The sequence below is a fragment of the Hyaena hyaena genome, unplaced genomic scaffold, assembly GCF_003009895.1.
Source record: "Hyaena hyaena isolate Hyena2069 unplaced genomic scaffold, ASM300989v1 scaffold_31, whole genome shotgun sequence".
NCBI lineage: Eukaryota > Metazoa > Chordata > Mammalia > Carnivora > Hyaenidae > Hyaena > Hyaena hyaena.
Window position 1 is genome coordinate 3,166,571 of NW_024080664.1, and position 105,239 is coordinate 3,271,809.

The 105,239-nt window shown below is 57.9% G+C and overlaps 3 protein-coding genes across 3 annotated transcripts; 1 reads left to right on the forward strand and 2 right to left on the reverse strand.

Moving 5' to 3' along the window:
• The first annotated feature begins 620 nt into the window (after positions 1-620).
• Positions 621-12,210, forward strand: RAB17 (RAB17, member RAS oncogene family). The gene is made up of 5 exons (XM_039228490.1): positions 621-777; positions 7,314-7,465; positions 8,430-8,555; positions 11,751-11,844; positions 12,098-12,210. The coding sequence occupies exons 1-5, from the start codon at positions 621-623 to the stop codon at positions 12,208-12,210; spliced, it is 642 nt and encodes a 213-aa protein (XP_039084421.1).
• Positions 12,211-19,530: 7,320 nt separating this feature from the next.
• On the reverse strand, positions 19,531-20,030 carry PRLH (prolactin releasing hormone). The gene is made up of 2 exons (XM_039228491.1): positions 19,931-20,030; positions 19,531-19,679 (listed from the first exon to the last, which is right to left on the reverse strand). Exons 1-2 carry the CDS (start codon positions 20,028-20,030, stop codon positions 19,531-19,533), a joined length of 249 nt encoding a protein of 82 aa, XP_039084422.1.
• A 10,002-nt stretch (positions 20,031-30,032) lies between these two features.
• On the reverse strand, positions 30,033-63,222 carry MLPH (melanophilin). The gene is made up of 12 exons (XM_039228660.1): positions 63,113-63,222; positions 49,315-49,536; positions 49,068-49,180; positions 45,392-45,495; positions 44,191-44,307; positions 37,900-38,085; positions 37,507-37,662; positions 36,043-36,135; positions 35,455-35,532; positions 34,032-34,089; positions 31,889-31,989; positions 30,033-30,059 (listed from the first exon to the last, which is right to left on the reverse strand). The coding sequence occupies exons 1-12, from the start codon at positions 63,220-63,222 to the stop codon at positions 30,033-30,035; spliced, it is 1,365 nt and encodes a 454-aa protein (XP_039084591.1).
• Positions 63,223-105,239: the final 42,017 nt, after the last annotated feature.

Here is a 105,239-nt window from a genome sequence, read left to right on the forward strand (position 1 = left end):
CCTCAGACTGCCAGCCACGGTGAGCTTTGATATATATATTTTAAAAAATTTTTTTAACCTTTATTTATTTTGGAGAGACACAGAGAGACAAAGCACGAGCAGGGGAGGGGCAGAGACAGAGAGAGACACAGAACCTGAAGCAGGCGCCAGGCTCTGAGCCCGACGCGGGGCTCGAACTCACGAACCATGAGATCATGAGCTGAGCCGAAGCTGGACGCTTAGCCGACTGAGCCCCCCGGGCGCCCCTGAGTAATGGTTTTTTTTTAAAGTGAGAAGAACGGATTGAGGCCGATACTCCCGTATGATAACTAGCGTATCATATTTTCCACGCAGCCCCGTGGGGTGCGGTGGGTCCTGCTGGGCACCCTGGTGGGCACCCTGGTCCCGTCCCAAACACGACCGCCCCGCTAGTTCCTCACAACCCACCTGTCACCGGGTACTACTCACCGCACTCTACACATGAGGAGACGGGGTGCAGAGTGGGGCAGGCTCTGGCTCCGCTCAGTTCTGTTCAAGGTTGTCTGCTTTTGACTAGGGAAGGGGTGCCCTGGGGGTGAGCTCGCTAAGGCCGTTTGGCTTCAGACTTTCAACCTCTTGCAAACGCTGTCTCCTTGCAGGGCATGGCGCAGGCGCTAGGGGCCCCCTGCCCGGGGGGTGCCCCGGGCCAGCCCCGCGTGTTCAAGCTGGTCCTCTTGGGAAGTAACTCTGTGGGCAAGTCCAGCCTGGCTCTCCGGTACGTGAAGAATGACTTCAAGAGCATCCTGCCCACCGTGGGATGTAAGTGACATGGGACAGCGCGCCCTTTGCTAGTCTGCTGGACAAGCCAGGGCCGATGACCCGGGTTCGGGGCACTTCCCACACGCCCCTGGAGCCTGGGCTTGCGCCCAGCTCCGCAGGGAGGGCGTGAGGCCCACGGTGGTCACACACATGTGGAATCTAGCAGGAGGCTGCTGGGGACAGAGATTCAGGTTCAGGGCCTCGGGCCCCCAGGGTTGGTGTGAGGGATCGTGTCTGGTGGAGGGGGAGCCCAGAGGAACCCCCCCCACCCCCCAGGCTCTGACACTCAGCCGCCCAGACGAGCTGGTCCCTCACGCTGCCTGGTTCCTTCCTGCTGACGCTGTCCCTGCCCCGCACCCTGGGGTGGTTTACAGAAGGGGCTCCCTCTCTGCCTGGACTCGGGTGACCAGCCTGGCCTGGATTGTGGGGGCGGGGTGCAGAGGACGGGGTGACAGAGGGAAGACCCTCTCACTGCACTTCTTGAAGAGGCGACACTTCATGGCTCTCAAGGGCAAGGGGCTTTGGAGCACCTGCTGGCTGTCGGCCTCCTTTGCATCCTGGGCTGAAAATCCTCTTTTCCACCTAAAACAGAGAAACAACACACACCTCGTGCCGACCCTCTTGGGGGCTGCCTGGCGCGGCGCAAAGAAAAGTCTTGCATTCCAAGCCAGAGCGTTATCTTCAGATTTGGACTCCGCCGTGGACAAGCCTTCTGGTTTGCACTTTGTTGAGTCCGCTCATTCACTCATTCATTCGTTCATTCACTCCCTCGTTCTCTCATTCAGCAAGTAGCTGCTGGGATGGCCTCCGCCGCAGGCCTGCATCAGGTGTGGAGGGCTCTGTCAGAAGCCAAACAGACACTCGGAACGCAGAGACACAAGGCTAACTTTGATGCGTGCTTTAGCTACTCGGGAGCCCTCCGGTTTTCTCGGGGGTGGGGGTGATTCCGGACAGTGCTGGAGGGACACGGGGGCCGAGGGGACCTGTCAGGCACAGGCCCCCAGTGCTACTGGTGAGCGGGGCAGAGGAGGGGTGAGGGTGAGGGGCCGGCCCCACGAAGGGGACCTGGGGAGAGCTAGTAATGGCAGTGGCTAGGGCTGGCTGAGGGGGCCCAGGGCAACCTCTCCATAGCAGGGAAAGCGACATCGCTCCACCACGATACTGGGCTCGACTTAAAAAACTACAATAAAATGGGGCGCCTGGGTGGCTTAGTTGGTTAAGCGTCCGACTTTCGCTTAGGTCATGATCTCGCGGTTCGTGGGTTCGAGCCCCGCGTCAGGCTCTGTGCTGACTGCCAGCTCAGAGCCTGGAGCCTGTTTCAGTCTGTGACTCCCTCTCTGACCCTCCCCTGCTCACGCTGTCTCTCTCTCTCTGTCTCCTAGAAATAAATAAACATTTAAAAAAAAAAAAACTACAATAAAGTGCTCAGTCTGGCTTCAGGTGGGCTTCAGCGGAGAGCAGAGGCCACAGAAGGGGCCTGGTCCCTGGGTACGTGCCTGGGTGTGAACTGGGCGATGAAGATTGAAGGTGAGGAAGAGAGCGGGTTCTAGACCACGCAGGTCCCGGGGCTGGATAGAGCAGAGGCTGCTGGGGCTTATGGGCTCTGGGCTCCGCTGGATTTTCCAAAGGTTCTCCAGGAATACGGCCACGCCCTTCATTTGCATAGCCCGTCTGCCTGAGGCCAGCACTGAGGCGCTGTCACAGTGATAAGTATGTCCCTCGAGGCCAAAAATATGTACTGAAGGCCCTTTGCCAAAAACCTTTGTCAGAGAGCGCCCGTCCCTCCCTGCCCTCCCTTCCCCAAGCCCAGGCTTAGGACCCTGCCTCTATCTTTTGGCTGGTGTTTTAGGGTCTCTGTTCCTTTTCTGCTGTCCCTGGGGTGCATGACCGTGGGGACAGGAAACAACCAGGTTAGCACCGGGGCACAGCCGTCTGGCCGAGTTTGGCAATCCTTTATTCCATCAGCTGCCAACCATGTGGCTGGCACGGACTTATTGAGCCCCAACCATGTGCCTGCCCGGTGCTGGGTGCTGGGTGCTGGGTGCTGGGATGGAGGGTCAATAATCTCTCCTTTGCTCTCGGAAGTTAAGTCCCGGGTGGAAAACCTGGCCTCCTCCACTTGTACGTCAGGGTCTACTTCATGTGATATGACCGCCTTTGAAGGTGGATACTGTCATTATTACATTACTATAGAAATGAAGAGATAAGGGAAATTAATTTTTTATTATTGTAATATTATCAGTATATTATAAGGCTGACTTAAGGCTGTCTAAAGTCACTGATCACCATGTTATGACTTAAGGTCGTCACCCACCCCCACACTGCAGAGCGCAGGGTGGGACCAGGGGCTGGCTTGTCCAGGGTGGTGCTGCCTTCGGAGCATGCTGGCCTCAAGATACTCCGGGAGGGTCGGGGTCCCTGGCCCCCCCAGGGGGTTAGACCTGTGCCTCCCCCCCACCCCCCACCCCACAGAGGCCCCAATCCCACTGCAGGAGAGAGCCTTGTGGGTGAGGTGGAGGCTCCAAGTGGGAGTGCTGTGGCTGGGGGCTTTGAACCACAGAGAGCTCCCGAACACCCCACTGGGGTCCCCACAGAACGACCCCTCATCCTGGAGTCCCAAATGGCCACAGCCATTTCCCCAGGCCCATTTCCCCAGCGCTGCACTTTCTGAGTGACATCTTTTGGAGAAATGGTGACATCTAGCGGCTGTGTGCCAATCTGCCTGCGCGGAGCCGTGCCTGGCGTGGGAAGGGAAAGGCTGCGAACATTGAACTTTGCCACCAGCACCGCCTTCCAAACTATCGCTGCTGAACCCTGGTGGCCCTGAGAAGAAGGTATCATTTCTCGTTCAACCGGGGCTCTGATTATAATCGTTACGAAAAAGGCAAACGTATGAAGAGGCTTAGAGGGGTGGAATCTGCTGTTTGTTGACTTTAAAAGGAGAGAGAGCACAACCACTTTCCTTATGTCAACATTTACAGGGACGTTTTTCAAGCTGGGGCGATACAGGGCAAGCCGGGCGCTCAGATGGGGCTGTTCAGTGCACCAGCTTCCAGGAGCCCCCACCGGAGAGCCTGGAGCTGAGGTTGTGGGCGTGGCTGTGGGCGTGGAGGGGCGTGGCTGGAAGCATCCCTGTCTGAGTTGAGGTCTTTGGTGGGACCAGAAAGGAGACCTGGTTTGTGCCGTGACGGGGCCACAATATGAAACCGCAGGCGGCCCCAGCTCAGTGCATCCAAGGTCCACGAACATGTGCCAGTGTGTTCTCTCCACCAGCGTATTCTAGAAGCTGAGAAATTCCCTGGTTCTTGGCCGGATCTCACCCCCCAGCCCCCACCTTGTTGCTAATATCATTTCAGGCAAAAGTCTCCAAGTCTGTCTGGACTCCTTGGAAGTTTATTTTCTAATCACATTTGGCTTTAGCTGTGATGACGTGGACAGTGAGGTCAGCGGGTGTCTGAACAAGGACATAACTGATGGGGGCTCTTTTCCTGGTTGGGACCCAGGGGTCCCTGTGGCCCGGGACTGGAAGGTGGCTCTGGATTCCATTCCAGGGGCCTCGAGGGACCCTGTGTCTCTCTCTCGGGCAGATAAGGCTCTGGTCTCTGAAAATATCCAGTCACTCATGCCCTGTCATCACTTGGAATGAAAAGCCCCTCGCGAATTTGCTGGGGCTGCACAGATTTTCGCTCAGCCGAGAGCCATCTTTTACACAGTGGAGAAGGAAAGGATTGGCAGCTAGGGTTGCTGAAGAGGGGGCGGACCGGAGAGTGAGGCCCCCGGGGAAGCTGGCAGTGGCCTCCGCTTACTTCCTGGTCCCTGTTCAAGCCTCATGGTAGCCCCGTGGGAGCTGGGAGCCCTTAGTCATATTTCTGAAATGGGCTGCAGCTTTGTTTGACCCAGAGCCGAAGTGCTCAGGCCCCCACAACAGACACCACCCACCCCGTGGCTTACACCGCAGAGATTTATTCCCACAGTTCTGGAGGCTGACGTCGGAGGTCAGCGAGCCGCCCGATGGGGTTTGTTCTGAAGCCTCTTCTCTGGCCCTGTGGGTGCCGCCATGTTGCTGCTGCCTTGCTGTGCGCTCACATAGCCTTTCTTTGTGCTCGCGTGGGAGGGAGGGAGGGCAGAGGGAGAGAAGGAGAGAGAGGGGAGGTTGGGGGGAGAGAGAGGGAGAGAGAGATCAGGCATCTGTGTTTCTTCTTACAAGGTCATGATCCCACCGTGGGGGCCCCACCCCCAAGGCCACTTCTAACCCTAATCACCTCCCAAAGGCCCTACCTCCCAATACCGCCCTCTGCGGGTCAGGACCTCACGTCTGAAGTTTGGGAGGGGACGCAGACGTCCAGGCCCAACACCTGGGAAGGTCATCTGACCTCAGGTTTGTGGACACGCGGGGAAACGCAGGCTGTGCAGGCAGAGGACGCCCGTTGCTGGGTTCTGTCACGAGCCACCCGAACCTAGGTTCTCATGCGAGGAATTCCACCCACTCTGTGCTGAAGACCTCAGCCCACACTCACCCCTTCTCCTCTGTCACAGAGGCTGTGTTGTCCCCCAATAGATAAAGCCACACCCTAATCCCCAGGGCCTGTGAATGTGGCCTCGTTTGGAAAAAGAGTGTTTGCGGCTGTGATTAGTTAGGATGTTAGGGTGGGATCCTCCTGGGTCTGGGGCCGGCACTGAGTCGATGACCGTTGTGCCCGTGAGAGCAGGAGAGAGAGACAGAGCGCGAGCACAGAGCCACGGAGGGGAAGGGCTGTGGAGAGCGGTGGACATGGGGTGATGTGTCTCCAAGCTGGGAAACGCCAGAAGGTTCCAGCAACTGCCAGAGGCCGGCAGGGCGGCAAGGAAAGGCTGCTCAGAGGTTCCAGAAGGAGCCAACCCTGCTGCCAGCTTGATTTCGGACCTCCGGCCTCTGGACGGAAAGAAAGGATGCCTGCTGTTCTGAGCTGCCCAGCTCGTGGTGATCGGTCACGGCAGAGCCAGGAGATGGACGCCCGGGGCCTGGCAGTGACAGTTGTAATTGCTGGCACGCGGTTGTGTCCCCCAACAGGCCCTAAACCCGGCCTGGGATCTGGGCAGAGCAGCAGCTCCGACTGGAGCCTCCTCCCTGCTCTGGACGCCGGGCTCCCCGGCCCCTCCCAGCCTCTCCCTTCTGTTCTGTGGAGGACGCAGCAGAACCCTTTGTTGTCACCAAACAACTATTTCATTTGTTGATTTATAAAGTGTACTTATTTTGTGTGTGTGTGTGTGTGTGTGAGAGAGAGAGAGAGAGAGAGAGAGAGTCCCAAGCTGTGCTGAAAGCACAGAGCCTGATGTGGGACCCGATCCCATGAACCCTGAGATCATAAACTGAGCTGAAATCAAGAGTCGGACACTTAACCGAATGAGCCACCTGGTCACCCCACTAAACAACTATTTTAAAATCCCACCACTCTGACAAGTAAAGCTCAGAGTTAAAAATCAAATGGACGGTCGGACACCTGGGGGGCTCAGTCATTAAGAGTCAGACTTCGGCTCAGGTCATGATCTCATGGTTCATGGGTTCGAGCCCTGCGTCAGGCTCTGTGCTGACAGCTCAGAGCCTGGAGCCTCTTCGGATTCTGTCTCCCTCTCTCTCTGACCCTCCCCTGCTCATGCTCTCTCTCTCTCAGAAATAAATAAAACATTAAAAAAAAAAATCAAATAGAAGGTGGATTTGCCAGTACGTTGAATGAAAGGGTCTGGGGTAGAGCCTTCGCTGAGCGTGATTATTAAGCAGGGACGAGAATGAATACAGGTCCCTGCCCATTGGCCCCAGGGCGACAGGTGAGAACACAGAAGTATGCCTGTGCCTTCAGGTACGTGTGTGTGTGCATGTGCACGTGTGTGTGCGCACGTGTGTGAGGAGCACGGAGAGGCTGCCAGAGACTGATCCTTGGGAAGAGGCAGGACTTAGCAGGTGCCCTTTAAGGCTGATTGATGCCTGAAGACCTTGGCAGACACACAGGCGGCCAGAGGAATGATGCCAAGCGGGGCCCGCGGAGAAGGGCCGGCAGGGGGAGGCATGGATGAGGACGGGGGGTCAGCAGGAGGCAGGAGGAATTTGGGGGAGCACTGGTGTGGTCGTGAGCACCTCTCGGCCAGGTTGGTCTGGCCACTGAGTGGCCGGTGGGGCAGGGGTGTGAATGGTTCTAGAAGTCTCCGGGGCTCAGGTGACATCACTGGAAGCCCACAGGGACACGCTGGACCCCTAGCCGTCCGAGACCCCTTCCCTGACCCGCCGTCTGGGGGACTTTGTCCTCGGGCTCCGAGAGCTCATCGCCCACCCGCAGCGTCTGCGGAATCTGTATGGCATCCACAGCAAATGGCCTATAAGGCTTTTCTTTTCACGAAGCCACCATCTGCCGGGAGAGGTGTTCGCTCAGCCCACCCGGCGTGGGCAGCGGGAAGCGCACGGCCGGCCGGCACCTCTGAGCCCAGGGCTCACGCCGGCCCAGCCCGACCTGGGGGTAAAGACCCCGTCCTTCAGGTGAAGCTGCCCCCGGCTTCCGTTTCAGGTGCGTTCTTCACAAAGGAGCTGGGGTCGGGGGCTGCGTCCATGAGGCTGGAGATCTGGGACACGGCCGGCCAGGAGAAGTACCACAGCATCTGCCACCTGTACTTCCGCGGCGCCGACGCCGCGCTCTTGGTCTACGACATCACCAAGAAGGTGAGGCTCCCCTTGGGGGGCGTCCCCACCCACCTCCTCAAGGCATCCGCTTTCCAGTTCTGTCAGTCACAGGGAGGCGATCCTCTGAAGGCTTTCTGTGACCAGCCCATGCCGGTGCTTTATGGTAAAATCAACACAACCAGTAGAAAACACTTTAATGAAAGTCTGTTGCTTCCTCCAGGAAGCCCTCACTGATAACTCCTACATGGTTGAGTTTGTGCCCCTCCGTGGTCCTCTCAGAACACCCCGCAGATTCCTTGGGTGCCCACGGAATTGGGGAGGGGTTGTGTCATGGAAACAGCACTCGGCCCCTGGCTGTACCTCACACCCCCCACAGTGTCACACCCCCCTGGGTAGATAGTAAGTAGGCGTGAACGGGGCTTACAGCAGGAGGAGGGAGGGCGCCTGACTCAGCCTGGGGTTGGGAGGCTTCCCTTCCGGCAGGGGTGGGGGGAAGGGGGGAGTAGCCTGTGGGGCAGGGCGGGGCAGGGGGGCAGCTGCGGGCAGGTGAGCAGGAAGGGAAGACAGTTCTCAGTGGAGAGCGGAGTGTGTGGGGGTGGGAAGGGCTGCAGAGTGGGAGGCGCCCACTTGAGGGGAGAGGGGCTCCGTGGGGCCCAGGGCCGGCCTCCCCAGGCTGGTGTCCAGGGGCGCAAAGGTAAGATCGGGTGAGAGCCACGCCCCCAGACTCCTGCACAGAGCGGTCCCGAGGGCACCCGGGAGGGAGGGGCCCAGGAGCTGCAAGTCTGACCCTGAACAGCCCGCAGCCGCCACACTGGGCGCTGGGGGGGTGGGGCAGGACCAGGGCACCGAAGCCAGAAGACCCACCCCTCCTGGGGGGCGGACAGAGCACCCTCTGGGCCTCTGCCTGTGGCCGGACATCTGCATTTTCACCCTGCATTTCCGTTGTGGGGGAGCCGTGAAAACCCCCGGAGGTTTGTCTGATGTGAAGGCTTTTCTCTGTTAGGATTCCTTCCGCAAAGCCCAGCAGTGGCTACAGGACCTGGAGAGGGAAGCCCCCCCGGGGGACGTCGTGGTGATGCTGGTCGGCAACAAGACGGACATCGAGGAGCAGCGGGAGGTGACGTTCCAGGTAGCGCTTGGGGCAGGGTGGTGTGGCTCCCCGAGGGGAGAAGAGGGCGACCCCCGAGGCGCCCACCACCACTCCCGTGCACGCCCACGCCCGTCCGCCACCCTCGCTGTCACGGCACACCCCCTGCACTCCGCACCTGCACGCACATTGCAAACACTCATATATACTTCCTACCTGCATTTCCCTTTTGGGCAAAGATTTCTGGTCTTTCCTGGAAAAGTCAGGCCTAGAGAGGGTCATTCCCCAGATTGGGGTGCACGGCCCAGGCCAGCCGTCCTGGAAGGGGGAGGACCCCTGCGACCTCCCAGGGCCCTGGGGGCCGGGCTCATGAGGACACTGTGGCCCTTCTTGCCCCTCCGTCCCAAGCTGAGTTATGCGGGCTTTCAGATCTGCTCCTCTGTGTTCAATCAATTATTGAAAAAGGGACAAGTAAATAAAACCAGATTTCCTTGCTAGGAACTGAGCAGGGGCTAGAAGATAAGAAAGCCATGGTTGGGGCGCCTGGGGGCTCAGTCGGCTAAGCGTCCAACTTTGGGTCAGGTCTGATCTCACGGTTCGTGGGTTTGAGCCCCACGTCAGGCTCTGTGCTGACAGCTCGGAGCCTGGGGCTGCTCCAGATTCTGTGTCTCCCTCTCTCTCTGTCCCTTCCCTGCTCACACTCTGTCTCTCTCTGTCTCAAAAATGAATACTTTTTTTTAAAAGAAAACCATAGTTCTATGAATTGACCAAAGGCAGAATAAATGCTGCAGAGACACATGGAAAGTGCATGCGTGTGAGAAGCCAGAGCAGTGAGCAAGAGGCGTGTGTGTGTGTGTGTGTGTACAGGGTGTGTGTGTGTACAGGGTGTGTGTGTGCACAGGGTGTGTGTGTGTGCACAGGGTGTGTGTGTGCACAGGGTGTGTGTGTGTGCACAGGGTGTGTGTGTGCACAGGGTGTGTGTGTGTGCACAGGAGGGGTGTGTGTATGTAGGAGGTGTGTGCATGTGTCTGTGAGTACAGGGTGTGCATATGTGTGTACAGAGGGGTGTGAGTATAGGAGGTGTGTGGATAGGTGGCATTTACATGTGCATAGGAGGGTGTGTAGGTATGTGTATGTATGAGGTATATGTGTGCTGTATGCTTGTGTGTGTACAGGAGGTGTGCATGTGTGTGTGTAGGAGGTGTGTGTGTGTGCACAGGTGTGTATGTATACGATATGTGTGCGTATGTATAGGAGGGATCTGTGTGTGTTCTGTGCACAGGAGGGGTGTGTGCGTGTGTGTAAAGGAGGTGTGCGTGCATAGGATATGTGTGTGTGTAGGTGTGGGTGTGTGGGTGTAGAAGGTGTGTGTGTATAAAATGCTGTGGACGCGTGTGTGCGTGCCTGCACGCGTGTGTGCGGGCTGATCTCAGGAATGGCTTTGGGAGGGGCAGATGCGGGCACAGCAAGTGGAGTGTGATGGAGGGAAGGGCTGGGTGTTGGCTGCAGGGAGGGCTCCCTGGAGGAAGGCGAGGGAGTGATCCCGCCAGAGGAGGTGGCCCTGATGAGAAGGCACATAGTTTCGGAAGCAGAGGGTCCTAGCGTGTGGTGCTAAGGATTGGGGCCATCATTTCGGGGGCAACTGTGAGTCCTCGGAGGAGTCTGAGAAGCAGGGGGCCGGGGCGGGACGGGAAGAGCATTTGGAGGCGAGATCAGGCCGAGCTGGGGGGCTGGGGCCCGGAGCCCCCTGGGAGGCAGGAAGCCCTGCTGAGTCCCGCTTTCCCGGCACCTCTGCCTTGGTCTGAGCCCACCCCGCCCGTGGGAGGGGGCTCCTGGCTTAGAGCGCACGGAATGGCCGCCTGGGGCCAGGGCTGTAGACCCCACGGGCCACGCGGGCCCTCAGCCACCACCCCGGCCCCTTCTTTATTCTGAGCTCCCACTAAGCACAGCCGGGCTTGGGTCGGGCAGGTGCCCGGGACACAGGCATCCAGCACGGACAGGGGGCCGCAGGTGCGTGGGCTGAGACAGGGCCAAGGCTGACTTGCGGGTGTGCAGGTCCTTACGTTAGCTTTCTGGCTTTCGCTGTATTTTTTTATTAGATAAAATTATTTAAATTTAATTTAATTTAAAATTTTTAATGTTTATTTTTGAGACAGGGGAGAGGGACAGAAAGGGGGATAGAGACAGAGGTGGGCTCTGTGCTGACAGAACTCATGAACCGTGAGATCATGACCTGAGCTGAAGTCGAACGCTTAACCGACTGACCCCCCCAGGCGCCCCTGATTTTTATTCTAGAGAGACAGAGAGGGTTTGCGAGTGGGGGAGAGGGGCAGAGGGAGAGAGAGAGAGAGAGAGCGAGCAACTGTGGGGTTCGATTGATCCCACAACCCTGGGATCATGACCTGAGCCCAAATCGAGAGCCAGACGCTCAACTGACTGAGCCGTCCAGGCGCCCCTGGCTTTTATTTTAAAATAATTTCAGAATTACAAAAAAGGGGTGCAGAAGTGTGACAGAAAGTTCCTGCATGCTCTTCTCCCAGCTTCCCGAATGCTAACGTCTGGCAAAAACACAGAGCAGTGATCAAATCCAGAAATGGACATTCCTACAATACCACCAAGTACACACGTTGTTCAGATTTTATCCGTGTCCCTCTAACACCCCGATGGGTCCCCCCCGCAGTACTAGCCACGTGGAAAGCAAGAAGGGACCCCCAGAAGAAGGGCCCTGCTGGGTCGCCTTCTCACTTGGCTGGCCCCACGTCAGAGCCCACGGGTGCTGGACAGACGTGTGGGCAGGGAGCCCCCAGCTTCCCATGGAGGCTCAGGCTCCGCTGGCAGGGGACCCCCTCTCCTGCGGGCCCTCCCCGCCTCCCCGCCTCCCCGGCCCTGGGCCCTGCAGGAGACGATCAGGCACAGAACTGGGAGCCGTCACTGGTCTTGGTTCTTGGCAGGCAATTGAGTATTCCTAGGGAAGAGACTGCTTTCTCGTAAAAAAAATTTTTTAAAGTTTATTTATTTACTTTGAAAAAGAAAGCGTGAGCAGTGGAGGGGCTGAGAGAGAGGGAGGGAGTGAATCCCAAGCAGACTCCAGGCTGTCAGTGCAGAGCCTGATGTGGGGCTTGATCACGAGAACTATGAGATCACGGCTTGAGAAGAAATGGGGTCGGGCTCCACAGACTGAGCCACCCAGGCGCGGGGGGAAAAGCCGTGTCGTAAATGTGCGGCCACGTCCCCCAGGAAGGGAAGGAGTTTGCGGAGAGCAAGCAGCTGCTATTCATGGAGGCCTCAGCCAAACTGAGCTACCAGGTGACTGAGGTCTTCGGCGCCATAGGTGAGTGGTGGGCCCCCCAGGAGAGCCGGGGCGAGGGGGGGTCATCCCTGCGGGCTCTGCTTCTCGGGTCTTCTTTCTGGTGCCCTGGGACCCGACGGAATGTCTCCGGGGGCTGGAAGATTGCCAGGGCCCGGGCTTCGTGGCTCTGGGTGACCATCTGGGAGGATGGGGTCCGTCTCGGGGCTGCCCCGTGGGCAGGGTGCACGCTGGGGGGGGCCTGCCCTCCCAGACCCCCGTCCTCTGTCCCTCACAGCCCGAGAGCTGCTGCAGAGAGAAGAGAGGAAGAAGGGCCAGCCTCGGACGGGCGACGGGGGGCTGGCTCTGGGTGGGGCGCCTGCCAGGCAGGCCAGGTGCTGTGCCCGCTGACGGCAGCCTGGCCCGGCTCCGGGTGCCCCTCAGGGTGAGCGGCTGCCACGGCCACGTACTCGGATGCACCCCGAAGTAGGCGTGTTGCCCCAAGTCCTAGAGGTTCCGGAAGGTGGCGTCCCTGAACGTCAGCACTTCAGAGCTGGAGGGAGTCACTCAGGAGAGGGCCCCGTGCCGGGGGTGGGGGTGGGGGTGGGGGGGGCGGGGGGCGGGAGGGGCTCCCGGGGCTGACAAAGGACATTGTCGCCTTTCAGGGTTTGTGGGCCCTGCCCCTTGCTCCCGAGGAAGCTGGACTTTTACATTTACCAAGGGGCCAAGCCTTTTCCAAGCTTGCAGTCTGTTTCTGTCCCTAGCACATCTTGTGTGTCGGCTCTGTTACAAAAAAAACAAAAAACAAAAACCCAACAAGGAGCTTATTAGACATAAAGATAAGAAACAGAAAAACCGGTAAGATTAAAGTCACGCAGCCTCACACACACTACAAACGTAAGATAAAAATCTACAAGTTTCCGGAATGTTCTTTGCCATGATGCTTTGTAATTCCTTATGTAAAAGACGTATGTGACCCTGCTCTTCCTCATGAAGATCATGTGTCCTGGGCCGATGTCCTCGCTTGGACTGCAATAAAACTCTTTTCTCTTTAAAGTTTTAGGGGCGCCTGGGGGGCTCAGTCGGTTAAGCGTCTGACATCGGCTCAGGTCATGATCGCACGGCTTGTGGGTTCGAGCCCCGCGTCGGGCTCTGTGCTGACAGCTGGGATTCTGTGTCTCCCTCTCTCTCTACCCCTCCCCATTCGCACTCTGCATCTCTCTCTCTCAAAAATAAATAAACATTAAAAAAAAATTTAAACAATAAGATTTTAGACCTCGTGCAGACGGGGTAGGTGTTGGGGTGGGTGTCGCCCCCCCAGCAGATGCCGATTCCAGACTCCCCAGATCCCCGGGGCAGGTGCGCCCGCCCCTGCCTGGATTCCAACTCCCCTCAGCTGCCTCGCCGCCTGGTGCAGAGAGAAGCGGGGCGGTGGGGGGAGCCTGTGCGGGACGGCGCACTGTCTGGGGCTGGGCCCGCCTGGTCCTGGGAGCTGTGGGCGGGGGGTGGTGGGGGGGCAGGCCCGGACGGGGGTGGCGGTGCTGGGAGGAGATGGGGTGCGCATCAGGGGGCTGCGTCCACCTCCTGCCTCTCAGGGCCGGGACCCTCCCGGGGGCAGCTGGGGGCGGGGTGGGGTTGGGGTGCCAAGGCCCTCCCCCCCTTTCTCCTGGCTCTGAGCTTGACCAGCTGATGCCTGTGCCCCGGGAGCCCCACTCTTGGCCCCGTGGTGTAAGTTTTGGGGGTTCCATGTTCCCAAACACGGAACCGCGGTCTATAACCTGGCGGGCGGAGAGTTTGCAAGGTTGGGGTGTGTCATGCACGTGGCCAGGAGGTGGCCAGCGAACGGGGAGGCGGCCCACGCACAGGCTGTGACAAAGGTGGCCCCGACGGTGACACGTCATGTGTCCCCCCCCTTACTGCCCCCTTCAGGGGGAGGTCTAGGTGGTCCTGGGAGCTCAGCCCTGATGTCCAGGTGGCTGTTTTACTGCGGGGGGAGGGGAGGTGTTGGTCTCATCCCAGTCCCTGGGACGTGATGAGCGAGTCTGAAGCTTTGAGTACGAAGATGTCGTCCCCCCGGAAGGGCGGCTCTGGGGGTCGACTGAAGATCAGCAGCAGGGCCAAGGCAGAGCGCCCCTTCACGCTGAGTCTGGATGCGTGTCGTCCACAAAGCACGTGGCGGCATTTCTAGGGGCCCCTCAGCCCCCCGCGTGGGAGGGCCCTCCCAGCCCATACCTGGACCTGTGCGGGGGCCCAGCTCAGAGGAGCCCTGGCCACGGACTGACCAGGACACGGACGCAGCCACTGCCTGGGACCCGCCTAGGCGAGGGCACCCCCGCCTGGCCGCACCCTCCAAGGTCGGGCTCCCCACGGGGGTCCCTTCTCAGTCCTGGCAGCTGGTCGCGCCCTCGCCCTGCAGCCCGGGACGCCCTGCACTCCAGCCTCATCCTTGGGGGATCCTAACCGGAGGGCACGTGGCCCAGGGGTCCACGGATCCACGCCTTCCTGACTATGGTCTCCAAGCGCTTCTCAGGGGTCTTCCTCGACTCAAGCAGATTTCTCAGGCTTCTCTTGCATGATCTTTGAGAAAAGGCACAAGGCAGATACAGTAAATAGTAGCATCGGAGAAGGGCCTGCTTCCTTGGTTTCCACTCGTGTTATTTTTTTTCTTCAAGGACTTCATCCGTGACAGTTTCGGACTGTGGTCGAGTTGCCCGGGTTTTCACAATTATTGCCGCGTAAATGAAATGTGTGGAGTGTGAGTCCCTGGGGTGCCAGGCTGTGTCTTCTTGCTCCCCCACTCTGTGGTCGTCCCTGCGGCAGCCGAAGCAGGGGCCTGCCCCATCCCCCTTGGAGGCCACAGGAGGCTGAGGGCGCCCCTGGCCACGAGGTGGCGATCTAGCATCACTTAAGGCAGACCCGGCGGCTCAAGGGCACCGGTCGGGTGTTCACTCTGCTCAATGCCAGGCTTTCAGAGATTTCTCATGAGCTGATTGACGCAACAGGAAGTGGGGGACATGAAGGGGATCTCTGTAGGACGCCCACGCGTCTATATTCCCTCCTGTTCTGTCGAGAGAGGATCACTGTGCTGGAATTTATTATTAAAACATATCCTTGGACTTAACTTCCATCAGGCATCCTTGCACGGTGACCTAGACTGGACGGGGTGCACTGGGGAGCTCAGTTCCCCATCACCCAGGATGTGACTGCTCCCTTTCCCCGCCTCTGCCCCACTAGGCAGGTGGCTCAACCCTGCCCTGGAATGACCGGGGAGCACCCCCCCCCCACCCCGGCAGCAGCCCTCGCCCACTGCAGGCTCGGGTTAAATCGGTCTGCAGTGCAGCGTGGGCCTGGGCTCCCGCCCTCTCAGGTGGACCTAATGTTTTGGAGGAGCACCCGAGGGGAGAGGGTCTAGCCGGCCTTTTCCTCTGGGGCACTCGGTGCTGGGACAGCATGTGACACACTCCGGGCGCTCAACAGTCGTGTGCCTGATGAGAGGATAGAGCTGGCTTTTCACCCGAGATCTAGAGGGAAGGCGGGCTTCTCAGAAACAGCTTCCACAGTGACAGGTGTTAGGAAACTCTCTGTATCTGTGCTTCACCCACCTTGTCTCAGCCCCATCCTGAAATCTGAGATTGGGGTGGGGGGCGGTGGGAGTGGCCACGCGGAGAGATGGGACTGGCAGGCATTCCCGGCAGGGTCCCCACGAATACCAGCTCCGGTGTGCAGTGGACTCTGGTCCTGGGGATGTGGGAAACTAAGGCAAACGGTAAGTTTAATTCCTTACTGCCTGCAGCCGCCTGACAAGTCCTTGAAGCAGGCAGTGACCTTCCTGCTGCCTGGATGGTGACACTTTGCTCGCGGAAAAGGCAGACTTAGCTTAATGTTATCCCGACCCCCCAGGATCCTGTGAGTCTATGTTAACATACACTAATTCCTTTCTAAACTTCCTTTATCTCTACCGCCCGAGATATATGTTGGCCATCATCCTCCAAGCTGACATCCATCTGAAGGCGCTCATGACAGTTTTCCCTAAACAGTAATAAATGACCTTTCCCTAACAGCAGCCAGCCCCTCAGGGTCCTGGAAACCTCACTTCCAAAGTACCTTAGAGTCTTGTGCTGTCCCTCACCCCCTCCCAACCTGAAGGTATATAACCGTCGCCGTCACAACCCCAGGGCAGCTCTTCCTGCCCACGGGTCCTGGCCTCGTGCTTTAACAAAATCACCTTTTTGCACCAAAGACGTCTCAAGAATTCTTTCTTGGCCGTCAGCTCCGGATCCCCTTGCACTCCCAAACCCCGCCACTGGGGGGCGCCCGCCTGTGAGCCCACTGTCCTGCCCGCAGCCTGGGAAGCCGCTCCGCACCCACGTTGCCGTTGCCGGAGTTTGGACCCGGGTCCCTTCTGGAGCTGGTGTGTGTGTGCACACCTGCACGCGAGGGAGGCAGGAGCCTGGGGGGGCGGGTGGTAAGTGGCCCCTGGGAGGAGCCCTGCCAGTGGAGGTGCCCTTTCCCTGCCTTCTTTTTGTGCGGGAAGCAGCCCCACTGGAAGGGTCTCCCCTGCACCGTTGAAAAGAAAACCACAGGCCATAACGGGGCCACTTCGGGTCCTATGTTAGTAAAACAAGATTTAATACTTAACAACCGCAGTTTCAACTCTTTCTGGAATGTAACCTTGAACCCGCCAAACTGGGACTCCCTGGAGGCCATCCTTTGCAAGACCCCGTCCCCCTTAGGAGGGCGACTTTGCCTAAACAAGGCTAATAGATTCCTTAAAAAAACAGAAACCAAAAACAAAACAAAGAACCTTCTCTCTCTCTGTCCTTAAAAAGCTTTCCTTTCCTGAAGCTTGGCAGACCGGGTCTGCTGGCTACACTGAATGCCGCCGTCCGATTCAGGGGCTGCTTAGTAAAGCCAATTAGGTCTTCAAATGTTTGCGTTCTGTCTTTTAACAGCTCAGAGGGGTCGACTCCGGGACCCATTCTTCTTCTTTTAAAATGTATTCCTTTCTTGGGGCTCCCACTGGGCCAAACTGTGGACAATTTAAGCATCTAATATTATTTGTAAGGTGTTGAACAAAAAGAGAGAAAGACAGAGAGAGAGAGAGAGAGAGAGAGAGAGAGAGAGACCTCCTTTAGAAGAATCGACCTAATAGATGTGGAAGGAATTGGAGAATCTCCATTGTGTGACCCACCGGTGAGGTCGTTGGCTCCCAGCAGGGATGCTCAGTGAGGGTGTTAATCACCGGCTGGGGGTGCTGGGCACGCAGGGCTGTGCAGAAGACCCCTGACAGTGGAGATCCCCCCTCCAGGCCAGGGTCACACCCAGATGTACCCAGCATCTGCCCGTGTGGGCCCTGGACTGGCCATCAGTTGCGGGGCAGGAGGGGCACAGAGCAGAGGTGCCCGCAGCGACACCTGAATCCAGCTGAGGCTCTGGGTCTACCTCTCAGACCACAGGAAGTTCGGGGACAGAACAAGGGAACAATGTACACCTCACAAACCAGATCATTCTACAGGGTGACACTTCTGGGCTCTTGTGAAAGTCAATGTCACAATAAAATAAGGTCAGGGGTTAATCTCGTTTCAAAAACAAAGAAAGAAAGAAAAAGACAGCCAAGATTTTCTGGCCATACTTGAGGTTTTTTTTTTTTTTTTTTTTAATGTTTTATTTATTTATTTCTAGGAGAGAGAGAGACAGCGTGAGCAGGGGAGGGTCAGAGAGAGAGGGAGTCACAGACTGAAACAGGCTCCAGGCTCTGAGCTGGCAGTCAGCACAGAGCCCGAAGCGGGGCTCGAACCCACGAACCGCGAGATCATGACCCAAGCGAAAGTCGGACGCTCAACCGACTAAGCCACCCAGGCGCCCCAACTTGGGGGTTTTTGAATATGGACTAGAATCTAGATGATATTATGGAATTATTAGAAAATGTTTTAGGCATGATAGTCTTGTGGTTATGCAGGAGACTGTCCTTCCAAATGGAGGGAGAGAGAGAGAGAAATACATACAATAAAAATTGTTGATTCTAAGTGGAGGGTATGTGGGATGCTCATTAGATTACTTTTTGAACTTTCCTGTGTGTTTAAAAACTTTCATAAAAAGTTACAGGAACCATAAATCTCCCACCTCTTCACCCCTCTGGGCACAGATGTGTGAATGCCCTGGGGCTGCCTAGCAGAGCACCCCAGGGAGCTCATCAGGAGTTCATCGTCACACCGCTGTGTGTTGCGTTTCCGTGTGAATTTTTTTTTTTTAAGGGTATAATTTAGTGGGGTTAGCACATTTACAGTGTCTGCAGCAATGACCTCCATCCAGTTCCAGACATTTTGGTCCCTGGAGAGAAAAGCCCCTCTGTTAGGCAGTCACCCTGGCAACCAACGATCTGCTCTCTGTCTCTCTTCTGCACATTTCCCATCAACCTGATCACACGCGGTGTGGGCCTCCGTGCCTTCCACTTGGCATCACCGAGGACCCGAGCCGTGGCCTCGGCAGAGACCCGTCCTTTCTGTGGCCGAAGACAAATGCACCGTGTGGATGGACGCACTTAGGTCTGTTCACCAGCTGACGGCTGTTGGGACCGCCCGCTGTGCCTTGTGCTGTGCTGCTGTGAACATTCCCATAGACACATGCGTGACCCCGGTTCTCGGGGCTTTCGGGGATGCACCCGGAAGCCCCTGGAGACTCGGTGTCTGACTTCCTGAGGGTCTGCTGCGACCTGCTTCCCCGGCGGCACCCTGTCCCAGGCCTGGTCCCGCAGCCGCCTGGCCCCTGCGGCTCTGCCTCCTCCCTAAGTCTGCTGAGCCCTGGCCCCACCTTCCTCCAGCGGGAGCAGGGACAGCTGGGGTCTGGGGTCCCTCGGGTGGGTGTGGATGGACGGAAGCCTGGCAGTGGAGGCGGGCTCCAGAGACCCTGCAAGCACGGTGCGGGCAGAGGCCCGCGTGCTTTGGGTTTGGAAGTGACTGGCTAAGACCATCCCCACTCTCCTCCCCTCCCTGCACGCTGGGGTGGGGTGGGCCGTGGGGAGGGGCTTTACACGGAACACCACACCGTGTTGGCCTGCGAGCGGGTGCCGTGACTGCCTGAGCTGTGCAGTGAGGTGGGTGCTCCCGTCCTGGGGAGTTCAGATGGGGAAACTGAGGCTCGGAGTTAAGGACTGGGCTCCATGATCCAGTTAGTGGTGCTGTGGCCCTGGCTCCTCCGACGCAGGACGTAGGGACATCCTGGTGCAATTTGAAACGGGCAGCCAAGGGACACAGGGCGCTTCATTTAAGCTTGAGTCTCCCACTGTTGATTAGAAACAAGCACCTCACACTTGTCTTTCTTCGCGAGTGCAAACAAGGGAGGTGAAAGGACTGGGCTCAGCGAGGGACTGGTCAGGGTGAGGGGCTGTGCTGCCTCCGCCCCTCACCCCGGGGGCCTCCTACACTGTGTGGTGCAGTGTGCAGCCGGGGCAACTGCTCAGAGACGCTCGGGTGGAGGGCAGTACGGGCTGCAGGTGACCCCGGAAGGTCCCAGCCCCGTAGCCAGTGCCGGGAGCCCTCAGGCAATCCCGGAGCCTCTGGGCTGCTGGGCTCTGAGCGTCCTTCAGGCTAACGTCCCAGAGGGAAAACAGCCCCCAGTTTGCCACCAAAGAGATGCAACTAAACAAGGCCAGCTGCTTTTATTAGGATTGGAGGGAAGGTGGCGTGAGGGGGGTGGGGGGCTCCTGTCGTCCTGTCGTCCCGTGCTGGGCTATCACCCGTCCCAGGCGGGCTCAGCGCCTCCTCCCAGCGGGGAGCAGGCTGGCTGGCTCACGGCACCCGCGGGGTCTGCTCTCCTCCGGCCGAAGCGTCCCACAGGCCTGACCCTGCGGCCAGCGTACCAGGCGGGATCGATGTGGGGGGCTGGGAAGGAAGGGCAAGAGCTCGTGCGCGGGGTCCCCGGCGCGTGGCTGCTGTCCGTCCCGTGGGTGGCGGGCGAGGTCACTTCTGGGCAGCGGGCAGCTTCCGGAAACGGGAACTCAAGCTAAATAGCAACCCTTCCTCCCCCCGCCCCCCAGGGTCTCGGGAATGAACCCCTCAACTCTGTGCTGAGCGCGGGGGCAGGGGGGCTGGGGGGGGCGGTTGAGGGAGGCTGAGGCCCAGTGCTCACTCACCGCGGAGCTCCATGGAGTGCTGGCGGCCGTGGCCCGCAGCCCCCCGCAGGGCCGGGCCCAGCAGCAGCAGGCCCAGCAGCCAGGCCTGCAAAGCCCCCATCCCCAGGCTCCGCGCTCTGGGCTGGCTTGAGGCGGGTCCCCACCCGGAGGGCACCACCTGGGGGAGGGCGGGAGCAGCGTTACCTGACGCCCGCGGGAGGGTGCCTGCCGACAAAGGTGGGAGCCTCGGATAATGTGAGTGTGAGAGGGTGTGTGCACGCACATGTGAGTGTACACGTGTGCATGCACATGCCTGAGGCAGTGCACCTGGGACCACATGCGGGTGCGGTCACAGCCCGTGCACGTGTGAAGCTCGTGGTGTGCGTGCAGACACACCCGGCCGTGCACTGCTCGGATTGGTGCCGGAGGGCATCTGGGCACACACATAGCGGGCACACTGGCTCTTGGCAGAGCGTGCCGCCCTCCCTGGGACCTCATTCTGTGCAGTGAGCGTTCCAGGAGGCGACCATCTGTGTGGCAGCCTCGGGCGGGCTCAGACACGCTTGCGCCCTCCCTCTGCCATCGGAAGGAACCAGGCAGGTGAACAAGCGGTGCGTGGAGAGGTGGGCTGTCTTGGAACGGCCTCCGTCTGTCTGTCTGTCGGGGAGCCGGAGGCACGGGCGCTCTCGTGCCGCTGTGTGCATGCTGTGCACACGGGCAGAGGGGCAGAGGCGAGCAGGGTGTGGGCTACAGGTCCCCAGGGTGGCTGCAGAGGTGGAGGGCGCAGGGGGAGGCCTGCCTGCCTCAGACGCGGCTGGGGGCCGGGGGTCCCCGGTGCAGGCTTCTTTCCCTCGCTCGGCCCAGGACTCCCCACAGGACGCCCACCACGCGGGGCTGCACGGTGGGACGCGAGGGCACCCAGAGGTCCTCCCTCCCCCGCCTCACCGGCTTCATCGGGGGATCTGGCACTCCTCCCCCACGGGCCCCCACCCGCAGCACTTTGGGGACCATCCGAAGGCCCCCGAGCACCCCATGTGTTCCAGGGAGGCCCCCCCTGCAGACCTTGACTTTCCAGGGCGCCCCAGCCCCATGGAAAGCGCTCTTGGTCTGAGAGCCCACCTCCGTGGTGGCGTGTCACACACCGGGTGGGACTCGGGGGGCACGGAGGTGTCACCATGGAAGCAGAGTGATGAAGAGACCCATCCGGACGGGCTGGCGGGACCCAGGCGGGGGGCTGGCCTCATGGGAGGGGCAGCACTTGCCCAGGGTCCCCAGGGCCCCGCTTCTCTGCCCTGGAGATTTTCGCCGCCGGCCCACCGGGCTTCCCGTCTGCATTCCCACAGGAGCTGCAGGGACAGTTCTGTCCCTTGTGTCTTCCGTGGCCAACGCTGGACATGGGGGGGGTCTAGGCAGGTGGGTGCCCCTCAGACACACAAACCCGGGCTCCCCCGCCCCAGCCCGACAGCAAGGAGAGTGATGGGGAAGGAGCACAGAGAAACAGTGGGGGTGGAAGGGGTACTCACCACGGTCCCCGCGAGCCTGTGCACGCAGTGGTGACCCAGACAGGGCCAGCTCACCCCCTTTTATAACCCGAGGAGGAAGCAGCCCAGACCCCACCTGCCCCCCTTCACCGCGTCCCCCGCCCTCGGGGTGGCATCAGGACAGAGTCTCCACATTGTTTCTTTTCTTTCTTCTATTCTTTTCTTAAAACTCATCAGTGACATGATGTGTCCCTTCCTGGGTTATATAATTTCATTTGGGTCGAGTGGTTTTAAAACACATTAGCCTTCCTTCTTCATACCCGCCATTGGGCTGGTGGCAGAGTCCTCACCGCGGGCGGGGCAGCACGGAGCCACTGCGGGCACAGAAAGGTGACAGGAGAGGCCGCCCGGCCTGACCCCGCTTCCCAGCCCTCAGTCCCCGTCCGTCCCCACCTGCGGGGCCTTCACAGCTGCGTTCGTCACACACAGACCAATGTCATCCGGTTTCTACAGCGGACGGAGCGCGTCCCCCCAGGCTCTCCTACGGCGCCTGCAGGGCTTTTTTACAAAACCAGGCTGCCGGCTGGATCGGCCTCTGGGCCGCAGGCGGCTGTGCCCTGTATTTCTAGCCGGCAAATTACTCATCATAGATGCAGGCGAATGGCCTGCCCTCTGGGGAGGCCCCCGGGCCCTGGTGGAGAGAGCGTAGTCCGCGTTCCGAATCCCACATGTGTGCAGTTGCTGGGTCACATGCACGGGATCAAATGACGACCCCTCCCCCCCCGCTGATGGATGGGGGCTTCTCCCTAGGCCGGCAGCGTCTACGAGGGACGTGGCCCTGCTCCCTCGGTCACTTCGTGTCTGGAACACGGACTGTGACCTGTGACCACTGTAGGGAAATAGAACAGGGGCCGGCGAGGCCTCTGGCGTCACCTACGGAAAAGTCCGATGAGAAGTTCACGGTCGAGAGGGAAGCCTCAGAGAGGTCACAGGGGCACGGCCACCCTGGAGCCTCACTGGCCCTGCGCTCCCCTCCTGAGGCTGGGTCTGGGTCCCCTTGTCCTGAAGGAAGGTGCCGTGTGTGGCTCACACACTCGCCGTCCCACGTGGGCTGGTCTGAGTGGGCTCTGTTCCTTGCAATGGAAGGAGCCCCACACTGAGGGGACCCTCATGAGTGGTGTCACATTAGCACGATGAAGAGGACTCCCATCTTGGACATGAACTTGATGGTTTTGAGTTTTTGGAACTTTCACCCTCAAGGAGGTGGATTCCTGAGCAGACTCAGCTGGGAGCACAGTGAGGGGACCTAGCTGTTTGTGGTGCTGGTGTTTGGACCAGAGTGGTGTGGTGGGTTGAACAGTGTCCCTCCAAAACCTGTGACCTTGTTCTCAGGTGCAGATGTAATCGCATGAAGGTGAGATGCTGGAGCAAGGCGAGCCCGAAATCCAGTCCTGGACATCCTGTGGGGACACCCGGAGAAGGTGCTGTGAAGACAGAGGCAGAAACAAGCCACTGGTGGAGGCCACCAGAAGCTGGGACAGTGGATGACACGGCCTCTCCCTCGGAGCTTCCAGAAGGAGCCGGCCCTGCCGCCACCTTGACCTTGGGCTTCTGGGCTCCTGAGCTGTGAGAGAACACATTCCGGCCATTCTCAGCCGCCTTGCCGGAGGTTCTCTTTTATTCAGCCCCAAGAAGTGAGTGCAGAGCTCCGTAAGTGTGTCCGAGTGACTGATGAAATACTGCTTTCTGGTACTTATTTCTAGAAGGAACTAGTCTTTGGGGTTTGGGCCTGTGCTTCTTAAACATGGGATCCTTCTGGAGGAGGCACTATCTGATGGCAGAGAGGTGGCCGTGGGGACTGGGAGCCCCTGGAGTCCCAGATTGGCCGTGGTGGGGGAGGGGCAGAGGGACACAGAATCCAAAGCAGCTCCAGGCTCCGAGCTGTCAGCACAGAGCCCGACACGGGGCTCGAACTCATGAACTTCAAGATCATGACCTGATCCGGAGTCGGACACTTAGCCAACTGAGCCCCCCAGGCGCCCCTCTTGAGAACATTTTAAAGGAATCATCTTTAAGGTAGAAAGTTGTTTCCCAAGTCTGTGCCATGAGGGAGCGCCGTTCCCAAGAGCTGAGATCAAGGTTTAGTGAGAGGTGAGCAGCCATGGGAGTGTCTTCCTGCCCCGAGGGGCACTGGCTCTGGGAACTTAGCATCACACTTGTGATCAACGTAAACGATCTTCTCCATTGCTGGTATGTGACTCCCATCCAACTGGTTTCTGCGTTTCCGGTGTGGAAGATAGTAGATGTGGCTTTTATGTAGGAAGTACACCTTGTCAGTGTTCTCCAGAGAAACGGAGGTAAGTGCGTGCGTGTCTGTGTGTGTGTGTGTGTGCGCGCACGCACGCATGTGTGTAGAGAGATTGTGGGGTTGGCAAGTCCGGAATCTACACGGCAAGATGACAGGCTGGGGACCCAGGGAAGAGACGATGTTGCGGCTGGAATTGGAAGGCAGCGTTCAGGCGGAATTCCCTCTTCTTTGGGGGACTTCCGTCTTTCTCTCTTGGGGCCTTCAACTGATTGGATGAGGCCCACCCACATTACGGAGGATAACCCGCTTTACTCAAAGGCTCCTAATTGTAAACGTTAATCACATCCAAAATATAGTATCACAGCAACATCTAGACTGGAGTTTGGCCCAACGTCTGGGCTCCAGGGCCAAGCTGACACCTAAAATTAGGCGCCGCAGACTGTTAGAAGTGTTTGCAGGGATGCTGTAAAACGCTTTCTCTGCGTGACCACGTCCTCGGGGTTCTGAGCCCGGGCGCCGCCGAGCTGCAGGTGTGGACGAAGGCAGTGGTGTGGGAGCATTCGGCTCCTTTAGCTGCCTGCGAGGCCGGCTCCGGGCAGATTCGCTGTAGGTGCGTCTGCAGGCGTGAGAGGGTGAACCGCTCTTCCCAGGGCCGGCGCTTTCCCGTGAAGCCGTAGCCGTGGGGCGGCGTCTGGAGAGGGCTTGAGCCCCTTGCCCGTGAGGCGCCGCGGGAGACGTGCGCTGACAGCGCACATACTGATGGACGTCTGGAGGAATGAACGGGGTCGCTGGCTCGGAGCTGCCGCTCTCCGTTCCTGTTGCCTCAGCTCATCTGCATCTTCTGTTTTCTTCCCAACAAAACACAGAGACACCCCGTATGTAGCTGTGGTTCTGTGCAAAACAACGTCTGTGCTACAGGCCTCGTGAGCACGCCAGAAGTCCCTGGGCCGGCCCGCGGGCCGATGCGGAGTGCCTGGGGACCGGAAGCCAAGTGCACGGGGACGCTGTTGTGCCTTCGGGTGGGTCTCCGGCCCCCACATGGCGCTGCTGAGACTGACAGAAATCACTGCCGCCTACGGCACTGCCAAGGAGGAGCACTGACCGGGGCGGCTTGAGGGCTGATGCGCTGGGGGAATTCTCTGGAACGTCACGCACTTCGCCAGACATCTGCCGGGAGCCGGGCGTGTGTGGGGTCTGGGCCTGGACCGCCATGCGTTGGGCATTAGGTGAGCTGAGCAGAGAGCTTTACACTTTACACTGAGCTGGGGGGGTTCAGTCCACTAAGCGTCTGACTTCAGCCCAGGTCATGAGCTCATGGGTGGTTAGTTCGAGCCCCGTGTCCAGCTCTGTGCTGACGGCTTGGAGCCTGGAGCTGCTTCGGATTCTGTGTCTCCCTCTCTCTCTGCCCCTCCCCCACTCACGCTCTGTCTCTCTCTGTCTCAAACATAAACAAACATTAAAAAGAAAAGAAACTACAAAGGGTCTTCAGGAGATCATGCATTCAGCTCCTCATGATGCCTCTTCTCTTTTCCCTGATAACAGACTACTGGAGAATAAAACTCTAGAGAAATGGTTTATTTTTTTATGTAAGTAGGTTTCTGGCCCAGCGTGGCGCTTGAACTCATGGCCCTGAGACCACGGGTCACACGCCTTACCGACTGAGCGCCCCGGGAGAGGTGTTTTAAACTCCACTCCCCCCCACCCCCAAATTCACAATGAAAGCACTGACATCTCTTGCACGGGCTGGGAGCGGCTGAGCACCAGGGTCACTGGTTGCTGAGCCGCCTGTCTTCAGCTTCAGGAAACGTGCTTCTGTAACAACCATCTGCTAAAAAAAGGGGCTCCGGAAAGCTCTTTCAAAGAATGGAATTTAGGGGCGCCTGGGGGGTTCGGTCAGTTGAGCGTCCGACTTCGGCTCAGGTCATGATCTCACGGTTCTTGGGTTCGACCCCCACTTTGGGCTCTGTGCTCACAGCTCAGAGCCTGGAGCTGCTTCAGGTTCTGTGTCTCCCTCTCTCTCTGACCCTCCCCTGCTCATGCTGTCTCTCTCTTTCTCAGAAATAAATTAAAAAAAAAAAAAGAATGGAATTTATTATACGAAAACAACCACCTCTTATCAGATGCCATGGGGGGCCAGCACTGTGCTGTCGGCATGGGCTCCCGTGTCTCCTGAAGATGTGTGTGGGGGGGGTGCCCGCCTCCCAGCGGAGCTCTGTGGATTCGACCCTTGGCTCCCTGGGCGGAGAGCAGTCTGGGAAGAGTCCCACGCACAGGGGGCAGGGAGCACTTCCCTCGCTCACCCCTTGGGGACACAAGGACTCTGATTCCCAGGGAAGCCCTCCCCTCAGGCGGGGCCGTGGCCTCGGGCTCTGTCTGGAGAGAGCAGCAGGGAGTGGGCAGTTGGGGGCACTTTGAAACTGTAACCGTTGTGACAGGCACGGGCGCCTCCCTCCCCCCCAGCCCTGCTCAGGCTGTCCACAGGCCACTGCCTCTGGGGGCACGGCCACTCATGCCCGGGAGCCCCTGGGAACAGTCTGTGGCTCCGTGTCCACTCCTGGGTGGCGTGCCGGCCGCTGTGGGCTCCACAGGCGTGGGGCTGCCTTAGGCTCCAGCCCCCAGTCACCGCTCGCGGAGGTCACACGCACGGCCATCGTTCCTGAAGCTCCTCTACCGCGTGCGGGCAGCCTGGCCCCGTCTGCCCCTCCCAGTCTCCCTTCCCTGAACTGGTGGGACTGGAGGTTTACTGGCACAGAGTGGGTCCTCTGGCCTTGAGTGGGGCAGTGACTGCCAAGTGTCCTGCTGCTGGGTGACATGACCACAGGCACAAGGGGGGGTTTCCGTGAGGATGGGGGCCCAGAGGACAAGGGGGAGCCTGCGGCAAAGCCAGTGGGCGGGACGGGGAGGGACACCTGTTGCTCGTGCTCCCAGTCGCTCTTGGAAGTGAAGTGTGTGCCTGAGCCCAGGGCTCCCTGGAGGCTGGGAAGAGGCTGCTCCCTGGAGGGCGTGCAGTGACCTTCAGCTTGCTCCGTGCTTTCTTTTGGGGTCTGGGGGGGGGTTGGGGGTTTCACTGATTGATCTCTGTCAACGGGATTGCAATTTAGCTATAGTGGGTTGAGTGGTGGCTCCCCGAACTCCCACCCTAACTCCTGGAAGTTGTGGATGTGACCCTATTTGGAAAAAGGATCATTGCACGTGGGTTTAGGGTAAGGCTCTCCAATGAGAAGACTGCCCTGGACGACCGAGCTGGGTCCTAAATCCAAGGGCGAGCGTCCTTGTAAGAGAAGGGCAGAGGGAGACCTGAGAGACATCGACGGCCGTGCGAGGATGGAGCTGCAGCGAGCAATGGGGCAGCCACACGCCCAGGCCAGCGGGAAGGGGCTGGAAGAGGCGGAGGGCGGAGCCTCTCAAGCTTCCAGAAGGAGCAGGGCCGTGCTAACATGCTGGGTCTGGACTTCTGGCCTCCAGCACCATGAGAGAGGACATTTCTGGGTTTCTTTGGCAAGTTTATGTATTTATTTTGAGAAAGACAGAGAGAGAGGGAGACACAGAATCGGAAGCAGCTCCAGGCTCCAAGCTGTCAGCCCAGAGTCCAATGCGGGGCTCGAACAGTGAGATCGTGACCTGAAACTGAGATCAAGACTCGGAAGCTTAACCAACTGAGCCACCCAGGGGCCCCTAATTTTCTGGTTTTAAGCAGCCCAGTTTGTGATAATTTGTCAGAGCAGCCATGGGCCCCTTGAAGTCCCGGCGGGCGCATCCCCTATTTGAAGAAGTGACATGTTCAGTTTTTACCAAGACAGCGCGCTGGATCCCCCTGGGAACAAGCTCGGGGCCAGGGCCGTGGAGGCCGGAGTGGAGAAGGGCTGGTGTGGCCGTGTCACCCTGCCGGCCGCTGCCCGGGCACGGTCCTCACAGCCCTGCTTCGAAGTCAGGGACCAGGGTGCAGGCCAGGAGTCGGCAAACTCTTCCCGTGAAGGGTCAGGTGATCCACACTCCACTCCGTTTTTGTAGCACAAAAATGACACAGACAACAGGGCAGCACTTTGAGAACCGGCTGCACTTCCAGCCCACAGGTGCCCGAAGCCGTGGGCTTGGTGGGGGCGGAGCTTGGACACCAGGGCACGGGAGGGTTGGAGGCACCTGGGCTGGGGGCCCACCGGGTCGGCACAGGGCACCGGCCTCCACGGTGCCCTGAGAGAATGAGTGAGTGAGGGCGTGCCCTAGCTCTGATGATGCTCACATCAGCAGTGGAGGAACGAACGAGGCTAATGAGATTCTCGGGTATGAGCACTGTCCCCGTTATATTTAACACTCGGGGACACACGCCAGCAGCCCGTCTCTTCTCCAACTCCTGGGAACTCACGTTGACTGTGATTTACCTTGTGAATGAGGCGAGGTGTACCAAAAAGAAATTGACCTCCTTTCATTTGCAGTAATCTTCTAATCGTTTTTTATTTTTTTTAATTTTTAAAATGTTTTATTTATTTTTGAGAGAGAGAGAGGTGGGGAGGGGCGGAGAGAGGGAGACACAGAATCCGAGGCAGGCTCCAGGCTCTGAGCTGTCAGCACAGAGCCTGACGTGGGGCTCGAACCATGAATCGTGAGATCATGACCTGAGCCGCAGTCGGATGCTTCAACCGGCTAAGCCACCCAGGCGCCCCCTCCCCCTTTAATCGTTTTTAGCACCAAATCAGGAGCTATGTATTTCCACCAGCTTCCATCCTGAGAAGGGGTCTCACATCTGTCTTTTCTACAGACCCCAGCATATCCTGAAGCCCAGTCATTCAGACTGATTCCTGAAACCCGCGGGCGGCCCGGGACGGCGTGCGCCCTGCGGTGCTGCCTTAGGGGCTGGGTGGAAGCACAGAGCTAGAGGTCCAGGGTCCAGGGTCCGCACAGCGGAGGGTGGGGGTGGGGCTCCGGGTAGGAAGACAGGCTCGCTCACTACCCTCGGCTCCCAGGTACCACTTTTGCCTTTCGCTCCCTTTCGCCCTCAAGCAGTTTAAGAGAGAAAACGTAAAGCTGACCCAGAGTCCCTTTGAAAGTATCACCTGGTAGCTCCTAGCTCTGGGCCAGGCTGCCTCACACGCAGGGCTCAGTGTCCTCTTCTGTAAAATGGGCTTAAAAGTGGGGGCACCTGGGTGGCTCAGTCGCTTCAGCATCCAACTCTGGATTTCAGCTCGGGTCATGATCTCATAGTTGTTGGGATCGAGGCCCACACGATGGGCTTTGGGATAACAGTGCGGAGCCTGCTTGGGATTCTCTCTCTCTCTCTCTCTCTCTCTCTCACAAAATAAATAAACTTAAAAAAAATGGGCTTACATTTAATCCAAGGATTAAAGAATCCCTGCCCCGGGAAGCACGTAATGATGCTCAGTTGGGGGGTTGCGATTACCGTCGCTGCCCCGAGGCAGCCCTGAGGGTCCCAGTGGGCTCCCCTTAGAACTGGATAGGCCCCCCCAACACACACCCAGAAGTAACCCCGAATCCCGGACTGGCCTGGCGAAGGAGGCCTTGGAGCTCACCAGCAGGACTGACGCAGGCGGCCCGCAGGCGTCACTGAGAGGCCCTGCTCCTCTGTCCCACTGGGTGCCACCTCGGGCGTGGCCGCGGGGCGGGAGCCCACTGCGCTGCCTGTCTGTCCAGAGTCCAGCGCCCGCCTCTCCAGCAGCTCCTCCGTACCTGCACTTGGACGTGGACCAGACGCTCACCTGCTACCATGTGCTTGCTCTGCCCTTGACCCCAGTGGAATTTCTCCTGGCCTATGAACCACAGATGAACTTGCAGAATAGGTGTGGGGGGTTGTGGGGGATCAATCCCTCTCTATCAGCTGGCCATGAGTTCAGTCACTTGCCCTGATGCCCAATTTCCTTGTCTGACAGCGCGCGGGCGCACACACACACACACACACGCGCCTGCCCATGCTCCGGCACAGTGTGGAGTATACACACAGCGGGTGCTGCACAGAGCCAGCCCTGTTCTGTCCCAGCCAGCAGGGAGGGGGCTAAAGATCACACTGACGACGTTCTTCTTTGTGTCCTTCACAAAGTTTAACATGGTCCTAAAGGGAAGAATGTCGGCTCAGATGTTTCTCCCGGATCAGAGCGGGCCGGCGGGGGCGGTGTCGGAGGGCGTCGGGCAGCGCGGGTGAACGGCGGAAGGTCTGACCAGGGCGGTCCCCTCGCAGGCAGGGTCCCATTGTGCACGGTGTCTCGCCGTGTCTCTCCACCGGGCTGTGGGCAGCGTGAAGGGCAGGGCGGGCGGAGCGACGTGACGGCTGAGGGGAGGGAAAGGCTGGGGCCGGCTCGCTCGGTCCTCTTCCGACAACCCCCGCTCAGGGCTGGTGGGTCATCACAGGTTTCTGTGAAACACAAATGCGTGTACACATGGCTGTGCACAGATGGGTATGCACAGAGACACGTGAACACGGGCGTGCACACACGGGCAGAGACACACGTGTAGGCACAGGACTGTGCACACACATGCACAGGCATATGAGCGTGTGCACACACACAAATGTGCACACACGCACAGACGTATGAGCATGTACACAGACACGGACCCATGAGCAGAGAAATGAAGACATGCACAGATACATGAGCATGCACACACAGACATAAGAGCACATGCACACACACAAGTGTGCACACAGATACAAGTGTGCACGCTCACACTAGTGCATGTGCACAGACACACGAGGAAGCACACAATGCACAGATGCACACATGTACACACATGTGCAGACACACTAGCATGCACACACAGACACACGAGTGTGCACACTGAGATGTACACACACGTGTGCACACATGCACAGATACGTGTGAGCACACAGACACATGAGCGTGCACACAGACCTACGAACACACACAGACACACAAGTGTGCACACAGATACAAGCATACACACATGCACACACCAGTGCACGCACACAGACACACGAGGGAGCACATGCATGCACAGATGCACACATGTACACACATGTGCGGACACACTTGTATGGACACACAGACTCATGAGTGTGCACACAGAGACACATGAGCGGGCACACACATGCACCGACACACAAGCTGGCACAAACGCACACACATGTGAGTGTGGACACACAAAGGAGTGTACACAGCAAGACAGACAGACACATGAGCCTGTGGTCAATCCCCTTGGGGTTTTTTTATACAACTTCTCTGCCTCTGTTTCCCCAGATCTGAGGCTGGGTCAGTGGCACTGGCCTCTCATCAAAGAGGGTGTATGGATGGAAAGTATCTGAAAGTTTAAGGCTCTGAAACACAGGGAGGTATATTCTAATTTGAAAGCATTTAGGTTTTCAATCCCTGTTGGCAAGTTTTTTATTAATGGTCATCAGCCCTCTGTCGGGGGCGGCCAGCTCCGGACACAGTCCCAACGCCTCCTTCTGGCGAAGGGAGGGCCTGTGGGGAGCCTCTGCACTTCGCCCTTGTCCCTGCACACGGCCCCGTCCCCTGGTCGGGGAGGCCTAATGACGGCCATATCGCCCCCTCCCTGTCTGCGGGCCCGAGGCTCGCACACAGTTAGAACAGCCTCATCCCTGTATTTGGGCATCGCTATCGTGAGAGACTTGGAAATCCTTTTAAAAACCGGAGATTGTGGAGAGAATAAATCACTAGTGGGAGGCGGGGGTGGAGAGCTGCTGGGGTCGAGGGAGTCTGGGCTTGACTGTGGCCACTGGCACCCAGTCACCATGTTCGTCCCCGGGGCGTGGGCATGACCTTGAAGTCCCAAGAGATCAGCTACTCTGAGCTGTCATAGCGCCATGTTTGTGAGGCTGCTGGGGTGGCCTTGACCTCTGTCCCACGGAACCTAGGGACAGCCGTGACCCCCGCGTCTGCACATGTGGTTTGCTGGATGACCTTCACAGCACCGGTAAGCTGGAGGGGCTATGAGAGTGACCTCACGGTCTCGTGGACGGTCCCCTCCCCCGAGTGTCCTGTCTCTCTCATGGATGGTCCCCTCCCCCGAGCTGAGACCCATCCCAGGGTAAGCAGAGACCCCTATCATCGGTGTATTCTGGTACTTTTAAGAAACTGTTTTCAATTTTCCTTAAATCTTTGCTGATTCTACTTCACTTGTTAGTTTATCCCCAGTTTCTCTGCTCTGCGGTCTTAACATCTGTCTGTAAACAGACAGACCCCAGGAAGCAAAGTGAAGGCTTACTGCAAAGCTGTGGTTGGCCAGTCCCTTCCTGCTGTTGGGGTTTCTCTGTGTCAGGGACCCACGGTACGCTGACTGACGATCGAAGGAGTCACCGTCTTTACCTTCAGGGACAACAGAAGCACATTAGCAGCTGTGCAAGTAAACAGTCCAGTCCCGTTTTGTCTCCGTCGCCTTGGAGTAGGCATGAAAATCCCCCCTCACCGTAGCTCCAGAAACGCTCCCGTGGGCAGGACAGAAAATGCCTTCCCTTTAACTCTGTGATGTGACACAGGCCTGAGGGTCTTGGGACTCTGCCCCTCAGAATGGGGCATTTGGTGTCACATCCAAATGTGGCCCCAGGTGAGCAAATCTGGGGGGGCGGGCAGGCAGACGCTCTTCCCCTCCGGCAGGTATGGCGTGGGCCCCACACACACTGCACCTGCTCCCTGGGGGTGTGCAGGGCGCGTCCCCTCTCTCCAGCCCCGAGTCCTGTGACGTCGAGGCGGCAGCTTGAGATCAGCCCCGGGGAGGTAGTTACACCACGGAAATGAGCATATGCTGCAAAGGGTTATGGGTCACGCGTTGTTGGTTGCCAGGGGGCTGGCGAACCCGTTCATGGTTCCATATGGGGCAGAGTAGGTGCTGCCCAGCTTTGCCACACGTCCCGGCTTCAGGACCAAACTCCAGCGAGGGAACTGCTAATCCGGGGCAGTGAGGACACACGTGGCTCTTCCCACCTGTCCCTGCAGGTGTGAGGGCTGCTGCCTGCATAGGGGGGAGGGTGGGGTGGGGACTGTTGGTGAGAAGCCCCCGCCAGGGCTGGATCTGATGGCAGCAGCCTCGGCTGTGCCGTTCAGACCCCGAAATGCCCGTCAGCTCCAGGGGGCCTGGAGGTGAGGAGTTCTGGGCTGGGAGGCCTCTGGCCGACCAGGGGCTCATCCCTGGTCCTCCCGCTGTAGACGGGGGCCTCCCCAAGCCGTGGCTTGGGTTGTAGCCACGCGCACTGCTGGGAGCTCCCCGGGCATCCACACCCAGGAATTCCAGCTGGGCCCTGGCGGGGGGTCTCTCTGGCAAAGCCGGGCGCGTGGCTGGCGGCTCTGAGCTGGGGATTCGCCCCAAAGGGCCTCAGGACCCGCCGTTCTCTGGGCTGACCTGCCCGTGTCTGGGGTGGAAAGGGGGAGCTGGCATGGAGGTGAGCGGGGTGTGAACAGGGATGTGCAAAGTCGTGCCCGAGGGGGTGGAGGAGAACTTTCTGGGAGGAGGCACCCCGCTCGGCCTGGAAAGGCTTCAGGAGGAAGAGAGGCGTGCCCCGGGCAGAAAGCCCAGCCCAGGCAGAGGCACGGAGATGTGTGTTTGCATAGGGCGCTCCAAACCCCACATGTGCCTGTGAAGTGTGTGTTGTCCAGGGTGGAGGGGACTGTCCCCAGGGCATCTCTGTGGGACAGATAGTGAGGGTCAGGAAAGCTGTGCCAAGAAATTCCACTCATTCTGCAGGCAGGTGGGAGCCAATGATTGTTCAGGAGCAGAGCAGGAACACAAAGAGAGCTGTGTGCCGGCATGCGGCTATGCTAGGGCTGTAATGATGGGATGGTGAGGACAGAGCTCAGATGCAGGGACAACACGACCTGCCACGGCGGTGTAGGGACTCAAACAGCAGAGGAGGGACTGGACCCTGACCCGGGAAGGGGGCCACTTCCCTCTGGTGAGCCGCGGTCAGGCTGCAAGGGGAGCAGCAGCTGAGAATGCGCCTCCCGAGAGCCCAGCCATGCGCCGTGGATGGGGCAGAGCCAGGCCTTCTATCCTGTTCCATCGGGAACAGAGTTGATGTCCTTGTCACCATGGACACATCAAGGCGGTTAAGTTACATCCTGTGCTTTGCACAAGGGGGTGGGGAGCTGTGCGCAGCATTAGATCGATTCACAGTGCAACACCCCCGCCCCCCAAGTTTGCATGCTCAGCCAGCAAGTTCCAGTTATCCAGAGCGCCTACGCACTGGAATGGTCCCTGATGGTGGCCCGCGTGGCATGAGGAGTGTCCCAGCTGCAGGGCCGTGGATGCCGTGTCCCCCTGATTACACAGAAATGCAGAGCCCCCACTGGCCACTTTCACGGCCCTGAGCTCGTCTCCCAGGCCCACGGGGACGGGCGAAGCCACTAACTCTTACTTTGACTTTTCGGGGAATGACTGAACTTCCTTCTCAGGAGATAGGGTGCAGTCATCACCTGGAAGAAAGAAGGTGTCTCTGGGCTTCGCTAAACTGGTATAATTCTCAGCCGCACTGGGAGTCAAATTTGGACTTCTTCTTCCAGATTCCGGTTAATCAGGTCAGCTGTCTCCTGCTCCCAGGCAAGAGCTGAGCTTTCGTCATTCAAATACACGGTGTCCGTACACAAAGCACCGAACGCCAGAGCATAACAGAGATGCTTACGTTGGTCAACAGCAGGGAGGGCACACGTCTCAGCCCTGCAGACCTGGGTTCAAATCCGGGCACCCCCACCCCCGTGACGTGGACGGCTTGCTGTCCTCTCTCTGGACTGATCTGGAAAGTGGGCCAGGAGTCCCTTCTCGGGGACACGGGAAGATGAACTGTTCCTCTCGTGTCCCCAGCTCCCAGCTCTCACTCTCCTCTCACTGCCTCCTGCCGGATCGTCGGCTCCCCGTTTTGCCCCTGCGGGCGTGAGGGCTTGGCCTCACTCCCCTGGAAATCTTCCCGGAATCTGGCGCCCTGGGGTTCTGCCCGGCTCCTCCTGTGGGCTGTCCCTGGAGACCTGCTCCAGAGGCCTTTGGGGCCCGGCTTCCCTGGGCAGGTTGGGGCGCACCAAGGACCCAAGAAGAGGGAGGGGGGTCAGGGCCAGGGCGCCTGGGCCGAGACCCTCCGTCACTTAGAGTCTGCGTCATCTCAGTCAAGCACGTCCACCTCCCCGAGTGAACACCAAGCCTACTCACCAGGCTTGTAAGCCTCCCATGCAAGGAGGGGAAAAGACTGTCCCCAACTGTGAAGGGCCACCCAGTGTCAGGTCACGGTGCACAGAGGTGACTAGGTGTTCCCTACGGCTCCTGGCGGGTGGCAGGCCGCAGGCAGGGCTGGGAACAGCCCAGATTGGCACCTCCAACCGCACCCCTACACCCAGGAGGTCTGGCTCCCTCCCAGGCCTCACCCCTGCCCCGCACACTGCAGCTGTTAATGGTGCTACTGCCCCCATGGTCCTGGTCCCTGGGCCACTGCACACACACAGGCTTCTGGAACCCGCTGACCCGAGTGGGGCCTGGGAGAAGAGCCCAGAACGGATGTCGTCCGTGACCCAGGGGCCCACACGGGAGACTTGGCGCGTTAGTCTGAACCGAGGATGCCTTGTGCGGGGTCTCCATGGGGTGCTTCCCGCCTCTCCCCCCATCCCACCTCCCCGCGCGAGCCGGGGGTCCTGGATTTCCCCAACAAGTGCGTGAGCGCTAGCCCCGTCTCGGCGTGCGCCTGTGGGGCCGCCACCCCTGGCCGAGCCTGCAAGGTCTGTGTGCCTCAGCCCCACCCCTCCCTGGACCCTTCTGGAAAAGGCTGCGCCAGCCTCTTACTCTGGAACGACACATACCTTGACCTCATCCGAAGTCTCTGCATTCGGATCCTTAGGACTCTGGTCGAATCTCCCAACAAGTCGGGGAAGAAAAATCTGGAGGATGAGGAAGAAGCCTGTCCCTGATTACTGCGGACCTGACCCCTGTCCCAGGAGGGCCAGAGACCGGAGGGACAGAAAGACAGGACGGCGGCTCTCTGTGAGCCCTCGGCCAGGAGCTCGGGGGCGGCCCGTCAGCCCCCCAGCCCCCCGCACCCCACCCTTGCGCCCTGCAAAAGTACAACACAGAGTCGCCGGCTAGCTTTGAATTTCTGATAAATGTTTGTTTATAAGAAGGGTCCAAATATTGCACGGGATATACTTACACTAGAAAGCGACATGTCCTTTATGTGAAGTTCAAGTGCACTGGGCGTCCTGTATTTCACCTGCACTGGGACCTGGGGCACTCCCAGGACCACCCTCTGCCCACTTGCCAGGTTTCCCCACCGCCGTCACTGGCCTGGAGACCCCGGCTTGAATCTGGGGAGAGGGGTGCTGGCCCCAGACCTGCCCCACCGCCCCAGCCACCTCCTCCAGTCACACCCAGCTGGGCCCCCCCGCACTCACCGGGAGGTTGGACCTCCGCCGGGGCTTTCCCGAGGGCCTCACCGTGAGCCCCGCAGCCTGCAAGGCGGCAATCTTGGACTTGATGTTGGAAACCTGGGTGACAAAGGACAGGCCCAATCGCCTTCTATTCGGACATCGCGGCCGGGCAAGCGCGGCTGGGGATTCACTGATTTTGTTCTCTCCCCTCAAGACAGGGGTCCCGGGGGGTGTGCTTCCTGGCTTCCTTCAGGGCTGTCGGAGGGGAGGCTGGTGTGCCGGTCACCCCGGGCAGGAGGAGGGGCTCTGGATCTTCTCTGGCACATCAGGGAGCCTGGCTCCCATGGGATGGAAGGAGCAGCAGTGGCCAGGGACAGTGTCACCGCGGCTCCACGGGACACAGCTCCACGTTGTGGCTGGCGTCGGGGGAGTCTGCCTTTCTGGCATCATTTCCAATCCCCACCCCCGGGCCCCAGCTCCCACACCAGCCAGAGGAAACTTCTGGAAACAGAAACAAGGGCCCCTAACCCCTGTTCTGCTCCCTCCAGCAGCTCTCTGGAATCTGCCCTCCTCTCAGACCTGCCTCCCACCCCCTCCCCCTCACTCCTCAGCCCCAGGCTCAGGGGTTCACTGCTGATTCCCGCACATGCCAAGTCCAACAGCACCCCGGGAACTTTGCACGCATGCGATGCCTTGTTCTTGTAATATCCCTTCCTGAGCAGCTCACCTGAGCGCTCGGCCGGCCCACCCTCACTTCCTGTCCACACAGCTCTCTTTGTGAACTGAGCTCCGCGGTCGTTGGCCTGTCCTCTGTCTCCACCCAATAAAGGCGTAAGCTCCGGGAAGACAGGCTCCATCTAAGAACGCTACAGCTGTGTCTTGCGCCCTACACGTGCCCGCCACGTGCAGGAGGTTGAAAATTGTCGGGCAAGAAGGAATAAAAGAATGCAGTCCTTGGGCCGGCCTGTCCTAACGTGCACAGCTCTGCCAGCAGCTCTGGGGACGCGCCCCTTCCTCCTGGGGGGCTGAAGAGCACTTGCTGCTGAGCAGCAGCAAGAGTGGGCAGTGGGTGCCGCTTCCTCGTGCGGCCCGAGGGGCAGACCCTCTCTTCCCTGCGGGTCCCCAGGGGTTGGGCAGCGCCGAGCCCAGTCACCTCGCCGTCCCTGGGACATCCGGGCTCTGCCTTTTGACCTCTGTACGCTACGGACACACCCCTCACCCAGACTCAAGCCCTGGCCCCACGCCCAGGTCACAGTCGGCCCTGAGCCCCACGGCTGTCCCGAGCCTGCTTCTGGGACAGGCGCCGGCCACTTCCTGCAGGGCTGACAAGCCCGCGTGCCCCTCTCCACAGCCAGTGGGACGACGGCCGGGGTGGCGCGCCGGGCGATTCCCACAGAAGCCCCAGCTCCCGTTCCGGCACCCTGGGCGGGCACCCGGCTGCCCGGCCTTCAGGGCCCGCCACTGTCCCTCCCTGGGGCTGGGGGCTACCTCGCTCTCCACCTGCTGAACCTCGGAGGCCGTCACGGCCACCCTGTCTTCCAGCTCCAGCAGCATCTTGTCCGTGGGGCCGCCGGGCTGCACTAGCTCCTGAGGGTCCCGGGGGCTCGCTTCCCGTCTGGGCGCTCGGCCCGCAGCCACGCACACCTAGGAGAGGGGGGCACGGTCATGGCCGCTGGCGGGGGGACCGCGGGGCTCCCCCAGGACGGGCCAGCCTACCACACTCTTTTCCTTTGAACTCAGAGCCGGTCGGCCGGCTGGCCAGCCGGGCGCTGGGGTCGGGGTGGCTTCCTGCCTGGGGCGGGCCAGTGGCTTGGTTACAAACCCTCAACTCCTGGCCCCGCCTCTGCCCAGGTCTTGCCACGTGCGCTCGGGGGGCCTCACCTCCCGGGCTGCCCCGGGAAGGTCCTGGATGGAGGTTTTCCTGTCCAGTCCTGCCTCTCCCCCCTTGCTCCCCTCCTCCTCGGACGAGGCCTCCTGGTCACTGATGTGGCTGGTCAGCTCCTCCAGCTTCCTCTTTAGGGTCTCTTCTTCTCTGTCGGCGTCTGTGGGCTGGTGGCCGGTGAGACGCTGAAATGCACAAGCAGATCTGTGTTCAGTCGGTCCCCTGTGTGCCCCGTGCTCACGGGCAGGGCTCCAGAGGCAGGCTGTGGGGGGTAGGGGACACTCCCGGATGCTTCTTCCCCCTGACCCCAAACCGGGTCCCCAAGCCGAGAGGCTCGCTGGAGGACACAGTCCAGTCCCACCAGGCGCCCATCGTGGCAGAAACACCACATTCCCGAGCAGTGGAAGGCCGGCTAAGGCCACCGTCCATGACGTGAGCTGGGAAGGGTAAGCACGATGCCCATCTTGACACGGAAAGTTCTGGAACACCAAGGAAAAGCTGGGAGCGGTACCAGCAGATAGGGTAAGGGGGGGAGTACAGCAGGGGAGGTGACGAATTCAGCAAGACAAGGGAGCTGCATCTGAGGGGGGTCTGACGTGCCCCCGCCGCCCCCCGTCGGCACAGGAGGGCGCAAGTGCATCATGCCAGGCTGCTTGAAGTGAGTCGTTAGCTGGCCAGAGCCGGGGTCACCGGGGGTCGGCAGGGACCCCCAACTACCTGAACCAACTAAAACAACTTCCTTGTGCCCTGAGTCACCAGCCTCTTGAGTCACCAGAGTCCCTTGGCTCCCGGAGCAGGAGCCGAGAAATCAATCCCGCCCTTCCTTCCGGCCATTATCTCCTCCTGGCTCACCTGGTTTTAAAAGGGACATTTAAAAGGCCCTTGGGGAGGGGAGGGAGCGTGTGCTGTGCCAGCAGGGAATTAGTTTGATCCCCACAGCGCTGAGGGCTCGGAGCAGGCGAACCTGCCCCCCGCCCGGAAAAGATCAGCTGAGGAACGTCAGCGCGGGGGTCTCTGTTAGGACTCGGCCCTCAGTCTGCGTGGTGGCCCGTAATCGAGCCGCCCCCCCCCACCCCCCGACCCCGGTGGCACTGGGTGTCTGGAGGCGGCGATCGATGCCGGGGGAGGCGGGGGCAGTGTCCACAGACGGCTTCTGTCTCCCTAGAGCCATGTGTGTGGGACACGTGGCTGCCACCGCAGGTCCCAGAAGAGTGTGACCCTGACGCCGTCACTGTCTAAGGTCACCGCCGAGTGGAAAAGAAGGAAAAGCATCCCGAAATGCTTGCTCAGGGCACAGGGGGGTGAGTGCACTGCTTCCAGAGACGGAGGGTGGGCACAGGAGGCCTTCCAGCCCGTGTCTCGTAGGACAGTCCTGGGTGGCATCCCAGGAGAGGGGGTCCGCTGCGCCCGAGGGCACGGACTCTGAGAGGCAGAGTTCAAGGCCTCCACATGTCCATCCTGCTGACATTTTCCAGCCCAATCACTGACGGTGGCTCCTCAAAACCCACGCAAGGCAGGGCTCCCTCCGCAAGTCGGCAGGTCGTGTCCTGGGGGTCGGCAGCGAGAGGACGGGGGTTGGAGGAGCCCCTAACCTTTCCTACGTCAGCTGAGGCCGGGGAGGGGCCGGCACCCCCACTCCGCCTGTGCCCTGAAGGTCCTGCCCTGTGCGGACCTGTGGCCGCACTTGGGGTGCCGGGAACAGGGGTTTGGGAAAGCCGGGCCCTTCCGGGTAGCTCCCTGCCCCCCCCGCACCCCCCGCCCCCCAGCAATGGTCCTGGGCGGCGCTGCTCCACCCACGGCAGGACCGTGAGTCAGGTTCCTCCTGGTTGTGAGGGCCTGGAAGGGGTGAGGGGGCCGGGAAGGCCCAAGTCCCCTGCAGAGCGGCCCCTCCCAGCTCCGGCCCCTCCCCTGCCCCTCACATCTGCGTCTTGAATTGCAGCGACCACACTGTCCGTGCACCGCCTGCTTCCTGCCTTTTCTGAACATGCTGAACATCTCATCGGTCTCTCCACCTGGCGGCCCAGGGCTCAGTCCGGGGGTGCCCTGAAGGGAAGCTCGCCGGGGGCCTCCCCGACCGCTCGAACCTCCCGGGGGGAGGGTCCCAGGAGGAGCCCTGTACCTGAGACCGGCCTGGGCTGAGCCACAGTTCAGAGCTCTCCGTCCCGAGCAGGGCCCTCTCTCCCTCACCCACCCCTGGTTACAGGACGGCCCCGGCCTCACGACTTCATCCGTAGGACTCAAGACCTCGTCAGAGTCATTGATGAGTCTTCACCTAGCGGTCACCACGTTCTCACGTAAAGTGCTGCTGCCTTGCCCGCAGCAAAGTGCACTTGCTCAAACCGAAATCAGCTGTCTGTTAACGGGATCGGGTTTGAATTCTGTGAAGGAAACCTGGGTGCTCACAGGAGACTTGTGCCCGATTTTATAAATCAGGGGCTGCAATAGGAGGGAGTCTCACCAGTTCAACAGGTGTCACGCATTTTAAGTTACATTTTCTTAAAACCTGCATGAAGTCTGCTAAATGTATAAAAGAACGGATTATTCTCTCTTCTTGTAAACTACGTGATACCTGACAGGGTACACAGTAAACATTTTCATCACAAAGAATCGAGTACAGGGGCGTCTGGGCGGCTCAGTCGGTTAAGCGTCCGACTTCAGCTCAGGTCATGATCTCGCAGTTTGTGGGTTCGAGCCCCGCGTCGGGCTCTGTGCTGACAGCTCAGAGCGTGGAGCCTGCTTTAGTTCTGTGTCTCCCTCTCTCTCTGACCCTCCCCTGCTCAAGCGGTCTCTCTCAAAAATACAGAAACATTAAAAAAAAATTAAAATATCAGCAGCTTTGATTTCTCTGCCATGACTTGGTGTGAAGGTAGAAAGCCTCCTTCCAGAGAGGTGGCGAGAGCGGGCTCCTCTCCGCTGCCTTACCTGGCTCTCAGCGGGAGCGGGGTCCCTCCGTGTGGGGTGCTGGGGGGCCTCACTGTCAGCCCAGGTGTCCTCGTCGTCGTCGTAGGCCAGACACTGGGAGGCGCGCCGCTCACTCCCGACGGCGCTCAGACCTTTGGAGGGAGAGCGGGTTTGAATTATTTGTGGTGAAAAGCCGAAAGCCAGAGGCCACTTCTTTCCCAATAAAGAAAATCGAACGAGGTCAAAGAAACGAAGAGGGGCCCCTAAAATCACAGTAAGGGTGGGGCAGGTCACACGTCCCCACACAAGGGGGACAGGAAACAGGCCCCTCGCGGTGGCCCTCGGAGAGTCGGAAGCCAGTGACACTGGTCGCTCCGGGCTGTTGCTCAGGCCTGACTCTCGGAGGGCAGGGAGCACCTACCGTGTGACCCGCACTGCTCGCCCTGGGCTCCAGCTGGGGGCGGGGGAAGCTCGCCGTCCCCACGGCCTCTCTCATGGCCCCAGGCAGCCTAGACGGCACCGCGAGGTGCGTCCAGGGTTGACCGGCCAGGAGTCCAGGCGGGAGTGGCTTTGTAGAGCCCCACGGGAGCCGCGAGCTCGGTCAAGAACCTGAGTGCGCTGGGGAGAGGGTCCCCGAGTCCCAGGGAAACTCCAGCCCCGGTGACATGTGGGGTTCAGCCTGGGACCCCGTGTGCTGGGGACACAGCCAGGCTGTGCCCGGACTCCACCCCCAGTGAGATTTTGACCCCATAGTCTGTGACAATTTGCTGGGCGGTAATACTTAGTGGATACGACCACCTCTTTACTGCCTAGAGCCATGCGCACGTCAGGCGTGAGCCCCTCTTTACGAGAAGGAAACTGAGTCACGATGGAGAAGCGGGTGGATCAAGTGGCAGCCCACACTCCAGCACACCTCAGGCAGAGCACCCGCAGGCTGCCCGATGCACCCCGCAGACACAACGCGCCCAGACTCCAACACGTCCCTGTGGGGTGCTCCCGGTTAAGGGAGGAGGTGCAGGCTGTGTGTCGGGTCAAATAGGACAGCTCGCGGCTCAGGAAGCCGCGCTCGGAACTCAGCGCGGGTGGCCTCCCTCGGCCTCTCCGTCCCCGCCTGTCCCCCATGGAGCTCCCCCTCAGGGAGCTCAGGGATCTCGGGGCAGGGGAGGGGGCACCAAGTCTGTGCAAGTCCCCACCTACGACTTGTTCAATGTAGATCCGTTTATTCCCTGTTTAGAGGGAACAATGGCCTGCAGACCAGGAGATCATGTCCCTGTGATATAATGAGGAGGGGAAACGGGCCGTGGACTGATTTCCTGGCAGGCGGGGTGTTAACCACATTTCCCCGGCGGCTGGCCCCACGCCACCGCCACGTGGGGGCTCGTTAGGCTGCGCTGCCGCCCTGATCTCATTTGCTCCGACATCAGGAGGGGGTCTCCGCTCCTGAGCCCACACGCCCACAGGGCACAGGAAAAGACAGCCAGTCGGGATTTCATTACGAAGCAAACTGTCTGCCCACAAAATTACACTGAGCAAATCTGGGTTCTGGGCACGTACAGAGCTCCTGAGTCACAGCTGGCGACCAACGGTGGGCCAGGGACGCGGTGCCCAAATGGAACCGTCCCCGAGCGTACCACCGTCCCCAAGGGCACTCTGGGTCTCCATGTGCACCATCCATCCCGAGGTGTCCATCGGTCCTCGAGTGTCCCATCCATCCCCAAGTGCACTCTCGGTCCCCAAACGTCCCATCCGCCCCCAGGTCTGGAGCTGCCCTGTTCCTTAGGCAGGAGTGTTGGTCAAGATGACCAGTGATCCTAATCATTTCAGGGCAATGTGTCCCCACCCAGGCCAGCTCCGTATCCTCCCTAAAAGGCAGGGCTAGAGCCGTGTGGCCAGTTGAGGCGTTAGTGCTGGACATGCTGGCTGTTACGAGGAAAGTCCCCACCCGGAGGAGGCAGGTGCTGATGGCGTCTGCCAGGCCTGCCCGTGCTGGACATCGTAGGGAAGGAGCGAGTTGCCACCCATCAGCCAGTGTGTCTGCAGCCTCAGGGCTGTGAGGCAGGCCACCCCCACCCCCCGGCCACCCCTCAGCAAGGGTACCTACTGGGTGTGACAGCCAGTCCCAGGGCTGAGGTGCAGGCCTCTCCGGGGAGGCGGGGCTCCGTGAGGGTGTCCCGTCCGGCAGCTGAGAGGCTGTCTGTCTGCTCCTCTGGACGGGGGTGGCTTCCAGGGGCACCGACATCAGCCTCCTCCAGGACCACGGCCTCCCGGGAGGTGCCCTTCGCATGGGGTTCATCTGCAGGGGCCTGAGCACACGGGACCTGCCAACTGTGGGACCGTTTCCCAGGAGGGGCAGCTCCTGGCATGTGGGTCTCTCCAGTCCCGGTCTTGAGGGCTTGCAGACGTCATCCGACTCACCCAACACCAGACACCCACCTGCTCTGCCCCCGGCAGCTCAGTTCCCTTTAATGTCAGAAATTCGGGGCGGAAACCTTGAGTTCCCTACTCTGTCACATGTCCAGGGAAGCTGAAGCTCCCGGTACCTTGGGCGCCTCATCAAACAAGGAAGCTGAAGCCCATCTGACAGCCTGGGGGTCCCCGACCCACCCAGAGGCCGCACCCTTGAGGACACAGATGGGGAAGTTAGTTTTTTGGGGAGGGTGCGTTTTTCTAACTGTGTGCACCCGCATACTCCTGGGAGGCCAGGAGGGTAAGGGCGAGCGTGGCCAGGGCTCCCGGGCGCCCCGGCTGCACCCCACCCGTCTCCCTGCCCTTCCTCAGGCCGGCAGAGGGTTCTCTCTGCTGTGCCACCGTCCCCGAGGGAACAAGGTGACGAGGGCTTCGGGAAGCCACGTGCCCCTCCTTCCCAGTGGAGGGGCAGGAAGGAAGCAGTCCTCGGGCCCGGAGGCCACGGGAAATGGAGACGGCAGTGGCTGGTCCTGTGGCCGGAGCAGGACCTGGGGCCCAGACACCTGTGGGGGGCAGCTGCCGGCCCTGCCGTGCCCTCCTGCAGCGCGGCCCACTGAGCCGCCTGCGCAGGCGCGTCGCTGCCCCCGCTCTGGCCTGGTACCGCCAGACGGATGCCGTCAGGCCCGGGATCCAGGGCAGAAGCCTTTCCTCGGGCCCTCCCAAGTCACGGGGTCTCTGCCTTACTTCTGGGACAAGCAGCCAGCCCAAGTGCCCGGGCCCCCTCGTCTGTCCAGACTTAGACCCCACCCTGCACGCCCCTTCCCCAAGCTGCCAGCCCAGCTTCCGGGTCCTGGGCCCCCTCCCCACTCTCCCCTGGCCTGTGATGGGCTGCCCCCGTTCCTTCCCAGGGCGCCGACCCCCACCTGGGGCTTGCGTATCTGAGTGCCCGGGAAGGACGGGGGCGGAAGCGAGAGCCCACCGACCTGCAGGCTGGCTGTGGCCATCGGGTCTGGGGGCAGAGACGGGGGGTGACCGCAGGACCGAGTCGAGTCGTCGGAGTCGGCCTCAAAGTCCAAGTCGTGAATGGAGAGGCGCTTCTTCTGAGCAGGTGCGGACGTGGGCAAGAAGATGAGGGTCAGGGTCAGCCTGGCAGAGAGGACCGGGGCCCTCGGCCTGCACGGGCGTGTCCACCCCCCACACAAGAAACAAACCCAAAGGAGCTCCACGCCCGCAGCAAGGGGCCCGCAGACCCCACCCTCCCAACTCCTGCAAGGCCTCCCAGGGGAGCAGAAGGGGAATCGAGCACTGAAGTGCTGCAGCCACAGGCGCCACGGCTTAGCGTGGGGGGTGGGCAGGCCGTCTGCTCGAGGGCTGACAGGCGCCTCTCTCCCTTGGGAGTGTCGGGGGCTTCAGACAAATGAGAGGCACCGCCGTGGGGGTGCAGAGGAGAGGGAGGGCTCCAGGTTTGCAGATGAAGGGCATGCATCTACTGAAATCCTCCCTCATGATGACCTTGATTCTTTAGAGGTACTGTATAGGGAATATTCCAGACTGGCGGGCACTCTTTATGCTCAGGAAGTGGCAGCCCTACAGCGTTCTCCCCGTAGACTGGCCAGACCGGTCGGTGTCCAATCCCAAGGACCATGGCCCCTCCCCGTGGCTCCATCCCTGTCTCGCTGCCCCAACCTGCTTCCCTTCCATCACCCCACCCAGATGCTCATCTATCGCTAATGTAACTTAAAAATAAGTTTCTTTTCTGAAGCGAGACAAACACCAATAAAAGCAAGGCTCACGGCTGGCCGTAAAGAAAAGCACAAATGTTCACAGAGGGAAGTCTAAAGGGGCCTCACTTCCCTCAGAGGCGAGGGCCGCCTTGGGAGACACCAGCGCGCCCTCTGGGACCCGGCCTTCGCTGACAACCGCACGTGTGACCCCGGGACCCCGACCAACGGGCCGGGCAGGCTTCGCTGCTGGCTCTGCCCACCCCACGCCGGCTCCGGGGCCCCTGCTGGTGAGAGCACATGGTGAAAGCATGCGATTTGGTGCCCAGTGTCTCAGAGACTGGTGGGCATGGCAACGGGGGCGGGCTCTTGGAGCCCCTGCTGTGGTGGAGAGCGTGGTCAGCAAATCAGAACCCAAGGCTCCAGGTGTGGGAGGGGTGCGGGGGAGTTGGGGAAGGCTTACTTTGCTCCCAAGGGGCTGGGCCTGGGCCACTGTGTCTGGCTCTCCATCTTCTTCTGTCTGCTCACTGTCTCCACTTCCTTCTCCAGGGCTTGGCTCGGGCCCACCTGCAGCGGATACCTGCATGAGTCCCCCCAGGGAGGGAATGATGGGGGCACCCCATCTGTCCGCCCACTTGCCTTCCCACCCATCCACCCGCCTGCTCACCTCCCCGTCCACCCACCAACCACCTCCCCCTCCATCCGTCCCTCCTGCCCATCTACCAACCATCTACACACCCATCCATCCACCTCTCTACCACCTGTCCATCCATCTACCATCACCTATATGTACCACCCACCAAACTGCCACCCATCCGTCCATCCCACCCACCTACAACCCACCCACCTACCTACCACTCATCCATCTACCATCCATCCATCCACCCACCCACCGTGACACTTCCAGGTGAGGCCGTCTGCTGGCCTTACAAAGACCTAGGCAAGCATCAGTTAGAACCAGTCTGAATCCCAACAGAAAGCTCTTACTCTGCATCAGTTTTGTCGAGAGTCACCCCTATGGGCATTCACCCTCCATTCATCGATTCCCTCTTGGGTAATCGGAATCACTGGCCTTTGTGGTGGGTGAAGAGGCCCCCAGCTAAGTCATGTTTCCTCAGATGGGCCACTTCACCCATCTGCTTGTCTGAAGGTGTCAGACACAGCTGGGACAGAGGTGAGCCTCGGGCCGGGGCTCCCACCCTTCCTCTGTCCGCCAGTCCCCCTTCCTCACCTGAGCACCCAGGGTGGCCCCCCGTCACGGCCTCTCCCCTCTCTTCTCCCGATCACCCCGGCCTGGCCCGTGCTGTGCTCCTCTAGGTCATCAGAGAGGGATCCAGGGATGGGCTCTGGGGCTCCAGAGTGTGGACCGCCCGCTGTCTCTCGGGGCCATGCGGGCCAGCACGTGCTGCCCTGCACACCCCCGACCCCGTGTGCCCCGGCCCTCAGCCCCTGGGCCTTGGGGTGGGGAGAGGCCTCAAGCACAAGCAAGTAGGGCATTTCATATATCTGCAAGCACCCTGCAAGCCTTCTCTGCCCACCAGACTCAGACCCCTGCAGCCCGCAGCCCGGGCAGTCATTTCCAATGCTCTGCACAGTGACCGTCTTGAGGAAACGCACTCCAAACTGCCCGACAGAAGACCGCGGGATGAACTCTATTCGTACTATGCGAATGTAGAAGTGGTTCCCGGAGGCCCAGGTGTGTGCGTGTGTGTGTGTGTGTGTGTGCATGTGTGACCTGGTGCCCCCCCCCCCCCCCCCGCCCCGACTGAATATGAACAGGGTCTCTGTGACCTTGTTACCGCCTCCTCCCATCTCCCTCCACCTGGGCCAAGGGTCTGAGCGACATGAACCCATCTCTGGAGATCAAGTCATTCTCAATGAGACCCAAAGGATTTTCCATGCTCCTGACAGGGAAGAGATTCCTCGAAGGCCCTTGATGGGGGGGATGGGGTGGAAACAAAAGCAAAGCCATGTGCGCTCGGGGGACTTACTGTGGATGTCCGGTGCGCCACGTGCTCTGTCAGGCAAACCTGTAACCAAGGGAAAGGCTCTGAGGCAAACAGAATCCCCGAGACGGCGTGCTTACGGACGGGGTCTGCTCTCACCTCCTTCCTGGCCCGGGACCGTCCCCGCAGCGCATACCCATGCCGGGGGGAAGTGGGGGACTCGGGAAAACACCCCCACTGCTCTGCAGGTCACGGGGGGAAGACCCCCAGCGCCCCCCCAGCTCACCAATCAGAATAGACCCGTTCACTTCAATCATTTCTACTGTTTTCAGTTTGGCCACTTAATAAAAACAAACACACAACAACCTTCCTCCCCTGCACCTTCTCTCACTCCGTGTGTTGGGTCCCCAGGCGCCCAGCAGGGAGAACACAGCCTGGGTGGCCCTCCGGGGACCTGAGCCCCCCCCATCGCTGGCCGCCTCCCCTGCCGGCGCAGCCGCTGGGGCCAGTGTTCCCATTGCCCAGCAGCGCCACCTGGTGGCCCTCGGCGGTGACTGCTTTGAAACCCGCAGGTTCCGGGTGGTGGCAGCTGCTGCAGCCAATGGAATACCCAGAACCTTCTATACAACCCAGGTTCCTGAGTCCACCTGGCCCTGACATCTGCACCTCCCGGGGTAAGGCCGGGTCCTCAGGGCTCCTAATGTGGCGGCCTGTGGTTTCCTCTGTGAGCGGGGCCACCTCTGGGCTTGCGATTTTCAAACGGTTTGCAGCGAGTGTGGCCCTGCTCCCAGTGGGTCTCACCCTTGAGCCCCGCGAAGGCACCAGACTAACTCCCCTCGGCTGCAGGAGGGCCCCTGGGCGGCTCCTGGCCGGCCAAGTGGGCGTGGGGCCGTGGGCTTCAGTGACGGGCTCCAGCCTGGGACAGAGATACCGCCTCGAAGAAGCAGCGGGAGGGCAGGGGGGATGGGGAAGAGCCTCTGGGAATCAGGTAACAGCACCTCCTGGCCACATCTGTCGTCTCAGCATAGTTATCAGGAAAGCCTCCTTTTACTCTTGACTGTTCTTATTTGGATGATGTATCAGATTCCTCCCCCAGAAGCACCCTCCCCCCACGCGCCACTGCTCCAGGTGCTACAAGCCATCACTGGCGACGGTGCCTCTGAGTGGCCCCTGTCCTAAATTCAAGAATGTGCTCAGATGCCAAGAAACACCTGCATCAGGCCCAGCGGATGCTCGCGTGCTCTGGGGTGGCTGGGCCCAACTTCAGGTCCTGCCTGCCAGCGCGAGGCTCTATGGGACACGGATGCAAGTAAGACCTCTCCCCAGAAGGCCCGGGGCGGGGGCGACCCCCGGGCTAGGACGTGGTGCGGACACTCCAATCCAAGCAGCGGGGCCCCTGCTCCTGACGTGCGGGGTCTCCCGCCCCCAGGGCGCTTGCCTCGGTCCTCCTGATGGAGGGAGTCAAGACGCCCGGCCCCACGCGCTGGCCTGGTGAGCCCTCCCGGCCTGAAGGCCTGGCCAGGCCTAACGCCAGAGCCTGGGATTCAAGTGACCGCGACAGGGCACGTGCTCCCTGCGAACTCTGCTCAATGATCTCCGCTCAGATTCAACTTCCAACTTCATCCTTCCCCTGAAATGATCTTCCTTTCCAAATGCCGTAAAGGTGGACAAGACAGGTGAACACTCAGTTGGTGTAAGATCACAGTACGGATTTCAAGCTCCTTATGAAACAAACACTTGGATTCAAAATATTAAAACACACGATTGAATTAGAATTAACTTTTTTAAGTCTTGATAAATGTCAGACTCACAAGGAATGTGTGTGTTACAACAGAGAGAGTTGAGGCTCCACAATCAGATGCCCAGAGAGGAAGGGTCTGGAGAAAACAAGTGCCCGATTATTTGATGAGCCACTGAGGTGCAGAATCTTTGGCTTTGAGTTCTCAGCCTGCTAGGAAGCACTGGGAAAATATGATTTCAAAGAGCGGGGTGTCGACGGCATGCAGGACTTCCCAGGGGGCCCGGCCAGGGGGTGCGGAAGTCCACACCACACGAGAAACAGCCAATTCCATATAAAATACCCGAAACGGACTGACCGGTGCACACACACATTCCGAAGAACCTGCTGGGTCCTGAAACGCTCGAATACGCCTGGGAAGGAGAAGAGGCCCCGGAGAGAGGCGTGCTCCTCACCTCCGTCCTGCAGCCGCCCGCACAGGGACCGGATCACTTTGGCACTCCCGAACCGCTTGAAGCGGGCTTTCAGGTGCCCGTAGTACCACTCCAGCGAGCCCATCTTCACCACCCTGCGGACACGCGGAGCTCAGGCCCAGGTACTGCCCAGCCCTCCCCGGCCAGCCCCGCCGAGGGGACGCGTGGGGCCCTGACACCCACGGGGTCACCCGGACCCTGGGCACCCCCTCCCCCCACCCCGGCTCACCTGGCCGTGTGGCAGGGGTCGCAGAGCCAGCCCTCCTCCTCCGGGTGGGCGTGGCTACAGTCCTGGCAGGCGAAGAGGCGGCAGTCCAGGCACTGCCTTCTAGGGGTCCCGAGGAGCCCGTAGGGCTGCAGGCAGCGGGCGCAGTGGGTCTCATTCAGGTGGGCCGCGTCTGCCAGCAGCTCCCTCTGGGAGCTCTCCTTCCTCATCCTGCCCTTCAGCCCCCTGAGGGAAGGATCAGAGACAAGAACTGTATTAGACACTGTTTTTGCAACGGGTTTGCACACATGTGTGTAAACACACACACACAGGAACTTGCTCATATGCAGAGGAAAGGGACCCAAAGTCGGGGAAAGGCGCCCACCGGCGGCCCCTACTCTGCCGTGGTCGCTCCACGCTCCCACTCTCTCCCCGGGGGGAGCCCAGTAGGTTGGGTTCACACGTGTGCAGTCTGAGAGGTTGGACTTGAAACACCTGATTTTTACAGGACAGAAACTGCATGTAAACATGGTGTGACTGTTCACAACGGTACAACTTTCCAGGCTGCATATCCACGACTTCCATCCATGGGTGGAAGAGAGCCGTGAACTATAAAGGCTCAGCATCACAGGCCGGGACAGCTGTCACCTGCCTCCACACAATTTGTACCGGAAAGAAGACGACAGAGGCCCTGAACTCCAGCTTTGGCCCGGGGCCCGCGGAGCCTGGAGATTTTCTGCTGCCTGGTGCTGAGCTCAGAGACTGTGCTCAGCACCCTGCTTCGCCGGATGAGGGTGGGCCTGCAGCCATTCGCACCGGCAGCCCAACCTTCCTCGGAGCGGGGAGGTTGGTGGCTCTGGGGAGCCCTGGGAGTGAGCCTGGTCAGGCCACATGGTTACTTAGAACCAATCTGTCGCACAGTCTAAGAGGAGGCCAGAGAAGAGATAAAACTCCAAGTGGTTCACAGTGGGGTGAAGCTGCAGAGACGACACAGAAGGAAGGCCCAGATCCAGCCCATCGAGCGGGCGAGGCTGGTGCTCCTCCCTGTGAGGGCCTGGCGGTCACACCAGCTCCGCACGCCGGCCTGAGCTGAGGCCCTGCACAGAAGACACCACCAGGTAAGTGGGGTTGGGCGGTCACCCTACTGAGAAAGTGACAGGTCACTGAACTCTCCTGAGGAGGTCACACAGGGCTCGGGGGGGCGAAGCCGGGAGGGGCCCCTCGCAAGAGTTTTGGGTGTGTCTTCCAGCAGGGAAGCAAGCTGAGCCCACAGAGCAAGGCTGCGTGGCCTGGCCTGCAGTGTCCGGCGCGGGGACTGTCCAGCACCAGTGTCCTGGAAAAGCCACGGTTCTCCCGGATCTTTCTGGTGAGCTCCAAGCTGAACGGACTGGAAAAGGTACGCGTTCCTTTCCGGATTTCAGAGAATGTTTGCCACATGCAATATTTTTAGCTTCAGATGCGATCAAACGGATCCATTCTTAGTGACGAAAATCACACAGAGCCTGGGTGCCGCGGCCTCGCGAGAACCCTGCACCCGCGGTTTCTGGTGGGGTCACCCGGAGCGCGGCGGGGGCGAGGACGAGGCAGCCGTGCTGAGAGGCCCTGGGCACTACTTCCCGTTTTAAGTGACGCTGACCGCACTTCAGCGATTTCCCTCTCTCCACTCTCCATTCAAACACTCCGGAAGACAGACACACGCACAGAACTCTCGACTCCGCTCTGAAAACCAAGAGAGAATGGCCGAGTGCTGGTGGCACCCAGGGCGAGAGCTGTCATCCACTGACCACGGTCTAGATAAACCTGCACCGACAAGGTAGGCTTTGCCTCACACCAACTAGTACAGAGACCTGGAGCCAGGAAGGGAGGGCCTGCCTCCCTCCATTTCCACTGGGGCTATATCTGCATCAGGCAGAAAGATCTAGAAGCCACCCTTTCTCCTCTCTCCCATTGCTTGCCCCCATTCTCTATTCAGGCAGAACTACCCCCCAGCACGGCAGGAAGAAAGTCAAGGACATGCCAGGCACACTGCATCCCGGGACGTGAAGTCCCCTGAAATAAGAGCTGCAGGGGTGGTGGCTGGACACTGACATACTTCAGGTGCCAGCTGTGGGGAAGGGATCATTATACTCTGCTTCAGATTCTTGAAAACATAACTTCTCTTTTGTATAGCTGGCTAGCAGGGGAGGGGGGAAGAGGAGGGCCCGTGCTGGTCCCGCACGGGGACACCGGCCGATGCCCGCCAGCTGCAAGGCAATCATCTCCACCCGGAGCCGCACAGGGAGCCGGTGAGCGGGGCCGGAGAAAGGCACATGGGGTGCTTATGGCAAACACCGGGTCGACCAGATGTCACTCCGCTGTGGGTGTGTCGGCAGACACAGTCTAAGTCACCGTCAGGAAGAACAGACACCCTGAAGGTGACTGTCAGGAACAGAAGAAGACTTGAAACCAGGCTGAGACGGAAAGACCGCAGGCTATGATCACTGAGGAGGAGAAGAGATGGCCAAAATAAAGACGGGAAGGAATGAAAGTTGACAGCGGGGAGGAAGACGGGCAGAATCACCAGCGGGGCACACCGAGTCCGAGGATCTACATCAGTGGTTCTCAAGGTGGGGCCCAGGACCCTCTGGGGGTTTTTGAGACCCTTTAAGAGGGACCCGAGGTCAAAATTATTTTAGCAACGATGCTGAAGTGTTACCCCTCTCGTTGGCCCCTTGACGCAGCTAGGACCTCGGCATGAGTCCCGGCAGAGGGACAAACGACACATTCCAGTCTTGGTCACAGAAGTAAAGAAGAGCAGGTCTTGGATGAAGTGTGTCCTGATTAAAGGCTTGTCCTCGGCGCTACAATAACAGGTATTCGTCTTATCACACCTTGGCCTTTGAGCACGTGTCTCCTTACTATTCTGCATGAAGAAATGAGAAGGACACACAGAAAGCATTTCCGCTACATCCCGAAGCACCACCAGGGTCCCGATGAGAAGAAGCAGGCACTTGCCGGACTTCCAACAGGAACTTGATTTTTTTTTCATGGGACCTCACTTTTACTGAAAAGAACAACTGAAAGACAAAGTATTCTGACTTGGGCGTTTGCCAGACATTTTCTTAAGAATGAACAAAGGGAGGGTCGCCTGGGTGGCTCAGTCGTTTAAGCGTCCGACTTCGACGCAGGTCATGATCTCACAGTTCGTGGGTTCGAGCCCCGCGTCGGGCTCTGTGCTGACAGCTCAGAGCCTGGAGCCTGTTTCAGATTCTGTGTCTCTCTCTCTCTCTCTGACCTTCCCCTGCTCTCTCTCTCTCTCTTAGAAATAAATAAAAACATTTTTAAAAATTAAAAAAAAAAAAAGAATGAACAAAGGGAGCCCGTCACCTCAAGGAAAACAAATGCCAGTATTTGTGGCCAATGACAAAATTCAAGCTTTCAAACACAAAGAAGGATCTTGGGAGATTTATGTCTGCTGCTGTGAGCTTCATGGTGTCCAACGCTTATGTTTTTTAAGAGATTGTTGATGAGGTCAGTGGTGACAGGAATCAATGTGACTTTTTGGGTATATAATGAAATGTGTCACCATTTAGAAGCTGCATTTGGTGTGACAAAACTATATATGGATAAAAGATTCACTTTGAGTGTAAGACAGATCTATGGATTTTAACATAACAGGGAAAGAGAAGTCCACTCATACGGTTTCAGATTCCACCGTGCAACCTAGTTTAAGAAATTATCAGTTGTGAGGCTCCTGTGTGGGTCATCTGGCTAAGTGTCCGACTTCGGCTCAGGTTAGTGGGTTAGTGGGTTCGAGCCCTGCATCAGGCTCTGTGCTGACAGCTCAGAGCCTGGAGCCTGTTTCAAATTCTGTGTCTCCCACTCTCTCTGCTCCTCTGCTATTCTTGCTCTCTCTCTTTCAAAAAAAAATAAACATTAAAAAAATTAAAAAAAATACTAATTGTTGGGTTTCCATGTAGTATCAAAACACAATGTTCATAATCACCTGGTTATTGAAACACCCCTCTTCTTTCAGCTATACATTTGGAGGAGGCTAGATTTCCTTCAAACTCCTCAGCCAACACAACACACTACAACACACTGAAAGCAAGCAGATACGAGAATTCGCCCATCTCCTCTCACGCCAGACACTGAAGGGATTTCCAGAAACATGGAGCACTCCAGACTTCTCATTTGTCTTGGGAAAAGTTATTTTACATAAAAAAGTGGTATTTATGTTAACACATAAGGCCTTTCCTGTTTTTATTTAAGCGAATGAATATTTTTTTAAATGCCTGGTTTTAATTTCTGATAGGGTAAATATTGACATGTATAACCCACATGAACATAAGCCCTTTGGGGTTTCTCAATAATTTAAGAATGTAAAGGGACCCTGAGGCCAAAATGCTTGAGAAGGGCTGGCTCTGAAGCAAGTTTGCTGCCCCAGACGCAGAGAAAAGGGCTAAAGGGATGAGAACGAGGAAGAGGAGGGCAGCGGTGGAACGAGGAGACGGGCGGGGGAGCGGCGTAGCAGAGGGGCGTCCCTGGGGCCAGAAGCCACAGCTCTGCGCTCTGCCAGCCAACCTCCAGCCCACCCTGAGGCACCAACGTCAAGAGTCCTGACTGGTGGACACGAAGCAGAGTGAAGGAGAGGTGCCCGCTGTCCACAAGCCAGGCTAAGGGTCCTCTGGGGACAAGGCGGGGGGCGGGGGGTGTCTGGTGCAAGGAAAGCCCTTTCAAGACAGGACAGGGAAGGGAAGTCCCCTCAGAGCAATGACCGGGCGTGGAAGGGAGAAGGGCTGAAAGCGACGTGAAGAGGTCAGAACCACCTGTCTTTGCTCTCCCCCGTGCAGCGGGGAGTCCGGAGGGGAGCACGTGAAAACGTGTGAGTACTGGGGACAGCCCAGGACCCAGGGGCTGGTGATGCACCCTCCGGGTGTGCTAGGGAGGAGCACGCTGTGGCCACAGCACCAAGGTCCCTCAGCAGCCACTGAAAGAGGGATGGGCTCGGACCAGTGCTCCGCTCTCTGCCTCTTGGGCTGGGCGGTCCTCAGCCTGGGTCCCTGCAGGGCAGCATGAGGTGCTGAGGGACCAGGGGACTGGCAGTCTCAGGGTTGGGGCGAAGAGGCCACAGCAAGTGAGGTTGATGGCTGGGATCAGGGATCTCTGCGGTGGGTGCCCCACGCCAGGACAATTCATACACGCGTGATGGTCCTGATCCTGGAAGCGGACCTGACCCTCCACTCCGTCTTGGGGACCAGCAAGGAGCCAGCAGGCAGTGTGTGAAGACCCGCAATGCCGTCACCCTGGGGGCCAGGAGCTGCTCCCCCAACACCCACTGCTGACCTGGCAAGCAGGGGTGTGGGGATGGGGGACATCGAAGGAGAAGACTAAGCCATGAAGAGTCCGTGTAAGTGAGCAGAGTCTCGGATACTGGAGACTGACAGGCTGAAGCCATCTTCCGCTCACGCAGTGGGGCCTCACGGGCGATCTTGGACGGGCACTAGAGGATCTGCTTTCCTGGGCACGGCTTGGTTGGGTGTGAGTGCTGAGCCAGCCGTGGAGGGAAGGAGGGTCAGGATCTCAGATCGGGAGTTGCTGGACTGTAGGTGGCACACGGGCGGGCTGCCAGCGCCGCTCGCTCACGACGGAGTGGGCTCCCTCTGGGACACCGTGCGGGCTGGCAGGTGGCTTCTCCGCAAGACCCAGAGAGAGAGGGGGTGGGGAGAGCTCTAGAAGCAATGGGCCAGCTTCCCGTTGCCGCTGTAGCAAATTCCCACACATTTCGTGGCTTAAAATAACACCTACTCTTTATTTGGCGGCTCTGAAGGCCAGAGCCTGACATGGGTGTCACTGGGCCAGATCAAGGTGTTGGCAGGACTGAAATCCTTCCGGGAAGCTCTGGGGGAGGATCTGATCTGGTGCACGTCGCGGGCCCGCAGCCCGGCCTGTGTGGAAGGCGGGCTCCTTCCCATGGAGAAGCACTCGGGCTCGCGCGGTCCTGCTTCCCCTTCCTCCCACCTGCTGGCCCCCTTGCGACCACCCGGGGCCATCGGGCCATCCAGGACCGTGTCCCCAGTCCAGGCCAGCTGATTAGAAGCCTTACTGGCTCCCGCAGCCTACTCTTCCTCTGGCACACAGCCAGACACAATCGCAGATGCGGGGGGTCAGGACGGGGGCGGCTTTGGGGAGCGTGTGACCCTGCAGCGTATTTCTGCCGAAGCGAGAGCGTGTGAGCACAGGTCTTGCTCCGCGCTGAGAGATTCCCGAGCGTGAGCTCCACAGCCCACGCCTCTCCGGGGAACGTAACCTGCAGATGCGCTCCCCACGGAGAGACGGATCCCAGGGCGACCCTAAGAATGGGGTGCGGGGGCCTGAAGGCACCAACGGGCCGCCGACTCAAGAGGCGAAATGATTGAAAGTCGAGCCCAAACCAAGCGTCGAGCGTCCCACACAGCTGAAGAAAGAGACAGCGTCCCTAACGCTATCTGAAGGGCAGGTGTGTGGACGTAAAGTCCTGATGACGTGAACAAGTATCAGGAATGATGAGGAGACGGGAACAGAAACTTGCTAACGTCTGCGACGTCCTTGATAGGGAGAGACCACAGACGACAGACGGGACCAGGAGGAGATCCTCGCGGCAGCGTGGCCACGGCCCGAGCATCCCGGGAGGCTTGGTCGGGGGTCAGTGGTCCTGACCCCCGGGCCCTGCGCTGGCCACGGACTTCTGCTTCAGCCCGGGTCCTCGGCCCCGGAGCCGCCTGTCGAGGGGCCAAGGGGCCCGCCAGGGGCTCACCTCACCTTCCATGACAGCAGTATTTCCAAAGCGGGCCCCAGACGCTCGTGTCTCACGCAGGGAAACTTTCAGAGAGAATCTCAGGAGCCCCGGTCTGTTTGCAGAGATAGCAATCCACAGCTCCACCTGTTTGCCTTCCCGGGGAAGGTTCGCAGGCCTAATATTTGATTTCCGGGCTGTGCCCTTTGAAACAGGGTGTTCTATTTAGGTAAGCTGGGTCCTCGCCCAGGGACATGAGTCACCACCCGCGCCGAGCACTCTTATCCCGACCCCCCACCCCCCGCCGGGGCTTTCGGATTACCCAATCCTTCCCACTGCAGACACAGTCGAGAGGCCGCTCCGTGGGGGTCGGGCGCAGCTGCGGGAAGGGCCTCGTACAAGCTCAGCACACAGCATGCTCACGGGCGGTGAGCGCGGGCTCCAGAACGCCCCTGCAGGCTCCCCTGACTCTCCCCTGCGCATGGCCGTGGGGTCCAGGACGCGTGTGTCCACAGGACCGGCTCTTCCCCAGATGGAGCGAGTGAAGGGGGGAGGGGCACTTCCTGGAGGTTTATGTAGGTGCTACTCTCTACTTAGGTGACATTAAAAAATAGTAACATTCTAAATACCTGGGGAAGGAGAATGAATGGTGAACACTTAGACAGAAGCAACAGTTACAGACCCACACGCAGCAAGATGTCCCCTCCCCCCGAGATTCCCGTGGCGAACGAGTTCCAGACACCTTCACAGCCCGGGACCTGGCCCACTCCCAGGGTCCTCTGCTGGAGACGGGGATAGAAGAGCCACAGGGTAGACTTGCCCGGGCGGTAACTGTTAAAACACAGGCAAAGCCCCAGGCGCACATCCATAATGGTCTGTGCACAAAGACAGCTGTTGAGTCTTTCCGTGGTCAGGTGACAAAACGGAGCCCTCCCTGGGCTCAGACATGGGTGGGAAGCCGGCTCTACTCAAGTACATGGCTCCTGTGACACTAGACCAGCCCTAAGTGCTGTGGACGGAGACCCAGGAGGCCAAGCAGAAAGAAGTGGTGCTGGGAGGGTGGTGGCTATTTTAGAAAGAGCAACCCAGGGAGGCTTCTTGAGGAGGTGGCATCTGAGAAGGGATGCGAGTGATGTGAAGGAGGCAGCAACAGGGACACGGGGAGGAAGGGAGACTCCTGGGAGCACCAGGGAGAAAGACCACGGGGCGGGGAGCGGGAGGGGCGACCAGCACAGAGACGGCGGCATGAACTGGGCTGGCCGTGTGGCCGGCGAACCACAGCCGGGACTGACTTTGAGGGCTGAGCCAACCGGGCTTGCTGAGGAACGTGGGATGAGAGGGAAGGAGCTGAGACGATTGTGGTTCCTGGGCACTAAACCTCAGCCACCAGATGTTTCCGGGACGGGGAAGCGGGGGCCTGGGGTGAGTCCAGACCTGCCTTAGGCATGCTGGGTGGGAGACGCTGGTTAGACCCCTGGCCGAGGTGCTCCGCAGGCATCTGTCCCCGTGTGTCACAGGTTCAGAGCAAAGTGCTCGGCTGAGGGCATACACTGGGGACTTGTTGTCTAGACCTGCAGTGCCCAATATGGCAGCCGCTAGGCATAGTGGCTACTTCAGTTAGTTACGATGGAAAAAAAAGACAAAGTTGGCTTCCCAGTTGCATGAGACCATGTCAAGTGTGGAACAGGCGCAGGGGGCTGCTGGCCGCCATGCTGGAGCACACGTGGGGGTTGGCTACTCGTTCCACTGGGCAGCGGGGGTCTAGAGGGCGTGAGGTCCACCGTGCGGTGAAGGTCACTGAGGGAACGAGTGTGCGCAGAGGTGAGAAGGGGCGGGCCTCAGACCCTCTGAAAGTGAACGCTGGGGACCCCACAAAGGAAACAGAAGGGGGTGGACTCCAGGACGGGAGGGTGGTGAATCACGGCAAGAAAGAGCTCAGTGGGTACTGAGCCTCTGTTAATGCTAGACTTTCCTATGCATTTTTTATTTATTATTTTTATTTTTTTAAAGATTTTTTTAAATGTTTTATTTATTTCTAGGAGAGAGAGAGAGAGACAGCGTGAGCAGGGGAGGGTCAGAGAGAGAGGGAGTCACAGACTGAAACAGGCTCCAGGCTCTGAGCTGGCAGTCAGCACAGAGCCCGACGCGGGGCTCAAACCCACGAACCTCGAGATCATGACCCAAGCGAAAGTCGGATGCTTAACCGACTAAGCCACCCAGGTGCCCCTCCTATGCATTTTTTAAAAAGCGAAATAAATATAGGGTGCTTGGGTGGCTCAGTCAGTTAAGTGTCCAATTCGTGATTTCGGCTCAGGTCATGATCTCACAGTTTGTGGGTTTGAGACCCGCATCAGGCTCTGTGCTGACAGCTCAGAACCTGGAGCTGCTTCGGATTCTGTGTCTCCCTCTCTCTCTGCCCCTCCCCTGCTCATCCTCTCTGTCTCTCTCTCTTTCTCTCTCTCTCTAACATTAAATTTAAAAAAAAGTGAAATGCATTTTCACCACATGCTTTTTCTACTTAATACCTTGTGAACTGGCCATGAGGACTTTCTGCTAAAACTTTATTTTTAATGGGTGCCAGGTAATCCGTGGTTGAATTCATGGTCAAATTTGGTTATTCAGCCAAAGCTTGTAATTTTGGACATTCAGATCTTCCTAGTTCTTGGCTCTTACGATCCTCGCTGTGAGGAAGAGCCTCTCCTGATTCCTTCCGTAAGAGGACATGTCACAGGTTCAAAGGGCTTCTGCTATGTGATGCCAGGCAGTCTGGCCTCTGCAAAGGTCAAATTCATCCCTCTCTTTGGCTGTGAATTTGCTGGAACCCTTTAACCAGGATGAACACCGGGAGTCTCAGTCATCTTTGAAAATATGTGAAAACGATTTCTATTTCTATTTTATTAATCTAAAAAAATTAACGGAAAGAGCATGCTACCAAACGCTCCTCTGTGACATTGAGATAATTCTACGTTTTGTCTCCCCAACAACTGTGAAGGCTCACGGCCCAAGCCCTGCCCCAGGCAGCAGACGTAGCACAAGGAGGGCCATTCTCTCACACAGCGTCCGCCATATTTGAAGGCTTCAAGTTCATCCACAGCAAAGTACACACCCTCCTCATAGCCTGGTGCTCAGGAGGCTCTGGCAGGAAACAGGTGGTTTGTGAAATCTATTCTAAAGCACCTTTCTGATGCCAATGGTGTGAACATCCTAATTTTGTATATCTTTGAATCTCCCATGCTTTGGAGTGCAGCGCCACGTCCTGAAGGGAAGCCAAGGATAACATGACGCCCTGTACCGTAAACACGCCACTCCTAAGTCCCTGGTCCCACACGCCAGCTTCAGGGAGAGAGTTCTGTGTGCCTGGGGCTAAATCAAAGACGGCCTGGCCTCTCCCTTCCTTCTAGTCGATTCAGAGGAAAGCCATCTGTGCTGTCTGTTTGGAAAGCCACGTCAGGAGGCTCCTGCTGAGGCCGTGGCCAGGACCCACCAGCCATTGCCTCTCACAGCTGGGACGGCCTCTGTCTTCCCCAGGGGGCTGTGAGTGTCCTCAGCACAGCCTGGGAAGGGTCAGGCCCGGCTGAGGGATCAGAGGCTTCCGTATTCGGGGGACAGTCAGCTGCTGATCTGTGGGCGTTACTGACACCAGTCTCACAGCCACGTGGCCTTCATCCTCCCCAATGCCAGGGGTCTTCAGCCAGGCCCTGCCCCAACACCCTTCACAACGGACTGGTGCTTTCACGTCTGGGAGAAATCCGCCTAGCGCACATTTCTGTTAACTTGTACATATTGAAACAGATATTCTTGTTGCTTGTTTTCAATCTGGCCTATTCAGTGAACTGGCCATGTAGCAGACTGCCCCTCGGCAGAGCTGCCCCTGGGGAATCAGGTGCACACACCGTGCTCACCAGATGCATCGGGGTAGGAACATTCTCTCCATTTCGTGAACACGCCTGCTTCTTGGCTTCATAATTTTTTCCCCATGAGCTCTGTTCGGCCAGCGACTGTGGTCGGGTCCTCCCGCTGAGCCGCCCGCCCAGTGGGCATCTCTTTGGGAGGATGCAGAGACATCAGACACCCATCTGAGAGATTCCCGAGCTGCTCAGCGTTTCCAGGCCACCCACATGGTGGTCACTGCAGGGCCCATTTCTCCGCTCAGCCCGGGCCCGATTCACAGACCAGAGACCTGGAGTGCAGGCGCTCGAGCTAACTGCTCTGTGGAACCAACTCTGGTGTCAAGAACCCCGAGTGTTCGGGGCGCCTGGGGGGCTCAGTCGGTTAAGTGAGCGACTTCGGCTCAGGTCGCTCAGAGCCTGGAGCCTGTTTCAGATTCTGTATCTCCCTCTCTGTCCGACCTTCCCCTGCTCACACTCTGTCTCTCTCTCTCAGAAATAAATAAAACATTACAAAATTAAAAAAAAACAAGAATCCCGAGTGTTCATGCTGTGGGTTCTAGCCTCACCCTTTCTAAGCAGAACTCTCCAGGCAGAATGGGAACCCATGTGTCCCCACCTGTGCCTCAAGGCCTCACGCCCGGGGTCAGGGGCCACTGGAGGAAAAGGTTCCTCACAGACAGAAGTGGCTTTACTTTTTCTGGCATATTTAACAATGTCGTGAACATCCTAATTTTGTGTTAGCTCAAGAGGCAAAACCATCAACAATGGTAAGAAATGTAACAACCCTTCCCTCCCGCCACTCCCCAAAACGACTCTCACTTCCCACGTTATCACCTGCTAGATCTGGTCACAATAATGCCACTTGGGCTTCACTGCTCTTGACCTAATGTCACTTTGACACAGACTTTCCGCACCACTGCAGGCTTGCGCTTCCGGGAGTTGCACAACACGCCGAGGCATTAACTTCCCCGCACAACCTCCCCAGTAGGATGTCTGAGAGGGGGTGTTTATGAAGCCCGTCCCCAACCACAAGGCAGAGCAAGCAGACGGCAGAACGGGCCATTCCTCTGCCTCCCACTCCCCATGCTCCCCCTTTCTGAGCAGATGGCTCTGGCGCTTCCTGACAGGAGAGAGGAGGTTCCCCTGACCGTGACCGGCCCGGGGACCTGGCCTGAGCCATGCGGTCAGCATCCTTGAGGGAGCCTTCCCTGGCCTGTCTCCTCTCTGCGATGTGAAATGACCAAAGGAATATGAAGATAAGGAATGACGGACGTCAGAAGGGACTCACCTTCGTGTAAGAAACACAGGAATTTTGGCAAAACTCACTTCAGCCAGCTAGATGAAGCAGCTCTTGGGTCTCTGGGAAAGGGGGTGCCTCTTGGGACCCGGCCCAGGGGTCCTCCTCTGCTCCCAGGGGAGCTGGGCTCCCCTCCCTCCCTGTTTATCTGCGTTTCTATATACATTTAAAATAAAAGTCGCCAACAGCTGGGCCTCCTGGACACAGGGTTTGGTCCCTCCCCGGGGAAGAGGCTGCTGTCAAGAAGAAAGGCTGGGCTGGTTTTGCTGGCATAGGCAGTGTGTCCCTTGGCAGAGCCAGGCGGCCGGGTCAGGGCGGGGGGGGGAGAGGGGGGCGCAGCTCTGACCACTGCTTGGTACTCGGAAGTCGGGTCAGGTCAAGGCCGGCCGTGGGTTCTAGTATTAGGTCTCGTGTGGGTGTGTGAGGGGCTGGCAATCCCGGAGGGCAGCAGGGTGGAAGTGTTTTTGTGACAAAAGCCCAGGGGTGACCCAGGAGACCAGGGCAGAATGGAGGGCAAGGGGCTGCACAGAGAAGCACAGAGAAGACACAGGCCCTCCCCACAGACGCCAGGCCCTCCCCACGGACGCCGGGCCCTCCCCACGGACGCCGGGCCCTCCCCACGGACGCCGGACCCTCCCCACGGACACTAGGGCCCTCCCCACGGACGCCGGGCCCTCCCCACGGACGGTGGACCCTCCCCACGGACGGTGGACCCTCCCCACGGACGCCGGGCCCTCCCCACGGACGCCGGGCCTCCCCACGGACACTGGGCCCTCCCCACGGACGGTGGACCCTCCCCACGGACGCCGGACCCTCCCCACGGACGCCGGGCCCTCCCCACGGACGCCGGGCCCTCCCCACGGACACTGGCGGTGCTAGAGGAACTACGCTTGTTTCTCGTGGACTTTGTTCAGCGTTGGGACCTAGAGTCCCTCCCACCCCTGGTGTGTGTCTGCCGTCTCGGGGCCCTGCCCTCCTCTCTCTGGATTCCCTCCTGTGGGGCCTCCTCCTGGCTGGTGACTAAACACTGGGGTCCGCTGAATAGTGCTCCTCCCACGGGGAGCCCTCCTGTCTGCCGGGTAACGGACAGGGAACCTACCCGCGCCGTCCGAACCCTCTCCTGGTTCCCCCAGGCTGGCTCCACCTCGCCCCACCTTCCGGGTCACTCAGGCCACGACCCCGGAGTCCCCCTTGTCACCCCCGCTTGCAGTCCGGCTCTGCCCTCAAAGTACATCCGGCCACGTCCTGGGGGCCCACAGCTTGCAGGGCAGAAGCCGGCTCTTGCTACTCTCCCCCTGCCTCCCCCTGCGCTGCTCTTGCAGACACTTGCTTGGCTGCCCCTCCCCCACCAGGAGTCTTCGCTCCAAAGTCTTCTCCATAGGCCCTCCGGCCCACAGGGTCAGCAAGAAAGGATCATGAGCCCGCTCACCGCACAGCTAAGCCTTAGAGGCGGGGAGGAGTAAATAATGGCAGAGGGTGTTGGCTCAGTCCATGGCCACCCATTGGGGGATGCCCCCCCCCCCCACTGGGAAGAAAGACGAAGTCAGCCTTGATGCTAAAACCCCTCCAGCCTGACATTCCGGGTGTTTCCCTATTTTATCACCTTCAGCTCGCTGTGCCGCGGCTGAAGCATCACTTGGCTCAGGGGACGTGATCTGAAGCAGGATCAGGATGAAGTAAGTGTTCGGGGCTCACCCGAATGCAGGCTGGGAAGTCAGATGCCCTCATTTTAATTATGAGACTGAGCCCAGAGAGCAGGACGTTCTCCGGGGTCCAGCTTCCCATGTGGTGTCCTCCCCCCCCCGGGGGCACCCTGCTGTCCGCCCCCCCCAGGATCCTCAGGGAGGCCCCCCGGGGAGGGGGGAGGCCTCACACACTTACTCCAGTCTTTCCTCTTCTTTCCTCCTCAGATCGAAGTCCCGCTGCACCACCTCCCAGATGTGCTTGGCCTCTTCGTCCGTGAGCTTCGAAAGATCCAGTTTTCTCCCCATCTCTGCTCGTCAGGGTCACACCTGGGATAAGACAGGGTCACAAGGGGTCACCGGGGAGCCCGTGGACACCGCTAACTCACACACAAAGAGGCCGAACGAGCACGCCCCCACTTCCCAAGCAGTTTGTCTGGGCCTGGGCGGAAGGGTTTTCTAAAACAGACGAATACCCGTGTGGACATCTGTATAGTTTAAATGTGTAAAGTTTACATGTAAAATTCCTGCACGCGTGGAACTCACACATGTGGCCACGGGGCCCTCTGTCTCCACTGTGCCATCACACTGGCGATGTCGGTACCCAGGGGCATGCTGGGAAACGCTGGAGGAATTCTCCAGCCACTTGGCCTCTCGCCTTCCACCTCCTGATGGAGGCAACACTGTGGAGAAGAGGCCACTTCGTCTCAGATTCAAGGTCAAGTTGCGGAGTTGCCTGTGCCCTGGCCTGCTTAGACGTCCCACCAGCGTGATGCCTAGAGGTCAAAGTTCACATACTTCCCATGGTGCCGCCGACGTCCTGGGACGTGAGGGGGAGTCGAAGCCTTGGGCGGCATGGCCAGTGGGAGCCTCATTCCCCCAAGGAATGTGGGGGTTCCGGAGCCTGGCCTCACCGCTGCCCTGGCGATCCCCATGGCCGCGCCTCGCCTCCAGGGTCCCCATTTGATCCAACTGTTTTACAGAGTCCACTGCGTACCGCCCCGTCTCCATAATCCGCTGGCCAGGAAGGCAAACTGCAGACGAGCTCATGCCCTTGAGGACACCGAGCCGGATCCCAGGCGATGTGAAAGGACGGAGGAAGGAACAGGCAAATGTCAAAACCCAAGAGGAGCAGAACCCTAGAAACTTGCACGCTGTTTGGAGCGGGCTTCGTGGCCGGGGCGGCACGCAGGGCAGGCTCTCAGGCCCGGCCCCAGACCTGCTGCTTTGGAGTCTGTGTTTTAACCAGACGGCCGGGCGGTCAGGCTGCAGGTCCTGGGGCCCCTCCGGGAAGCAGAGCTCTGGTGAAGCAGGACCAGACAGCGAAGGGGTTGGCTGCACAGAGAATGGGATGGGCCCTCCTGCTGGCTCTTCTCCCAGAGAAGCGACACGGGCCTGACAGGCGCTGACGCTGCCGTTATACTGGGCACAAAACTGAGGCCCTGCCACAGAGAGAGAGGACTCCCCGGGAATTCCAGCACACGGGGTGGGGGAGCACTCACAGAGGGGGCTATGCTGTTCACCCCTGCACCCCGCCAGGCCCATCCTCGGGACATTTCTTTGCACCTTCTAGTGTCACTGCGGCTGTCGCCTCCGTCACTGCTAAGCTCCTTGAGGGACGGAGACTTTGTTTCTTCCCTGGCACACAGCAGGTACTGTGCGGGGCCCCCAGTGCTCCAGTGCCCTGGAGGTGGCCCACGGGAGCCCCTCTGTGCACAGCTGCTGCACCCATGAGAGCTCTGCTCCGGGCACCACGGCTCAGGGGAGCCGCAGTCTGGGTGACAGGGGTGCTGTGGGTAACAGAGTTGGAGAAGGGCTCCAGAACACTGACATGTCTTCAGTGAGGACTGAACCCCGTCTCTCGGGAGCACCCCCTCTGTCCGCTCTCCCTGGGAAGTCTTCGAGCCAAGCAAAGCCTCGCTTTTGCTTCTGAATGTCGGGGAAGCATCTCCCTTTCAATGCTGCTGGCCATTCGCAAATGTCCATCATGGAGAGGTTACCAGCACTTGCTCTGGGCTAGAATGGACTCCGATTGTTTCACAAGGGGTTCATTATGACAAGTGGCCATCACCCAGCCACCATCTAAAATGAAAGTTTCCTCAGAGGTCCTGTGGCGCTCAACTAATGCAGATTAAATTGGTGAAAAATAATTTATTTTCTAAAAAAGTGTTTTTAACATTTATTTTTGAGAGACAGAGAGAGACAGAGCACAAATGGGGGAGGGCCAGAGAGAGAAGGAGACACAGAATGCGAAGCAGCTCCAGGCTCTGAGCTGTCAGCACAGAGCTGGACGCGGGGCTCAAACTCACAAACTGCGAGATCATGACCTGAGCCGAAGTCAGATGCTTAAATGACTAAGCCACCCAGGCACCCCCAATAATTTCTTAATTTAAAAAAGTTTTAATGTTTATTCATCTTGGAAAGACAGAGTGGAGAGGGGGAGAGAGGGAGGCAGACACAGGAGCTGAAGCAGGCTGCTATGAGATCATGACCGGAGCCAAAATCGGACACTTTAACCAACTGAGCCACCCAGGTGCCCCAATTTCTTAAATTTTTTTTTGCACCAAACCCTTAGTATTTCCAGCCTCAAGCACAATGCTGGCTGTGAGTGAAGCGTCCAGAAGCCAGGGTCATCTGGACTATTTTCATTTATGGTTGAATTTAGATTTTGGCCAAGAAAATGTTAAAAACAGAATTCACTGTTGTTTCCCTAGAACACACAGTTTCTAGTTTTTAAAAACCTGGATGAAAAAGTTCTTTTTTGATAGATGACTGAAGTTTATTCAGGTTTTTTTTTTAACCTTTTTGAAAAAAAATTGTGCCATAAAGCACATTCACTGAAGCTGTTTTCAGAGCAGATGAGAGATTCGTGACCATCAGCTGACTAGCTGGTGCCCTGTCCCCTCCCTACAGGGCCCCAATTCCAGCTTCCTCTTAGATGGGGTGGGGTGAGGGAGCAAAGCAAAACAGGAGGCAACTAGCCCACTTTCCTCACCTAACTATGTCAGAGCCGGTCAGCGGATGGGCGGGAAGGCTGCTGCCAAGTCAGAGGATGTCTCCCCAACCCCCTCCCCACCTCTTCCTTCTCCCTGAAGCTTCTTCTTTTTTTTTTTTTTTATATATATATATTTTTTATTTATAGGAGAGAGAGAGAGTGTGAGCAGGGGAGGGTCAGAGAGAGAGGGAGACACAGACTCTGAAATAGGCTCCAGGCTCTGAGCTGGCAGTCAGCACAGAGCCCGACGCGGGGCTCGAACCCACGAACCGCGAGATCATGACCTAAGCGAAAGTCGGACGCTCAACCGACTAAGCCACCCAGGCGCCCCCTCCCTGAAGCTTCTTGCTCCTAAGGGTGGCTACTTGGTTCCCCAGCTTCGACAGCAAAGATCACCAAGGCCTCGGGGACCAGATGCATGCTGGCCCTGGCGGGTCTGGGCACCTCTGCTGAGGGCAGTGCCTTCCCCGGGGGGAGGGGGAGCCTCAGGAACAGCAGAGAAGCGAACGGGCGGGGGGGGGGCGGGGGGGGCGAGGGGGGGCGGGGGGGAGGGGGATGACCAGCAGGCAGACGGTGGCAGGTGGCCCCATCTGCTTCTACAGAAACTGTGACTTAACTCCTTCCAGGACGTGCCAATCGTGACCCCAAGTTATTAAGGGGAGTGGCCTCTTTCACTGTGCTGTGTTTCATACGCCAGAACCTAGAACAACATACGGCCGCACAGCTAAACCAACATGTGCTTTGCACACGGTCCAATGTCACCTGAAAAATTTTACTCTGAGGCTTATGTTCAGCTCAGACTCAACCTCGGGGGGACCCCAAGGCCGCGGTGGGGAGGGGGTGCAGGGAGGGGAGGGAAGGAAGAGGAAGTCTCAAGTTCAAATGAGCCCTTAGGAGGCAGTGCTATGCTGCCCAGTGGGGGGTGGGGAGGGGCTCCCCAGGGGACCGGGTTCCCCACACGGCCAGAGGTTGAGACCCAATGGGCCACCATAAGGGTCTTTATCTGCTGTGACCGAATCTTCCCATGGAGTGAATTAATGACGCGGAGAAGAAAACCATGCGTAGAAAGTTATCTTAAATTGAATGCAGAGTATGTTTGAGTTCAGCATTTAAAATGCACATCCGCAGGTCCCTGTCATTCCGAGCCCCCGCGCTGATTGGCTTGGGCTGGGACACAGGTGCGGGCTGCCCCTCGGCCAGGCGCAGCCACACCGAGGGACCCCCCTGGGCTCATGGAGGGGATGGCTCTTCAGCCAGTGATCTCCTCTCCCCTCACTACACAGGGTGCTGGCTCGTGAGCCCGGATCTGTACCCGGAAGCCCTCCACCCCAGCAGTCACGGGGCAACATGAGGGCAGAAGGCTGCTCTGTCCCTGCCCTGGCAGCGGGGGCGGGGTGGGGGGGGACCTCCCAGGGCACGGGCGCTGGGGCGGGCAGACTCCGCCGGCCTCCTCGTTCTGTCTCAGAGCACAGCACTCCTCGTCACGAGGCTCCCGAATGAAACGCTTTCAACTTTGCCTGCTCCCTGGCTCGGATTTAATCACAGTTTTAATCTCTGAGACCGTTAGCCCTCCCTCACCGGATCCTGGTCCTGGTGGAGAAAAGCCATTACGGGGAGGAGGTTAACCAGCTGGAAAGACAGCGGAATGGGTTTTATAAAGTGGACACCCCCAGACGCAGACCACTGAATTTCCACGGCGTGTCATCTTTATCTGTCAGAGAACGGAGCTCACATTCGGGCCAAATTAAAGGGAAGTCCGGGCCGGGGCTCCTCCCGCATGACGCCGGGCTTGACCACCTCTGGGGTCAGCTGCCCTCGGAGCCTTGCAACAATGGCGATTGTGAGTGTCACCCGCCTGAGCGAATAAAACTGGAAAGCGAGTCAAAGTTTCTCACTAAATACCCAACTAACAAAGGCAGGAGTGCTCTCTGACTCATGGTCAAGGCTGTGGTGCTGTGTTTGCCGATGAAGGTGCAGGCACGTTCCTGCGGGAGGGTGGAGGTGCCCCCTCGGTGCGGGGGCGGGGGGGGCGTGTGTTAACCCTGTGTCTGTTTCGGAGCGCCTCCCTCACGCCGGTTGGTGTGGTTACTTCCGCGGGCAGGGCTTACCACCCATTAGTAGCCACCAAAGCCCCAGCCCTCGTCAGCTGCAAAATGGGCCCATTTCCACTCAGAAGCTTCCCCCGACCCCTGCTCAAGGGGCACCAGGCACACCAGGTGCACTGGCTGGGCGCTCTAGCTTGCCCCGGCCACCTGCCCACTCTCTCTGCTGTCTCGGGTCTCTGGGAAGTTGCTGATACTCCTCAAATATACCTGGACATGGGTTCTGCACGTCCAGCTGAAGCCTCAGCTCTAGTGTCCAGAGCAAGAACAGGTCCCAGGGCAAGGCTGCGTGACGAGGACTGGGCCAGGGGTCAGGAGCTGTTTCTGTGTCCACTCAGGCACCAGCTGGCCTCCTCTCTGGGCCTCGGCTCTGCAAGCCCTGGCCTCTCTGTGGGCTTCCCAGCCACGGCCAGTGCCTGCCTTTGCACATTCATGGGCTGGTGGGGGGCTCACCTCCCCCCACAACCCCCCCAAACTCTCAGAAAGAAACATCTAAATAAGATTTTAAAAAATAAACACAGCAGATAGAAAAAGAAAATGTAAAAGCCCAACCCAACTGAAAATGGAGTTTACAATATTTGGTGAAGGTTAATAGGAAACAGGTGTCTAAGTCTACGAAACTATAGTGGATTTATAAGGGAGGCTGAGCTCAAGCCAGGAGCTAAGGGCCCACAGTGGGACCAGCGCCCACTCGGCGATGTCCATCACCCACAGACCCTTCCCACATCTCTACAGCAAGGTGGATGGGCGGTGGGGGTGGGTGGGGAGCGGTGCTGCTGGCAAACAAAAGATGATTTGACTGTAATAAAGCTAGGGCTTTGGGGAGCCCAGAGGAAGGCCAGGACCCTCCTCCCTGGTAAAGCATCATGAGGCTCTGTCCCCCCAAATCGGCGCCACAGTGCAGATGGAAGTCTTTCACCGGACAGCCGAGGGCCCCTGGGCATCCAGCCTGGAGTCTCCTCGGTGACAGGGGCCTCAGCCCCACCAACACAGGGACCCCCGCAGCAGGGCTCCGTGTGAAACCACTCTTTGTCCTAAATGGGCTCTCCGTGAAGCCAGGCTGGTCTGATCAGGGTCTCTGTGCGGCCTGGGTTCGGAGGAAGGGGAGTGCCCTCCTCACCAGCCTGGACAAAGGCTTGGGGGCCGCTGGGGGGCATTTGCACACCCATGGGGCTGCACACTTCACCGCGGACTTTCCTATGCCTGGGTCCCCAGTCCTGGGCGCCACACCGGCCTGGCCATTCCCCCCTTCTGATCGCACTCACCGGCTCCTTGCTAGGGGTGTGCAGGCCCTGGCCCGGCCCCCGGGGCTGCTCTTTCCGGTCCTGCGAGGAAAAGAAGGCGACAAGGCAAGGTGTCGGATCCGGGCACACTGGGGCGAGGCAGGACCGTCAGGGCCAGGCAGGGCGCAGCGGGGGGGACGGGGTGGGGAGGGGGGGCAGGCAGAGCGCCTGACCCGCAGGGGTGGCCTGGCCGGGTGGGCCCCGCCCAGCTCCGGGAGCGCCTCCGGGTGCGGCGGGCGGGGCGCCGCGCGGGAGGGGAGGCGCGCAGGTGCGAGCAGCGCCCCCGGCTCCGCGCCCCGAGCCGCCCTCCGGGACAAAGGTGGCGGCGGGGAGGGGAGGGTCGAGTCCGAACCGGGGGCTGCGGCGACTTTGCGAGGGGGTGCGGCTGCGGCCCGGCCCCCAGCGCCGCCGAGCCCGCCCTCGGAGCGCGCGGGACTCTGAATTCCCGTCCAATTCTGCAAGCTTCACAGATGGGAAAACTGAGGCTCAGGAAAGAGCCTTACGTAAAGCCGCCCACTGAGAAGTGGGGACGCCAGCTGGTCAGTGGGACTCGGGGCCCAGGGCTCCGTGGCGCAGGTCCTGCGCGTCCCGCCCGGCATCGGGGCGCGGCGCGGGGAGGGCGCCGGCCGGGCCTGGGGGGCTGGCGGCGGAGTCAGCACGCGGAGGGGCTGGGGCGTGCGGGGTGGGGGGGCGCGCAGACCGCGCAGGTGGAGGTGCCCTCGGAGGACGCAGCGGAGGGGACTCCCTTCGAGCCCCCCGCACCCTCCCCGCTGGGACTCCGCGCCCAGGGACGCTTCGAACCCCGCGGGTTCCGAGCGCCGCCCCAGCCCCAGCCCACCCGTCCTGGCGAACTCGCAGGGACAATGGGGGACCTCCATCTTCCCTCTGTCTTCGGGCGCATACAGCGGTCTCCCCTCCACCCTCTGGCTTATGGTTAAAAAACACTGAAACGAAAAGTGCACCGCCCCCTGCCCCAGGAGCTACCTTTGAAACTCAGTTTCCCTCTCCGCAAAATGGGGGTAGGATGATTAATAAATCCATAATCGATGCAGTTAGGTGAACAGATACTATCGTCTCCAAACCTTGTAGGACCGGGTAAGTCACATTAGGTAATTCGTGAGGAGTTTTCAGAAGCCACAAAGCGCTACTGCAGTTAGTGTTTGGTCACCTGGCGTGCCCACCAAGCACCGATTGTGAGTTTGGGTGTTTCAGGCGCTTGGGCTGTGTTAGGATAGAAACTCTCACCAAACACCATCAACTGGTGTGTGCGGGGGATAGGGGATGCAAACTCTGGAAATAATTGCAATTTAAAGGCCAGTTTCCACAGCACATATGAGCCGGTTCTTACGTTTTTCATTTCCTTACCATATATTTTACTATTTCTTGTAAAATGAGTAAATCCTTTAAAAGTTGGCATCAGGAATGTAAGTTCCTTAAGGGCAGAAGTGTGTGTTGTTTTTTTTTAATGTTTCTTTTTATACTTTAGTGCTTATTTGTTTAAATGGGTGGGTTTTCAAAAATGCACAGTAGTGATACATGGTGATACATGATAGAGATTTGTGGTAAGGAATATAAACGATATAAAATGATAAGTCAAATTCGCCCTTGTTCGTGCTCCTGACCCCACTCCCCAAAGGCAATCATTGCTAATGGCGTCTTGCGTTTTGTTCCGGAATCATTGTGGATGTAGGAAAGTGCACCGACTCTGGATCCTAGTGCAAGATCTGGACTCCCAGCTGGGTGTAGTCCCTTCTAGATGTGATATCCTGGGCATGTGACTTCTCCCATCCTCCTGGCGGGGGGGGGGGGGGGCTCACTTCTCCCTCTACATTGGGGGATTGCAATGGGCTAGATGTAATAGATGGTTCTGAATGCATATACATAAAGCTCTTGGATGAGCCCAACCATATGGTGAATATTTGGTAAATATCAACTGCTACTAATAGAGACCCAATTCATTCTTTAAAAAATTTTTTTTAATGTTTATTCATTTTTGAGAGAAAGGGAGATGGAGAGGGGCGGAGAGAGAGGGAGACACAGAATCCGAAGCAGCTCCAGGCTTCTATTGATGCACAATGTTTGAATTTTTGCTCTTTGAAAAATAGCAAAAATTTTGCTATTTTTCTGTCATATAGATATTGTAGATAATACTTAACATCACTGACATATTTATGATGATACAAAATGTTGTACATACATACATATCATGGTACATACATACTTATACATTTATAGATTAAAGTCCTAAAATTGAATGGTGGGGTCAAAGAATGTATCCAATTTTTACAAGGAAATTCTAGAATTAAACAATTTTTCATTGTAGAAACAATCTCAAAATTACAGAAATTTGCAAGTATCACACAAAGATCTCCTCCCCTCCATTTGTAAGTTGCTGACATGATTTTTCTTGAGCGTGTATTTTACTCAAACAAGGGCAATTTCCTACAAACCTGGTCTAACCATCAAAATCGTGATACATTGCTATATCTCATCATGAGAACCCTTTCAAATTTTGCCTGTCATCTCAATAATATCCTTTAGAGTGTAAGATCCGGTTTGGAATATCTTCATTTCCTACTGTAGCTACTTAGGGGGAGCTGGGGAAGGACCCGGGAGCGAGGAGAGAGAGCTGGACTGTGGCGCTTGGTGGCTTCTGGCCGGGATCTTGGGGCTTGGTTGTTTCTCCTCAACCTGACATTCTTGCCTTGCCTGGGCCTCGCCTTTGGGGTTCTGCCCACCCCCACCCCTCCCCAGCTTCTCAGGGCGCCCAGTGTGCCCTCTGGCTCTCTGACATTTCGCCCCTGCCCCTGTGACTATCCTTCCTTGTTCACTTGCTTGGGGCTGGCTTTCTCTTTCTCAACACTATGTGGTTCAATCCAGTCTCTTGGTTGGTTGATTGATCGATTGATTGGAGAATAGTTGACATACAATGTTCTATTAGTTTCAGGCACACAACGTAGTGACTCGACAATTCTATACGTGATGCTGTGCTCACCACGATAAGTGTGGCCATCGCCTGTCCCCTTACAAGGCTATGCCAGTGACGATTCCTCGTGCCGTACCCCCCCGACCCAACGACTAACTTATGTTATAACTGGACGTTTGTACCTCTGACTCCCTGTTTGCCCATCTCCCTCTCCCCTCCCCTCTGGCAGCAACTGGTTTGTTCTGTGTTTATGAGTCTGTTGCTCTTTGTTCATTTGTTTGTTTAGTAGATTCCACATCTAGTGAAATCACATGGCGTTTGTCTTGCGCTGTCTGACTTGTTTCCCTTACCCTCTGGTTCCATCCATGTTGTCACAAATGGCAAGTTGTCATTCCTTTTTATGGCTCATGGTCTATCTATACCACATTTCAAAAACCCATTTCATCTCTTGATGGACACTTAGGTTGCTTCCATATCTTGGCTATGGTAGAGAATGCTGCAGTAAACTTAGGGGTGCATGTATCTTTTTGAATTAGTGCTTTCTGTCTCTTACAGATGAGGAAACGGATGCAGAGAAGGGGTGGGGGTCGCCTGAGGTCACACAGTGGATTAGAACAGCTTACCTCTCTGGCAATGAGCTTCTCATGGAGCCATCAGACTCTCCTGAAAGCTGCTTGATGAGTGGACACCAGAGGGCAGTAGAGGGCTCCTCCCCAATTCCTCGTCTTAGGGGTGGCTGCCCTGAGACCCTGCCTTTGCTGGGACTTAGGGGCAGGCAAGTCATGGAGGGAAGCATTAGGGTCTGGGCCATTCCTGCAGGAAGCTCAGCATGGAAGATGACCTTGAGGGAAGGGTCCTTGAATTTCACAGTTCCGGAGGCCCTGCCTCTCCAGGGCTAGCTATGCAGCAAGGTTCACTGAAGGCTGGGCTTGGACTTCGCCTGATTTCTGCTCATAAACAGGGGACTCCAGGGGAAAGTCCTGGCGTACCAGGGAGCATCTTACAGCGTCTCTGAGATGGCGCAGTCCAGGATTTGTGCTGAAAGGCCGGCTGTCCCGGACCCACAGTCCCCCCTGGGTCCTCTAGTTCACTGCAGGCAGCTGTTAAAATCCTTCTCTCATTCTCCCCTGTCTAAATCCCCCAGGCGCTTCGGCATTGGGTTAACAAGAGGCATCTGGATTTTTGAGGTGAACATACAGGAAGTTGAATACAGACAAAATACTGCCCCAAACACCAGCCACGTCCAGCAAACCACCTGCATGTTACAAGAAAATATGTTTTCATCAGATGCTGAATGACTTCGTTTTTCTCTTACGAATCTGGAAAATTGGGAAAAATCCCATTTTTGGAAGCATTCTTTTGGCTAGGTGGTTGTGAAGGCTGAGCAGGGAATCACAGGGCCTCTGAAGAGGTGTACCTGACCCAACTGCAGCCGGCTCTTGAGAGCACGGCGCCCCCCACACATCTGGGGACACACACTGACCCTGAGTTGTGTTTCTCGTGGGTCGGGACCCCTGTGATGCACCTGCCTGCTGTCTCTGAGCGGTCCCCCTCCCCCTGGCTCTCAGCTCCGGCCCTGGTTGGCGCCCCTCCCCTCCTGTGGTCCGGTCTGTCTCCTTTATTCACTCCTAGCTCAACACTCCTCCCTCTGAAAAGCATTTTCTGAGCGTCCAGCCCTCCCCACCTTAGGGTTCCCCTATTCTCTGCACGTTTCTGCAGATCCACCCTATGTAGCTTACCTGCTGTGTGTGGGCACCTGGCTCACGTCTTTCCTCCCCGGCTCCAAGTTCAGAGGCTCGAGGACCGGAAAGTTCGCTCTGATGTGCCTGCCGCCTTATACAGTGCTTGGTACATTGTGGGTCTTTGAGAACTATTTGTTGAATAAACAGATAATCAGAATGATGTTTTGATGATGTCCTTGATTGTTAAGGAAGTTTTTATTTAAATTCTGGAGAGCTAACCTACAGTGTTAACAGTTTCAGGTTTACAGTGGAGTGACTCACCGCTTCCCTGCAATACCCAGCGCTCATCACGACGGGTGCCCTCCTTAATCCCCATCACCTGTTTCCCTCACCCCCCCGCCCCCCTCCCCTCTGCCAACCAGCAGTGTGTTCTGTGTGGTTAAGAGTCTGTTTCTTGGTTTGCCTCCCTCTCTTCTTTTTCCCCCGTGCTCGTTTGTTTTGTTTCTTAAATTCCACATAGGAGTGAAATCATACGATATTTGTCTTTCTCTGACTTCTTTCACTCAGCATAATACCCTCCACTCCATCCATGTCATTGCCAATGACGATGCCTTGATTTTTAACTTTGACTGACGGGCGTTTTCCAAACAGAGCTCTGCTGCTACCACCCGGTGCCCACGGCACCCTCCTGGGGAACGGGGTCTGCTGGGAAGAGGCCGACGTTCCCCTCTTGCTTCTGCTACTCACAGGCCCTTATAGTGTTGTGAGGCCCTGGCCCCCGGCGCAGCTCAGCCTCCTCCTCTATCTCGAGTTGGGCTGAGGCCATCCTTGCTTTCTCTCCCCAGGAAGAAGTTAGAGGGCAAGAAACAGTTTCCTTCCACCCAAAGCCAGGCAGAATGTCATTTGCCTGTTCCTTCCCCGTGTTCGAGTGCTTGGAAACATAGAATCTGCAAATTCACTTAGGCGATGTTCTTTTCCTCGTCCAAACGCATAAGGAATTGGATTTTGCTTTTGCTTAGAAGTTCTAATTAGCCAGAGAGGCCAAGGCGGGAGAGAGCGAAGTTGCCTGAGGAACGAAGCCTGTGACGCTAAAGCCATCAGACCACTCGGGCTCTTGGGTTCCGGAAGCTTTGGGTCATGTGAGGCACGGGCCCATGGGCACTTGCCTTTCCCTAGGTGAGCCTAATTAGGGGCTTTCACTGCCAAGGATTCAGGCATGAGGAAGAAATGGTTTGAACTGAGGGAAAGGATTCAGGCCATACGACTGTATGCTCTACTCTGTCTGTCCAAAGACTCGCTTCCGGGCGAGGAGAGTTGGTCATCTCTGAGGACCCACCGTGTGCCAGGCAGTGTCTCTCATGTCCGTACCTGATGACATCACCTGGGCTGTGCAGGTGAGGAAGCCCGGACGCTGGGCCAGATCGCACTGTCAGGGAGGGGAGATCCGACTGAAGCACAGCCCGGTGGGGCATGGAGGGGGGACCGGGGCGGGGACAGCAGGCGGGAAGAACGACCCCAGGCACTTGGACACTCAAAGCCAGAGCCCCTCTGCGCTCACCGGCCAGGGCGGCCTGCGGTGTACCACGCGGCATCTGGTGGCTGTGACCCGCCCCCCCCAGCGTCGCCATGGTTATATCAGGCGTCCGACTCTCCCCACCCCGTCTTCACGTCCACAGTGCAGAGTGACCTAATTTCAGTTCCAACAACATATGCTGCATTTCATACTTCACATCACACTCTTGTAGGAATGTTCCCGAACATTTGCAGTGTTGTTAATCTGTGGCACTCGGGCTCCCCTGAGCTGCTGCCCCTGAACCCTCTCAGGTCATCTGGCAGCCAGCCAGCAAGGGCTCAGAGGTCAGCGCTGACCAGAGCCATCCAGAACCAGCAGCAAGATCCCAGCAGCCCCTTGCCTGGCCTGCCTCCGCCCCCTGGCCTGCCCTGGGACCACCCGATCACCCTCGCCCCACCCTCCCCTATGCGCATGCTCACTGCAGTCTTCAGTGAACCTGCCACCCACCCCCCAAGCCCAGATGGGCACGCTTGTTTCCTGGAGCACAGATGTGCCTTCGGTCCAGGGCGCACACCTGATGCCTACCTGCCTCTGTGCCTTCCCTCCTGTACTCCACCCCTCCCGAGTTAATGGTCCCAACTGGCTCAGATCCACCTGCCTGGAGCCTGGGGTAGAGCGCCGGCTTTGAAAATAGTTATTTTTTTTTAATGTTTATTTATTTTGAGAGACAGAGAGAGCACACATGAACAGAGAGAGAGAGAGAGAGAGAGAATCCCAAGCAATCTTTGCACGCCTGACAGTGAGGCTCAATCCCACGACCCTGGGATCATGACCTGAGCCAAAATCAAGAGTCCGATGCTCAACTGAGCCACCCAGGAGTCCCTGAAATTAGTTTCGTTAATATATTTTGGGGTTTTGGAGACACTCAATTAGAATTTTCAGGCATCGAAAGCCATTTAAAAACTATAATAAAAACCTAAGGCAAACCTGAGGAAGAGAATGGCAGGTGCAGGTGACTCTCGGGACCCCCTGGGAAAGCCAGAGCCTTCCAGCTGGCGCCGTTGGAAGAAATCTGTGTCTCTTGACACCTTGGGGCAGACGGTGCTGATAATCAGACCCAGCTTTTCACCGTAAGCGTGCCAGTGGAGGGTTTCCAGATAAAATTCGGTGGCCTCGTTACATTTCAATTTTAGGTTAACAGTGAACAGTATTTTTTTTCAAGTATAAGTGCGTTTTAAGTGTTTCATGAGACATACTTATTTTTACTAAAATATTTGCTGTTTTTCTGAAATTCAGGCTTCACGGGGCATGTGATGTTGGCATCTGGCAAATGAATGCCAGGGCTACAAAAGGAACATCCTGAACAGGTTTTCTGTGGTGCAGTCAGAGCCTTGATGGGCAGTGGTGGTGTCCCAGGATGGGGACATTGAAAGGATGAGTCTGAGTTTGAAGCCCAGATTCCCCGGGACACTCTGAGTATCACGAAGCAGCCTCTCCCCTCCTCCCGGCGCTGCCGGTGCCTGGACGTCAGCTTCACCGGACGTAGCTGTCTGACAACAGGGTGCTATTCTCAACACCTGCCCCCCTCTGTCCTTCTTTCCTCTAGACCAGTTCTCAGCAAAGCCCAAGTGGGAAAATAAAATGGCTGCTCTGGGCATAAGTGGCATCTTGATGGACGTGAATGCAGCTCCTGGCTTGTACGTGTCACTGAGCCGCAGGAGAAATGTGTGAGGGCGCACATAATGAATTGAGTTTATTGATTTGGCAGAGCATGGCCACGTCTCAGGATCTGACCTCCCTGCAGAGATATGTGGGAGTTACCCAGATCCACTGCCGGAATGGCACTGCCGCACTTGGGCATGCTGTAGGGACATGTGTGTGCTGAGGCTGTCTCTCTAGAGAGTTAAGAAAGAGCGAAGAGGGTTTGGGGAAGTGGGGATGAGGGAAGGAACCGACCACACGAGGCGGAAGGCTCCACCACTTGGCCATGTTCCCTGGAGGCCCAGAGTCCCCTTCTCTGGCCACGACGGTAAGGAACACACCTATGAGGACTGGTCTTGCGTCTCTGGGCAACTCTGTACAGGCTGTGCTCAACGCAGTTATTGTCGACAGTAGATTATGCCATGGACCTTCACTCCCTAGTGTCAAAGGGTGTCAGGATCGTCCGACAGAGTTTAGGTGGAGGTGCTCAACCGTCAGAGGCCAGGCAGGCAAAGTTGCCATAATGGTAGAAAATCCAGAAAGGCGACCATGACCTGTTGGCCCATTGGTATCTATGGGGCTGGCTAATAGACCATGGTGTTCCTTGGGACTCAAAAGTCGGGCCTCCAGCTAGGACACTGCTTGATTGGTAGACGCAGAAGAAGTCAGGAGCTGCTGAAAACAGAAGGCTGATAGCAGCTGCTCACCGAAAAATCATAATCCCCTCCGGTTTCCAGCCCTCAGCTAGTTTTTGGACCCAGAGCCCACTGGCCGAAGGCGAAGCCAGGCTCCTGGAAGACAGACCTTACAAGGTCATTACAGTATATACCATAAATAGTCCACATTCCTTCCCCCAAAGGCACCTCTGGCTGTTTAGCAGAGTAACCGTGTACTGGGGGAAGGAAGATGCTCAACTCTAGGAGGTGAGACACGGGGACCAGAAGCTGGAAGCAAATTCTGTAAGACTTGGGGATGTCTGACTTTGGGGGTATTTTTAGGGGTCTAATGATCTGGAGCGTGCTGGGACGTGCCTTCTCAGGTAAGGGCAAGATATTCACTTTGCGATCCCCGTGACAGACACAGAGCCAGCAGCGCGAGATGAAACTGGATTTTGGAGGCAGCATGCGCCTCGCTTGGGAAAAGGGCTCCAATCCAGTTAGCAGGTGATTTGGAAGGCTGACAGGTTTGAGTCGGGCCTGGAGCACGGGAGGGTGCTGCAGTAGGTCCAGGCAATGGCACAAGCCTCTCTGGTTGGTCAGGGAACCGGAGGAAAGAAGATGGGAAGATTGGAGGCAGGAGCCACGTGTCTCTCTCCCGAGGTCCAAGATGGGCGTGGTCACCACATTTTGCGTCTTTTTTTTTTTTTTTAATATTTTTATTTATTTCTAGGAGAGAGAGACAGCGTGAGCAGGGGAGGGTCAGAGAGAGAGGGAGATACAGACTCTGAAATAGGCTCCAGGCTCTGAGCTGGCAGTCAGCACAGAGCCCGATGCAGGGCTCGAACCCACGAACCGCGAGATCATGACCTAAGTGAAAGTCGGACCTTTACCGACTAAGCCACCCAGGCGCCCCACGTTTTGCGTCTTTATCTCAGATCAGTGCTCTCCAGAGGCGTCTCTTGCAGAAGAAACGCCCAGCCAGTAGGTGTGCTGGGGACTCAGCCTCTGTCCGTGGTCACCTGGAGGTCTACACCGTGGGTCCGGCTGCACGGGCTTCCTCTCGCCAAGGCTGATCTAACTTTAGCTTTAGCTGCATATCTGACTGAAGATGAGCCCTTTCTATGGAATCATACCCTGAGAAGACCAACCAGCACTGCGGAACTATTTGCGGGTGTTTAGTGTGTATTTGGGGGTATTTAGTGTGTATTTGTGGGTATTTAGTGAGGCCTGGTGAGAGATGGGTTGGAACGTGGGATTATAAAGGAGTTAGGATTTTCATTCTAGAAAAAGATGCTGGACTTCCTTTCCCTGGTTCCTCTGTTCTAACAATAACCAACACCTTGGAAGTGATTGACTTCACAGTGGTCAACGCATTGGGAGGAAGAAGGTGGAGTGGCCGGAGATCTCGGGGCTTGAGGAATGATGTTCCCTGGGTTTTCATCTTCTCCGGGTGCCGGAAAGACCTGTAGTCAGAACCTCCAACAGGCAGAGATGAAAAGAAAACCTCAAAAAGCCTACTTTCTCTGGGCGAGAGGCTGGGGAAGGGGAACCCAACGGAGACTCAGTGAACAGCCCCAGCCCCGCTCGGCGACCCGGCTGCAGCAGGCCGGCTGATCTGTGAGCAGCAGTGACTGTCCCGGCCCCTCCACAGCCGGACCCCCGGGGGCCCACCTGCCCACAGAGCAGGAGCCATGTGTCCCACTGCCCTCCAGCCAGTGACATAAGGACACCGGGGCCCAGTGGCTTCTGCCCCCACGGACCATTCCGGCAGGGACGGAGCAGCAGCACAGGAAGAATGAAGCGGACCTTAATGACATGACATTTGCTCCAAAAACTAAGCTGTCCTTGGAGCTGACGCCCACAAATTCGGGGCCAACGTGGGGTGAATATCTGCTAAAATACATCTCGTTGGGACCCGGTCTCCTAACACAATAACCAGAATGTCCCAGACACAGCGCAAAATCCCCGTCATACCGAGATCTGGGCGGCAGACAGTCAGTAGACGGGAGTGCTAGAGGGATCCGATGTCGCATGACCTGACGGGGATTTGAATGCAGCTGTCATAAACATGCTTCATAAATCGGCATCAGAGAAATGCTTCAACAGTCCGTTACAAGTCATTGGTTTATAAAGCACCAACAGTCTGAGTCAGGAGACGGGGACGTCACCCCAGCTGTGCAATCTCAGAGGACACGGTCAGCCTCCCTAGGCCAGAAGGCTGGCGCGTGTTCACTGAGTGCTGCGTGCTTTACCCACGCGGTCACAGTCCGCACGCACAGCCCCCCACGGGGAAGGTGCCAGAGCTGCCCCCATTTCAGAGGCCGCTAAATGGAGGGGCGGGCAGCGTCTAGGATACACGGAACTTACGAGGTGGAGCAGAAATGCACGTGCCCTACTGTCCTGGTACCTGGCTCCATTGGAGGGTCTTCAGGGTCTGCGTGACAACCCTCAGGACAGTGCGCACCCCATGGAGATGTCCGCTCTTCCTGCGTTCTCACCATGGGTCTGTCTTTGCCGAGAGCTGGAGGCATCCTCCAGGGCTGGCCCCCGACAGCGCCAGGACTGGCACACGGCCTCCTGCCCAGTGGCTCATGGCTCCAGACATCCTGCCCTGGATGGCAGCTCCGGAAGGGATGGAGGGAGCCCGGGTCTGCAGGGGTGGGCAGGCAGGGGCGGGGCCTTCATCCCGCTAAGGCCAGCTGGCACCGGAGCCCCCTCCCCTGCCTGTGGTAGCCTCAGTTTGCCCATGTTCCACCCTGGGACTTTTCCCCAGGTCTGGCGTCTGAGCTCAGAGGACATGGGCTAGCCTTCCGGAAGTGCTGGGCAGCGTGGATGCGGCTCCCTGCGGCTCGAATGAGGTCCTGGAGCAAATAAGACTTCCACGCAGTGCGGAGGAGATTGCCTGCCTTCTCTCAGGAGCCTGACTCCCTCCCCTGCACCCACCTCCCCCTCGCATACCCTCCCCCAGTCCAGGCCTGGCTGGGGCCTCAAAGGCTTTCCATGCTCCGGCCCACAAGCTTCCTGCAAATTTAATTCCAGTGCATAATGAAAGGCAGGGATGCGGTTTCTGCTGGAGGCTGAGCCCCTTGCAAGCATGCAGGCGCCCCACCCTCGCACATCTGCCCCTCGGTGCGGCTGATTGTGGCCCCTGTGGCCCCGCCCCTGGAGGAGCCCAGTGGCAGCAGCAGAGAAACCCGGAACGCTGGCCTCTGCTCTCCAGTCCTTCCTTGCGGACTCCAGGGGGCCCTGACTCCTCGGAACACAGAGCCCCCCGCCTCATGCCCTTTTCTGGGAGACCCTCATCACAAACCACGTATTATGGTGGGTCAGTAGCAATGAGGCCCGATGAGCCCAGAACACCGGGTGTATTAGGTGACCCCGCTCTTACTCCCTCCCAGTTGTGTGATTCAAAGTAAAACCAGACGGAGGTAGAGATAAGTTATGGAAATTTAGCACTGGGCCCTCTGGACAAGTGGCTTTTTATCTTTTTTAATGTATTTTTGAGAGAGAGAGAAAGCGCATGCTTACTTGCATGCATGTGGGGGAGGGGCAGAGAGAGAGCGAGGGAGACACAGAATCCGAAGCAGCTCCAGGCTCTGAGCTGTCAGCACAGAGGCTACGCGGGGCTCGAACTCACGGACCCTGAAGATCATGACCTGAGCAAAGTCAGACGCTTAACCGACTGAGCCACCCAGGAGCCCCAAGCCAAGTGCCTTCATCCACAGTGATTTTTTGTTGTTGTTTTTTTTTTATCAAATTACAAAAACTATTTCATCGCCTGGTGCCCCTGCCTATGGTTGGTGGTCCAAGCCCCCTTGCGCCGGGCCCCTCGGGGAGCCCCTTCCCAGCGGGCTGTTGTTCAGTGGGGGCCTGCTGGGAGCTCCCCTGTCTTCTTGCATCCCCGGACTTCCGATCTGGGCGTGCAGCTAAGGGAATCCTTGGGCCTTCAGAGGGTGGGGGCGGGGGCATGGGAGTTCTGGGATTTCCCTCCATCCTCAAACACAAGGTCAAGATCCTTGGCCCAGTGCCTTCAAGGCTCCAGGACCTCAGGCCTGCAGGGGCCTCCAGGGACCCGCCCACAGCTGCCTGGGCCGTTCCATTCAGGGCAGCACCCTCCTTCCCAGCCCCAGTTAGCAGCTGCTGCGAGGAAGACCCAACCTCCAGGGCTCCCTTTCTGATCCGAACCACGCCCACCCGTGGAGGCCCAGCCCCGGCTTCCCCGCGTGGGGCAGACCCTGGAGGGGCATCTGGCTGGCCACAGCCGTAGATCAGGGGACAGGGAGTGGGCGGGTGGCCCCGGGGGCCTGGGTGGGAGAAGGGGCGAGACGCTATTTCTAATTCTGGGGATGCAAAGGCGTGGGACCCAGGCCTGCCTTTCCCAGGAAACAATGGGGAACTGGCTGGCTCTGTTGGCAGCTTAGTCGTGTCATGGGTTGTGTGGTTTCTGGCGCGGGCGGGCCCGGGCCGCTGTGGCTGTGGGAACATGTGTCCTGGGCGCCGGGCCCCACTCTGCAGAGCGAGGGCTCCATACAGACTCGGGGAAGGGCTCCTTCTCGCCACCCACTCACACCCAGCACCCCCTCCCTGGGGGGCGTGTGCACACCCAGCACCCCCTCCCCGGGGGGCGTGTGCACACTCAGCACCTCCTGCCTGGGGGCCGCTCCCCGGGGGGCGTGTGTCTTCTTGCGTTGTCACCTAACTACCCACAGCAAGTCTGAGCCAGGGCCGCTCTGGGACCCCTGTCCATGCCCTTGTTTTGTCCCATCTGCTCTCGCCCTGCAGGATTTGGTAACCTAAGGGCCCCCAGACTGAGCACAAAGCCCAAGCTCTCTTATCCTGGCCTCATGGGGGCTCCAGGCTGTCACCCCAGGGACCTCGCTGACCCGCCAGCCAGGAAAGCCCCGGCAGAGGTGTGGGCAGAGTTAAGGGAACCAGCGAGGGAGGCTGACTCGCTTCTGAAGCCGCTCACAGGGAAAGCCTTTGCCACCTTAGGCCTTAAGGGGCAGAGGAGGGAGTGGTTTCCGGATGGCGCTGGGACCGTGGGGTAGGGCACAGTGAGGGCCATGTGGTGGGGGGGCGGGGGGATAAGGACCAGGGCCCGTCTCCCTGCGCCCCAGGTCCCGGCTGGTGCCTGTCATTGGCTGAGCCCACAGGGAAACCAGAGGGCCGGGCCCCAGCGCAGGTGGGGCGCAGAGGGCAGAGTCTGGGACACACAGCAGGATGGGGGTACGGTGGGAGGGCCTCCGGAGCGGCAGATGGAGGTCGTGCGCAAGATCGCCCCGCGTGGCCCTGGGCTTCCGGTTCCAGCAAACTTTTCTGCTCTTGGGGATCCTTGGGGTCCCTCATGAGCAGCGGCTACTGGACGGAGAGGCTGCCTGAATCGCAGGCACCGACCATGCTGGACGCACGAGCTCCGGGCATCACTCTGGGAGCAGCCTCCGGGGCCTGCCCAGGGCCCCGCTGACAGCCACTTGCTCCCGCTGCACCTCGAGTGCCAGCCACGTGATGCTCAGAGGCTCCCAGATTCTGAGCCTTTAAGCCATGCACAGCCCCGCGCTTGGGGTCACTTACACGATCTCAGTCCCCACAGCACTCCTGTGGGGGTAGGCACTGCTATAAACAGCCCCATTGTATGGATCAAGAAACTGAGGCTCTGACAGGATGAGTGTCAGTTGAGTGACTTTCCAAAGGCCACTGGACAGTGTGGGTGGAGCTGGGGTTCCCACTCAGGCCTGTGTCAGAGCCGAGCATGGCCTCTGGGCCTCCCTGCTGGGAGGCTTCTCCTGAAGGGCCGCCGGGCCACCACAGTGCTTGGGAATTGGTGGCTGAGGGCAGCACCACTGACCCCGAATTTGGTGATGATCTGGCCAGGCCCCTGGGCGGGAGTCACCCTGGGCTCCACGTCTGTGTCTCTAAGATCCTTCCCTTCGAGACCCTCCTTCCTACCTCCCACGACAGACTGACCCAGGGCCCAGACCCCCGGCCCGGAACGGACCCGCTAGAGGGATTCCCAGGGCGGCCTTACTCATCCCTGCAGCTGAGTGACTCAGCTCTCTGCTAGGAGCTGCTGACACGCACGTCTCCTCCTCATTGGCCGTCCCTGTTCCCCGGGGCCCCGAGTCCTCCAGCTCCACGGCCTGGTGGCTGGCACGGCTTTCTAGCCACACGCTCAGCCTCTGGCCCTGCAGTGCCGAGCCCTCAGCTCAGCCTTGGGGGGCGGCTCCTTGGCCTTGGCACGTAGCCGACCACCGCCCTTCAGGAGCTCAGAGGGAGGGCAGCATAGACCTGACCCTGACGTCTGCGCCAGCCGGCGGTTCCTCCCACAATGGAGGAAAGAACCGCTGTCCCCAAGAGTTCATGGCGCAGGAGTCCGGTGACCCTGCCCGCCTCTGTCCAACAGCTTCACCGGGCTCGGGCTCCGGGGACAGCTTCCTTCTGAGCCTCGCACTCTCAGCCCCCACCCTTAGGAACAGGCTCCCTGGAGCCTAAACACAGGCGGGCTTTTGCTGCCCTCTGCTGCACCCCCACTGGCCGGAGTGGGATACTGAGGCTGACCCTGCACCCTTGGAGGCCCCTGGTGGGGTAGGAGGGACTCCGAATGGGGAGGGCACAGCAAGAACACAAACTCAGGCCCCAGCACCAGCCCCGCAGCAAACCCCTATCTGCATAAGTGCCCATCTGCCCTGACCCGGAGCCCGGGTGAGCCTAACAACCCTCCCCACCCACTGCGAGGAGCTTGGGGGGCTGCGAGGCTGCCAATCTGGATTCCATTAGGGTCCGAGGCACCTAGAAGCCCAGATTTCCCCGGAGAAGACCTAAGCAGCACGTTTACTGTGTTCATGTTTATGCTCTTTTGCTAAATGGGCTGCCACGTCTCTAGGTGTCCGATTTCAACTTGCTGGTCTTTGGAATCTTATACCGTCTACGCTCGACTGCCCAGGCAGAACGACTCAGACGTCTGGGGGCGAGAGCCAGCAGTGGCTCTGCCAGAGCATCCCCCGCATCAGGTCCGGGGTGATGTTTGCCGGCCTGGGAAGCGCCCCTCTTGGGAGAGCTCCCCCCACCCACCCCGGGTGCATCTGTCCCTGTGTCCCAGCGCACGCAGGGCTGAGTGCAGAGCCCTGAGGGGCAGCCGAGGCGGCTCGGTCCCCAGTGCTGCTCAGATCGGGGCACTCGTGCCCTCTCCCGCTTTCAGACGAGGGCAGCTAGAAGCTGGGCGGAAGCTTACTCGTGGAGATGAGCTGATTCCCCAAGACCCAGAGAAGACGACAGAATTTCATATCGCCTCTTCTTTCAGATCCGTGGGGAGCAATTCTGGCACTCTAACGTGTCGTTTAGTTTGGCTCCTTTCCTTTGGTCCTGGGAGTGCTGGTCAAAGCTGACTCCCTGCTTCTGGTCTTTCCAAAGATTTCCATCACCGGTCCCTCACTGGTCTTCCATCACTGGTTGTTTGGAGTTAAGGAGACTCTTCATGAGTATGAGCCGGCTTCCTCCTCTCCCTCCTTCCTTCCCTCCCCCATCACTGCCTCTCCCCTCCCCTCCCTCCCTGTCTATTTACTACTTGTATTAGCCCGCTTGGGCTGCTATAACAAAAGAGCATAGGCTGAGTGGCTCCAGCAGCAATTTATTTTTGCATGGTTTTGGAGGCCGGAAGTCCAAGACCAAAGTCTCCAGCAACTTGGTTCTTGGAGAGAATTGTCTTCTTGCTGTGTCCTCACATGACCTTACCTCGTGTGTGTGTGTGTGTGTGTGTGTGTGTGTGTGAGAGAGAGAGAGAGAGAGAGAGAGAGAGAGAGAAAGAGATGTGGTCTTTTTTTCTTCTTACAGGGACACGAATCCTTCTAGATCAGAGCCCCTATCCTGATGGCCTCATTAAAATTTATGGACCTCCCTATAAGTCCAATATCCAAATGTAGTCATACCGAGAGGGATTAGGGGTCAGCATGTAAATTTTTCAGTGACATAGTCAGTCCATAGCACTACTCATTTTTATAAGCAAAGAATAAAACACAGCATTCAAATACTTGCCCATCTCCCCAAGTCTCCAGGTTAAAATACCTACGCGGCAGCTGCTGTCAGCCTACACAGGTGGGTTCATCACACAAGAATGGGGATTTTTAGGGAGCATCTGGTTTATAAGAATGCAGACACGTAGTGACAGCGATATGGCAGCAATGCAAACTGTATCTCCTGCCCGTCCACCTCCACCAGGGTCTGCCTGCACCCACAAGCCGGAAGACAATGGGGCCTGGGAATCCTTTTTTTTTTTTTAATGTTTTATTTATTTCTGGGAGAGAGAGAGAGACAGCATGAGCAGGGGAGGGTCAGAGAGAGAGGGAGTCACAGACTGAAACAGGCTCCAGGCTCTGAGCTGGCAGTCAGCACAGAGCCCGACGCGGGGCTCGAACCCACGAACCGCGAGATCATGACCTAAGCGAAAGTCAGACGCTTAACTGACTGAGCCACCCAGGCGCCCCGGGGCCTGGGAATCCTACTACCCTCCAGTCCAGAGCAGAGGAAGGAAAGGTCAGGATATCTTCCAAGACCTCATTCCTGCTAATTTACCTGGAACCTCATTACAAGTCTATTGGATGGTGGCTGGCGGGATGGATAGATGGATCAGATGGATCCATATGCGGTAAAGCAAATACAGTGAATTACTAATGTTGGAAACTAAGTGGTGGAGATACGGACATTCTGTAAGTTTCTTTCACCTTTTCCGTATGTTTGAACATTTTCATAATGATATACTACTAAAACAAAAGGACCTTTTTAACGTAACATTTTCATCTTACAGGAGGAAGATGCAGTTAACTTTCTAGAGTCCCCGTTTCTCCCCGAGCCTGGTTACGTGGCCTTTTCTCCATGCTGAGAGAAGACGATGGGCAGGGTGACCCCCACAGCTGTGTGTTCTGGTCCCTCTCGAATCTCAGGGGGTTGGAGGCCACACGCCCAGGGGTGGCCTTCATTCTGTGACATGCTACGCATGGCTCTCCCATCACTCAGCAGCTTTTGAGTCAGTCACTCGCATTGAAAAAATCTGAAAAATTCTCATAAAAATCCCAAACATCCAACCTCTCTTTGAAAGCAGAGACCCACCAGCCCTGGGCCCGCATTTCCTCACTGCGGCGGGTGAAGGGAGCAGGTCCAGCTCGATCGTGCCCTCTCCAGTCTGCCACGGCCTCCGCTGGCCCCTCTTCCCTCACCCCTGGCCCGCTTTGCTCACTTCGATTTCCTGGCTTGTCCCTGAAAGCCTTTGCACTTAGGACGCTGATTCGTCAGAACACTTCCATTTATAATTCACACTCTTCATCTCCCCCTTTGAGGCCACATTCCTTAAGTTGCATTAATCCACGAAGCCCCTTTGTGACTCACTGTGTCCAGGTGCCTGCCCCTTCTGTTTGCTTAAAACTTTAAAATGTGTCTTTTAATACAGTAAAGGCCTATTTTATATGTTTCCCAAGCAGTAATCCCCATAAAACCAAGAGCATGGTGTACTCAGCAGGGTTTTTTCCGAATAAAATAAAACGTGCCTGTGCCCAAAGCCTTGGGATCATCTCTCTCACTCAGTGGTACATGTGTTTCATTCCAGGCAATGCCGATTGGATTATCCTGAGGCCGATTGCTAGAGACACTGACCCGGCTTCGCTCGCTCCCTAGCAGGGCCTTCTCTGAAGTACGCTTTACCCGTCTCCGGTCATTTGTACTCTTGGGGGCCCGGGCTGTCTTCCTTGTGAGTCTGAAACCCAGAGTGCACGGCCTGGCTTCTCAAGTCCTTCGCTCTCCAAGAGCTGCCTGGTTCTTGCCCCTCCTGAGTTCTGAGTCCTTAGTGCTTGCTTGGATTTCAGTACATCTTCAGTTTGCTTAAGTACAACCAGATTTATCCAGAAGAACCTTAACTGGTTCAAACTGTAAGTTCTTCATCAGGAACGGGATGTGTAGTGTGAGGTAGGATCCTGTGGGAGAGGTGGACAGGGGCTGGGACTGGGCAGGTTTGCTATGCCGCACGAAGGATCTGTTGAGGTCCTTGACTGACTATGAATGATTTCCCTCTCAATTAACCTAATTGCTTGTAGAAATTATCATGTTATTCCAACAAAGTTGGAAAGAAGGATAGCCACATCAACAGCAAGAACACCACCCACGTTTACTGAACGCGTACCATGAGCCCAGTGCACACATGATGTAATTTAACGGTCCTAAGAACACTGCGAGGGAGCTACTATGACTTTGGCCACTTTACAGAGGAGGAACGTGACGTTCAGAGAGGTTAAGTAACATGACTAATGCCCCACAGCTGGTAAACGATGGAGCCAGCCAGCCAAGCCAGGTCCATTAGACGCCCTCGTCCACACTCTGGACTTGCTACTGACAGGCATTTGATGCTGAGTCATTTCCTGTTCATTCGGTGAGTTAATCCCAATCCCTTCGACCTTCACTTATAGGTCAAGTGGTTCTGCTGTTTCTGGAGTTCTCTCTGGTTTCTCCACCTTTGTGCTAATATGGCACCCTGAATTGGGCACAGTGTAGTGAAAAGGCTACGCAGATCAAGTTGCCCAGTGTGGCCGATTCTGCCTCCCACAAGGAACTGTGTGTTCTTCTCCACTAGGTGGGAATCAGCAGGGACACAGCAGCAGCCTCCACCCTTGAGAGGAATGAGTTCCTCTCCATTCTGGCCAACACTACAGAATACTCTGGAAGGAGGACAGGAGGCTGGTGTTCTGAAGCTCCTAAGCCTTCATCTTCTGTGGCTTAGTCATGCCCGCTGAGTCTTAGAGCCCAGAGGGCCCATGGGTGCTGTGGTCTCCACGTCCAGCCAGGAGCAAGCAGGGAGCTGGGGAGGTCACACTGCCTCCAGCAGAGGCTGTCACCATTTACACACCTACCCACGGTGAACGGGAGTCTGCTTGTGCCCACCGACCCAGGGACCCTCCTTAGAGGACACAGGTGATGGGGCAGAGGCCATGAGGGCTCACCAAATGGTCACCTGCTCCTCTCCAATCCCAGGCTTTCCTTGCAGTCATGCTGGAGTCACAGGACTAGTTCTAGCTGTTGTGCAGAGGGATCTAGAAGGCACTGTACTTTCTCCAGCACCCTCCCTTCCTCTCTTTTCCTCTGCCATGCTGATTTTGAAGTCCACACATTGCAAATGATGTTACCTAGACCTGCTGAAGTCTGTGACCTGAACGAATGTGGTCGCGACTCTTCGAAGATGGCCCCACTGCACCATACCTCCTGTGTCCACACCTGTCTTGGTCTTTGGAGCAGCTATAACAAAACACTCCAGTCTGGGTGACTTCTAAGTGACAGACATTTATTTCTTATGGTTCTGGAGGCTGGGAAGTCCAAGATCAAGGCACTGTCAGGTTCAGTGTTTGATGAGAGTTTTGTTCTTCATAGATAGCTGTCTTATATAGATGTGTCTCTCCCCCCGCCCTTGGGGGAACAGGTGAGGGAGCTCTCTGGGGTCTCTTTTTAAGGGCATTAATCCCACTCATGAAGGCTCTAGCTCATGACCTAATCACCTCTCAAAGGCTCTACCATCCCACGAGGGATGAGATGGTTAGTATAGGGACATCTTTGTGTAGTGCCCTCCCACGCTGAGTATGGGCTGGTGCTCTGATTCCCTTGAATCAACAGAATGTGGCCTACGTGATGGTCAGTTAGGGATCCAAAGCCCTAAGCAGGCCTGGCAGCTGATGCCTCCCCACTGGAGGAGCCCCGAGATGCCACAAAGAAGTCCAGCTACTCTGCTGACCTTACTAAGTAGAGGGGGTGGTGTCTCTTACTAAGTAAAGGGGGGCTACACGGAGAGAGAAAGGTACTCAGCTGTTTCAGTGTCCCAGCTGAGTCCACTGTCTGCCCATTCCTCCTAAGGGGCCAGACCCTGAGGGGACCATGCTGGGCATTCCAGCCCAGTTGAGGCTCTAGATGACAACATCTCCAGCCAACATCATGTGGAGTGGAAAAACCACCCAACTGAGTCCAGTCAACACTCAGAATCATGAGTGATAATAGAACGGTTCCTGTTTTGAGCCACTAAATCTTGGAATGGTTTGCACACAGCAATGGATACCCAGTACAGGGAAAGAGAGGACACTCTGGCCACTGTGACTTGAGGATTTGTCTGTTGGAGCAGCTGGTGTTTATTCCCTTGACTATAAGAGACAATAGCTCAAAAGACCAGGAAAGAGAGCAGGTCCTGAATTCCGGTGAAGGCATAAGACTGGGCAGGCTTAGGAAGAAACGACAGAGCACATTCTCATCACTTGAATGATAAAATGGGGAGTCTGAAAGAAGCAATGGTGACTTTGAGGGTTCAAGCCTATGCCTGCAAGGGTAGGGGCTAGAGACCTAAGAGGAGGAACAGACTGCTTGGGGAGGGAAACAAGAAAAAGAGAGTATTTTAGTTTTGAATTTAAGGTACTAGTGAGACCTCAGTAGGAAAATAACCATTGGGCATAGTGAGCTTGACTTTGTTGCTCAGGTAAGAAATCAAGGCTGGAAATGAGTGGGCAAATGAGAGCTGACCCTATGGGAAGATGATGCTCACAGAGAGGAGAGAAAGGGAGAATTGTCCTGAAGGATAGGCATGGAGAACATCTCCATGGAAATGGCACCTGAGGGGCCAGCAGTCATGGAAAGAAACTAAGGAAAAGGTGGTACAAAGAGATGATTCCTCAGAGCCTGGAGCCAGAGAATTTCAATTACTGGTTGGGAGTCAATGGCAACAAAGCCTAGGGCAGTGCTAAGCAGGGGGGTGGGGGGTGGGGGTGGGGTTCTTGAGAAGAGGGCTTTGGACACAAGCCAGAGGCAATGGAGAGGGAAAGAAGACAGAATGCTTTTGATCTTCATACATTCATTCATCCATCGGTCCATCCCACTGTCATCTATCCATCCATCTACTCATCTACTTATCCATCCGCCCACCCATCCATCTCTCTGTCAATCTATGTACCCATCCAGCTGTTTGTCCGTCCATCCATCCATTCATCCATCCATCCATCCATCCATCCATCCATCCATCCATCCATCCATCCATGTGTCCATCTATCTATCCATCCGTCTGCCCATCTGTCCATCCATCCATCCATCCATCCATCCATCCACCAATCCCTGTTAGAGCCTGCCATGGGCCAGGCATGGGGATCATTTTAGGGTAAAATAGATGTGATCCTGCCCTTTGTTGGAAACACTTAGTGAACTCCCTCAAATCCTGAAACGCTCAGATTTCATAATCAAGTTCTTTTACACATGAAGGTAACTGCAGCTTCTCCCCCAAGCTCTTGTTTGGAGCCAAGCCCTGTAATTTGTGCTCTGTATCCTTGTTGCCTCTTTATTCTCCCGACAGCAACAATGTAAGGTGGGAACCATTTAGAGGTGAGCTGACGGGGGCTAAGGGAGTTTACAGATCTTGCCAGAGCACGAGGGAGGCTGGCATTCACACCAAAAGCCAATGGCCACCAAATCTCACCGCCTCCTCTCACACTCACCCACCACCCGGCCCTCCCCAGTTCTGGCCCTGCCTTGACCTGCTCAGGACATTAGAATTCATCTTCTCACAGAGGCAACGCAGAGGTGATGTGAAGGCGGTAATGCACTTCCATACACTCTCAGGGGAAGAGACGGCTGTGGGTTAACTTTATGACCAACGCACAGAGTTTCTATGGGAAAGTACATGTCAGACTCCAAACGACTGACTTGGAAAGACAACCCTGGCACTTGGCCTGGGCATAAGCCAGGGACTGTCTGTAACTGTAAAGATTGTTTATTTTGAACATGGACCTAACGGGACTTTCTTTTCCTCGTTCAGTACTTTCTTTCTTTCTTTCTTTCTTTCTTTCTTTCTTTCTTTCTTTCTTTCTTTCTTTCTGTTATGCTGTGCAAAGACTCTGTTCTAGCTAATTGGCAAAAACTACGCTGTCCCTTAGCAGAGTATACATTCTCGTAAATACCCCCTAGAGATTTATTTCTTCACTACGGAAAATGTAATTCTGTTTTCCTAAGTGACGGGCTGTGTTTATGCAGGGACTCCGAGTGGGCTCCAGGCCTGGCCAGATGGTTCTGGCTGGACTCTGTGTAACATGAGCAGTGGAGCCCTCAGGCCCTCCTGGGCCACGTGACTCTTCGGGGAGCGGGGTCTGGGCGTCTGTGTGGCTGCGTGACCCGCACACACAGAGCTGTGCCTATGGGATGCACGATTCGCCTCCCTGGACACTTGTGGTGGCATTTAAGGCCGGGGGTGGGCTTGCTGGAACCGCGGTTTGGTCCTCCCCCGCCAAGTGTGAGTCATGCCTATTTTCAGCCGTACCTCTCACCCAGGTGGGTGCTAACTGCGCTCTGCATTCAGCATCTCTGTTTCCTTTGTCAAGTGGCGAGTGGAGCTGAGCAGTTGGCCTTTCCCAGCAGCTACTTATACACATAGGAGTCTTAGCAAGGGTGGCGATGGAGGAAGGGGAAAGTAGCCATTCGGAAACAGGTGACATAATGACAGTGACATTTGTTGAGTGGCTTTATGGGCTCTGCAAGCCAATTGGCTGGGATGGCAAACAGGATGGCAAACAGCAATGCACTTGCTGCACTAATTCTCCCAGGGGCAGACATGACTAAGTGATCATGATGATCTCCCTTGCTTTCCTTCTACAGCCTCCAAAAGGGGGGGATCCTCAACCGATTAGTAATGTCTGTCTCTGAGGGCCTGGGGCAGGAAGCAGTGTGCTGCTATTTGCCTTCTTGGTTTGAGGGCCCTGGTATATAATTTAGTTATCTTATAGACTTTACTTATATCTGCTTTATTGACAACAGCTTGTTAGTATGTACAAAGCATCTTAATTGAAGATTCTGCAGAAGCAGATCCTGAGCCGAGAATTTGGCCGCAAGTCCTTCATCTGGGAGGTGGTCCGTGGGGCCCCAGCAGTAAACAGGGTGCATGAATGCCTTGCTCATCCCCGTAGGCCACTGAGCCTCTTGGGGACCATGTAGGACGTGCCCAGAATTGTCCCTCTCCAGAGGTGAGTGAAGACGTGAGGTCTTTCTTCTGCTTCTTCAGGTGGTCATTGATGGCACTTTTGTCCTGCTCATGTGGGGGCTGTGGACATGCTGTGTCCAGAGAGAGCCCTCGAGCCAGGAGCAGGGGCTCTGGTGGGAAGTAAGGGCTGTGGGCGGGCACCACGCCTGCTCCAGGAGCAGTCTGATGGTGTCGCGGAGACCAGTGGGCGCGGCTATCGCAGCTGTCAGGCCTGCCTCTACCCCAAGGGTATCAGGGAATCGCAGGAGGTGATGTCTGTGAGAACGCTTGTCAATGTCAAAGATCTCGGTGACCACCTGCGTGGGCATCGTTCTCCACTGCTGCCTTCCTTCCATGGGGATAGGATAGGATCCTCTGTGGGACTCTGGAAAGCTGCTCCTTATACCTCCCTACTTTCTGCCCAGCTGGGCCAGGGTGGACTGTCCCATCCTCCTGACCCAAGCAGGGCCAACCCGACTCTTCCCTGGGGGCCCCCAGGAGACAGAAGATCTCTGGTCCCAGCACAGGAGTCTGAACACCTGGGGTTGCAGGTGGTGACTGTCCCCCAAATGGTGGGTGGCTGGGAGGGGCGAGGAAGGGCCCTGAGGACCTTCTTCAAGTTCTGGATCCAGCTGTCGCCAAGACCGGTGCTATTCTTGAACTTCTATTAAAAGGGTCTCTTTGCTTTAATCCATCCGAACTGGATGTGATTTGGAAGCGATGTTAACCTGGCCAGGGTCCTTCACTGACACTGAAGAAGACCTCAAGGCGGCCACGGCCAACAAGTAGCAGGTGTCCAGAATGGGGAGGGGTCTCCTGTTAGCTGGATTCTCCCAAGTACAGTGGGGAACCCTTACATGTGTCTGCTGGAATCCTCCCCTCCCACCCTAGCTCCCTGTGTGACCAGTATCTCCAAACCCTTGCAGTTACCTTGGACCCCCTCCCCCAAAGGCCTTCCCGGGCTCCTTGCCGGTAGAACCCCAGGGCCGCTCAGGTTTGCTAGACTCTGCGATCCGTTCTCAGCCCTCAAGGAACGAGCTCCTTCTGCCGGTGATTCCATAGCTGGCTTCTCCAAGGGGGCACAACCACAGCTTCTTAGTAAAATCTAGAATTCTCACGCTTCCCCCAAGCAGCCTGGGTGGGGGTGGGGGCAGAGAATGAGCAGTCGCGATGTCAGAGGTCTGGGCTTGGTGGGCTCGGTGAAACTCTCTGATGTCATTCAGCCTTAAAGGACAGACAAATCTGTTGTCTATTACATAACCTGTTGACATTTCATTTACCCCAGAACGTTTTCAACGACCGTAGTCTGCCCTTTGAGGGCGGCCGCGCTCCAGGGCAACGGTGGCGATTTAGCCTGTGATGTCTCCTCGCGCCTGTCTGGTTGGCCCCGGGACCCATGTGCCACAGCAGGCCCACATCAGAGGGTGGAAATGTTGGGCGGGGGGCTGGGTTCTCCAGTCCCACAGATGGGCCTCCCTGGACCATGTGTCTGCCTGCCTCCCCCACTCACCAGCTCCCCTGTCTCCTCTCACAATCCTGTGTCTCTTTTCTTCCATCAGAGAACACACTCCATTAGGCGGTCTCAGGCACCAGCTCCTCCCCGGGGCCTCCCTGTCCTCCAGCCAACACGACTCTCCCTCCTGTCCCCATGACCCCGTAGCGTTTGGGCTCTGCCCTCTCCCAGCCCTTACCTAACCCCCAGCTGCCGTCAGAGGCATCACACCATGGCCCGGCAGCCTTTGGGGCCCAAGTTCCTTGCCTGGGAGGGAGGGTGAGTGAGGCTGCAGACATCTCTGCACAGGGAGCCTGCCTGGCACGCGGGGGCGGCCACTACGTAGGGGCTGAGAGGGCTCCCCTGAGGGCCCCCTCCTTCTCTCTGCGCAGGGCTGCTTCCCTGACAACAAGGTGAGGGCTGAAAAGGTTCAGCGGTGCAGCCAGGGGGCCAGGATGCTCAGGGGAAGATTCCAGTTACTGGGCCAGGAAGGGGGGGGAGGCGCGGTGCACTGAGCCTCCGCAGAGATGTTTCCCAGCTGTTGTTCATTGGCGTGGGGGGGAGGGGGCTGAACAGGAAGTGGGGCTCCAATGCAGGGGGAGGGGGTCCCGACTTAAAAGTGAGGGAGGTGTGGCTGCTCCAGGGACAGATGCTGGGCAGAACTCGCTGGGGACCCAGTGATGTGGGCTCCGAAGAGAGGAGCAGGGGCCCTGGAGCTGGTTGACATCAGAGCTCCCGGTGGGGTGCCCAAGCCTGACTCCCCCAGGGCAAGGAAGTCAGTCCTTACCTTCCCCATGTGCCTCCGCCATCAGATCAGCGGTGGGTCCTGCATGGAGAGGGGGTGAGGGTGTCAGGACTCACTTGTTTGGGCAGAGCTTTGGCCGAGCCCCTGCGGGGTCGCAGGGGGGCCGTGTCCCTGCAGTGGCATGATGGGGCTGTGTGAAGAAATAGCTTTTGGGCCGCCACGTGCTAAGCAGAGGCCTAGAGGGGCGTGGTCTTTGCTCCATAATCACGTGTCCGTCACGTTCACGGCAGAGCCCTCTGCATGCTACACATTTAACACTCTGAACGAGGCACCAGGGAGGCTCAGTGGGCTGAGCATCCAACTTCAGCTCAGGCCATGATCTCACGGCTCGTGGGTTCGAGCCCCGCATCGGACTCTGTGCTGACAGCTCGGAGCCTGGAGCCTGCTTCCGATTCTGTGTCTCCCTCTCTCTGCTCTTTCCCCGCTCACACGGGTCTCTCTTCATCTCTCTAAAGTGAATAAACATTAAACAAAATTAAACAAGGAAAAACAGAGGAGAAACTCTAGGACCTATCGGTAGGTGAAGTGCTCCCAGACTCGGCACCAGAGAGCCTGCCCCATAAAAGGGAAAATCGATGGATTGGACCTCATCAGGGTGAAAACTGAGGCTCTGTGAAAGAGTCCGTTAAGAAGATGGAAAGGAGGGAGAGAACGTCCGCGAAGGCCAGGCCTGAGGGAGGGAGGACTGGCCGGAGAACGCAGGGAGCCCTCACCGAGCGTGGCAGAGTGACGGCCGGGGACCGTCTGCTGGGCCTGCCCTGCTGGGTAGGCCTGTGTGCGCTGAAGGAAACAGTTGCCGGTGCCGTCCGGTCTGGCGGCCACAGCCGCGTGGGCCTCCCCTCCCCGGTCACCACGGCGCAGGCCTGGCCTGGGGTCTTGGCCTGATTGCTGAGCCCCCAACATCAGAGCTGACCCCACATGCCCGGGGGCTCCCCAGGGACCCCAGGATGGCACAGCTGGTGCAACAGATCCACTAGGGACACGGAGCCCCCCCCCCCCGGGATAAACGGGGGTCAGTCCTGCGTGTCTCCAGAGCGGGTGACCGCGGCGGGCGGGGCTGCCTGACTGGAGGCTCCTGCTCCGGGCTGTTGGTCTTCTGCGGCCCTTGGTGTGGACCCTGGGATCCCTGAGGTGCAGGCAGGGGAGGCCTCGAGAAACCTGCGCGTTTCAGCTCAGCCTTCCCTGGCGTCAGCCTCATCACCCCTCCTCAGAGGTGGGGAAGTGGGGCCTGCTGCTGGCCGGCCGGGCCTGACCCGCCGTCGTGGGAGCGCTGCGGCCTCCACGGGCCTGCTCAGTGCTCGGCTGTATGCTCTTCCACGACGCCTGCTTGGAGAAATGTCTTCAGCAGGAATGTAGCGACCACGTGTGGTGTGAAAATGGCCTGAGTGGGTTCCTTCTGGATCCGAAAAGCTAGACTTGATCCGCTGGAGGCCGGGACTCAGATGGTCACTGTCACTTGGCGGCGTTAGGACAGTGCACAGCCTGACCCCTCGTGGGCCCGCTCCGGGCCTGTCTCGCTCCCTGACTGTCCTTGGCTGTCTTCCATCCCCCTCCCCTGCTGGAACGGAGCCCGACCCAGCGCTTCCTCTGCCCTCGGGCCTCAAGGCTTCTCCCCTCACTCAGAGTAGTGGCCAGGCCTTCAAGGGCCACCAACACAAGGCTCGCCTTCTTAACCACAGCTTCCGGAACATTCTATGTCATTACTCCAACCAGGCCCCTGCCTCCGAGTCCCCACAGGAGCACCAGCTCACCTCACCGGCTACACCGATGGGTCTGCACGTCCGTCTGGCTCCTTCCTGGAGTGGATGTAGGCTGCCTGAGGGCCGGGCTCCCGGCCTCTCCTCCCGGGTCCCCAGGGCCTTACGGAGCCGCATCCAGCACGGAGAAGGTCCTCAGCACACACGGGAGGGACCAGCGAGCACCTTCAGGGCCCTACACGGATGGCCCTTTGGGCATCAGAAAGGGAGCAGGGCGGCCAGGGCCGGAGGGCCCCGAGGAACGGCTGGCACTCCACCACGTGCGGTTCCAGGCTGGCCGAGCGGGCTGGCAGTTATGCAAGAAGGGACAGCGGCAGAGGAAGTGGCGGAAACGGCGGGCTGAGCCCTGTGGAGAACGAGGGGCCCCTGGCCCGCCTTCCCTTCCGGGCCGGCTTCTACGAACACGAGCTTCATTACCCGGGTCCCCTGCTCGGGGTGGGATGTTGGCTCGTGGCCTGCGCCAAACAGGAAACACTCGGGGTTCCTGAAAATGGTTTTTAAATCTTTGACAGGAGTGCTAACCTACGAGATCCTGATGCAGATGCTGGCAAGCTGGAGCGAGATGTCGAGATTTCATGGAGGCCCCGCCCTAAGGGTCCTTCTCCAGGATCACGTGTGTGGGGGCAAGTCGTGTGCCTTCCCTGGGGTGGAAACGGGGATGGGACCGACTGCAAACACTGTCCTGGAGGGGAGAGGCAGGGAGAGGCAGAGGGGGGCAGGGAGAGGGAGAGGGGGACAGAGGGGGGCAGGGAGAGGGAGAGGGGGACAGAGGGAGGCCGGGAGAGGCAGGGAGAGGCAGAGGGGGGCAGGGAGAGGGAGAGGGGGACAGAGGGGGGCAGGGAGAGGGAGAAGGGGACAGAGGGAGGCCGGGAGAGGCAGGGAGAGGCAGAGGGGGGCAGGGAGAGGGAGAGGGGGACAGAGGGGGGCAGGGAGAGGGAGAAGGGGACAGAGGGAGGCCGGGAGAGGCAGGGAGAGGCAGAGGGGGGCAGGGAGAGGGAGAGGGGGACAGAGGGGGGCAGGGAGAGGGAGAAGGAGGTAGAGACAGGCGGGACGGAGGGGGGCGGGGGGGGGACAGAGGGAGGCCGGGAAAGGGAGGGAGAGGCAGAGGGGGACAGAGGGAGGCAGGGAGAGGGAGAAGGGGGTAGAGACAGGCTGGGGGGGGGGGGGCGTTGCCCAGGAAGGTCAAGGCCTTGACCCTGCGCTGCTCTCCCGCCCGGAACTCTGAGAGTCGCAGATCAGACTTGCCCTCACCCTGTCCTGGTGGGAAGGGAGATAACAGAAACAGCTGGATACATACAACTTCCTGCTCACAAAACGGGCCTCAGTCACAGCGTGTTATTCCAAAAACCTTTTTTAAGTACAGAGATAGGCTTCCCCGTCTTGGCGTTCTGAAGGGGAGTTTTAGCCACCGCCTCTTCCTCCTTCTCGCCCCATCCGGGCCTGGCCTCCCTGCCTCTGTCCCTCCCCGTCAGCTTTCTCACCTGCCTGGGCAGACGGCCAGGGGACGGTGAGGCTCAGATGCGCAGGGAAAGCTGCACAATTGCGAACCCCCAGGGGGAAGAGAGAGTTGCCCCTTGAGAAGCGGGGGTGTGGAGGGGACCGGTCGGGCCCCAGCCAGAGCTCCTTGGCCCTGGGGGCCCTGCGTCTGCTTACTGTCCATCTTACGCTGGGGTGCTGCCCGCGGGGGCTGGGCTTGTCCCTGCTTTGTTCACCTCCCGGTCGGAACAGCTCAAGGCCGATCGATGAACCTGTAAACACTGACGTCCCTGCATCTCTGGTTCCCAGTCGCAAAGCAAGCGTAGACTAAAGAAAGATGTGTGGATTGAAGTCCAGTCCCTCGGGACCTCCAGGCGTGGGCTCGAATTCCGCGCTGCCGAGAAGATGCTGACTGCAGGCTCCCTCTTGACCTTTCTGGCCTCAACTTCCCAGTCGGGAAAGGGCAGGCCGCCAAGGCCCGGACGTTGCTGGAGGCGGGCGGTCAGCAGAGCGGGTGAGTGGGAGCACAGGCCGGGCCGGCTGGGCGGCCTGGTCTTCCCCAGGGAGGCTCAGGTGTGTCAGCAGGTGTGTCTCAGAGCAGCCCCTCTGTGTGTGACACAGCAGCGACCGTCACTCAGGGCTGCCGCTGAGGGAGCTGGGACACATCTCCGGAAATATCCGGGAGGCATCTACAAGGTTGACCTGAAGCAGGAGAGGAAAGGGCAGACGGACAGAGATGCCTGTCGGAGGCGGGTCAGGTCCAGGTAGATCAGGCCAGGTCTGCTCTGCCTCCCACTTTGAAATCAAAAGTCACAAAAGTAGGGGCGTCTGGCTGGCGCAGTCGACGGAGCGTGTGACTCTTGATCTCAGGGTTGTGAGTTCGAGCCCCAAGGCGGTTGTGGCGATCACTTACAAATAAAATCTTAAAAAAACCCAAAACAGCCAGGAGCATCCCGGGGGCCTCAATCTGGTGAGCATCTGACTTTGGCTCAGGTCGTGATCTCATGGTTTGTGAGTTTGAGCCCTGTGTCAGGCTCGCTGCTGTAATTGGAGAGCCCCCTTTTTGATCTTCTGTCCCCCTCTCTATCTGCCCCTCCCCTGCTCATGCTCTTTCTCAAAAATAAATAAACTTAAACACAAAGCCATACAAGTAATCAAAGTCGTTCATTTCCAAGCATAATCTTGTTCTCCTTGCCTAGTGATTTAGATTTCCCCCATGTCCTTTGCCTTTCAAGGACTCTGTGTCCCCTCTGAAATAATTAAAATACCGGGGCGGCTGGGGGGCTCAGTCGGTTGAGCGTCAGACTTCAGCTCAGGTCATGATCTCACGGTTCATGGGTTTGAGCCCCGCGTCGGGCTCTGTGCTGACGGCTCAGAGCCTGGAGCCTGTTTTGGATTCTGTGTTTCCCTCTCTCTCTGACCCTCCCCTGTTCACACTGTCTCTCTCTCTCTCAGAAATAAATAAAAAACATTAAAAAAAATACTGACGTGTCATGAAAAATAGTCTCTGAACTTTGCTAGAGTTAGCAGCACGTGCCTTTGGATTTTTTCCCCCCTAGTTAAAAAATAAAGCCTATTCACAAAGCCCATAATATAATACTGTCTTAAAATTAATCACTCTCAGAGGCTGTTTCTGATTATGGTGGCTTCAGGTTTTTCTAATTATTCTGTTCCAAATGTTTATCTTTTGCCCCAGTGTGCAGAGGACTCTGTTTATACACCATCATGAGGTAAAACAGCTGCGTGCCTGGGTCCTGGCACCGCTTGATACCCGAGGCAATTAACGTGCATTGATACGAAGCGTCCATCTACGTGACTTCCATATCGTTAGCCAAAAGCCAGGCTGCGTGGCTTCATATCAAATGTCTTTTTCCCCCTCCCTGGTTAAGGAATGTTTTTATTTGGAAAGCCTAATAGAGGTATAAAAATAATATCACATGTGGCTCCGCTGAGGGCTCGAGAATAACGTTAGAATGTGCCAGCACTGTGGGTTAGGATGACCACACTCAACATGAGCACAGAAGGCAATTTTATTTTATTTTTTTAATTTTATAGTTTAGTTATCATTGAGAGAGAGACAGAGTACAAGTGGGGGAGGGGCAGAGAGAGAGGGAGACACAGAATCAGAAGCATCTCCAGGCTCTGAACTGACAGCACAGAGCCCAACACGAGGCTCGAACCCACAAACCATGAGATCATGACCTGAGCCGAAGTCGGACGCTCAACCGACTGAGTCCCCCAGGCACCTGAAGGCGATTTTACTTGTTCATACAAATAAGCGATTTTTGGTGATTTCAATCAAGAAAAAACAACTCTGAGTATTTTTCTTCTGATGTGGGTTAAACTTCCACAGTTTCAAAATCTCTGTTGCGATGTAACAATTTGTCAAGCCAAGATCTTCCTCCATGGAGACTCCGTCCACATGTACTTGAGATCCTACCAAGTGTCTGGCCGTGTTTTAGGGGCCAGGGGTGATACAGCAGGTGCAGTCCCTGCCCCCGGGGGGCTGAGACTCGGGGAGGAGAACGTCTGAGGAACCAGGAAGCACATTGCATCCAAAAGGCACTATCTGATAGCAGTGTTCCGGGGTGGCGTGCCTGCAGCTGGGCGGGCTCCTTGCTGCGGGGGTTCTCAGGGAGGCCACACTCCCCCACGTTCCCAGGCGCTGACGAGACGTGGGGCCCCAAAGCCAGCCGGTTTCCACGAGCTGCGGGACCCCCTCGAACCGGACTTTGGCAAGAGGGCGACCCGGCTGAAAGTCTCTGGGTGCAGAGATGGGGTCTGCGGCTCTTCGTCCCCTTCCCTCTCGTGGGTCAGGCCAGCCTCCCTGTCTGCAGGCCCACACATGCCCTCTGCCGCCTCTCTCTGTCCTGCTCGGGGGGGCCCCCAAAGACGCTTCGGCACGTCTGATCTCTTCCTGGCCTCAGCTTCTTGAGAGGATGAGCCAACAGAGCCTGTTAGAATAAAGGAGGCACAGTTAACAAGGCTCCTGGGGCAGGAACATAAAAATAGCCCTTGATTGGAGGACATCTGACTCCTGCCCGTTTCCAACGTCCATTGATGGAGGCTGCTCAGCGTTGCTCAGGTGGTATCGTCCCGTCCCACAGACACCTTAACAGAAGTAATTTCCCCGCTTCCGTCCCTTCCCTCCCTCCCTCCTCCCTCCCTCCTCGCTCCCTCCCTCCCTCCCTCCCTTCTCTCACTCCCCAGCCTCTTCCAGCAGAGAACCCACTGTGATTCATATTTTGCTTCCACCCAGGTATTTCCCTGCAGGCTCTCAGGCCCCTGCACCTGCCCCGGAACACCTTTGCTGCATTCCGCTGTCTTTGCAGCGCTGTGATAACCAAGCCCGAGGAGCATCTGTGGCAATCTTAGCTGGAGAATCAGGACTGGGTGTTGCTCAGTATGTGGAAAAAATGCATTTTTTCCAAAGAACCATCATCTGCACGGTGGTCAGGGCCTCAGCCGTCGCTGAGGCCCTGGTGAGGGTGGGTGCTGGGGGCCCCACCGAGGACCCGCCCATCCTGCCCCCCAGCTCTTCCCAGCTGTTGGTTACCACACGCATCACGCCCCCCTGCTTCCAAGCCCTTGGCTGTGTGAGGCTCCCCTGCTCTGCAACGCCAGGGTAGGGTAGGGGTGTCAATGGTCCAGGTGCGAGGCAGGGTCAGGGTCAGCGAGGCCTGGTGCACAGTCTGGGGGCCAGCAGGAGCTGCAGCAGCCGGGGGCACCGGGGGACCCTGCCCGGTTCCTGCCTTGCCACATCTGGGGTCTCGCACGCCCATCACGGGGCTCCTACCCGCCCCCCTGCCATTCACTAGCCCTGTCCTGCATCGCTGTGACGGCAAGTCCTGGGAGAGGAGTTGCGTGTCTGCTGGGGATGCAGGTCAGGCCTGCGGCCATGCACGGCGACACCAGTGCCGCATCCTGACGCCCCTCCCAGAGGCCTGTGCAGACGCTGGTCCCGGGGACATCGAGCTGCCCAGTGAGGGAGGGGTGGGTGGGGTGGTGGAGGGTGCTGTGTCTCCTGAGGCTGAGAAATCCTTCCTCACTGGGGGTTCAGAAATTGCCGGCCCAGACACAAGCCAGAAGGCTCTTGTGAATCACTTTCATCCTGAATGCCTTCGTTTTGGGGCGGATGGCCCCGCTCACATGTTCGCTGAAGCCACGTTTCCTGCGATGGAAAGAATTGTATGCTGTGCAATTGTGCATATAATGACGTGCAAACCGGAGGGCTTTGCAAAGGAGTGGGATGCAGCCCGTTTCAGCGCTGGCCTGGAAAGTCTTGCGCATTTAACTTTCATGTGCATGACTCTTATCTCCGCCCGGGCTGACCGTGGCCCCGCGAGGTGAGGGATGTGTGGGACAGGGATGGCACCAAGTGCCCCCAGGCCTTTGCTCTGTCCCCTGGGGCCCTCCCTCCGGGTGGGCGTGGAGGCCTCCCCTCTTCTGCTGGGACAGCCTCCCCTGTGGACTCTGGTCATTTAGGGCCTCACTGGCTGCCTCCGCCTGGAGGCCCATAGGGATCCAAGTAGTGCCAGCTTTGGCCTCGCTGAGGTGCCCCAGCCAAGCTGCGTCTCTGGGACCACGTCACGTTAGTGGGTGGCTGTCTGGTGGGCCGTGGGGCCCCGAGGGGGGGAGGTGGAGGAAAGTAGGAGGCGCCCTGGGGGGTTGCATGGAGAGGATGTGGGGCAGGAGCCCCCCCACCCCGGGATGGACCTGAGGAGGGAGCCAAGCTCAGGACCATTTCAGGGAGCTTTCGGGGGGCTGTGACGGCTCTTTCCCCAGCAATTCCGAGTCACCTCAGCGGACGTCTCATCTCTGTGGCTTCTGCTAATGTGTCGGCAGGGGGAGCATTTCTTTGGATACAACTGTGTGTGGAACGGGGTGCGCGAGGCCCCCAACCCCAGTTCAGAGTCAGAAGGAGGCTGACTGGCTGTGGGGCGGAGCTCAGGGTGAAGCCGTGAGCAGGGGCGGGAGGAGAGGGGAGGAAGCAGCCGGAGAGGAGGTTTGCAAGCATCCCCGCTGCAGTTTCAGAGATATAAGTTCTGTGACTTGTTTATTTCCCAAATAGGATTTGAGATGGCCTAATAGGGTCACAAAAGGGAAGAGAATGGGAGGGGGTCCTTCACAGGATGAGGGACTTGAGCACCTTTGGGGAGAACCCTTACGTGGACACTCACAGAGGGACGGCATCCGACAGCATCCCGGAGGGCGGGTCTGCCCCTCGGAGCCTGGGGATGCCAGGACTCGGCGTGAGCCATGTGGGGGAAGCTGTGGACCGCCTGAGCCTCACCCTCAGAGCAGCTGCCGCTGAAATGTGGCACCCCTCCCAGAGCACTGCACCTCCCGCTGCAACCGGCCCACCCACCCGCCCACCAACCAAGGATTCCGCTCCGAAGAAATTTAATGAGTTATTTTGGGAGGACGGGGGTTGGCGTGGTCTCTGCTCTGCCCCCCAGAGCCAAGCCCTGGCAGTTTGACTTTTCCTGCCCCGGCCTCTGTCCCTGAGGTCCCGGGTTACTGCTGGCCCAGCACGGCCCGCTGTGAGGCCCCCAGCTGCCAAGCCCCTTCCCCACACAGCTTCTGGTGCCCCTGCTCCTGTGAATGATCCCACAGCCGGGAGCTGGCAGATGCTGAAGGCGAGCTGGCGACCTGAAAGGGAAGAGCAAAGCGGGGCACTCACACACACACGTGCAGAAGAAAAGAACATTCGGAGAGGGACGCAGCAGCCATGGGGTGCGTCCCTCTGGTCTCCCCAAAACTCCACAGTGGAGATTAGCTCTGCCCTGACTGCAAGTTGAGGCCAGTGACGGGTGACATGGGAGGTACCAGGCTCACCATTCCTGGCCTGCGTGGGACCCCTCTAAGGATGACCCACACTCCCGATGGCCTGGCTGAGATGCCTCAGGGCTGCCCGGCTCACTTGGGCCTCTCCTCCCCAGTCCTTCTTTCCATCTCTTTCGCAGGAGCCAGACCTGCATCACCACCTGAAGGCTGTTCTCACCTCCTGTCGCCTCCCTCTTTTATTTTTCACAGATGTGGGGCCCAATAAATCTCTTGCATCTCTGTCTTTGCTTCTGCTTTGCAGAGAACCCAAGAATTGGGTTTAGGGACTAGATCGCTCACAGCTCGGTTGGCGAAGGGGATCCCATCCCGAGCACATGTGGGCTGTGGACAGTGCCTGGCACAAGATGGTGGCCCAGATGCCAACGATTTTAATGGCGGTGACTTGGAAGAATGTCCCAGTGAAGGGGATACCCTGATGAGTGTGATGATCGGTCTACTGAAAACAGGGAGGCGACAACGTATGAGCACAGTGTAAACAGTCGGCTCTTACCGTGTTGTATTCAATACTGCATCGGGTTGATAAACTTGGCAGTGGTGTGAATCCTGAGCCGGACCCTTGGGATGCAGGTAAGAACAATAAAAATGGGAAGACCAAGTGGAAACCTTGGGAAGTCCCCTTACCCCCGTTTGGCCAAGGCACTGAATCAAAAGCAATGCCACTTTCTAGAAGGTGGGTGGTTGACAAAATCAGTGCTGTCTTTGAAGATTTTAAGAAGGCGACGTTTAAGAGAACTTCCCGTCACTGTTTATCACCCGCCAGGCAACAAAGCTGGGTGTTCCCCCTCGGGCAGTCCATCCTACCTCGGAAATGGGACCTCTGGGATGGAGTCTGGGCAGGATCAGGGCATGAGTGAGCTTCAGGAGCAGGTGGCCCAGACCCCACGACACCTGCCACGGGTGGCCCAGAGCCCCTCCTCCAGCCAGCATCCCGGCCGTGTTTGGGGGGGAGGTGTGTGATATGACCTGCTGAAGGAGGAGGAAGAAACCCAGCTTTACAGCCCGAGCTTGGAATCTGGATGCAAGATGGAAACATTTGCCTGCTTGGATTTTAAGCGCCGCTGGCTTTGCCGCCCACCAGTGT

Bases quoted from the DNA above. Each gene is read 5' to 3' on its own strand.
- RAB17 (XM_039228490.1), top strand. From the start codon at position 621: ATGGCGCAGGCGCTAGGGGCCCCCTGCCCGGGGGGTGCCCCGGGCCAG. The intron at 778-7,313 runs GTAAGTGACATG...CTTCCGTTTCAG, and splicing joins CATCCTGCCCACCGTGGGAT to GTGCGTTCTTCACAAAGGAG. The intron at 8,556-11,750 runs GTAGCGCTTGGG...CACGTCCCCCAG, and splicing joins AGCGGGAGGTGACGTTCCAG to GAAGGGAAGGAGTTTGCGGA.
- MLPH (XM_039228660.1), bottom strand. From the start codon at position 63,222: ATGGGGAGAAAACTGGATCTTTCGAAGCTCACGGACGAAGAGGCCAAG. The intron at 49,537-63,112 runs GTAAGTGTGTGA...TCCTTCCCTCAG, and splicing joins AAAGAAGAGGAAAGACTGGA to GGGGCTGAAGGGCAGGATGA. The intron at 37,663-37,899 runs GTGAGGCCCCCC...CCCCTCTCCTAG, and splicing joins TTCCCGGGGCAGCCCGGGAG to GTGTGCGTGGCTGCGGGCCG.
- PRLH (XM_039228491.1), bottom strand. From the start codon at position 20,030: ATGGGGGCTTTGCAGGCCTGGCTGCTGGGCCTGCTGCTGCTGGGCCCG. The intron at 19,680-19,930 runs GTGAGTGAGCAC...CTTCCTTCCCAG, and splicing joins GCACTCCATGGAGCTCCGCG to CCCCCCACATCGATCCCGCC.